Consider the following 141986-nt stretch of genomic DNA (forward strand, 5'->3'; position numbering starts at 1 on the left):
CTTCAGTGCCAGCGGTGGAACAGCTAATATACACCCAGGCTGGATTGTCAAACCCTCCTATTTGGACACCTGCTTCCTATTGAAAGTCAATGGGAATGTCCCTTCAGAGGCTTTGAAAATCCCAGCTCCACAGCATACAACTGTAGGTCATGTGAAAGGGCCAAGGATTTCACATCCCTTAAGCAAGCTGTGGAAATATCCTTTGGGATTGTCAGTTTTATTTTGCTAGTTCAGGGGTTGGACTGGACTAACAGCCCTTCCATGGGGGTGGGGGAGATAGTTTGTGGGGAGCTGGTGAGGCCTTGTGGGAAGCTGAAACAGAAACAAAGTGGGGTGAACATGCAGCAGAATAAAGCCAACACTGTACATTGGGATCAGAAGGTGGTTCTGCTGTGAAGGCTCACCAGGCCCACCAACACCAAACAACCAAATTCATCCCTGGAGTAAGCAAATGCAACCACAGTGAAGTCAATGGCTCTGCTTCAGAGCCAGGGGGATTAGAAACACATGATATGTTTGACAGGGACCCCTTCTGCTCTGTATAATCCTTCAGCTGGGGTGGTATTTGCAGTAATAATGGCCTGATTCTAACAATACCTTAAAATTCCACTTAACATAGTGAAAGTAAATGTCTAAAATCCCAGCCCAAGCTAAAACTTTGTTCCCTTTTATGTTTTACAAATTAAAAACATAAAGCCCCCTGCCACCTTCTTCTACACCCAGAGCCTGAAATACCCAGGAACATGGCCCCTTGTCACTTACAATAGTTTTAATACACTCAAGATCATCAGAGTAGCTCTTTCTAAGAGAAAACTCATCAAGGAAATCCTACCTAAAAAAAGTCAAGAAGACCCCAGAATTCCTTGGTGAGTTTGACCTGCCAATCTGGCCCCACAGCTGTCTAGATTAGGGTGCTCCACTTTCCCCATTGGACAACTCCCAGATGTTTTCCCACTCCCTCCCCCTGCCAGGTATCTGCCACAAATATATCAGAGTTTGGGAGTGTGGAATTCCAGATTGTTCACATTTGGTACGTTATGCAGCTTCTGGGGTATATGGAAATTATACCTGCCAGCAATTATCCCTCCTGGAGGGAGGGATAGCTCAGTGGTTTGAGCATTGGCCTGCTAAACCCAGGGTTGTGGTTCAATCCTTGGGGGGGGCCATTTAGGGAACTGGGGTAAAAAAATCTGTCTGGAGATTGGTCCTGCTTTGAGCAGGGGGTTGGACTAGATGATCTCCTGAGGTCTCTTCTAACCCTGATATTCTATGATTCTAAGTACAGAGGGCTTCAGTCTTCCCCAGAGAGCTGAGCATGCAAATTAGCCCATGACATGTGGACCGCTTCCTCCATTCTCCCACTTCACCTGTAGAGGGTGCCAAACAACCTGCCAGGCCTTGAGCTCACATCTTCCAGAGAGTGCCTGCCCGGCCATGCACAAGAAAGCAGCATTTCTTAGGGTTCCATGCTGCCCCCTGGGGGCAATGGGTAGTACAACTGGCACTCTGCAAAAAGAAGAACAGAAGTACTTGTGGCACCTTAGAGACTAACAAATTTATTAGAGCATAAGCTTTCGTGGACTACAGCCCAGTTCTTCGGATGCATCCGAAGAAGTGGGCTGTAGTCCACGAAAGCTTATGCTCTAATAAATTTGTTAGTCTCTAAGGTGCCACAAGTACTCCTGTTCTTCTTTTTGCGGATACAGACTAACACGGCTGCTACTCTGAACTCTGCAAAATGTTTCCCCTTCAGGGTACCTCAGCTCCTGCTCTGGTGGATTCGTGATTGGAGCTGGGTGAATAACCGATGCAGCAGTTCAGCCACCACACGGAAACATCCAGGAAAATACTTGGTTCAGATCTGAAAATGTTTGGAAAGCAACAAAATTCTGTTCCAGGCCAGCAACCGTGCGTTCCTTTGTGATCTTTAGCCAGGGACTAACGCACTCGTGGGAGGTGGGAGACCCAGGTTTGAGTCCCTGCTCGGGTGCAGGCATTTGAACTCAGATAATCCACCAGGGTGCAGGCTAGGCTGGAGCAAGGCGCTCTCAAGCTCTCCTGTTGAACCTGGTCCACTTTAAATAACCACATACAAATTCACTGGGCCAAAGAGAGAAGCAGCATTTCGACAGCCTGGTGATGAAGGCACTCACCTGCCAAGTAGGAGACAGGATTCAAATCTTTCCTCTAAATCAGGCGGAGAGAAAATGTGAATTCAAATCTCCTACCACCCACCTGTCTGTCTGAAGCACCAGGCTCCAGAGTTGTTCTCATTCACACACTGGCCCAAGGGTTATTTAGTATTTATACAAAGTGGAGCAGCTTCAACAAGAGAGATTGAGAGTCCTCGCCCCTAACACAGCCTGTAGCCATTGGTCAGGCTGCTCACCTGGCTAGGGGTAGCCTCTGATGTCAATTCCCTACTCCAGTATGGATTGAAATCAGGGACTTCTATGTTCTGGGCAAGCAGCCTAACCACTGGTCTGAGGCTATAAATGGGGCGGGGGGGAGAGAGTAGGGGGTAGGGACACTCGTACTGTTCTCCAACTGGCCTTGACAAATATTTTCCCAGCCAAACCCAAGCTGGTCACATTTGCAAATTGTTTCAGGTTGACCAAAGCTGCATTTTTCAGTGAATAAATTATTTGTCTGAAAAATTTTGCCTCGCTCTACTCATGGTCATGGTCCCCATGTTCCAGGTGGAGGAGACCATCAAGCGCCTGGAATACTGGCTCTATACTATCCGAAGAAGCATCCGAAGAAGTGGGCTGTAGTCCACGAAAGCTTATGCTCTAATAAATTTGTTAGTCTCTAAGGTTCCACAAGTACTTCTGTTCTTTTTGGCTCTATACTGGAGACTTTAGCCCCCTCCAGCCAGTACTATCACAGCGGGAGAAGGGGATACAGATGGAGAAGTGTCTTTTTGGCAACATCTGTAGCCTAGCACTGCTTTTAACATGCTCCCGCTGTGTGTGCCTCTCTCATCATCACCTCCTGGGGAGAGTTAAAGGGTTGATACCTGCCCGTGAGATTAGAGCAGCTCACACTTTAGATTCCAAAGCTTCAAAATATTCCTTCCCAATTGCAGGGAAAAGAGCCCTGCAAAGGCAGGCGGGGCGCCGCAGCCAGAAGAGCGAAGGATAAATTTCGAGTGGAAGGAAGGGGAGGCACCAAGTTCTCAGAGAACTGTTTGTGGAATGGCTTGTGCCGTAGCAGAGCTGTGTGTGAATCAGGCTTAGTGGTTCGAAAATGGCCTCTGATTTTGGGTGCCCAGCTTGAAACTTCATACTTGGCACAGGAATGGGTGGGGCAAAGGGCCGTCTCCGGACCGCCCCTATTCTGGAGCCAGCTTTCGTGATGAGTTAGAGCAGCCTCAGAGGTGCTTGACCTACCCTCACCAGCCTGTGGCTTTAAGGTTCCATTTCAGCAGCTGAGAGTAGCTGAAGTGCAGCTCCGGGGCCATGGCCCTGTGCCAGGGACCATGGTGGGAAGTGACATAGAGCCACTGTGTCGGCTTAAGTCATGTGGGGAGCCAAATCCACTGGCTTCGTGGCCAGGCTGTAACATCGGGCATGTCTACCCTGCAATGAGACACCTGCCACTGGCCCAGGCCATCGGGCTCGGGGGCTGTTTCATTGTGTGTAGACATTTGGGCCTGGGCTCTGGGACCCTGCAAGGGGCCAGTGGCTGTGTGAGTCCAGCTCCAGGTAATGATCTGATCCTTTGCATTCCCCTAGTGCTTTTATTCTGAAGAGGTCACATCGCTGCTAAGCCTTGGACAAAGAACTCCTCTCATCTTCCTTGTGAACTAGGGCTGTATGATCCCCTTTGGTTTACGAATGGGGCACAGAGAGGGGGTTATGACTTGACCACACTGTCAGACCTAGGAATAGAACCTAGGCCCCTGCTTGGTCATATACAAGCAGCTAAACTGGGGTTAGTTTGGCCATCACCTTAAGTTCAGTGTGCGTAGTATTGGCTTCTCTGAGCAACAAGTTTGGTGAGGGAGCTGGTAGCCTGGCACTTGACGGTGTGTTTGCGTGGCAGTGTCTGGGACCGGGGTGTAACAAAACAGGACACAAGGGGAGCGAATGATCGAATGAAGCAGGAAACACGTATGCAAGCGCTTCTTGCTCCAGGCAGCAGCGTCTCACTGGGGCTGTATCCCTCTGAGCTAGTCACCAACCCTCCATGTGACAAACAGCACTGTGTGTGCCAGCTTCCCAGCCTTCACGGCTGATTCTGTGCCCATGAACTCAACTCCCATGCTCAGGGGGGAAATGAACCCACATCCCCTAGTACTGCCACACACGCCCATTTCTAAGGGTGTCTGGGCCCCATTTTGGGAATTAAATTCAGCTGAGTACAGAATTTCTCATCATTTCAATGTCCTACTCTGTTGTGGTGTGCTGTAAACCAACTGGTGTGTTCCACCCCAGAAGTGGCTGTATTGCAGTGGAAAAGGGTGTCTACCATCTGAAAAGTGCTTCAGAATCATTTGGGATAAAAGGCACTAGGGAAATGGTACAAGGGCTGATGAGGGGTTGTTCCTGGAGGGGTCAGGGGGTTGGAGACTTGCTCTGAAGCCAACTCCAGCACTAAGATTTGGATTCAATGGTTCAGGAACCTTATGAAGAGCTGCTAGGTCTGAGGTTACTGTCATATGGGGCCTGGGTCCAGAACAAGGGAGGTGCAGAGATGTCTTACCACTGGAGCTGGTCAGAAATTTTCCCACAGAAACCTGCCTGGACCCTGGTGGGCTGCAGCGGATCCCGGTGCTTCTGAGGTCAGCAGCTCAGGGACAGACCAGCCATGCCTGGGTGTCCAGGCTCCCAGGAACTCCACAGTTTCAGCTCCATGGCAGGGAGCCTGGATACCCTAGGAGCCCTGACTCGAATTGTGGCTGGCTCCTGGGTCTGCAGCAGGGAGCCTGGAGACCCACGCCTGTGGAGCCGGTAGCCTGGCGGCTCTGGGGTGGGGTCCAAGGTTCTGCAATTCTGGGGCAGGGGGCCTTCCAGACTCCATCCAGACTGGCCTGCTGGCTGCTTGGCAGGGCTGCCCTAGAGCTGCAGACCCTGGGAGCCGCTCAGATGCCGAGTGAAACTGACGTGCTGGCAGCAGTGCCGGGGAGCTAATTTCCTTTTAGAAACACACTGTGGCAACGATTCTGACACAAACATTCAGGGGGATTTTCCAGTTCAGGAAGAACCACAGAACATTTTTGTTTCTATTCATATCAAACCATATTTTTTAAAAGTTTTGCTTAGGTCTACATACTATGATGGAGTAACCTCTGCCTGCAGCCCCCATGACCTCTGTAACCTCCGTAACAACTGCCTGCCTCCACCACAACCTCCGTAACCTCTGCCTGACACCCCCACGGCCTCCATAACCTCTGCCTGCCTCCACCACAGCCTCCGTAACCTCTGCCTGACACCCCCACAACCTCCGTAACCTCCATAACCTCTGCCTGCCTCCCCCACGGCCTCCATAATCTCTGCCTGGGAACCACGGCCAATGGCAGCTGTGGGGTGCCTGTGAACGGGGGCAGTGCGCAGAGCCCCCAGGCCGTGCCTGCGCCAAGGAGATGGAGGGAAATGCCATCTGCTTCCGGAAGCTGCTGAGGTCAGCGCCACCTGGACCCCTCACTCCCTCCTGCATCCCAACTCCCTGCCCCATCCCTGAGCCCCTCCCGCACTCCAAACCCCTTGGCCCCTCCTGCACCCCAAACCCCTCATCCCCAGCCCCACACCAGAGCCCACTGTGAACTTCACCCCATATTCTTATAGTGATATTATGATATGATTATGACATAGTTATGATGCATTTTATGCAAGGTAAGTCATGTGAGATGTCATTGGAAAGGTTACGATTTGCTGAATATGATTATCCTATTTGTATGCATATGTCACATTTGTATCTGAAGTTATGAACATTGACTATGTATCTATGTATTGTGACTGCAGCTGTCTATAGTACCTCCTGTAACAGCTGCATGACAGCTACAACTCCATGGGCTACTTCCCCATGGCCTCCTCCAAACACCTTCCTTATTCTCACCACGGGACCTTCCTCCTGGTGTCTGATAACGCTTGTGCTCCTCAGTCCTCCAGCAGCACACCCTCTCACTCTCAGCTCCTTGCACCTCTTGCTCCCAGCTTCTCACACTCTCACACCACAAACTGAAGTGAGCTCCTTTTAAAACCCAGGTGCCCTGATTAGCCTGCCTTAATTGATTCTAGCAGCTTCTTCTTAATTAGCTCCAGGTGTCCTAATTAGCCTGCCTGACTTAACTGGTTCTAGCAGGTTCCTGATTACTCTAGTGCAGCCCCTGCTCTGGTCACTCAGGGAACAGAAAACTACTCATCCAGTGACCAGGATATTTGCCCTTTACCAGACTCCTGTACCCCACTGGTCTCGGTCTGTCACAGTATCTATTTAAGGGTGGCTTGTTGGTCTAGGAGTAGGAGTCTTGCTTAGGGTGTGAGAGGTGGTCCCAGGTTCAAATCCCAGACTAGCCCTATGATTTTCCTTGCTTGTTGAAGGAAAAGGCCCGGGTAGGGACCATTGAATTGTGGACGTAAATGCGTGGTTACTCAGGTGGTGTCGGAGAGAGGGCTTTGGATTCTTCAACCATGGGATGTTGTTCCAGGAAGATGGATTGCTAGGAAGAGATGGGATCCACCTAACATAGGGTGACCAGACATCCCGATAAAATCGGGACTGTCCCAATAGTTAGGCGTTTGTCCCGCATCCTGACCGATGTTTGGTCAGGATGCAATTTGTCCTGATATTTCGTGACACTCCGCTTTTTTTTTCCTCTCCACCCCCCGCCCCCTCATGTGTCCCGATATTTTCTTCCTCTCATCTGGTCACCCTAACCTAACGAAGAGAGGGAACAGCATCTTCGCAGGCCGGCTTGCTAACCCAGTGAGGAGGGTTTTAAACTAAGTTCACGGGGGATGGAGACCTAAGCCCTGAGGTAAGCGGGACACCGGGAGGAATCACAAGAATGATGAGACCACATGTCTGTAGACTCCATCTTGGGATGTCAGTAATTTTCCACAGACTGGTCTGGGAACTGGGAACTAAGTTTTGAAACAAAAGGGTTCCCGCCTTATGCCAAAGTTATACAAGGCAGGGAGTGACATCGTCTGGGATTCTTCGCTCCCCACACAAGACTCCTGAAAACACCTGAGGAACAAAGACTGAACTGGGGGAAGTGCTCGACCCAGGCTAAAGGGATTTCTAGCCTGGGGATTCCAAGCCCCTAAAGAATCTGCAGCCTGCTTGTAACATCTCTTAGGGTGAGAATCTACTATTCATATCCAATCTATTTAGTGTATTAAACTTAGTTTGCAGTTTTGTTTATTTGCTAGGTCATCTGCTTTGACCAGTTTGCTATCCCTTATAATCACGTATAATCTCACTTTTGTAATTAATAAACTCATTTGCTTTATCTAAACCAGTGTGTGGGAAGCATTACTCAGGGGCGGAAGGCTGTTGCATATTCCTCTGCACTTTGAGGAAGGGGGTGGCCTTTATGAGCTTACGCTGTACAGTTCCCTGTGCAGCGCAAGACGGTTTAATTCGGGGTTTATACTCCAGAGGGGGTTTGTGCCTGAGGAGCTGGTTGTTGCCCTAGATGTCGCCTTCCTGTGCAGGGGCTGGTCAAAGCGCCTGCATGGAACTGCAGCTGGGTGTGTCCCTAGCTGTGTGAATGCTGGTGAAAGTGCAGGCTGGAGCCTGGAGGACTTTACAGCTTGTCACAGCAGTGCAGTGTAAAAAGGAGCCCCGGCTGGTGGGTCAGGGGGCTCAGTGGTACCCCAGTTCCAGGTGGCATCCTGGGGGGGAACCCACCACACCCGCAACCCCAGCCAAAGCCCTCAACACCCCTCCACCACAGCCCCCTGCCCCACACCGAACCCCTCCCACACGCTGAACTCCTGATTTCTGGCCCCACCCCAGAGCCCACACCCCCAGCCGGAGTCCTCACACCCTCCTGCACCCCAATGCTCTGCCCCAGCCTGGTGACAATGAGTGAGTGAGTGAGTGAGCGTGGGTGGGGGAGAGCGAGTGACAGAGGGGGAGAGGGGATGGAGTGAGCAGGGGTGGGGCCTAGGAGAAGGGGCGGAGCAGGTGCAGGGCCTTGGGGCAAGGGGCAGGGCAAGAGTGTTAGGTTTTCTACAATCAGAAAGTTGACAACCATACCACCACAACCTCTGTAACCGCCGCCTGCCTCCACCACGGCCTCCATAACCATCACCTGCCTCCACCACGGCCTCCATAACCACCACCTGCCATCCCTACGGCCCCCGTAACTGCCGCCTGCCTCCACCATGGCCTCTGTAACTGCTGCCAGCCTCCACCACGGCCTCCATAACCACTGCCTGCCTCCACCACGGCCTCCATAACCACCACCTGCCTCCACCACGGCCTCCATAACCATCACCTGCCTCCACCACGGCCTCCATAACCACCACCTGCCTCCACCACGGCCTCCATAACCATCACCTGCCTCCACCACGGCCTCCATAACCACCACCTGCCTCCACCACGGCCTCCATAACCACCACCTGCCATCCCTACGGCCTCCATAACCGCTGCCTGCCTCCACCGTAACCACTGCCTGCCACCCCTATGGCTTTCATAACCGCTGCCTGCCTCCACCATGGCCTCCGTAACCGCCGCCTGCCTCCACCATGGCCTCTGTAACTGCTGCCAGCCTCCACCATGGCCTCCATAACCACTGCCTGCCTCCACCGTAACCACTGCCTGCCACCCCTATGGCTTTCATAACCGCCGCCTGCCTCCACCATGGCCTCCGTAACCACTGCCTGCCTCCACCACGGCCTCCGTAACCACCCCCTACCACCGCTACAGCCTCTGTAACTGCCGCCAGCCTCCACCACGGCCTCCATAACTGCCGCCTGCTTCCATCACGGCCTTCATAACCGCCCCCTGCCTCCACCATGGCCTCCATAACCACCCCCTGCCTCCACCATGGCCTCCATGACCGCTGCCTGCCTCCACCATGGCCTCCGTAAGCACCTCCTACCACCCCTACAGCCTCTGTAACTGCCGCCAGCCTCCACCATGGCCTCCATAACCACCCCCTGCCTCCACCATGGCCTCCGTAACCACCACAGCCTTCACCCGGCATCCATAACCGCCCCCTGCCTCCACCATGGCCTCCGTAACCGCTGCCTGCCATCCCCTGAGCCTCCTGCTACTGCCTCATCCTATCACTGCGCCCTCCCATTGCAGCTGCCTGCTATTACCATGGCTTCCCTGGGTGACTTACTGCTCCCCTCCCTCCCAGTTGTTCCAGCCCAGAGAGCAGAGGGTGGAGCGGGGTCGGACACAGGACAGCTGGGGAGAGGTGCCATGCAAAGTAGACAGCACCTGGGCCATTGTGCAGAGGGAGGGTGTGGCTAGTTCCTCATGCCCATCCCCTGAGGCACTCCCAGGCTTGTTGCAAGGTGCCACCTCCAGGCCAGCTGCTCTCCTAGCCTGAGCACTCCAGAGATGCCAATCGAAGGAAGCAGGAACAAACCCAGCCAGACTGCTCATGTGGTTCCCCCCATCACCAGCTGCATGGCACCCAGGCTGGTGCATTAGGGCCACTTGCATCCAACTGCAGCTGAGGAGTGCCCCGGCTCTCGGGCTGGGCATGGGAGGGGCGAGAGGGGGGGCACACTCCTCAGCTTCCCTGCCCCAAACCCTCCCGCGGGCAGGCGCACTGACCCTGGCCCTGCCCCCCCAGCGATGCCAATGCCTGACGAGCCGCGCAGCACGCGGGAGTGGCTGTCAGGCTGGGTTAGGTGTCAGGGAGCCACTGGGCTGGAAGGAAGAGTCTGCCGGCCAAGCGCTTCGTGCTCACGTGCGGCGAGCAGCCCAAGTGACGCTGCAGCTGAAGCTGCCCTCAGAAGTGGGGTGACGCAGGGGGAGAGGCAGAGGCGTCTGGCAGCGGCCCAGACTCAATCAAGAGCTGTCTGTGCATCCGTCAGCCGCGCTGATAGCTCCTGCCCCGGTTTTTCTTCTCTCCCTCTTCCGGAGAGCCAGGTGGTGACTGCACCGGCGTGGGCGAGGGGTTAACGTCCCTGGCTGCAGACCAGAGAGTGCTGCAGGCACCATGCTGCCATGTGCTCCTACAAGGCTAAAGCGCTGCCCAGGCCGGGTCCTGAGGGGGTTGGGCGCCCTCAGCTCCCCTTGGCTTTGATAGACTGGGACCGTCCTGCTGACTTGGACAGTTTGAGTCCCTGTGTTTTCAAGTGCAGCCACCTCTGGGGTGGTTTCACAGCGAACTACATGAGGGAAGGGATGGAGAACCCCATGGTCCATGGGGTGGGGATGCAGGACAGATGGGTTCCTGCTGGAATTTGGCCAGGACTCTGAGATGCCACACTCAGCTCGTGCAGCCAGCCTCGTCTCATGCCACTGAGATGGAAAAGGCCCAGGCTCGGTAAGGGCAGCGCCTGGGTCCCTGGGAGGAGGGGTGCTAGTGCTGCTCCGTTTGGGAACAGCACCGATGGGACCGTCCCAACAAAGTGCTCCGGTTGCACGGACAGGTGAGAAGAACAAGGGAGGAGCTTCCCTGCTCCATGGGCAGAGGAAAACGCCAATGACCCCAGGAAATAAACCCCTGAGCAGAGATGGGCCCAGTTCTGGAGCCAGACTTTCCCCCAGCGCCCAGGCCTGTTACCGAGATCAGCATGTGCTTGAACACAGGCCCTTGTCTGGCGTCCCTGCTCCTTGGAAACGGGGCGAAGGAGCCTGCCCTCGGCGGAGCGCTTTGGGAGCTGTGGGGTTAGGAATCGGTATGATCAGTTCTAGCCCAGGGTCACCCCCTGCCGGGAAACGGAGGCCCAGAGCTGGGAAGGGCCTTGCCTGCAGCCACGCAGCGAGCCCAGCGCTCCAGCTCACAGTCCTGTGCATTGGCCGCGAGGGCCTGCTTGCCTGTCAGCACAGTCCCATCAATTTCAGCTGGAGTTGGGGGCGCTCGAAGGCTCAGAACTGGGAGCTGTTTCCAATGAGGTGTCTGTCTGTCTGTCTATCTCCAGGGTTACAGGACTGTCTCAGGCAGAACTGTCGGGCACCTCTCCTGTTGCTCTTGCCGAAGAGTCTAGGCCAGGTGGTTTGGGGAGGTGAAGCACTGCTGGCAAGTCTGTCCCCCAACAGCTTCACCCCAACACCCTGCTTGCACCTGGCTGCTTTCCCCCCCCCCCCCAGTGCTGTTCAGGGGAACGTTCTCAGTGTCCTGGTGTGACGAACTGGGGGAGTTTCTTGTTTTTCCTTGTTTCCTATGGGGGATTTTCTTGGTTTTCCTATGGTTTGCATGCAGAGGGGGTGGGACTCAGTTTCCCTAGGTGCTATGGGTTTAATGAGGTGAGGGGAGAGGGAGTTTGTGGTTACAGAGGACGGAGGGAACTTGGGACCCCGGCCAATGGCATGAAGAATGGACACCCCAGCGACCGGTGACTGGGTGACCCGGGGGCCCAGCTCAGGAGTCGCAGCCGGTTCTGGCCAGTGGGAGGACAATGGGCTGCGGGGAGAGGACCCCGGTGATCTAATCAGCCGGTTCCAGCCAGAGGGGGCCAGAGGACAGAAGAGAGGAGATGAGGCCCAGGAGATCCTGTTTACGACCCTATTTACCTGGAGAGAAGACAATGGACAGAGGCGGGACCTGGGGCCGGTGATGTCAGATGCCCAGCTGAGAAGCAGGGGGGCTCTGGGCTGGAGAGGGGGAGCAGGCAGAGCCCACCTGGATGCAGGGAGACTGGGATGTGCTCTGCTGAGGGAGGCCAGGCCTGAGGCCAGAGAGTTTCCTGTGCTGTGTTCAAAGCTCAATAAACCCTCCTGTGTTACGCTGGCTGAGAGTCGCTCCGGTCTAGAGAACAAGGTTGCATCGTCCCCTTCGGGGGGTGGAAGCCCCAGGGGTCCAGAGCAAGTGGACTCCCTGGGGGGGGGCCCACAGTGAGAAACAGGTGTGCTGAGGCTTAGAGAGGTGCGGCTCCAGGAGATGTAGGGGCTTAACCCCGAGAGAGAGTGGACCCCCAGGAAAAGAGCTGTCCCACCAAAAGGGACACCCCACACAGAGCCAAGAGTGGGCACGATCTGTGAGTCTGTGACACCTGGCAACCCCAGTGGCTCCAGGCTGCGGTGCTGGGACACTTGGCTACACTGGGTCATTTCAATGGGGCCATAGGGCCGGTGTCGCAAACCAGCCAGTAAGGGGTCTCCTGCGAGCCTTGAGAAGGAACAGCTCCTGTGCCGCTTCCCGCTCAGGGTGAGGCCTGGTGGCAAGGATTCCCGCCTGCCCGCTCCCAGCCCCGTCCCTGAGGCGGGACAGTCAAGCCGAGCCCATGGAGAGCAGCGCGTGGAAGAAGAGACCAGACTCGGGAGAGGTGACAGCTCTTATTTACCACGGATTTGCTCTGATGTTGGTAAGAAAATCAGGCCCTGCCCCCGCCTGACCTCCAGCCCCAGCCCCCAGCTCTGATGTTGGGACAGGCGGCGTGGAGGGGACTGACATGGCCGGATCCCCCACTCCACCTGCGAGGGCTTGTGCGGAAGGGAGGCTGGTGCACCCATGGTGTCTCCCCCACCCCGTTCTTTGGGGGAGGGGGCTGCAGCTCCAGCTGCCCCCCACCGCTCCCCAGGAGAGGCCCCCATATAAATATACACACATCCTGTACATATGTACACGCTGGCTGGGGAGCCCGTGCCCCCCAGTGAGGACTGTCACACTGGGGAAGGCCTGGGGGGACCCAGCAGCCAAGCCAGCGGGAGGGGATGAGCGGCTGACTGCCCAGGAACAGCTGCCCACCCTCCCCGCTGGAGCCAGCGCTCACCCCGTGCCCTCCTGGGGCCCAGCTGGGATCTGCCTGTTCCCAGGGTGAAGACCGAACCAGGGAGCAGCAGGTATCTGGGAGCATGCCGCAGCCCCCCAGTTCTCACCATCGCAGGAGGGACAACAGCCAGGGAAACAGGAGGCAAGGTGTCGAGTGGGGGGAGGGCACGGGCACCGAGTGGGGAAGAGAGAGCATGAGCGATGAATGGGGAGGGGAGGGCATGGGCACTGAGTGGGGGAGGGGAGGGCACGGGCACCAAGTGGGGGAGGGAAGGCCAAGGGCGCCGACTGGGGGCGAGAGACCATGGGCGCTGAGGGGGGGAGGGGAGTGCATGGGTGACAAGTGGGGCAAGGGAGAGCATGAGCACTGAATGGGGAGGAGGGAACGGGCATCAAGTGATGGGGGAGGGGAGGACATTGGCACTGAGTGGTGGAGGAGGGCACAGGCACTGAGGTGGGGGGAGAGAGGGCAAGGGTGCTGAGTGACGGGGGAGGGGAGGGCATGGGCACTGAATGGGGGGGGAACGGGCACTGAGTGATGGGGGAGGGGAGGGCACGGGCGCTGAGGTGGGGGGAGAGAGGGCTTGGGCGCTGAGTGACGGGGGAGGGGAGGGCATGGGCACTGAATGGGGGGGGAGGGAACGGGCACTGTGTGACGGGGGAGGGCACGGGCGCCGAGTGGGCTTAATACCGAATTTGCAGTGAGGACTGTAAGGGGTCGGGCTAGTGACAGGACATTCCCCCCCACTCCCGCCCCCTTCTGGCCTTCCCCCAGCGCCTTCCCCCACAATGAGAGTAAGCCACGGGAGCTGTGGTGATGGGCTGTGAACCACTGGGGCTCACGGGGGCTATGTGCCTCTTGGGGGGGTTCATGGGGGGCTCTATGGCACCAGGGAGTGGAACAGGCCTTGCAGGGGGGCTTTTGTAGCTGCTGCGGAGAGGGGTGCAATGGGGCTTGCCAGGGGCCACATGGCCATCGGCAGAGTGGAAGGGGGCTCACGGGGGTGCCGATTGCCATCAGGGGGTTGGAATGGGGATTGTGGGGGCCCGGTGGCTGTCAGTGATGCAAGGGGACTCATGGGGGGGCATGTGGCCATTGGGGCAGTTGGGGGGGCACATAGCTGTTGGGGAATCGTAGGGGGCTCGTGGGGATTGTGTGGCCATCAGGGGAGTCATGGGGGGGCATGTGGCCATCGGGGGGAACAGGGCTCGAGGGGGGGGGCGCATGGCCATCGGGGGAGGGGGGTTAGAATGAGACTCACAGGGGCTGCGTTGCTGTCGGGGGTGGGGGGTGGAACAGGACTTGCAGTGGCCATGTGGCTGTTGGGAGGGCGTGGAAAGTGTTTGCAGGGGGCTGCATGGCCATCAGGGGGAAGGACAGGGCTTGCTGGGGGCCGTGTAGCCATGGTGGGGTGGAATGAGGCTTGCTGGGGGCTGTGTGGCACAGGGATCATTGGGGGCCGTGGGGCTAACAGGGGGTGGGATAGGGCTCTCGGGCCATGTGGCCCTCGGGGATGGTATGGAGCTCATGAGACTGTGTGGCCATCGGGGGTGGGCCAGGGCTCGCTGGGGGTTGCATGGTAGTCAGGGTGGAACGGAGCTTGTGGGGACTGCGTAGTTATTGGGGGGTGGGCCAGGGCTCATGAGAGACTGCCTGGCCATCGGGGGGTGAGACGGGGCTTGTGGGGGGCCATGTGGTCATCAGGGGGTGGGCTAGGGCTCATGGTGGGCTGCGTGGTCATTGGGGGAATGGGGCTCACCAGGGGCCACATGGTAGTTGGGATGGAACGGAGCTTGTGGGGGGCTGCGTGGCCGTCGGGGCGTGAGACGGGGCTCACGAGGGGTTGCGGGGCTATTGGGGGATGAGACGGGGCTCACGATGGTTCGCGTGGTCGTCGGGGAATGAGATGGGGCTCACGGGGGCCATGCGGCTGTCGGGGGGTGAGACGGGGCTTGGGGGCCGCAGAGCTGTCGGGGGGGAGATGGGGCTCACGGGGGCCACGTGGCCGTCGGGGGGTGAGACGGGGTTCACGGGGGCCGCATGACCGTCGGGGGGGAGACAGGGCTCATGGGGGGGCCGCAGGGCTGTTGGGGGGGAGACAGGGCTCATGGAGGTTCATGTGGTCGTCGGGGGGAAGACAGGGCTCATGGGGGGCCGCGTGGCTGTCGGGGGGTGAGACGGGACTCATGGGGGGCGCAGGGCTGTTGGAGGGGAGACAGGGCTCATGGGGGGCTGCGGGGCCGCTGGGGGTGAGACGGGACTCACGGGGTCACGTGACCGTGGGGGATGAGACGGGGCTCACGGGGGCCATGTGACCATGGGGGGGGGGGAGATGGGACTCATGGGGGCTGCGTAGCTGTTGGGGGGAGGAAAGAAGGGAAGGGAAAGGGGCAGATGTCAGAGTCTCACTGTTGGCAGCCGGATGCCCTCCCCAGCGCTCCGTGTGGCAGGGAGGCCGTGGCCAGACCCCCGGGCCAGGCTCTAGGGATGCGCCCCGCCCCGGGGAACCTTCCCAGTCTGCTTGGTGAGGGCGAGCAGGCGGCAGCTCAGTCCGAGTAGATGATGAAGCCCGAGAACGTGCTGTATTTGTTGTTGTTTCCCCCGTGCGCCTTGCCGCCGTCCAGTTTGATGAAGACCTCGTCGCCGGCATCCAGGTGCAGGATGACGCTGTTGCTGGCGTAGTCGTAGTTCTGGTCAGCGTCCTGCGCGATGGCGCTGGCCCGCACCTGGGGGAGGAGAGAGAGTGTGGTCACCCCTCACCCCACGGCCAGCCCCATCCCAGCTCACCGTGGGTGGAGGGAGCTGTGTCGTACCAATCACCAGGGCTGTTCGTGGCCCAGACCCCATGCCTTGCTGCCTCCCTTCCCACGAGCCAGAGGCCGGGCCCCTTCCTGCCCAGCGCAGTGTCCCCCAGCCCTGCAATGGCTGGGCCGGCCCCCTCACACTCCTCTTGCAAGGCTGTGGCGGGGGCCACATCATAGGGACGCTAACAGGAGCACGGTGGCTGGAAACATACGGCCGGAGCAGGGCTCAGGAAGGAATGGAGCCGGAGAACTGGCGACCATTGGAACCGCTTCCTGGGAGTCGGCGCGGATTCTCCATCACTGACAATGTTAAACTCAAGCCTGGATGTTTTTCTAAGAGATCTGCTCTAGGGGTTACTTTGGGGCGGCTCTACAGCCTGGGTCCTACAGGTCAGCCTGGCTGATCTGGCCTTGGAATCTATGACACTGGCAAGGGGAGGGAAAGAAAGAAAGAAGCAGCTGGAGCAGAGCGAGCAAAGGCGAAGCGGGGAAAGGCAGGACGGGGAAAGGGAAGAGGTGAGGAAGAAAGGAAAGGACTCCTTAGAAGAGCAGGCGAAGGAGCAGTGATGGGCAAGGCTAGGCAGCAAGGGCAGGGGCAGGTTGTAAATTGGGAGGGAGGTGCTGATTGGCAGACGTTTCTGGAGGTGCCATGGCTCTGAGTGCAGCGTGACTCTGGCGCAGACAGGAGCGGCATCATGGGGTCTCTGCTGAGAGTTCAAGGACACCCCTAGCACCCGGCAGAGAGCCTGTTCTGAGGCCATGGAGCACCGCGGCCAGCGCTGGAGGGGTACAAGGGCATCACCTCCCCTGCCCAGAGCCCAGCTCCCCGAGGGGGAGGGAGGTTAAGGGGAATCTTTCTAGCTGAGGGTTTTATACGGCTGCCCATCCCCGTAGTATCTAGGCACCTTGCTCATAAAATCAATAGCATAGCGAAGCCCCGAGTGGCATCTCAGGCAGCCCCTCTCTGTGGTAACCTCTGCTTGTGGGAGGGGCTGGGGGCTCGTGGGTTGGACGTGATTAATTTCCCTTTTCACTTGTTGATTGTGTTTCTGTTTCGGGGGGGCTGGCTGGGGTGTTCTGGGGCGTCGATGCTGCGCGTGTCAGTCAGGCGGTGTGAAGGCTTTCGGCGAGACAGGCCCGGCCGGACAGCTCACAGCTAGGCTGCTCGGGTGATTGTTCCAGGAACTCCTAGGGGGCTCAGCCCAGAGCGGGGCCCGGCACATAGACCAGCCTAAGCCAGTCCCTGCTCCACCCAGCCTGCAGGCCAGGCCCAGGATGGACCATCAGCCCCCTGTGATGGATGGAGATTGAGCCATGTTGGCTACCAACCGTTTTGAAAGTCTGGCCCCTCAGGAGCTGCCCAAGGTCCCAGGGTGAGTCTGTAGCAGAGCAGAAAACTGAACCTAGATCTTCGGAGTCCCCGTCTGGGGCAGCACAGTTCTGATCTCAGAGACGTTCCATGTAGAAATAACATCTCTTCCCCGACCAAAAGCCCAGCAGGACGCCTGGGAATGTGACCCTTTAATACGAGGTTAATGCCATGTGAGAAACACAGGCAGCTCCCTTGGCTCATTGATAACGAAAACCCTTTGTGCTACAGCTTGGCCCGAATCGCCTCGGGCCCTAGTTCTCATAGCTCTGTACAGCTTAACACTTTGTGTGTGGGGGGGGAGGGGACGCCATTTCTAGGAGTGGACCAAAATAAAAGTGAGGATAATTTTCGGGAATTAAAAAACCCAGCAGCACTGGAGACCAGCAGGGGCCCGACTAACATGGCTGCCTGAAGTCTGAGCTCTGAGGGGATAGCAAAGTAATCTGCCTCCAGCAACCCCATGGGTGGCAGGTGAACCTCCCTTTGGGGACGCTAGCCCAATGGCCTTCCCTTTCTGCCTGAGGCCCCACCCCCCGTATGCTGGAGACCCAAGGCCCCAAGGCCCCCTCCCGTGACCAGAGGTGCCTGGAGACCCCCCCTCCATGGCCGGAGGAGCTCCAGCCTGCCCACTCCAGCCATGCTGGCTGGCCCTCCCAAGTGCCGGCCCAGTCCCTGTGCCACTCTGGGCCACTGGCCTGACACACACACCCCGCCCCAGGCCGGCCTGGTCCGAGTGCCACCCCATGCCGCCAGCAGGCCCAAACTCCAGGCTGCTGGCTGGAGCTGAGCACCCCCCGCCAGCTTAAGGGTAGACAGGGAAGGAGGGCAGGGCCTCAGGCCAGAGATTGGATGGGGCCACGGCCTGGGTCGGGGGAGCCTTAGCCTGGCCAGGCCTTCGATACCTGCCATCCATGATCGACCCCCTGAAACCTAGTAAGCTCCCCAAATACCTGCGCGCACAATTGAAGAGTCTCAAAAAAATTGGAAAATTGAAAACGATCCTTCACTTAGACGAGTGTTTCCAGCTCGCAGTGAGGAGATGGAAGAGACCAAGTGAACATATGGCAGAAATGCCAGGGCTGCAGAAAACAAAATGGCTACCAAAGGCGAGCAGACAGTGGAGAGCGATGTCGGAGTTTACGCTCATGAGAGAGGATCTGACAACCACGCTTTGAGCAGTAACGAAGGAAGTTACGGACTTGGAAGAGCGCATCACTGAGCCTGTAGAGACTGGCCTAAGAGAAGCAAGTGAGAGCGAGGCAGAGCGGCAGAGCCACATGGAATAGAGAGAGGGGGGTGCAGCTTCAACTGGCTGATCTAGAAAACAGAGTGAGAAGAAACAGATACTCTGAAGTTATTCAAAGAAATGTCTGTATACTAACGCGAGAAGTATGGGGAATAAGCAGGAAGAACTTGAAATGCTAGTAAATAAATACAACAATGACATAGTTGGCATCACAGAGACTTGGTGGGATAATACGCACGACTGAAATATTGGTATAGAGGGGTACAGCTTGCTCAGGAAGGACAGGCAGGGAAAAAAGGGAGGAGATGTTGCCTTATGTATTAAAAATGTACACACTTGGACTGAGATTGAGACGGAAATAGGAGACAGACTTGTTAAAAGTCTCTGGGTAAGGATAAAAGGGGTAAAAAACAAGGGTGATGTCATGGTAGGGGTCTACAACAGACCACCTAATCAGGAAGAAGAGGTGGTGTCACGGAGTGTGGGGGAGTCAGTGCCCTGCACCCCTCTTCCTGAGATTCACCGTGACTCTCAGCCAGCCAGTAAAGCAGACGGTTTATTTAGATGACAGGAACACAGTCCAAGACAGGTCTTGCAGGCACAGACATCATGACCCCCTCAGATAGGTCCATCTTGGGGTCCCAGGGCATTACACCACAGCCTCCTTGGGAGGTCAGAGTCCCGTCTGCCTCCCAGCCATTCCACCAGCCAGCTCTGAAACCCTCTCCTCAGCCTTTGTTCAGTTTCCCGGGCAAAGGTGTCACCTGGCCTCTAACTCCTTCTTAGTTTCTCCTGTTACATGCTCAGGTATTCTCCCTCACGGCCACTCTCCCATCCCCTGATGCAGACCATCCTAGCCACACTCCCCTGTCTTCCCAGCCAGCACTCCCCACTCAGCATTCAAAGACCACATTAAGAACAGTCCCAGTTCGTCACAGGTAGATGAAGCTTTTTTAAAATAACTAATAAAATCATCACAAGCACAGGATTTGGTGGTGATGGGGGACTTCAACCACCCAGACATCTGTTGGGAAAATAACACAGTAGGGCACAGATTATCCAACAACTTCGTGGAATGTATTGGAGACAATTTTTTATTTCAGAAGGTGGAGAAAGCTTCTAGGGGAGAGGCTGTTCTAGATTTGATATTGACAAATAGGGAAGATCTGGTTGAGAATTTGAAAGTGGAAGGCAGCTTAGGTGACAGTGATCATACAGTGCTAGAGTTCATGATTCTAAGGAATTGAAGGAGGAAAAACAGCACAATAAAGATAATGGATTTCAAGAAGGTAGACATTAGTAAACTCAGGGAGTTGGTAGGTAAGATCCCACGGGAAGCAAGTCTAAGGGGAAAAACAGTTCAAGAGAGTTGGCAGTTTTTCAGAGACATTACTAAGGGCAAAAGAGGAAACTATCCCACTGCGTAGGAAAGATAGGAAGTATGGCAAGAGACCACCCTGGCTTAACCAGGAGATCTTCAATAATCCAAAAATCAAAAAAGAATCCTACAAAAAGTGGAAACTAGGTCAAATTACAAAGGATGAATATAAACAAATAACACAAGTATGAAGGAACAAAATTAGAAAGGCCAAGGCACAAAACAAGATTAAACTAGCTAGAGACATAAAGGGCAACAAGAAAACATTCTACAAATACATTAGAAGTCAGAGGAAGACCAAGGACAGCATAGGCCTGTTTTTCAAAGATGGGGGGGCAGGGGGAACAAGACAGAAAATGTGGAAATGGCAGAAGTACTAAATGCCTTTTTTGTTTCAGTTTTCACCAAAAAGGCTAGAAGCGATCGGACATCTAACATAGTGAATGTCAGTGAAAATGAGGTAGGATCAGAGGCTAAAATAGGGAAAGAACAAGTTAAAAATTACTTAGATAAGTTAGATGTCTTCAAGTCACCAGGGCCTGATGAAATACATTCTAGACGAATACTCACGGAGCTGACTGAGGAGATATCTGAGCTATTAGTGTTTATTTTTGAAACGTCATGGAAGACTGGAGAGATTCCAGAAGATTGGAAAATGGCAAATCTAGTGCCAATCTATAAAAAGAGAAATAAGGACAACCTGGGGAATTACAGACCAGTCAGCTTAACTTCTGTACCTGGAAAGATAATGGAGCAAATAATAAAGCAATCAATTTGCAAACACCTAGAAGATAATAAGGTGATAAATAACAGTCAGCATGGATTTGTCAAGAACAAATTGTGTCAAACCAACCTAATATCTTTCTTTGACAAGGTAACAAACCTTGTGGATAGGGGGGAAGCAGTAGACGTGATATATCTTGACTTTAGTAACACTTTTGATACTGTTTCACATGACCATCTCATAAACAAACTAAGGAAATAAAACCGAGATGGAGCTACTCTAAGGTGGGTGCATGACTGGTTGGAAAACTGTACCCAGAGAGTAGTTATCAGTGGATCACAGTTAAGCTGGAAGGACATATTGAATGGGGTCCTGCAGGGATCAGTTCTGAGTTCAGTTCTGTTTAATATCTTCAGCAATGATTTAGATAATGGCATAGAGAATACACGTATAAAGTTTGCGGACAATACCAAGCTGGGAGGGGTTGCAAGTGCTTTGGACAACAGGATTAAAATTCAAAATGAGCTGGACAAACTGAAGAAATGGTCTGAAGTAAATAGGATGAAATTCAATAAGGACAAATGCAAAGTACTCCACTTAGGAAGGAACAATCAGTTGCACACATACAAAATGGGCAATGACGGCCTAGGAAGGAGTTCTGCAGAAAGGGATCTGGGGGTCATAGTGGCTCACAAGCTAAATATGAGTCAACCGTGTAACGCTGTTCCAAAAAAAGCAAACATGATTCTGGGATGTATTAGCAGGAGTGTTGTAAGCAAGACACAAGAAGTAATTCTTCCACTCTACTCTGCACTGATTAGGCTTCAACTGGAGTACTGTGTCCAGTTCTAGGCACCACATTTCAGGAAGGATGTGGACAAATTGGAGAAAGTCCAGAGAAGAGCAACAAGAATGATTAAAGGTCTAGAAAACATGACCTATGAGAGAAGATTGAAAAAGTTGGGTTTGTTTAGTCTGGAGAAGAGAAGACTGAGAGGGGACATAACAGTTTTCAAGTACATAAAAGGTTGTTATATGGACGGGGGAGAAAAATTGTTCTTCTTAACCTCTGGGGATAGGACAAGAAGCAATGGGCTTAAATTGCAGCAGGGGCGGTTTAGGTTGGACATTAGGAAAAACTTCCTAACTGGCAGGGTGGTTAAGCACTGGAATAAATTGCCTAGGGGGTCACATAGACGATATGTAGGGGGGGCACGTGGGGTCAAGTGCCCCCAGATTTCTGCTTGGCCTGCCGGGGTGGGGGAGAAAGAGGGGCTCTGTCCTTCTCCCATTGTGCCTGCCCCCTGGTGGGGAGTAGAAGGGGAGGGACCACTCAGGGTCACTGCTCTGCAGCAAGGCGGCTTCCTGAGAGAGCCTGGCTCAGGCGGTGGCCCGCCCTGTCCCCTCTGCTCCGTGCCTGGTATTGGGAGGCATGAGTCGACTATGCCTAAGAGGTTGTGGAATCTCCGTCACTGGAGATTTTTAAGAGCAGGTTAGACAAACACCTGTCAGGGATGGTCTAGATGATACTTTGTCCTGCCATGAGTGCAGGGGACTGGACTAGATGACCTCTTGAAGTTCCTTCCAGTCCTCTGATTCTACGATTCTATATCTGGAAGTAGCAGGCTTGCCAAGGATAAACAAAATTGATAAAGAAACTTTAGATAAAGAAATAGCAGAAGAAGAAATCTTAAAGGCAATCGCAAGTATAAAAAGTGGTAAAATTCCAGGATCTGACGGCATTCCAGCTGAGTATTACAAAGTATTTAAGGAGGTCTTTGGGAGTTCCTTGAGATGTACCTTCAATACCATTCTTTTAGGGGAGGAACTTCCACAACCTATGACAGAAACTACTGTTGTTGTTCTCCCTAATGTTGGAAACGACCCTGGATTCATAGATTACAAAGCCAGAGGGAGCATTTGTTGATCATCTAGTCTGACCTCCTGTATAGCAGTTTACCTTATTTATCTCTGATAGGCCCATATCACTTCTGAATCTTAGCATGAAGATGTTAGCAAAAATACTAGCTAGCCGATTGCAGCCCATGTTTTCAGTTTATATAAACTCAGATCAGACCAGATTCATTAAGGACAGACAAATGTCAAACAATATTCAGAGAGTACTTGGAATCATCCATAATTCCAGCTCAAAAAACCATCCATTTCTTTTGATATCGCTTGATGCAGGGAAAGCTTTTGAAACCTTTCTGTTTCAAGTCCTGTCCTATACGGCCATTGGCCCCAGTGCTATAAATGGATAACTGCTCCTTACACCAGGCCAAGAGCAGCTGTGCGAGGTGGAATCACACAGTGGGACACGGCAGGTTGTCTGTTGTCTCCTTTGCTTTTTGCACTGGCCGTGCAGCGTTTTGCACTGAGGATAAGGAACAATGAATCCACCACAGCAATAAAACTTGCAGAGACACATCAGAAAATAGCTTAATATGCAGATGATGTAATACTATTTTTATTTAAATCAAATATTTCCCTAAAATTAGTAGAGAAATAAATCCAGGACTTTGGGAAAGCATCTGGTTTTAATGCAAACAGGGGTGGCTCCAGGCACCAGCGCAGCAAGCGCGTGCCTGGGGCGGCAAGCTTTGGGGGGCAGCCTGCCGGTCGCCGTGAGGGTGGCAGGCAGGCGACTTTCAGCAGCACGCCTGCGGGAGGTCCGTCGGTCCCGCGGCTTCGGCGGCAATTCGGCGGCGGGGACGCTGAAGGCGCGGCACCGGCGGACCTCCCGCAGAAACGCCGCCGAAGGCAGCCTGACTGCCGTGCTTGGGGCAGCAAAAAACATAGAGCCGCCCCTGAATGCAAATTATGCCAGATCTGAACAGCTAGCTATCAATTTGTCAGACTTTGCGAAGTCATTCCTCCCTAAAACATTTGGGTACAAATAGGCCACAAATTCTAAAAGATACCTGGGAATTCAAATCTCCAGAAGAGGTCTATGATCTAAATAAAAAGAAGAACAGGAGTACTTGTGGCACCTTAGAGACTAACAAATTTATTAGAGCATAAGCTTTCGTGGACTACAGCCCACTTCTTCGGATGCATCTGAAGAAGTGGGCTGTAGTCCACGAAAGCTTATGCTCTAATAAATTTGTTAGTCTCTAAGGTGCCACAAGTACTCCTGTTCTTCTTTTTGCGGATACAGACTAACACGGCTGCTACTCTGAAACCTATGATCTAAATATCAAACGACTGCATCGGCAAATGAAAAGAGCTTGGGAGGGCTGGGGGCAGCCTGCAATTTCTTGGTTAGGATGCATAGCCATGATCAAAATGGACATTTTGTTCCATCTTTCTTGATTTAAAATCTTTTGTAGCCATCCCAGATAAAACCCTAGCAGGAATACAGAGAATGTTGTTAGAATTTATATGGAATAAGAAAAGACCATGAGTGACTATAGATACTTTGCACCAACCTATCAAGTAAGGTGGACTAGCAGTTCCAAATATTCTGTGGTACTATCAAGCCAGCCAGCTCAAAGCAGTAGTGAATTGGGAGTGCTCTAACCCAATCAAACACTTGGTCTTTATTGAACAAGGGGATTGTGGCAGTGTAAACATTGCTAGGCTACCATGGATTAATTAAAAATCATGCCCTCCAGAAATGGATACACCTCCTTTAGCAAAGGCTACTCTATGGGTTTAGGATAGAACTAGAGACAAAATACGTTCTTTTCCTTTGCTAATAACAACCATTGCAAACAATTCAGATCTTACCCAAATCCCAAACCAGAGAGCTTTAAAGTCTAGGAAAGCTACGGAATACAAATGGTTAGCCAGCTATTCAGTAAAGAAACTCTTCTACCTTATTTAGAAGATCAACACTAACTTTAATTGGCTCACTCTCCCATGGCACCAGTACTTTAAAGTTTGGCATTATGTTTCTCAACTTTCTAGAAAAGCTGTTTTATACAGAAAGCTAACTTTAATCGAAGCAATCGCAACCAGTCAATTAGAAAACAAATCAAATTTATATCAATCCTTGCAGACAATTTTCCTAACAAAAAATGTCCAAATACGACACATGGGGAAAAGGAACTGGACAGACAAATTATCCCAAAAGAATGGGGCTTGATTTGGAAAAGAGGACCAGCAAACTCAGTCTGTAGCACAAACAAAGAAATTTTCTTTAAGATAATGATTCAGTGGCACTTCACTCCTGGCAGGTGATAGATAGATAGATAGATAGATAGATAGATAGATAGATAGATAGATAGATAGATCTCTACCCCAATATAATGGTGTCCTCGGGAGCCAAAAAATCTTACCGCGTTATAAGTGAAACTGTGTTATATCGAACTTGCTTTGATCCACTGGAGTGCGCAGCCCCGCCCCCCCGGAGCACTGCTTTACCGGGTTATATCCGAATTCGTGTTATATCGGGTCGCGTTATATCAGGGTAGAGGTGTAGAAAGATAGATAAATAGATAGATAGTGTTGAAAGAGGAGATTTTATACATTTATTGTGGCCAGTGATTAAAGAGCACCGGGATGCAATCTGTAACCAGATATCACAAATTGTTGGATATTCATTACCAAATGACCCTTTGGTAACGCTTCTGGCACTTCCCAGTGGAAATGGTTACGCAAGAGGAAATGAAGAATTAATCTCTCATCTGCTAGTAGCTGCTCGGCTACTGAGAGCCTCAACCACAATGATTCAAACAATACAGGAGGTGGGTGTTATGGAAAAATTAATGCACCAATTATGTTCCCAGCAAAACAGACAGAGAACAGATAGCGCCTTAGAGATTTGATTGCATTCACACTTGCCAAGAACCCAGCCCACCTGTCCACATTTTTAAAATATTAACATTTGATAGACATGCCTGGTTTGCTAAAAGATGTGTAATCAGGGATATCAATCGATTTAATAAAACCACCAGAAACAACATGTAATGGGCAACATAAAGATGCTCACTCTCTAACCCGGTAACACCCTGTTAACCAGAGCGATGCTGGGCATCGTTTCGCTGAACAAAAGCTCACTGTTATAATTACTATGTTTTGTCTCTGATAGTTCATGGCTGGATTTTTAAGCCTGTTTAAACTTCCTATATAGACATAGTTTAAAAAAACAACCCAGCACTGTTCCCACAGTCTAGTGCCTCAAGGAGAGCTCGTCCAATTACCCTCGGAACGATTCTCTGTTGGGCGTGAGAGATTGTTTGCAGACAGGAGACTGTATTTATTTATTTATGTATGCAGAAACTTGGCAGAAGCTGGACAGATGGTTTTGTGCTTCAGGCCCTCCAGGGGGACTCTGCCACATATTCCCCCAATGACCTTGGCCAAGTCACTTAGGGCCAGATTTTTAAGGGTCTTCAGGCACCTACATGCAGCCAGGCATCTAGTGGGTTACAAAAGCATGTGTGCAGGGTAGGCACCTAACTCCCATAGACGTCAATGGGACACAGGCACCTAACCAGCTTAGGTACTTTGGTCAGTCTCAATAGGTGCTGGCTTCACGTTTAGATGCTGAGAAATCTTTGTGAACCTGGTCCTGAGGCCTGGATCCAATGCTCTTAAGCGTGTGCTTAAAGAGTCCCACTGAATTCATGTGCTGAAGGGATTTTCTAGATCATTTCTCTGATCCTTGGGTCACCATCTGTAAAATGAGGATAATGAGTCTTCTTTTCGTCTACCCTTAGATTCGAAACTGTTTGGAGCAGGGACCAGTGCAGCCTCCAGCCCGAGGGGCCCTGGACCTAGGCACTACTGTAATATAAATAATCGAGTGTGTGTGTGTGTGTAAGGAACTATCTCAGAAACCAGGGCCAGATTTTCTGATGAAACCTGCCCCTTTGCTCTTTTGAAGATTTGGCCCCAGATGCCTGACTCCGCTCTCATTTCATGGGTGTGAATGGTGAGTAACCTGCTGAGATCAGTTCAGCTACAGCAGTGCAGAATCAGTATAAGTGAGAACCAGACACTTAATATCGCCCCGTATTCTCTCTGAATCCAGTGAGGGGCAGATTTGTCATGAATAGTTGTCAAGAAAAAGGCACAAAACAAACATCATTTTCAAAATATGGCACGGAGGGAAGGGCGGGAGAATTCTTCTGCCCTTTTGTGCATCTCCCTGGGCATGGGTGGAGGACACGGGCTGGTGGGGTTTGTCCATTTCACTAGCCGGATCTTCTGTGCTAGGGTCAGGGCCGGCTCCAGCATTTCTGCCGCCCCAAGCAAAAAAAAAAGCCGCGATCGCAATCGCGATCGGCGGCGGCAATTGGGGGGAAAAAAAAAAAGCCGCGATCGGTGGCGGCAGTTCAGCGGCAGGTCCTTCGCTTCTAGAGGGAGTGAGGGACCTGCCGCCCCCGAATTGCCGCAGGTGCCGCCCCTCTCCCTTGGCCGCCCCAAGCACCTGCTTGTTAAGCTGGTGCCTGGAGCCGGCCCTGGCTAGAGTGGGGCTGGTGTGTTGGGGTCCTCAGTGCTGCAGGGGGCTGTATGTGTTGCAGACACAACTCTATAACAAATCATGGCTGTGTAGGTAGAGGCCAGCTAGCACCAGACCTAGACACTGCAAATCGCACTCAGTTCATGGCACCCGGGGAGCAGTGCCAGGGGAGGGGAAGGAGGCTAAGGGGCTTTCTGCCACCTTTGTGCCCCCAAGACTCTGAGCTGCTCCAGGAGCTTTAACCAGGGCCGGCTCTAGGTTTTTTGCCGCCCCAAGCAAAAAAAAATTTTGGCTGCCCCCGTCCCAGCCCTGGGCTCCTCCCCGTACCCCCCTGCTGCCCCAGCCCTGGGCTCCCCCCCCCCCGCCGCCCCAGCTCTGGGCTCCCTCATTCCCCCCCACCATTGCCCCACACAAACACCTCCTGCTGCCCCAGCCCTGCGCTCTCTCCCACCCCCACCTGCACCCTCCTTCCGCTGCAGCCCTGGGTCACTGGTAACTCGCTCCCAGGGCAGGTCATTCAGCAGGAATTTTAGATGTGCACAAAACACAGACAGGATTGGTTCCCATATGGTTACAGAACTGCAGTGAAGTGGAACAATTTTCAGCTTGTGTGATTGGAGGATATCTGGATGCAGATTATAAGACTGTCCTCCATAAATGAGGAAAAGTTGAGGTGCCTTTATTATTCTTTTGTTCCACTCTTTGTTTCTATGGGGAATTTGCCAATGCAATATCACTGTCTTCCTTTTAAACAAACAAACAAACAAACAAACAAACAAACAAACAAACAAACAAAAGGCAATGGCTGTTGAAAATAGCAATTCCAGTCCTAATAACCACTGGGAAGCATTTCTTGCTCAATTTTATCCTACTTTCTCTACAGCAAGTTACAGTGGATCAGTATATTTGATTTGAGAGAAATGAAGTTACAGCTGCCCAAACTGAGCTTGAGCACTCCTGAATTTTGAGGTGTTCAAATCTGGAAGGCAGGTGCTGGGGGGGGGCTGTGGCTCCGCGGGGGAGCACGGCAGCATGTATGCAGCAGTGTGTCTGGCGCTGCGCGGAGCCAGACACGCTGGTCTGAGTGGCATGGTAAGGAGGCTGGGGGGTTGGATGGGGCGGAGGTTCGGGGGGGGGAGTCAGGGGCAGGGAGAAGGGGGGGTTAGATGGGTCAGGGGTTCGGGGGGGGCAGTCAGGGGACAGGCAGCAGTTGGATAGGCATGGGAGTCCCCGGGGTTTGTCAGGGGACAGGTAGGGGGTGGAGTCCTAGGGGGGAAGTTGGGGGGTCTCAGGAGGGGGCAGTTGGGGACAAGGAGAAGGGAGGCTTAGATAGAGGGTGGGGTCCCAGGAGGGGGCAATCAGGAGACAAGAAGCAGCGGCACTTAGATAGGGGGTGGGGTCCTGGGGGGCAGTTAGGGGCAGGGGTCCCGGGAGGGGGTGATCAGGGGACAGGGAGTAGGGGGGGTTGGATGGGTTGGGGTTTCTGTGGGGGGCAGTCGGAGGGAGTGGATGGTGGCAGGGTGGGGCTACCCTTCCTCCCTGTGGAGTGTCCTATTTTTTGAATGTTAAAATATGGTCTCCCTACCCCTCCCAGTGCAGCTCTCCATTCACAGCAGGCTGCAGCATGAGGTCTCAGCTACCTCCGTCCCTCCCCCTCTTTTCTGTTGGTAGTGGCCAAGGGAATGCTGGGAAATGTAGTTCTTTCCCTGCTCCAGGGCTGGCTCTATAGGCAGGGAGCTAACCAAGGAACTACAGCTCCCAGGGCCCCCTGCTGGTTCTCAGCTCCCAGGCTGGATCCCTGCCGCCCCTGCAAATGGGCTGCCCCAAGCACGTGCTTGCTTTGCTGGTGCCTAGAGCCGCCCGGCTTTAACTCTCAGCAACCCACTCTGCCTGCCTATGGTCTGTGGCACAGCCCAGAATCCCTGTACCAGCATGTGCTGTGGTCCCACCCCCTAGCCAGGCCCAGCCCCAGGGCTTGCAAAGGGGCAGCCTAGAGTGACTTACATGGATCTGACACGGACTCCAGGCCAGGGGAACTCCCCATCGGCCAGCCCCCATGTGGCACATCACTAGCCCTGTGCCACAGCAGACATTGGCAAGGGGCAGCAACACCTGGCCAGAGCTGTGACATTGCCCAGCCACTCCACTCCTCAGCAGTGCGTGCAGAGGCGCTGCTAATGGACATGCCCCGTTCTTTTTTCTTTGCTCTTTTATTTTCAGTCACTTAGCAAACGCTGCTGTCACCTTGCCCCGGGATTCACAGGATTTTATGAAGCAGGCAAGTGCAGAACTTGGCAGCGTGAGTGCAACTGATCTCATGGGAGGGGGAGAGCAAAGCTGTGCACGGCTCCCCAGTTCACCAGGGACTCCAGCCCCCCGGACACAGAGCAGCCACCAATAAACAGGCACCTGCTCATCCAGACAGCACCCACAGCAATGGATTAATAACCAGTGTCACAGCTGGGCTTGGCACTTGCCCTGCACACAGCAACCCAAGGCGGGCAGAGAGGGGAGAGCGGACAGTGCTCACCAGAGGGACACAGCAGGGCTGACTTCCACGAAACATCACCAGTGGATGCCCACTCTCGCCTGCTCTTATTAGTTAGACAGGGAAAACAGGCTCCCGCCCCGCTGTAACCCCATTGGCTGTCATGGATCCCACCCTGGGGTAACCTCCCTTGGCCTCAAGAGACCTGCGGTCAGTTTGGCCCCCTACTAATAATCTCCCTGTTCCACGGAGCCAGGAACCAAGGGGCCGGGGAACCAGAGCCAGCACCCAGCTTGCAGGCGGAGCTGCAGGGGCAGGCTGTGAGCATAGTAGCCTGGTGAGCAGAGCCGCAGGCCAGGCTGGGGGAGCTGGGAGATGAACCACTGAAGTCGACAAGAGGCTCCCCCTTTCTCTGGCACACATGGAGGGATGGAGGTTGTGACCTGGCTCACTGGGATGGTCCCAAGGGCGCCAGGGCCTGGGGAGTGGGGCTGGGCCATTTGGAGCACACCGCCAAAATCCTCTCCCCGGAAAGTCACTGTCCGGAATCGGCTGGGAATTTTTATGCCGATGAGCACTGAAGCTGTGTGCCCCTGTGGAGTGTGTGTGCACCGTGTGTGGCGTGTGTGTGCGCCCCGTGTGGTGTGTATGTGTGCCACATCTGTAGTGTGTGTGCCCCTGTGGAGTGTGTGCGTGCCGCGTGTGGCATGTGTGTGTGCCCCTGTGGAGTGTGTGTGCTGCGGTGTGTGTGTGCTACGTGTGGAGTGTGTGTGCGCCCTGTGTGGCGTGTGTGCCGCATGTGGAGTGTGTGTGCACCGCATGTAGAGTGTGTGCGCCGCGTTTGGTGTGTGTGTGCTGCGTGTGTGGCGTGTGTGCACCCCTGTGGAGTGTGGAGTGTGTGTGCGCCCCGTGTGGTGTGTGTGCACCCCATGTGGTGTGTGTGTGTGTGCGCCCCGTGGAGTGTGTGCACGCTGCATGTGGAGTGTGTGTGCGCTGCGTGTGGCGTGTGTGTGCATCCCTGTGGAGTGTGTGTGCTACGTGTGGAGTGTGTGTGTGCTGCGTGTGGAGTGTGTGTGCACCGTGTGTGTGTGTGCTGCGTGTGGCATGTGTGTGCACTGCGTGTGAAGTGTGTGTGCGCTGTGTGTGGCATGTGTGCGCCCCTCTGGAGTGTGTGCACGCCGCGTGTGGAGTGTGTGTGCGCCCATGTGGAGTGTGTGTGCGCTGCATGTGGCGTGTGTGTGCCCCTGTGGAGTGTGTGTGCTGCGTGTGGAGTGTGTGTGTGCTGCGTGTGGAGTGTGTGTGCACCGTGTGTGTGTGTGCGGTGTGTGGCATGTGTGTGCACCGCGTGTGGAGTGTGTGTGTGCCGCGTGTGAAGTGTGTGTGCGCTGTGTGTGGCATGTGTGCGCCCCTCTGGAGTGTGTGCACGCCGCGTGTGGAGTGTGTGTGCGCCCATGTGGAGTGTGTGTGCGCTGCATGTGGCGTGTGTGTGCCCCTGTGGAATGTGTGTGCTGCGTGTGGAGTGTGTGTGTGCTGCGTGTGGAGTGTGTGTGTGTGCCGTGTGTGGAGTGTGTGCGTGCCGCGTGTGGAGTGTGTGTGCCCCGTGTGGTGTGTGTGTGCGCCACATGTGGAGTGTGTGTGCACCGCGTGTGGAGTGTGTGCGCCCCGTGTGGCGTGTATGCGCCACGTGTGGAGTGTGTGTGCCCCTGTGGAGTGTGTGTGCCACGTGTGCGCGCCACATGTGGAGTGTGCGCACAAGGAAGGGGGAAATCACAGAGCCGGAGGTTTTACAGCCAAAAGGGACGGTAACAGTCCCCATGTCTGATCTCCTGAAGAACACAGGCCGGAATGCCGGGGTTCCTGCAGCCAGCCCAGAGTGTCTGGTTGATCTAGAGTCTGTCTCGGTTTAAGGGTTCCAGGGAGAGAGGATCCCCCATACCCCTGGTAGGTTGTTCCAAGATCTACTCACCTCCCTGTTAGCAATGTGCACCTCCTGCAGGAATCAAGGGTCTCCCGTGGCCAAGAATGCACTGATGGCGCAGTGGACAGAGTGGCTGTCACAGAATTTGGTGCCAGTGTGCTATGAGGACAGAGGGCCCAGGTGGAGGTCACAGGCCTGCACTAGCTGGGGGAGGGGAATGCATTAGATCACCCACTAGAGTCTTCCCACTCCTGCTGTCCAGGGACTGCTGGAGCTAAACCAGTGGCCTGGTCTAACTGTCAGTCCTTCTGTATCAAACGATGGCAGGACCCGTTGGCCCTGATTGCTGCCAAGTGCTATACAGGATTCTGCCTTGGGATAAGGCTCGGGGGGCGGGGCTGGGGGGGGTTGATCCCCTCTGGTAGTGACTGTTTAAATTCAAGAGGACATGGGGGACAAATATTTAATAATGGGCTTTTCAGTCTAGCACAGAAGGGATAACACCATCCAAAGGCTGGAAGTTGAAGCTAGACAAATTCGGGCTGGAAATAAGATGTAAATTCTTACCACACCGGTTAATTAACCATTGGAACCCAATTCACCCAGGGTTGGGGTGGAGTCTCCATCACTTGCAATTTTAAAATCCAGACTGGCTGTTTCTCTAACGGCTCAGCGCTGGGAATTGTTTGGGGGCAGGTCTCTGGTCTGTGCTGTGCAGGAGGTCAGAACAGATGGTCTAATGGTCCCTTCTGGCCTTGGGATCTATGAACCAGCAGTGACGTGTTGTACGAGGGCTGTCAAGCGATTAAAAAAATTAATCGTGATTAATCGCACTGTTAAACAATAATAGAATACCATTTATTTAAATATTTGTGGATATTTTCTGCATTTTCCAATATATTGATTTTAATTACAACACAGAATTACAAAGTGCACAGTGCTCACTTTATATTTATTTTTGATTACAAGTATTTGCACTGTTAAAAAACAAAAGAAATAGTATTTTTCAGTTCACCTAATACCAGTACTGTGGTGCAATCTCTTTATCATGAAAGTTGAATGTACAAATGTAGAATTATGTATAAAAAAACTGCATTAAAAAATAAAACAATGTAAATTTTTAGAGTCTGCAAGTCCACTCAGTCCTACTTCTTGTTCAGCCAATCGCTCAGACAAACAAGTTTGTTTACATGTGCAGGAGATAATGCTGCCCGCTTCTTCCTTACAATGTCACCTGACCGTAAGAACAGGCGTTCGCACGGCACTGTTGTAGCCGGCGTCACAAGATATTTACGTGCCAGATGCGCTAAAGATTCATATGTCCCTTCATGCTTCAACCACCATTCCAGGGGACATGCGTCCATGCTCATGACTGGTTCTGCTCAATAACGATCCAAAACAGTGCAGACCAACCAGGGCTGGCCTTACATAGGGGCGAACAGGGCGAAAGCCCAGGGCACCGTTATTAACGGGGTGCCTCCGGACCAGGGGTGCCCCTCGCCCTGCTGCTCTGCTGGCATCTTCAGCCCCGTGGCTCTGCCCCCTGCCTTAGAGCCGCCCCTGGTGAAGTGCTCCTGGGAGCTTCCCATTTGCTGTAAGGGGGTGTGGAGATGATATCAGGGTGTCCCCTGCCCCCCCCCTCGCCCATGTACCCTATCGCCGCAGAGCGGAGGGGGTGGGGGGGTGAGGACAGGGCTCACCAAGAGAGGGACTGAGCTGCTGGCAGCTGCTGCTGTGTCTGAAGGAGTTTTCCTTCAGGCTGGCAAGTGCCACTCTCTTAAAGGGGCAGCGCGCGGTCTCTCACACTCACACACGCTGTCTCTTTCACACTCACCCCCCAGCACATACTTACCTTGTTCTTGTTGGTACTTGTTGGTACTCCCTGCAATGCATATATGTGCTCTGTAATTCTATTCTGTCACAGTGCTGTTATATTAGTGTTATGACTGGTCTGTGCATTTCATTATTTTATTTCTCTCTCATGCTTACATTGAATTCTTTGAGTGATGAGTGCTAAAATGCCTAACCTCTCCTGGCTGGAGCAATGATCATTATTACTGTTATTACCATATTGTGCTTTGGCATTCCTTATTTAAAGTGATACAATCAAATACTAGTATTCTTCTAGAATGTAACTTTAGCTTGTACTAACCTTAGCAGTGTCCGTTTAAAAAACATTAGCGAAACCCATAACAATAGACACTGGGCAGATGAAGGTTGCTTATTTTCAAATTGTATTTTTAGTTATAGCTGTAAAATAACTTAAAATTTGCATGACAATAACTGCAGTTCCAACTCTGATACCAATAGCACTGATGGAGTCAATTGTTAGTGAGTCACATATATGACTGTGATCAGTAAACATAAATACCAAAATAATTAGAAAAATAAATTACCTTTCTTGATAAAGGAGAAAAACCCTTAATCACTTATGCTTTTAGTGAAAAACTATTGACTTAAATAGAGTAGATCAGTGGTCCCCAACGCGGTGCCCGCGGGCGCCATGTCACCCACTGAGGCATTTATGTGCACCCGCCTAGTGCCCAGCAGAAGCCGGGGCCCCGCGCCTGCCGGGGACAGAGAACTCTGGGGCTGCAGGCTGCGGGCGCCGGTGTTCTCTGTCCCCGGCAGGTGCGGGACCCACCTAGTGTCCAGCAGGGGAGAGAAGCCGGGGCCCCGCGCCTGCCGGGGACAGAGAACTCTGGGGCTGCAGGCTGCGGGCGCCGGGGCCCTGTGCCTGCCGGGGACAGAGAACTCTGGGGCTGCAGGCTGCGGGCGCCGGGGTCCCGCGCCAGCCGGGGACAGAGAACTCTGGGGCTGCAGGCTGCGGGCGCCGGGGCCCTGTGCCTGCCGGGGACAGAGAACTCTGGGGCTGCAGGTTGCGGGCGCCGGGGCCCCGCGCCTGCCGGGGACAGAGAACTCTGGGGCTGCAGGCTGCGGGCGCCGGGGTCCCGCGCCAGCCGGGGACAGAGAACTCTGGGGCTGCAGGCTGCGGGCGCCGGGGCCCTGTGCCTGCTGGGGACAGAGTACTCCGGGGCTGTGGGCGCCGGTGTTCTCTGTCCTCGCGGCTTCTCTCTGGGTTCTCTCTTCTCTCTGGAGTCATATATTATGTAATATTAAATATGATGTTTTTTGTAGTATTTAATGTACAAATACAAAAGAAGCCTTGAAAAATGGTTGGCGCCCGCCACACGTTTCTGAAAACATGAATGTGCTACTGGCCACAAAAAGGTTGGGGACCACTGGAGTAGCTAAATAGAGTAGATAATGGCAGTAACACAGATTTTAAGCAGATTTTATTTATTGTTATGTATCTCTAATAAAAATAGTGTACAATGTATCAAATCTGTGTTTCTGAGATCTGTGTTAGAGCTCCGGAACTGATACCTCAAGGTTTGGGACTGGGACTATTTTGCTGTGTTATCTCCTGATTGTTCTAAATTTACATATAAACTTTAAACGTGGCTTTAATTGGCGTTTGTATATATTTTTTCTTTCTTTATATAACAATTAGATACAGAGCTCCTGTCAGCTAATCCCTAAGTTATTATCTGCAAAAACCTTAGAGTTTTCAGGTGCCTAAGTAGTCCCTGGAATCATGGTTAAAGTTTCCTTCCCCCCACCCCCAATCTGAACTGGCGCCCTGGGTGAGCCAGGAGGCCATGGGCTCTGGCACGATGCAGCCCACGTGTGACAGTGCGAAGCCTTGAGCCACATGCCGAGCATCAGGCACCACAAGCCCCAGCAGCAGCGCAGAAGGGTGGCCATACACTGTGTGCCAGGCCCCCCTGACTTCTGCGCTGCTGCTGGTGGCGGCGTGGGCTTCAGAGCTGGGTGCCCGGCCAGCCACCCACCAGTATCAGGCCGCCCTGCCAGTGCTTAATTTGTGCCAGGGCTGAGCTCTAGCCTCTGGCATCTCTTGCAATACAAATTAAACACTGGGGGAGGCAGCAGGGCCCAGAGGTGATTAGGGGAGGAGGGGAGGGAGCCCCAGGGAGCCCGTGGGGGGCAGAAGTGATGGGGGGCACCAAAATACAAGGTCCCATTTTCCCTAAGGTCGGCCCTGAGACCGACACATGTTCATTTTCATTATCTGAGTCAGGTGCCACCAGCAGAAGGTTGGTTTGGGTTCTGTAGTTTCTGCACTGGAGTGCTGCTCTTTTAAGACTTCTGAAAGCATGCTCCACACCTCGTCCCTCTCAGATTTTGGAAGGCACTTCAGATTCTTAAACCTTGGGTCGAGTGCCATAGCTATCTTTAGAAATCTCACATTAGTACTTTCTTTGCGTTGTGTGAAATCTGCAGTGAAAGTGTTCTTAAAAGGAACAACATGTGCTGGGTCATCATCCGAGCCTGCTATAACATAAAATATATGTCACAAAACGGGTAAAAAAGAGCTGGAGACCTACAATTCTCCCCCAAGGAGTTCAGTCACTAATTTAATTAACACATTATTTTTTTTTAATGAGCATCATCAGCATGGAAGCACGTCCTCTGGAATAGTGGCCGAAGCATGAACGGGCATACGAATGTTTGGTATATCTGGCACATAAATACCTTGCAATGCTGGCTACAAAAGTGTCATGCAAATGCCTGTTCTCACTTTCTGGTGACATTGTAAATAAGAAGTGGGCACCATTATCTCCTGTAAATGTAAACAGACTTGTTTGTCTGAGCGATTGGCTGAACAAGAAGTAGGACTGAGTGGACTTGTAGGCTCTGAAGTTTTACATTGTTTTGTTTTTGAGTGCAGTTATGTAACAAAACAAATCTACATTTGTAAGTTGCACTTTCAAGACAAAGAGATTGCACTACAATACTTGTATGAGATGAATTGAAAAATACTATTTCTTTTATCTTTTATAGTGCAAATATTTGTAATAAAAATAATATACACTTTGATTTCAGTTACAACACAGAATACAATATATGTTTAACAGTGCGATTAAAACGGCTATTAAATTTTTTTAGTTAATCATATGAATTAACTGCGATTAATCAACAGCCTTAGTTTGCACCCCTACAAGGGCCCCTTCCACCTTCATGCGTAGTCCTGCCCGTGGTGACATTGGGGGGCAAAAAAAGGGAGCAGGGAACCTCTTCTCACCACCCCTGGGAGGCACAGACCTCAGCAGGGAAGGATTGAGGGCAGGGCTGGATTAGCACAGGGGCTTTAGGGGCTGCAAACTATATTTTGAGCCTCCCCCAAACTATATTTCATTTCCTGCATTGTTCTTCAGTTGGCAGCTGTGGGCCAGGTCTGGCTGCAAGGGCCTTCCGTTTGGCCCCCGCTGCTGGGTGTCAGCCGTCCCCTCCTGCCTCCTGGGGAGCAGAGGTCCCCCTCCCCTCAGGAGCCTTGCCTATTCTCACTGGGTGGGCAGGGGTGGAGGGAGCTCAGTGCTCCTCGCCCTCCTCCCCCCACCTCCTGTGAGCAGGGCTGGCTACATACCCCACCCTCCCTGTAACACCCAGCTGGGGGGGGGACCCCACAGCAGCTCCCCCACCTCCACCTGGGAGACAGGGGTGAAGACCCCCAGTAGGAGCAGATGTGAGGCTGCGTGGGCTACAGATGTTGGGGGCTGAGCAAATGGGGCTACAGGCAGAACTGATGGGGTCTGGGAGGGCTGAATTGATGGGGGCTGGGCAGACACACTTCACTTTATTTTCCCTAATCCATGTATTTAATTTAGAAACTTTTCATCTACATTTAAACAGGCGGAGCTAGACTGTGTCACTACATGCCAATTTACAGTGGTGCACTTCTAATCAGGCACTTAATCAGATGGTTTGTGACATAAACCGATCTGTAATTGACACTTTCATTAGTTAACTCGATGGAGTGCTGCCCGGTACCTTTCTTGGGGGAAAAAGACGGTTGGTACGAGTGTCAAAATTCCAGGCCATAAGGAAGGGAAATGAGATGTCCATTCATTTCTTGGGAGTTTAACTTCTCATTTGAATCTCACTGTTTTAAGAGAGTTAATATCAATAACACGCTGTTTTAACAGCATTACAGTGTAGTTGTATAATGATTGGTTTGCAAGATTTCACTGGAATATTGTCCCCACACACTTAACCTTTTATTCTGAGATTACTAGACACAATCCAGCACATCACTCTGGAAAAGTGGTGACCCCTGGCCAGGGGCAGGCTCACTAGAGAACAAACACCTGAAGAGCCCTTTGGCCCTAGAGAGCATTCTTTAGCCCCCCGAGATTTGACACTGCCTTACCCGGGCCACTAGAAAACGTAACTGAATATCGCAGCTAAACTTAATAGTGACAGCGACTTCCCAAGCAAATCCAAGAAACAAAACAACATCCTCAGAGGTGTCACCATCTGTAACCCTCTGACCACACCTACATCTCCAATTATGCTGAACAGCTCTGCAGATGGACTTCAGAAAAACAGGAGTCACTTACTACACCTCACATCGTCCAGAAGCGACCCCCTCAAACAAGAAAGCATCACATGCTCTCACACACTGCAAAAAAGAAATCAGAAAAGTCACCTGGAAATCATGCAAGAAATGCAAGAACAACTATCAGAAAAACCTGATGACAGCCATCCAACACAAAAACAAAAAGTGGAACCAACTACAACTACTCCACAACCCCCAGAACACCATCTCCTGGAGAAACCATGGCACCAGTACCCCCCTCATGGACACTACATGACACACGAACATCATCAGTTTATCCAGACTACCCCCAAGTGGAGCTGCATTATATGTACTCTAAGGGACTGAGCTTCTGTGCCACCACAGAACCTGATGCCTGACAAACATGTGGAGGACTAGAACAGTGACCTCACTCACAATTACCACATCCCCACCGACCATCATAAGAAAAAAGAATCATCTGATTGGACACTGCAGCGTGGACATATCCACACTGTCGATCATTACATGGATTGCTTCAGGAAAACAATTGACTGTGGAACCTTAACAAACATCACATCCACCACAATCTCTCCACCACTGAGAGGACAGCTATACTGTCCCTGAAATCTAACCACCAGATAGTGATCAAACCAGCAGGCAAAGGGGGCGCCATCGTAGGCCTCAACTGTGATGACTACGTTAATGAGGCCAATCGACAACTCTCTGACACCAGCAGCAATAAGGAACTCAAAGAAGACCTCACACCACAGTTTATCCAGGAATTGAAGGGTGTCATCAAATCCTTCACCAAACAATCCCTAGAGAAACTCTACAAACTCATCCTCCATGAACCCACCCCACAGACCTTCTACATGCTCCCCAAGATACACAAACAAGGGTGCCCCGGCAGACCCTTCCTATCTGGACACGGCACTGTGACTGGAGGAATATCAGGACTCATCAAAACCATCCTCAAACCACTCACCAAGCAAAAGCCCAGCTTCCTCCAGGACACAACTGACTTCCTCCACAAACTCTGCAATATTAACAACCTCCCTCAGAACACCCTCCTCACCACCTTGGATCACTCCTCCCTATACATCCACATCCCTGACAAAAATGGCGGCATCACTGCCTGCCTCAAATATCTAGAAGACAATAGACAACACTCAGGTGTCCACCTGTAGTGGTCCCTCACTCTCAAGTGGGGAGAGAGGCCACTCTGCCTCACTACAGGCAGACAGTAATCAATAGTCTATGCGGAAGCTCTGGGCAGGGCAAAGCACAACGTCTTTAGATCTCAGCCTTCTGGATGGAACAGACAGTAGTCCCACCATCTCTGGTGCAGGCCTCTTGGCCTAGAATGAGTCTGCAGCCACCCCAGGTGTGGGACAGCAGCAGGGGGTAGTGGGACCTGGGCCCACCCCACTCCACTGGCTCCCAGCCCAGGGCCCTATAAGTGGCGAGCAATCCTACCATTGGGTCAGCGGGGAAACCACTGAAACCCGCTGCCTCGCTTCCCAGTAGCACAAGTGGATCAAGGTCTACCTCCCCTGGGCTACTTCCTATCCCACTTAGTCACTGGCACTCCCACTTAGTCACTCCCACTTAGTCACTTCCTATCCCACTTCCTCCCACTTAGTCACTTCCTATCCCACTTAGTCACTGGCACTCCCACTTAGTCACTCCCACTTAGTCACTCCGTTGAGCTGGGGCTCTGTCTCGTCACCTTGCAGTCAGGCAGCAGCCATGTCAGCCCCTCCTGGAGGTCTTCCACCTTCTCTGACAGCAAGGTGCAGCTCCACTCGGGGACTGGTCTGCGATCTTGCAGAGGACTCAGCTCTCTGGAAGAGACATCTGCTCCCTCTGGTGGTCCAGCCCCAACTGAGTTCCAAGGCTCTCCTTTTATACTTCCTCTTCCACCCTGGTACTTCTGGCAAGCGGGAGCGGGGTGGATTTGGCTCTGCCTACCAGGGAGAATGTAGTGGTCCCTCACTTTCCACTTTGGAGGGAGGCCACTCCACTTCACCACACCACCCCAAACACATTGCCAAGCTCATCCATTTCATCCTCACCCATAACAATTTTACGTTCAACAACAAACATTTTGTCCAAACCATGAGAACAGCCATGGGTACTAGGATGGCTCCCCAATATACCAACCTCTTCATGGGCCACCTTGAAGAAGAATTTCTGGAGAAATGCAGCACAAAACCAGTGATCTACCAGTGATACATAGATGATATTTTTATCCTCTGGAGAAATGACCTAAACTCCCTCATAGATTTCCACCATAACTTCAACACACCACACACCCATTAAACTCTCTCTGGAACACTTCCACACTAGCATCAACTTCCTGGACACCACGATCAGCTTGAATGATAGAACCCTGCAGAAAACTAACTATGTAGAAGAAAGCCAGGGATCACCACACGTACCTTCATAAGGAACATAAGAACATAAGAATGGCCAGACTGGGTCAGACCAATGGTCCATCCAGTCCAGCATCCTGTCTGCCAACAGTGGCCAATGCCAGGTGCCCCAGAGGGAGTGAACCTAACAGGTAATGATCAAGTGATCTCTCTCCTGCCATCCATCTCCACCCTCTGACAAACAGAGGCTAGGGACACCATTCCTTACCCATTCAGGCTAATAGCCTTTAATGGACTTAACCTCCATGAATTTATCTACTTCTCTTTTAAACCCTGTTATAGTCCTAGCCTTCACAACCTCCTCAGGTAAGGAGTTCCACAAGCTGACTGTGCGCTGTGTGAAGAAGAACTTCCCTTTATTTGTTTTAAACCTGCTGCCTATTAATTTCATTTGGTGGCCCCTAGTTCTAGTATTATGGGAACAAGTAAATAACTTTTCCTTATTCACTTTCTCCACATCACTCATGATTTTATATACCTCTATCATATCCCCTCTTAGTCTCCTCTTTTCCAAGCTGAAAAGTCCTAGCCCCTTTAATCTCTCCTCATATGGGACCCGTTCCAAACCCCTAATCATTTTAGTTGCCCTTCTCTGAACCTTTTCCAGTGCCAGTATATCTTTTTTGAGATGAGGAGACCACATCTGTACGCAGTACTCAATATGTGGGCGTACCATAGATTTATATAAGGGCAATAAGATATTCTCCGTCTTATTCTCTATCCCTTTTTTAATGATTCCTAACATCCTGTTTGCTTTTTTGACTGCCGCTGCACACTTCAGAGAACTATCCACGATGACTCCAAGATCTCTTTCCTGATTAGTTGTAGCTAAATTAGCTCCCATCATATTGTATGTATAGTTGGGGTTATTTTTTCCAATGTGCATTACTTTACATTTATCTACATTAAATTTCATTTGCCATTTTGAATGTAGTGAAAATTTCCAGAGGGAGGTATAAATATGCAGGCAAGAATCAGTCTAGAGATAACGAGGTTAGTTCAATCAGGGAGGATGAGGCCCTCTTCTAGCAGTTGAGGTGTGAACACCAAGGGAGGAGAAACTGCTTTTGTAGTTGGCTGGCCGTTCACAGTCTTTGTTAAATCCTGAGCTGATGGTGTCAAATTTGCAAATGAACTGAAGCTCAGCAGTTTCTCTTTGAAGTCTGGTCCTGAAGTTTTTTTGCTGCAGGATGGCTACCTTTAAATCTGCTATTGTGTGTCCAGGGAGGTTGAAGTGTTCTCCTACAGGTTTTTGTATATTGCCATTCCGAATATCTGACTTGTGTCCATTTATTCTTTTACGTAGGGACAAGCCCAAGAAAGAAACCAACAGAACTCCACTGGCCATCACCTACAGTCCTCAGCTAAAACCTCTCCAAAGCATCATCAGTGATCTACAACCCATCCTGAACAACGATCCCTCGGTTTCACAGGCCTTGGGAGGCAGGCCAGTCCTCGCCCACAGACAACCCGCCAACTTTAAACATATTCTCACCAGCAACCACACACTGCACCATAGTAACTCTAACTCAGGAACCAATCCATGCAACAAACCTCGATGCCAACTCTGCCCACATATCTACACCAGCGACACCATCACAGGACCTAACCAGATCAGCCACAACATCACTGGTTCATTCACCTGCACGTCCACCAATGTTATATATGCCATCATGTGCCAGCAATGCCCCTCTGCTATGTACATTGGCCAAACTGGACAGTCACTACATAAAAGGATAAATGGACACAAGTCAGATATTTGGCTACTCCTCTGATATTTGCCATTTTGTTGCCCAATCGCTTAGTTTTGTGAGATCTTTTTGAAGTTCTTCACATTCTGCTTTAGACTTAACTATCTTGAGCAGTTTAGTATCGACTGCAAACTTTGCCACCTCACTGTTTACCCCTTTCTCCAGATCATTTATGAATAAGTTGAATAGGATTGGTCCTAGGACTGACCCTTAGGGAACACCACTAGTTACCCCTCTCCATTCTGAAAATTTACCATTTATTCCTACCCTTTGTTTCCTATCTTTTAACCAGTTACCAATCCATGAGAGAACCTTCCCTCTTATCCCGTGGCAGCTTACTTTGCATAAGAGCCTTTGGTGAGGGACCTTGTCAAAGGCTTTCTGGAAATCTAAGCACACTATGTCCACTGGATCCCCCTTGTCCACATGTTTGTTGACCCCTTCAAAGAACTCTAATAGATTAGTAAGACACGATTTCCCTTTACAGAAACCATGTTGACTTTTGCCCAACAATTTATGTTCTTCTATGTGTCTGACAATTTTATTCTTTATGATTGTTTCAACTAATTTGCTCGGTACTGATGTTAAACTTACCGGTCTGTAATTGCCAGGATCAGCTCTAGAGCCCTTTTTAGATATTGGCGTTACATTAGCTATCTTCCAGTCATTGGGTACAGAAGCTGATTTAAAGGACAGGTTACAAACCATAGTTGATAGTTCCGCAACTTCACATTTGAGTTCTTTCAGAACTCTTGGGTGAATGCCATCTGGTCCCGGTGACACGTTACTGTTAAGTTTATCAATTAATTCCAAATCCTCCTCTAACAACACTTCAATCTGTGACAATTCCTCAGATTTGTCGCCTACAAAGGACGTCTCAGGTTTGGGAATCTCCCTAACATCCTCAGCCATGAAGACTGAAGCAAAGAATTCATTTAGTTTCTCTGCAATGACTTGATCATCTTTAAATGCTGCTTTTGTATCTCGATCGTCCAGGGGCCCCCCTGGTTGTTTATCAGGCTTCCTGCTTCTGATGTACTTAAAAAACATTTTGTTATTACCCTTGGAGTTTTTGGCTAGCTGTTCTTCAAACTCCTCTGTGGCTTTTCTTATTACATTTTTACACTTAATTTGGCATTGGTTTTGCTCCTTTCTATTTACCTCATAGATCCAGTAACCACCCCAAACACACCAAGAAATCTGTTATCTACAGCCAGGTACAGAATATGCTCTGAGGAGAAAGTCCAGGATATACACCTTAACACACTCAAAACTGCCTTCATCAAACAAGAGAGACAATGTGGGGAAGGGAATATCTTTCATTGGACCAACTTCTGTTGGGGAGAGAGACATGCTTTCGAGCCACACAGAGCTCTTCTTCGGGTCTGGGAAAGATCCTCAGAGTGTCACAGTTAAATGCAATGTGTTGTTTAGCATAAGTAGCCTATCAGTCCTCATCCTCAAAGGAAACCTGCACAACACTTTCAAAAGACGAGCCTGGGAGCATAAATTCATAACTTTGCTAGACACTGAACATCATGGACTGAACAGAGGCACCGGTTTATGGCTTATTACCACAATCTGAAACCCACTAACCCCTCTTTTTGTCATATGACTGCAGAGGACCACTTCACCTAGAATGGTCCCTTACAATATGTGCTAATTACGTATGCAAAACAATCTGTTCCACATTGCATTTAGCTGTGACACTCCAAGTACTTTCCCCAGACCTGAAGAAGAGCTCTGTGTGGCCAACAGAAGTTGGTCCAATAAAAGATGTTCCTTCCCCACCTTATCTTTCTAATATCCTGGGATTGACATGGCTACACAACATTGCATACCACAGCTCCAGGCAATTAGGTTACTTTTGAGGGCATTCTGCACCAAAAAATTAAAAATTCTGCGCACAATATTTTAAAATTCTGCAAGTTTTATTTGTCAATAAATAAATGCAGAGGTTCCAGCATGGCAGTGCACAAAGGTGGGAGATCCCCCTGTAGCCTCCCCACCCACCATCCTGGGGACACGAACTAGTGGTGAGGCTGCACCCGACCCTGACACAGCACACGGCCTGGGCTTGCCCCAGAAACACCCTGGGGCCCTGCTCTGCGCCCAGCAAACCAGGTGCTCAACCAGGCAGGATCCAAGTGTGGAGGGGCTCAGAGTGGGGGTATTCAGGTGTCAGGTGAGAGGATTATGTGTGGGACAATCTGGTGCAGGCAGCTTAGTGGGGGGGGGCTAAGTGGGGGGTCTGGATGCACAGAGGCTCATTATGGGGGTTCAGGTGCAGGGGCAATGGGACTCTGCAGGGGCTTCCAGGTGAAGGTGGTTGGGGCTCAGTGGAGGGGTCTGGGTGTGGGAATCTCAGTGGGGGGGCTGGGTGCTGGGGGAGTGGGGCTTGGTGGGGTGAGGGGCTGGGTGCAGCTAGTTGGGGGTCAGTGGCATGGGGGTCTGGATGTGGGGCTCGGAGTGGTGCAGGGGTGTGGGGATCATCAGGGTGGGGGTTTGAGTGCAGGGAGCTCAGTGTGGGGTGGTCTGGGTGCAGGGGTGGGGGGCCAGAGACAGAGGATATGGGTACAGGGGGCTCCAAATGCAGGGGTTGAGGTTCAGTGGGGTGGGGTTCGGGTATTTTAGGGTTGGGGGGTTCTGGGTGTACGGGGTGAGGCTTGGTGGGGGTGCCTGGGTATGGGAGTTCTGGATGCACTGGGGTTGGGTGGATGGGGGAGCAGCTCCCCATATAGTGACCCCGCCCCCTGCAGCTGAGGAGCGATGGGGGCAGGAAGCAGGGGAGGATACTGAGCTTCCTGCAGCTGGGGGAGATTTTTGGGGTGGGTCTAACACAGCCCCAGCCATTCCTTGCAGGGGAAGAGGAAGTCCCGTCCTCTCCTGCCTCCAGCCCAGCTGGGATTAGCAGCCGATCCTGGCTCAGGGTAGGAGCCACTGGCTGGCGTGTCCCCAGCCCTGCAGTTATTTATCTCTCCTCCAGCTACTCCAGGTGCCTGAAATGACGTACCTGCACAGCTAGGGAGTGATGCGTGACTGATCTTGCAGCTTCCCTGTTAGAAAGTCATTTTTCTGCGTGGAAGCAAAGAAATCTATGGGGGACATGAATTCTGTGCACGTGTGGTGGTGCAGAATTCCCCCAGGAATACCTATTAGGTCATTAAAGCCACCCCATCACTACGTGTATTACTACCAGTTATGTGCCAAAATTAAACCGGTTTTCATTCACCGTTACAGTTGGTCCATCACATTTAAAAACTGGAACTGAAATAACCACAGTAGTTTAACAAGAGAATGGCTGGCGTCGGGCCAGGGTGATGGCAAAACAGTAAAGGCCTGGAGCTGAATAGACAAAGAGTGAGCCCAAAACTCTGCCAGCCCCCCTCTCCCATCAGCCTGAACCCGGCCTTGCTGGAGGGCACAGCAGGGACAATGCTAGTCCTCGGGCATCCCTAGTGCTAGACAACTGGCAGTGCACACACAGGTCATTGTACCTGGCAAGTGCAAGCGCATAGAGAGGCTGGGGTATATTAATGTATCTATCAATGCTGCACGTCCGTATACAGCCAGTCTACCCATGGGCTGCTGTGAGGGAGGCAGAGCTGCTGACCCAGCTGCACCCCCCGGCCGGCGCTGCATTCAGACCAGCGCCTCTGAGAATCCTGCCTCCACCTCGCAGGAACCCTTCGGGGACGCAGGAGGACGTGTTGGCCAGGCCACCTCCTGTCACGGCCACCGTCCCACAGCGCGGCAAAGGGCAGGGAGTGAAAACCTGTCTGTTTACATGGTTCCCTGGGGAAGGGAGACGTTGTGGAGCATCCTTGCTTCCAAAGCTCCTTCCCTGGCCTTGCAAGGCTGCTGGCAGCACCCGTCCAGCGGGTGCAGCACCAGATTTTCCACAGAGATCAGGGTAGGGGTCCCAAGCATGTCTGAGATTTGGCCACCTGCACCCAGCGGGAGCGAGAGTCAGCCCTTTGGAAAATCTGACCCTGATTCAGGTGCCAAAATGGGAACTGATCTGAACTGGGGCCCAGTCCTGGCTGTTGGGCACTGAAAATCTGGCCCCCAGCCCCTGGAAAGATTTGGGCCCATGTGATTACAGAGTCTTTGGAAGCTTAGTTCTAAAGTGGCACCTGCGCATCACCGTAGCTGTCACAACAGAGCAGCTGGGTTTGCTTTAGTGAAGAGAGCAGGGCAGTGCTGATGATACGTTACATACAAAACATGATGCTAAGAACGCTATTCAGATTGCAAAGTCCAGCCCTCAAAAGCTAGGTCATGTCAACACTAAGGTTCCCATCCCATCCCCCTAGTCCCTGTGCTAGTCTTTAATTACCGGATACCTGCTGTTTCTCTGCAGGACCCCGCCTCAGGCAGAGCACAGGATGGACGGCTGTAACTTCCTGAGTTGTTATTTGCTTATTCAGTGGTGCTGGAACAGCTTTTAGAGTGGGGGTGCTGAGCTGCCCCCCCTTGCCCCTGTCCAAGCCCCTCACCACCCCCTAGAGCTGGGGCCGGGAGCAGAGCTGAGGCTGGTGCCACAGCTGGAGGTGAGTGCAGAGCCCTAGGTGTGGGGCTGGTGACCGGGACCCCAGGCTGTCAGCGCAGCCCCTGAATGCGGAGCTGGCGGCCAGGAACCCGGGGCAGCAGCTGGGACCAGGGCCAGCAGCAGAGCAGGACCCCGGCAGAGGGCTGGCAGTGGGGACGAGACCCTGGGCGCGGGGCTGGCAGCAGGGCCAAGACCCTGGGCAAGGGGCCTGCGGCTGGGACCCTGCACAAAACCTGGGAGTGCTGAAGCACCCCCACCCCCACGCCTCGTTCCCGCGTCTACATGCTTATTTGTTAAAAAGGAAACTGAAAAAACGAGAAATTCCATCATGGGGCATCATATTGAGCCCATGTCTGGCTCATTAGCCGGTCGGGACCTTGAGCCCCCCTCAAGCTAGAGTTATCAGTGAAAGCAGTAGGCTGTTATCATCTATAGGGACCAGTCCCCGGAGGGGGATGCCCACTTTCCTAGTGGGTTTTACAGCTATTTGCTGACAGCAGAGGACTGTTGGGATCCAGAAATCCTGGGTTCCGTTCCAGGTTCTGGAGGGGAATATGCTTGATTGGTCCCAGCCCCTTCTGCCCCCAGCAAGTCCCCTGCAGCCCACCCCTTCTGTATCTATCCCCACCCAGCCTCTCCCTGTCTCCTGTGCTTCCCTTGCCTTCCACTTAGGCAGCGTCGCTCCTCGTGGCCTGGGAGCCATCGGGGCGAGACAGGCTCCCAGCTCTCAGTTCTAGAGCCCAGCACCACAACCCGAACCCTAAGCTGGCAGCCAGGAGGAGCTGCTCCAGGAAAAGACCTGGGCTGTAGCATGCTTAGTACATAGGGCGACCAGACAGCAAATGTGAAAAATCAGGACAGGGGGTGGGGGGTAATAGGAGCCTATATAAGAAAAAGACCCAAAAATCGGGACTGTCCCTATAAAATCGGGACATCTGGTCACCCTCTCAGTACAACGGCATCTTCAGATAATCTACCTGCCCAACTCTGACAGATCTCTACTGAGCATGTGTGAATGGTGATTTTCAGAGGGTTTATAATTTGACCAAATTTGGGCAGATTTTCACAGGGGTGGCACCTCCCTTACTCCATAGCCATCCCCTGCCAAATTTCAAGGGCCAGCGCCAAAGCCTGGAGGCACACGAGTATCTCCGTTAAATAGCGGTGAGAATTTTTAATGGGGGCAAAACACTGCACTACCCTCTCCCTTTGATCTCAGGAACAGCCGCACCATTTGAGCTGTGACTTTCCAAAACAAAAATCAACCCGAGGCAAACACCCAGCACAGAAACAACAAGGAGTCCGGTGGCACCTTAAAGACTAACAGATTTATTTGGGCATAAGCTTTCGTGGGTAAAAACCTCACTTCTCTATGCATCCGAACAAGTGAGGTTTTTACCCACGAAAGCTTATGCCCAAATAAATCTGTTAGTCTTTAAGATGCCACCAGGCTCCTTGTTGTTTTTGTAGATACAGACTAACACGGCTACCCCCTGATACTTGACACCCAGCATAGAACATTTCAGCCCCAAGGGACAAAACTTGGCAACATTATCAGCCACTGAAAACAGGGTTTTAGAATGGAAAATGTTAGGCAACCTGAACTCCAGCTCCACTGACAATAATACTTTTATTGTTCCAATAACCTATGTTGACTCATTCATCGCTATTGAAAGTCTGTATAACAGAACGAAAGAGCTTTTTTCTCTGCAATTGGAGAGTGAAAGATACGTCAGGTGAACTGAGAAGAGAGCTTGAAAGAGAACTGTTCACAGCCACTAGGAATTGCAAGGGGACTCTGTATTTGCATAAAGCAAACATGATTTGGGCAAAGGAGGTTTTGGCGAGCTGTAGGTACCGAGAGCGATAAAGGAAAAGGAAACGAAGGGGAAATCTCACAAGCTGGGGATTGTAACAAAATGTTTTGTGTCGTGTCCTGATTTGGCGTCAGGTAATTCATAACTGAAGCTTTCTCTAAAACGCCAAGGTTCCGAGTCGCCTGAGTGGGGTAAATCCAGCGGGATTCCCCTGCACTCGGAGCTGGGCATGTGCGTGTGGCAGGCCGGAAGCCTGCTGAACTCCCCTACCCCGACGGGAAAGATGACAATTACAGCTCCCTGAGGCTTGGGATATTTCAGGGCTCTGCTAATAGTTTTAGCGGGGTCTGCAAATGAGTTGTATTTTACCAAGATTAAAGTTCACACTCTAAGCGCTGCACAGTGGGAGGAAACTGGCTTTTAATTAGCAAAGTCTAGGCCTGGGCTGCCTGCCCTGAACTCCTCACCTGAGCCCCAGGAGGTTACAAGCGCTGCTCCCCCTGCCCAGAAGCGCAGGCGGTAAAACAATCGCCCCCGTTTTGCACATTCGTGGTGGCAGGAGGCTTCTTGGCCACAGGGCTTGCTCCTGTTTTGCAGAAGGGTAGATCGATGCCAGGCAAGACTGGGGGGCTAAAAAACCAAACTAGCCCGGGCTGAAGTGACGGCTCGCTCTGCCCTCCTTTAGCCTCTGGTCTCTGGGCGGGTTGTCAGCAGAGTGAGCAGAGCCAAGGCCATCTGCGCCAGCGCCAGGAGCTAGAGCTGGGGGCCCGGGTTTGATCCCTGCTGCCAATGCCCCACCCCAGGGTGTCGTGTCACAAGCAGCAGCCTGGCCAGGCCCTTGGCCCCTGAGCTCAGGGGAGGCCGGGTCACAGATACAGGTGATGAGCCTGAGCCTGCTATAGCCCCACCCACCAGAGCGGGGAGTCTGGCTTCACGGTGCAGAGACCTGCTGCTCTCGCCTCCGCTGACAGCCCAGCCAGGGGAATCACATGGCGCTTTTCGGCTGTGGATAAATACCCCCTTCCTCAACCTTACTGTGCAGCCCCGCGGCAGCCCTTGGGCTGAGTGCCTAACGGGAACAGGGGCACCGCAGAGCGGGCTTTGGGTGAGACGCCCAAGGAAACCCTGCTAGGAGGTGCCCCGGTGCCTCTCCGGGCTGGGAGGGGAGGTATTGTACAGTTCGAGGGGGGCAGTGTGACTGAGTGGACCAGCAGCCAGGACTCCTGGGTTCTATTCCTGGTTCTGCTAGTGACCTTGGGCAGGTACCTGCCCCTCTGTTTCTTCTCCTGCTCTGTGGGTTTTGTCTGGTTTAGGATGGATTTCCAGCAGTGCTTGAATGAGCTGGGAGCACAAGTCCCAGTGACTGCCTGGCTCACTGTAATACCGGTAACAACAGGGACCCCTCAGCGCACACGTGGCCCTTGGTTCCTTGGGGCTTCTGGCCTTTAACGAGCCGTGTAACTGTGTGCAAGAGTTAGGGGGTAACACCATTCCCAGGGCCAAATTTCAGTTGGGGTAATTATAACCTGCCCATCCCCCTACCATCTCCTCTGGGCATCGGCTCTTTTGTTGCGTTGCCGTGGGAGGTTAAACAGCTTCTGGGTGCCACCCAAGAGCTGGGTGAAATGCTCTGTCTTGGAGTCTCATGTGTTGTGCAGAGCCCTTAGGGTGAAGGCTATTTGCTAATGTAATGCTGCACAAACAGGTGTTCGTTGTTCCATCGTCGGCCGCAGACGTCGGATGGATTTCAAAAGTGCTGAGCCAGGTAGTATTTATCTCACACCTGCTAACACCAGGACAGGAGAGAAGAATCAAACTCAACAGGCCAAGAGCTCAGAGTCCAGCACGCACCCCTGCGAAAATCTGCCCCAGTTCTGGGGGCTGGGCTCAAGGTCTGGTGCTGGGTATGTGACCGAGCACAGGTGAGGTCAGGTCACTGTAAAACACCCTTGGCACTTAGTGCCTTGGGCTTCATTTGCCTTAACAAGGAAGCTCAGAGCTGGGTTACAAGATGCAGCCCAGGCCAGCTCTTCGGCCAGCTGGGGTAAATTGGCGTCACTCCATCCAAGCCAGCGAACACTGAAACTGGCTTGTGGCTGCTTCGCATTACCGGAGCGCACCCGTGAACCTGTGTCTGAGAAGAGAACGAGTCTCCACTGGGTAAATGGCATCACTCCAGTGAAGTCAACGGGGCAATGCTGATTTGTGCCATATGAGGCTCCGCCCCCCTGGGCTCCTCTAGATAAAGGGAGATTTCAAGGGAGGGACACAGGCAGTAACGGGAGAAACGCAGTGAGGACTCAGGTCCCACACCTGAGCCGGATCCACGGCTGGGGTAAATCGGTGTCATTTCACCAGAGTTTGTGCTGTGCCTTGGGAGGCATTTCAGCACCTCCCCCTGCACTTTATAAAGAACAAGGAAAACAGAGAACGGCAGCAGTGACGCAGCATGTCCAGGAAATTCAGAGTTAAGGCTGAATTGTGCTGACTTTGTGCGGAGGGTCTCTGCCCGGCCGGGGCCTTCCACACCAGATGTGCGGCTGCCATGTGACTGGCAGACCCAGTCTGGCATGGAAATTCCTCGTCTGTTTTGTTTCTTTGGTAAAAAGGGTTTGGATGGAGCCATGTGGTTCCTAACAGTGCTCCGAGCACTGCAGAACCATGCTCCATGAGCTGAGATTTTCTTGCAGAGATACGGCCCCAGCCTTATGGTTGCAAAGGAGCGAGTGAGCGGAGTGTAAGTGGGGCAGTGACACTGACAGAGTCTGCAGTCAGCCTGAAACACTAGCTCGGGGAGGTGTGAACCACCCCGTTTATCCCCATGGGACGTTAGCTCTGAAACCTACAGATGATTTAACCACTACGATGTTAACTCTCTCAGTGCTGCTGAGCATTGGGACAGGAAGACCCAGCTAATGTGCTGACTCACAATCCCTAGCAGCTTCCCACACATCCCCTGGGGCCAGAAGCCCCACCTGCCGCCTACCCCTCTGCCAAAGCCCCCAGCTTCCCCCGAGAATGGCCAGGAAGCAGTTGTTTGCATGGTAGTTGTAGCTGAGTCAGCCCCAGGATTTCAGAGAGACAAGGTGGGCGAGGTAATGTCTGTTACTGGACCAGCTGCTGTTGGTGAGAGAGACAAGCTTTCGAGCTACAGAGCGCTCCTTCCTTCTTCTTCTTCTTCTGTGGCGCTCCACAGCTTGTCTATTTCTCCAGGGGAGTTGGTCCAACAAAAGACAACCCCTCCCCCGCCCGGGCTGTCTCACCAGGCAGTTACATGTTGTCAATCCAAGTGGGGGCTGGTGTAAAATCCACTGAACCGAATGCCTGAGCAAACAGCACGGGGGCCGCTGCCTTGCCTGGTTACTCAGCGCCTGAGTGATCACAGGGGACCCAGCTGTTTGTCAGGGGCATGAAGCTGCCACAGGAGTCCGAGGCCCCCACAGGCACTGAGCTTCCCACAGGCAGCCATCTGGGGCCAAGCCCCCCGAAGGCTGCGGCGCTGTGTGTGGCGCTCGTTACAGGGTTGGGCCCAGTTCCTGTTTTGGGGGATCACACTGGAGCCAACAGGCCAGGTGCAGCGCCCGAGCCTGGGGGACAAGCTGCACCGTCCTTGCTGTTGTTCTGACCCTCCGACCTCTGCAGAGAACCTGGAAGGGCAGCCTCCGGCAGCAGGGCCGGCGCCAGCGTTTTTGCCGCCCCAAGCGGCGGAAAAAAAAATAAAATAAAAAGCCGCGCTCGGCGGCACTTCAGCGGCAGCTCTACCGCCGCCGCTTCCTTCTTCAGCGGCGATTCAACGGTAGGTCCCCCCCACCCCCCCGCCAAGAGGGACTGAGGGACCTGCCGCCGAATTGCCACCGAAGAGCCGGATGTGCCGCCCCTCTCCGTTGGCCGCCCCTGCGCTGGTGCCTGGAGCCGGCCCTGCTGGCAGGCAGGGAGCCAGCAGGCCAGGTCAGCACCCTGTGCCTCGGAGCATCCGCATTCTGCTCCGAAACAAACCTTCTGCTCCCCAACATAAACCTTCTGCTCACCATATTTAAAATTCGGCAAAATTCTGCAAATGTTATTTGTCAAATAAATGCAGAGGCTCCAGCCTGGCAGTGGGGAGCACGGGCCACTGGCTGCACAGAGGTGGGAGATCACCCAGCAGCTCCCGCCGCCCCACCCCCGGGGACATGGACTCAGCGGTGAGGCTGCACCTGACCCTGGCACAGCGCAAGGACTGGGCCTGCCCCCGAAACACGCCAGGGCCCTGCCCCTCCATGCCAGGTGCACCAGGTGTGGGAGGCAGGCTCAGCAAGGCAGGATCCAAGTGTGGAGGGGCTCCGTGTGGGGGATTCCAGATGTGAGTTGACAGGGTTCTGGGTGGGACAATCTGAGTGAGGGCGGCTCAATGGGGGATCTGAGTGCGGGGGTAGAGGGGATCTGGATGCAGAGGGGCTTGTTGGGGGTGGGTTCTGGGTGCAATGGGTAGTGGGACTCTGCAGGGGGGGTCCAGGTGAAGGCGGTTGGGGCTCAGCGGGGGGGGGGGGGTGTCTGGATGTGTTAGGGGGGTAGAGCTCAGCAGGGGGTCCTGAGTGGGGGGGGCTCATTGGCGGGTTCCAGATGCTGGGGGAGGTGGGCTCCATGGGGTGGGGATCCAGGTGCAGCTGATTGGGGCTCAGTGGGGTGGGGGTACGCCTGGCTCATCGGGATGGTCCAGGTGCAGGGGAGTGGGGCTCATCGGGGGGTTCTGAGTGCAGGGTGGTTGGTGAGGCTCGGTGAGAGGCTCTGGGCATGAGGGGATCTGGATGCATGGGGGTCAGGTGGACGGGGGAGCAGCTCCCTGTACAGGGATCTCTCCCCCTGCAGCTGAGGAGTGGTGGGTGCAGGAAGCGGGGGCAGGGGGCGGGCTGTAGAGCTTCCTTCAGCCAGGGGAGAAATCTGGGGTGAGTCTGACATGGCCCCAGATGCCGTGCAGGGGAAGAGGAAGTCCCGTCCTCCCCAGCCCAGCCAGGATTAACAGCTGAGCCCGGCACAGGGTAGGAGCCACCAGCCAGGTCTTCTCTAGTCCCACCCCCTTCCCCACAGTGATTTACCTCTCTGCCAGCTGCCCTGGGCACCTGAAACATACTGCTGTGGAGGGTCGCACGACCATTCTTGTGGCTTACCTTTGCTTCCCCATCAGAAAGTCATTTTTCTGCGGGGAAGCAAAGAAATCTGCGGGGGACATAAATTCTGCACATGCGCAGTGAGGCAGGATTCCCCCAGGAGTACCGATATGCAGCTGAGCAACGAGGGCCCTGAACGACATCCCCCCACAACCCTAAAGGGAATCAGCAGAAATAGGCTTCGAAACAGTTTGCATCCACTCGGCACGTGCTGCGGAGGAGTGGGCAGCGACTGCGTGTGCAGACAGCCAGGGAGGGAGGGTCAGGCCTAGGGCTTGGGCTCAAAGTGCAGGGCTGGTTCTGTCCCCAGTGCTGCCTGGATTCCCTGTGAGCACCTGAGCCAGAAGAGCAATGATCCAGAGCCAGGGTGCCCAGCCCAGCGCCAGGGTGCCCAGCCCAGCTGTGACAGTCGTGCGCTTGCGAGCGGGACGGATCATCTCCCATCACGCAGGGGGACTGTCGGCAGGGCTCAGCCTTTCCCTCGTGCCACTGAAGGGAACGAAGCTTTGCCCATCACTGCCACTGGGAGCAGAATTAGACCCATGCTGAGGCTCTGGAAAACCCAGCCCCGCAGGTGTAAATTACCTTCTCGGGACTCAGCGCGCGTGTCGGTAACAGCGGCCCAGCACCGACAGCTTCAATCGGCTGCCACCCGCGCTCCACGCACAGCTCGGACACCGAGTGCAGGGTCCCTGGGAACGCCGGGCAATTCCCCAGCTCCCGCTCCTGCCGGTGTGGTGCCGCTGCTCCCAAAACAGGAGATGCTGGAAGCCCAGCACATTTCAGGGGTGGCCACAAAAGCACCCGGGACAGTGGCTGAATCCTGGTGCCTGTCCTGATAGCACTGGGACGTACGGTCATTTTCCTCCTGTCACCTGCAGTCACATGGGTCACCTGGGACCCTTGGATGGGAGGGAGAACAAATGTCTCCCTACACCAGGGGTCCTCAGCCTGGGAGCTCTGACCCCCTCCCCAGGGTCTTGACCCTTCTGACCCTCCTCTACCGCTGATGGCTGGGGAACGCCCAACACTGAGTCACATGCCAAGAGCGCCTGAGCCGAGTGCGGGGAAGCTTGGGCTGGATTCTTTGGGGCCTCGTCCGGTGGTTCCGAAGTGTGATCCCGATCCCAGAGAGGGACTCTCCCGGCCCATCCGGGATCAGTTGCAGCTGTGGAAACGCTAAGGCGATGGCAGCAAAGATCAGGGCACATAGAGAGGGCTCAGCCTCCCTGCCCACCACTAGCCTCTCGTTCTTTGCCTCTAAAGGCCCGCCAGGCTGACCCCTGCACCTCCCAGCTCGGAGCCTCTCGGTGCCCTTGAAATAGCCTTGGCTCACCTTTGGCTTGGTTAAATTTAGCTCCGGATCGGGCGCCTCGCAGCTCCCGGATTACAGGGCTTTTGTGGTTGAGGGTGACTGTGTCTCCACGTTGCACTTGGTGACTCTCCCAAGCAGCTGGAATAATTGCTGAGGGTTTTCTTGGCCCAGCTCACAGCAACGAGGGGCCGATTGCACATCCAGGTTGTTCGCTTCCTTCCCAGGGGGTTCCTATTCGCTCAGCCTTAAGCAGTGGCGGAAGCAGCAGTTCCCACACTGGGGTCCATGGTACAGAGCCCGCTGGTCACTGTCCTGCGCTCAGCACCCACAGCTGTACCAGATCTTCACGAGCAGGTACCAGGGATGCCGAGTTCTTCTAAAATTCTAGCCCCTGGCGCAGAGAACAGAGGTGTCCAGAGACAATCTCTCCGCTAAGGTGTGTCCCATGCTACGAATAAGCTGGAGACCCCTGGAGTAACCTAATGCAAGATGAGACGTCCCCTGGAAAAAGACGGGGAGATGCAGTTCCTCTGAGCTGGGGCATCTTAGGCCTTTGTCTACGCTACAAACCGTGGGCGATGCAAGTTACGTCGGCGTATAGCCACCAAAGTGTGTATCTGCTTGTGCACGTGCACACGTGGCTGCCTGGGTTGGCTCTGTGCATACCCAGCAGGAGCGCTGGTGTTGATGTATAGTGCAGTGCATCGTGGGTAGGTATCTCAATGCCTTTTGAGAAATTTTCACGTGTTGTGGGATAGAAATGACTCACCCAGGATCTCTGGGCGCTAGGGGTCAAGCTCCCAGCATGCAACGTTCTCCATCCCTTAATGATACTCATAGCCCATAATTTTGGTGCCTTTTTAAAAAATCCCACAAACCCGCACAGCCCTTTTTGGACTCTGCCGTCTCTGAGGGAAGCCTGGAGCTGCAAAGCGCTGCATGGTCCCCGTGAATGTTGCAAGTACAAGACACACAATTCTCCTGGATTTGCAGGCCGGCAGGAAGTGCTGCAGCAAAGGGGAACAGGAGGATTTCATGGAGGATTGTTTGCGGAGGGACATAGTGCAAAACAATTCGAGGTTGTTGCTGGTGTTCCCAGAGCAGCTGCAGAGGGTGGAGCGTTGGTTCTGGGCCTGAGAAATGAGCACTGACTGGTGGGACTGCAGCGTAATGCAGGTGTGGGACGCTGAGCAGTGGCTGCAGAGCTTTCTGATGGGAAAGGCCACATTCCTGGTCTCCTAATCACCTTCCTCTGCTCCAAGTGCTTCAGAATTGATTCCTCGAGGATCTGCGCCATGATTTTTCCAGGGACTGAGGTGAGGCTGACTGGCCTGTAGTTCCCCGGATCCTCCTTCTTCCCTTTTTTAAAGATGGGCACTACATTAGCCTTTTTCCAGTCATCCGGGACCTCCCCCGATCGCCATGAGTTTTCAAAGATAGTGGCCAACGGCTCTGCAATCACATCCACCAACTCCTTTAGCTCCCTCGGATGCAGCACATGGACTTGTGCATGTCCAGCTTTTCTGAAAAGTCCTTAACCTGTTCTTTCACCACTGAGGGCTGCTCACCTCCTCCCCATGCTGTGCTGCCCAGTGCAGCAGTCTGGGAGCTGACCTTGTCTGTGAAGACGGAGGCAAAAAAAGCATTGAGTACTTCAGTTTTTTCCACATCATGTATCACTAGGTTGCCTCCCCCATTCAGTAAGGGGCCCACACTTTCCCTGACCACCTTCTTGTTGCTAACATACCTGTAGAAACCCTTCTTGTTACTCTTCACATCCTTTGCTAGCTGCAACTCCAGTTGTGCCTTGGCCTTCCTGATTACACCCCTGCATCCTCGAGCAATATTTTTATACTCCTCCCTAGTCATCTGTCCATTTCTTGTAAGCTTCCTTTTTGTGTTTAAGCTCACCGAAGATTTCACTGTTAAGCCAAGCTGGTCGCCTGCCATATTTACTATTCTTTCTGCACATCGTGATAGTTTGTTCCTGCAACCGCAATAAGGATTCTTTAAAATACAGCCAGCTCTCCTGGACTCCTTTCCCCCTCATGTTATTCTCCCAGGGGATCCTGCCCATCAGTTCCCTGAGGGAGTCAAAGTCTGCTTTTCTGAAGTCCAGGGTCCGTATTCTGCTGCTCTCCTTTCTTCCTTGTGTCAGGATCCTGAACTCGACCATCTCATGGTCACTGCTGCCCAGGTTGCCACCCACTTCTACTTCCCCTCCCAATTCTTCCCTGTTCATGAGCAGCAGGTCAAGAGGAGCATGGCATTGACAGTGGAGAAGCAAGAGGCGATCACATTCTGGAAGCTTGCAGTGCTGGATTGCTACCAGTCAGTGGGATTTTGGAGCTAGAAAATCCACTGTGGGGCCGTTGTCACGCAAGGGTGCAGGGCTGTTAACTGTCTCTTGCTACACAGCACGGTGACGCTGCGCACTGTGTAGGACATAGTGGATGGATTTGCAGCAATGGGGCTCCTGAACTGTGTGGGGGGAGCGATAGATGACATGCACAGTCTATTTTGGCACTAGCCCACCTTGCCACTGAGTACATCAACAGAAAGGGTGACTTTTCTATGGTTATGCAAGCACTGGGGGGTCACCCAGGACGCTCCACTGACATCAGTGTTGGCTGGTCAGGGAAGGTGCATGATGCTTGCATCTTTAAGGACAGCGGAGTGGTTAGGAAGCTGCAAGCAGGGACTTTCTTTGCTGACTGGTGGATTACCACTGGCGATACTGAAATGCCAAGAGTGATCCTAGGGAACCCAGCCCACCCATTGCTCCCCTGGGTCATCAAGCCATACACCCACCACCTTGACAGCAGCAAGGAAAGACTCAACTGCCAGCTCAGCAGTGCAGAATGACAGTTGAATGTGCCTTTGGTAGACTGAAGGGACGCTGGCGGTGTTTACTCACTAGATTGGATTTCAGTAAGGAAGATATTCCAATGTTATAGCTGCCTCTTGAGTCCTGCATAATATCTGTGAGCCAAAGGGCGAAACGCTGCTGCCAGACTGGAGGGCGGAGGGGGAGCGGCTGTCTGCTGCCTTTGACCAGCCAGATACCAGGGCCAGTACAGGAGCCCAGCATGCAGCTGTGTGGTTGAGGGAGGCTTTGAAAGAGCACTTTTAATGGTCAGCCCCAGCAGTGTTCTGCGCTGGAGCACTATCTGGCCTGCAGCTGCTAGGAAAAATGTAGTGTGCGCTGTGCGTTTATAACTACGATGTGTGTTTTCCTTAAGCTCTGAATTCTGTGGTGCTTGTTGTACATTTATAAATATGGCTCGGTGTTTTCCTGAAGCTATGAATTCTGCGGTGCTCAGTGTTCATTTGCAAGTACGATTTGCTTTGACTGCTGCTATCCATTCAGCAATATTTGTTGTGAACTAATAAAGATAATTTGATTCCCCCCAAAATAGAACTTTATTGCATGGGAGAAACCAGTGCAGAAAATCAATGTGGAAAACCCCCCACCGGCAATGTCATGAAAAATTTTAACATAATTCATGGGGTGATCATTTAAAATTAGAAAGAAAGCAAACAGTTATGCCCATTTCAGTGCCCCAATGTAGTCCATTGTGGTTACATATACACCAGCCATGGTTCTCAAAGGTCAGTCTCTGTGAAGCTGTGATTTTCCTTGCTGTCCCTTGGCATGGGGTGGTAGGGGTACCATGTCCCCCGTGATGCCCCATGATATGTTTGGGGGTGTAGGCAGCAGTGACCAGTGAGTTCTACTAGGACTGCAAAGGGTGGAGACTCCTGGATTTTTGGACCCGTAGGCCAACCAGGATCTATAGCATTTGGGTTTGCTGCCCGAGAAGCCCTATTATGTCCTTGTGCATCTCCCTCTCCTAGGGTGACCAGACGTCCCGATATTTAGGTGTTTGTCCCGATATTTCGCTCCGCCGGCAGCACTCGGCCTTTTTTTTTTTTTTTTGCTGGGACTCCTGGGCCTTCTCCTATCCTCTCTTTCTCCATGCTGTCGGTCATGTCCGATGTAGCACTGGCTGCAGGATCTCCTCCTCTTCTGTGGGATTTACAGTCCCAGCGGAAAGGGGAAGATAAGCTTCCAAACTCCCGTCCCTTATTCCCATCAACGCTTTGAGGAAGAAATGCTTATTGGCACTGCCGCAGTGGAGCGCCTCGGCCCGGCACCACTCGCCAGCCCCAGGCACGTGAGCACGGCCTGCAGAGGTGAAGGATTTTCTGTTGCAAGAAGCTGTGAAAGGTTGTCCCCTATCCACCGAGGCCGGGCTCCATTTTCCAGGCAGTGGTGATTTGAATTGATACCTCACTCCCGAGGGCGACGAAGGCACAGAGCACAGCTGCTGCTGGCCTCCCAAAGCCCCCCGGATAAAAGGGGCGTCCCTAGGCACATCCACAAAGCGCTCCACACGCCCTGCCCGCCTAACCCTCCAGGGGAATGTAAAGCAGATGCCAACTCTACCCAGATGCCAACTCTTTTGTTGTACTTCTAGCTGCTCTTCTTCTCCAAGTAAAACAAGGAGAAGTCAATGCCAGTGTCTTGCTCACTTGGGGATGGGTCAGGTGGCATCTTTATATTTAAACACTGTAAGGAAAATGCATGCACACCCTTACTCGAGTTCCCATCTCCATCAGCCGGATCCACACTCAACTAGCAGCACTGGTTGGCCTGTGGTGGAGTCTCAAACGGGCCCTAGCTTGTGGCATGGAGTCCTCTGCCGCATCTCCCTGACTCCTTTTCTTCCTCCTCTGCCTCACCATTCACACCAGGGGTCTCCGTCTCGGGCTGCTTGGAGGTGGGGAGGTCTGCGCCGAGGATGGCCGGCCACATGTTGTAAAAGTGGCAGGTCTGCATCTTGGTGCTGGATTGACTGTTGGCCTCCCTGGCCTTCTGGTACACCTGCCGCAGCTCCTTGGCTTTCCCGTGGCATTGCTGCTGGTCCCTGTCGTAGCCCTTCTCCTGCATCCCCCCTGCGATCTGCTCGGAGATGTCCCTGTTTCTACAGCTGGTCGGTAGCTGGGCCTGCCCAGCCCCGGAGATCCAATACCTCCTGTGTACTCCAGGCCGGAGCACAGCTAGTGCATGGAGCTGGCTTGGTTGGCTGGGCAGTTGCACACAGCAAAGGTGAGCTGCTAGGTGTCCTCGCCAAGCTGGCAATCAGGAAAAGGCCCAGCTTCGTCGTGTAGACCAGGTGTCAGGCCCTGCCCCTCCTTCGCTGCCTCCCCCGGCTCCGGCGAGGTCTCCAGGGCAGTACCGGCGAATAACAGAGTCTGGTTTCTGTAGCATCATCAGCCATCCATTCTCCAGCCAGTCCCTAGTATCTGAGGGCCACAAGGCAGCACAGGCTGGGAGCTGGAGCCAGAGCGAACTGCAGGGCCAGTCTGTGGAGAGTCACAGCCCAGCCCTGTCCCCTTTCTGCTTGACAGGGACTTCAGAATGGGCTCTGCAGCAGCGGCTGCCTCCCATGAGAGATGTAACGGCCCCATAACGTACCTGCTGCAGCCCCTGGCCCTGGGGCCTGCCTGAGGCTGGGTCTGTGACAGCGGTGGTACCTGCTGGGGTCTGGCAGCCCCTGAGCAGGGCTAGCTAACGCTCCCTTCCCAGCATCACCAGGCAGCTCCCAAGCGGCTGGGCCCTGGGGATCCTCACTGTCCCGGCCCCAGGCGAGCTGTCCAGAGTGTCTCCGGCAGTGCCCTGGGAACCCCCCAAGCCCAGATGGCCAGTGTCTCAGAGCACATGGAGCTGTCCTGACTCCCCCAGAAAGGCACCGATTGCTCGCAGCGGGGCGGGGCTGCAGGGGGGCCCTCTGTTGCTTAGCTAGCGTGCCCCGCAGGTGCTGATTTTCTGAAAATCTGGCCCTTAGTTAGGGGCCTGGATAGGAGCTGGGGTCTGGAGAGGCTGCCCCTTAATCTCCCAGCGCCTCAATTCCCCAGCTCCTGCCTTCCCCCTCCCCCCCCACGCTGTCTGAGCCAGGCGGTGAGCTCACCAGGCCCGGCCCGGCCCGGCCCGGCACACCACGGCTGCCTGCGCCTCCTTTCCCTTGTGCTCTCTCTAGTGCTCGCGAGTGTGCATTGCACGCCCTCCCTCTGGCTCTGTTCCATTAGCCGTCGCACTGGGCACTGCAAATCCTCTCGCTCAGGCGCCGACGTCCCTGGGCGCGAGCCGGCCACTGCCGACCCAGCACCACGGCGCACACAGCTGCGTAACCGGGATGCTTTTGTTCTCCTTGCACTGTCCCTTTAAATCGCGACAGCCGCAGCTGCCAGCGGTGAGGGGCAGCGTGTCCCAGAGCAGCCGGACACTGCGTGCTCAGGTCTGGACCTACCGGGTGGCTAGAGCGAAGGCGCCCGGACGGACAGACGGACGGACGGCGGCTGTTTGCTCTGTGTGTGTGTGGGGGGGGGGGGGGACTCAGCAGACGAACTGCTGCCATGTTTGCCGGCACAGCGGTCACCTGTTCTATCCCGAGCAGGGGCGGTGTGAACAAAACCCCCATCTTGTTCTAGCACGGCCCTCTGTGCCCTTACCCACCCCTCTTCTAACTCCAGGCCAGAACGGCCCTAGCTACACCAAACCCCTCCCCCACACACTTCGACTGGGAGCTCTGTATTTGTACAGCCCCTAGCGCGACAGGGCCCTGCTCCTCGACACGCCCTGGGCGCTGCTGCAGCACAGTCAAACCCTAATAACCCCTCTGCGATGGGGCGAGATGAATATAGGCAAACAACACAGGAATGCAGGGGCAAGATTAGAAAGGCAAAGGCACAAAATGAGCTCAAACTGGCTACGGGAATAAAGGGAAACAAGAAGACTTTTTATCAATACATTAGAAGCAAGAGGAAGACCAAGGACAGGGTAGGCCCACTGCTTAGTGAAGAGGGAGAAACAGTAACAGGAAACTTGGAAATGGCGGAGATGCTTAATGATTTCTTTGTTTCGGTCTTCACCGAGAAGTCTGAAGGAATGCCTAACATATTGAATGCTAATGGGAAGGGGGTAGGTTTAGCAGATAAAATAAAAAAAGAACAAGTTAAAAATCACTTAGAAAAGTTAGATGCCTGCAAGTCACCAGGGCCTGATGAAATGCATCCTAGAATACTCAAGGAGCTAATAGAGGAGGTATCTGAGCCTCTAGCTATTATCTTTGGAAAATCATGGGAGACGGGAGAGATTCCAGAAGACTGGAAAAGGGCAAATATAGTGCCCATCTATAAAAAGGGAAATAAAAACAACCCAGGAAACTACAGACCAGTTAGTTTAACTTCTGTGCCAGGGAAGATAATGGAGCAAGTAATCAAGGAAATCATCTGCAAACACTTGGAAGGTGGTAAGGTGATAGGGAACAGCCAGCATGGATTTGTGAAGAACAAATCGTGTCAAACCAATCTGATAGCTTTCTTTGATAGGATAACGAGTCCTGTGGATAAGGGTGAAGCTGTGGATGTGGTATACCTAGACTTCAGTAAGGCATTTGATAGGGTCTTGCATGACATTCTTATCGATAAACTAGGCAAATACAATTTAGATGGGGCTACTATAAGGTGGGTGCATAACTGGCTGGATAACCGTACTCAGAGAGTTGTTATTAATGGTTCCCAATCCTGCTGGAAAGGCATAACGAGTGGGGTACCACAGGGGTCTGTTTTGGGACCGGCGCTGTTCAATATCTTCATCAACGACTTAGATATTGGCATAGAAAGTACGCTTATTAAGTTTGCGGATGATACCAAACTGGGAGGGATTGCAACTGCTTTGGAGGACAGGGTCATAATTCAAAATGATCTGGACAAATTGGAGAAATGGTCTGAGTTAAACAGGATGAAGTTTAACAAAGACAAATGCAAAGTGCTCCACTTAGGAAGGAACAATCAGTTTCACACATACAGAATGGGAAGAGACTGTCTAGGAAGGAGTACGGCAGAAAGGGATCTAGGGGTTATAGTGGACCACAAGCTAAATATGAGTCAACAGTGTGATGCTGTTGCAAAAAAAGCAAACATGATTCTGGGATGTATTAACAGGTGTGTTGTGAGCAAGACACGAGAAGTCATTCTTCCGCTCTACTCTGCTGTGGTTAGGCCTCAGCTGGAGTATGGTGTCCAGTTCTGGGCACCGCATTTTAAAAAAGATGTGGAGAAATTGGAGCGGGTCCAGAGAAGAGCAACAAGAATGATTAAAGGTCTTGAGAACATGACCTATGAAGGAAGGCTGAAAGAATTGGCTTTGTTTAGTTTGGAAAAGAGAAGACTGAGAGGGGACATGATAGCAGTTTTCAGGTATCTAAAAGGGTGTCATAAGGAGGAGGGAGAAAACTTGTTCACCTTAGCCTCTAAGGATAGAACCAGAAGCAATGGGTTTAAACTGCAGCAAGGGAGGTCTAGGTTGGACATTAGGAAAAAGTTCCTAACTGTCAGCGTGGTTAAACACTGGAATAAATTGCCTAGGGAGGTTGTGGAATCTCCATCTCTGGAGATATTTAAGAGTAGGTTAGATAAATGCCTATCAGGGATGGTCTAGACAGTATTTGGTCCTGCCATGCGGGCAGGGGACTGAACTCGATGACCTCTCGAGGTCCCTTCCAGTCCTAGAATCTATGAATCTATGAATCTATGACTCACTCCCCACTCTGAGCCTTGGCGACTGTCCCTACGTAGGCCACGCTGAGCGGATGAGGGGCTACAGACAGGATGGTTAACCAGGTAACAGGGTGATTCAGCTCATGGACAGTTGAAAGAGAGGCAGGAAAGGGAAGGGCCAGAGAAGCGCAGGACCTCAGGCCTGGTCTGCACTACAGAGTTAGGTCGAGGCAAGGCAGCTTGTCACCCTAACTACGTAAGGCCAGGGCTCCACTACACACTTATGTCGGTATAAACTGTGTTGCTTGGAGGGTGAAAAATCTACCCCCCCCAAGCAACGTGGTTACGCCGACCTCACCCCCCGTGGAGACAGCGCTCTGTCAGCAGGAGAACTGGGGTTCGAGTGTCTCCCGCCGACAGCCACCGCCGCTCGCGCAGGTGGAGTTACGAAGCCGACAGAGCCCTCTCCCGTCGGCTTGGAGTGTCTTCACCAGCTGTGCCAATGCACGTTCGCAGCGTGGACCTGCCCTCAGTGTCTGCCGGAACATTTCACTTGCCCCGAGCTCACTGCCCTGCTACACCGACTTCAGAACCCCACCTCCCCGGCTTTCCGGAGCCATCCCACAATCCCCCCACTGCCAGCACAATCGAGACACGTGCTCCCTGGGGAGGACGCACACCACCGACATGCCGAAGCGATGTAATGACTGCGGGGGCTGTGTGCTAGGGTAAGTGAGGACAATGTAATTTTGTAGTGCAGAGTCCAGACATGGCCTCGGGGGGCAAGAGTTTTCCCACGCTTGCTCTGCGCTCAGGTAAAAGCCCTTCGTTGGGGGGGAGCCAGGCCTGGCGTAATGCACCGCCGAGAAAGGGCTGGACTTGCCAATGGTGTGCCTGAGAACTCACGGCACAGAGCAATCCCGTACACCCGTACACCCGCCTTTCCCCATTTCCACTCCCAAGCACCGGCTCCCCTCGGGGTGGCTGACAGCGAGGGGGGAGGGCAGCGCCTGCTACGTGGAGAGAGTCCGTTTGTAGCTCAGGACTCTCTTAATGAGGCTTTCTTCTCGGCTGCAATCAGTGGCAGTGCACAGGGAATCAGCAGGCTGATATTTATATTTCCGGAGGGTAGGATGCTTGTCACAGGCTGGGTGCTTAAAGTTCCTCCATGTTATAGAGATCACAGAAAGGGGGGGACCGGGGGGAATATGAAGCATGAAGATATCTCCCTCCAGCAGCAGCCACTGCACCGACCCTGCCACGTTCACCAGGCACCGTAGTCTTGTGGGCACAGCATGGATGGGGCTGAAACGCTGTGCTCCCGAGTTCTGTTCCCAACTCTACTGCCAATTTGCCGTGTGACCTTTGGGCAAGTCACTGACCTTCTCACCTGGTGGCCCCAAGCTCAGACCCCGGCCATGCCAGGCCCTGCCCAGACAGGGCCTGCCCAAGGAGCTCACAGGCTGGGCTGACAGGACAGACTCGAGGACCATTATACCCACAGGGAACTGAGCCCAGGTAAGTTAAGGCCAGGTACCAGAGTGCCCAGAAGTCACAGTCGGGGCCGGTCTCCAGAGAGCTCAGCTGAACAAAGGGCCAGATGGCCAGAGGTGCTCAGGACGTTGGGGGCAGATGAAAACACTGGTTCCCCCGACTGGCCCAGTCACACAAGTGACAGAGCTGGGACCTGAGCCCAGATCCCCAAGCAGTCCCACTGCCCTGCCCATCACCCCGCCCCCCTTTGTACAGTGCTCTGAGATCCTGGGCTACGAGGGGGCTAGACAAGGGCAAAGCCTCTTCTCTCCGGGCGGGTGGGTGGGTGTGAACTGCCTCCGCTCCTGCTGTGGCTCTCACACGGCTCCCTCTGGGGGGCTGAGCCGTGGGGCTGATGAGGTACAGAGCGCTGAAAGAGCCATTCATTCCGCTGCTTTGAGCATCCTCAGCGCTGTGACTGGCAGTCCTTTCTTCCCCCTCCTTCCCCAGCCGCCTGCTCGCTAAACACTAACAGGGCGAGATCAGCTGCGTGCCTGCGCCGTGGCCATTCATCTTCACTCGTTAAGGAGATGCCTTGTCACAGCACTCGCCGGCTCTGACATTATCCCCTAACTAGTGAAGATAAATGGCAGATCCAACGCCGGGCTCGAGAACGCCGCTGTCTCCTGCACTGCGTGTCGCTGAGGGGGCAGCCGTAAAAGGCTTGGAGCAGAGATGAGCTCAGGCCAGGGGAGGCTGCTTGGGCCTGGGGGCTCGGACAGAGTCTCAGTAATAAGTAGTGACACTCAGCCCCCCCCGCCCCCCTGAGATCTCCCGGGGAGTCAGTCCCATTAGCCCCATTCTGTAACCGAAGCAGAGAATGAGGAAGTGACACAGCAAGTCTTGCTTAAGGTCACGCAGCAAGGGAGTAGCAGCAGAGCCAGATGCAGAACCCAGGAGTCCTGGCATCCCAGTCCAGTTTCCCCACCCGCTCTGTCAGACTGCATCTCCTCAGACAGGCTGATGCTAATCCAAGTCCCTTGGGCCTGCACAGGAGGGCTGGAAATCTCCAGAGAGCGGCTCTGTGGCAAGGCGAGGGAGGCAGTGTTCTCCAGTGGCTAGAACAGCTGGCGCTGCGGTCGACATGCTGGGTGATCCACTGCACCTCTGTTTCCCCTCCTGCCCTCGTCTGCTTTATTGAGCTTGTAAAGGGGCTGTCCCTCACTGGACATATGTACAGTGCCTTGCACAAAAGGCCCTTGATCTCTGCGGGGGCCACTAGGTGCCACCGTATCCACACAATGCGGCTGCCCACGAGTCTAACACGAACAGTGGGAGTTACGCGCGATACGTACTAGTGAACACAAGAGGGCGCTTCGGCTAAGACACAGACAGCAAGAGGGTGGAGCGGCTAGTTTGATTAAGTTAAGGCTCTAGTCTGAGCCCATTATTTGTACACAACCTCCTCCGTCCAGGCCGGGCCCCAGCGCCCCGGAATAACCTTCCTCCCTTCAGCTCGGTGCTTCGGGCCTGGGAAGGAACGAGGAAGAGCAAACTCTGCTGTGAAAACGGGAACCCGGAGGCACTAACCAGCCTTGCCCATGTCAGCTCCGCTCTGATTTGTGTTTAGAGCAAAGCTTCAGTTTGCCTCTCACCTGCTTAGAGGAGTGTAACGAACTGGCACCAGCCCTCTGCTGGCTGGACTCAGAACTAATCTGCTGTGTGTCATAAACCCCACATTGCTAGCAGCTAATGGAGATTCTCCGACTGGTAGCGCACCTGGGCTCTAAGGTCAGGAAGTTCTGTCCCTGATGTAACTTCCAAGCAGTCATGGCATGCTGCAGTGACAACTGTAAAGTTCCTAGGTGGCCACAGATTTGTTACTAGAGATGCCAAATTACCTCCAGGTGGATGAAACAAACACAAAATGATATTGACAGACAGGAACCAGAGGGCCTGAACGCTTGTTTTGCCAGCCTCTGTCCCTCCTGATGTACACGCACTGGATACTAATAATCCAAGGGCCTCGCTCAGTTACAGGCAGAAGCCAAGTGATTTACCGTTGCAGGGCTGTCCCTACAGTGGGGGAGTTTGCCAGCTGAAATTCCTGGTAGAACGGCAGTGAGTTAATTCAGGTCTTACAGCCAGGCAGCAAATCTAGTGCCGATAATAGACCGGGGTCCAGGGTTAAAGTAGATTGAAACAAGTGGGGGGAGGGGCTCTTCCACAGCCGAGGAGGCGGGAGGGTGCTAGGCGGGGGCACTGCTCCCCCTAGTGAGGGCCCTCCACCCCCTAACAGAACACAGCCAGGAACTGGAATGGACTGAGCCAGGAACTCCCATGCCCTATTCCAGCTCTTGCCCTGTTCTGCTGCCTCAACTGAGCCCCTTCCCCCTCTGTGCCTCAGTTTCCCCATCCCCATTTCACAGGGGTGCTGGGAGGCTTAATTAGCCCTTTGGAATATGCAAAGCGGAATCACGTGGGTAAGCACGTAGCTGGCACCTTTCATCCAACAGGCCATCCCAGGCCAGGGAAAACTGCACCATGGCTCACGGCCCAACAGCGGACGTTTCTCTCCTCCTCTTGCCTCTTATTATTCTGCGTATTATCGCCGCCGACTGAGCTGGTGCCGCACAAACATGGGGCAAGAGCAGCCCTGCCCCACAGAGCTCGCAGGGGTGAGAGGGGAAGCAGCCGCTCAACCCCAGCTCGCCCAGCAGCAGGGCTGGGAATGGAACCCAGGCGTCCTACCGCCTAATCTCATGCCCTAGTCACTAGGTCTCTCGCTGAGCCACATCCAGAGGTTTCACCCCACATTAGTCAGTTTGCTGTCCAGCCAGCTAGCAAGCCGTGTGCCGAGCCCGCCTGGCGTCCGCTGGGCATCATCCAGTGTGATGACAAGGAAAAAAACCAGCCTTGTGCTGATCAAGTGAGTGGTTTGTCTGGGGGAACTCATGGACTTTCCAGGAGCAAGGATGTAAATTCATCCAGAGCGGTTCAGCGAAAGGAGCCAGAATGTAGCATCAGTTACATACCCCCCACCCTTGAAGGGTGTTTAATAAAGGTGATTAGGTTAAAACACGGAGACAAAGCCCCAGACCTAGGTACTGTTCGCCTAGTGCCCTGCTGCCTTCAGTCAGAACTAATCTGCTGTGTGTCATAAACCCCATATTGCTAGCAGCTAACGGACATTTATTTCTGACACTAACTGACTGAAGGGGCAGCATGAGCTAATGGTTGGAGCACAGGACTGGGTCTCCTAAGTTCTGATCGTGACTCTGCCCCTAACTTCCTGTGTGCCCATCGGCACGTCCCTTCCTCTCCCCGTACCTCAGCTACCCCGTCTGCGAAATGGGTAACGTGGACCTATTGCAGTGTCACTAACCTTTGTCAATCAGAAGGACTCGGAAAAGAACACTGTGGCCCAATGGCTGGAGCACTGGGCGGGGACTCTCAACATCTGGGCTCTGTTCCCAGCTATGCCACAGATCTGCTGGGGACCTTGGCCACGTCACTTCTGCTCCTAGGCCTTGCCTAGTCAGACTGAGAGTCCTCTGGGGCCGCGACGTCTCTCAGTCTGTGTCTGGGCAGCACTCGGCATGTCGGGGGCCCTGGCAGAACTGTAATATAAATACCAAAATTCCCATTTTACACAGACAGGAAACTGAGTCCCCGAGAGAGACGGGGACGGGGAACAGCAAATCAGCCACAAAATGTATTGGGCTATGCCTGAGTCCCACCCTTTCCACCCTACCCCACCCTGGCAGCATGTATTAATCCTGCTGGGAAAAGGTTAAGTGGGTTCCACTGATTGCTGAGGCAGGTGGCTCATTTTCCCATGCCGACGCAAGGGAGGTGGGAGTGGTTCTCTGGGGACAGAGGATCTAGGGTGTGGGCTGAGCAGCCCAGAGGAAGGAAACCTAGGAATATCCCAGCCTGGAAAGATGATTTGAGCTGATCTTTACATTGTGCTATTACTAATGTCTATGTTAAGGTCAAACCCCAGGCATGGGCTGAATTTGGACTCTCAACAGTGGGTGGAATATGTTCAAGAACCAATTGGAACCAGCTCCCAGTTATATGCTTGTATTGCCTGGTAGCCTGCAAACCTGCTTGCTTGCAACGCCCAGAGATACAGCCCTTCTGCCGGGGATTGTTGATGGGTCACTCTAGAGTGGCCCCGAAAATCAGCCAGGGGAAGGTGCATTTGTTTCTCCCCAGCTTTGATCTCCCCTATCTGGCAATTACACAGGATGTCAGAGCTCCTGAGCTGCTACAGTGATGAATCACTATAATGATCTTGCACCTGTGAAACATCTTTCTGCCAGTTTGACTCCAGGAGGCTTTGCACTGACTGTACAAGCTACAGAGGGGAAGGCTGGTGTTTCCACCACCACTGCAGTGCAGCCACCGTGTTGCACACAGCTGCGCTGCTCAGCAGTCAGACAGACAGGGAAGAGAAATCCTACGCGCAACTGAGACTGCAGAACACCTTGGACAGAAGCAGGTCTCCGGAGCCCTAAAACCTATGGAGATTCATCGATTTCATGAAGTTTTAATGGCCCCTTCTGGCCTTGATCATCTCCAGAGCAGAGGCCATTACGCTTCCCCAGTTACCCTGCAGTGAGCCCAGGTCCTTGTGTTGGCTAAAGCATCTTCCAGCAAGGTTCCCGTCTGGCCCTGAAGACCCCCAGCGATGGAGTTAGTTCCGATCACCCCACCTGTTAAACAATATGCCTCATTGAATTGGTCTGGCTTCCGCTTCCAGCCTTGGTCTGCTAGACTAACGAACCTCTAGCGCCTGGTATCTTCTCCCCATGAAGGGCCTTATATACGTCGTAGACTCAAAGGGCAGAAGGGAACACCATGATCACCTATTCTGCCCTCCTGCGTGTCGCAGGCCACAGAGCCCCACCTGCCCACTCCCGTAACAGACCTCGTCAAGTCACCTCTCATAGGTACAGGGCAAATGCAACAGCTTCCTAAAGTGTAAACAGCTGGAGAAACTCTTTCTCTCTGATTCACTCTCGCACGGGCACGCTTTTCTGTCAGAGGAGCTAGGAGACGCAGAGCCTTGGTCACACACAGGGGCTATACAATCATCACTCATTGGTGCCACTGGCAGTGACTGGACAGAAATCTTTTCTAGTCACATAAGGGACGTGCCTGTGGTTTCGGACGTGATCCGGGGCGCATGGGAGTCCTACAGGCTGGACTGTGACTGCTCACAGCTTCATCTGAAGGTTCCCATTCCCCTTGACATACAGGCTACATGTCCCGAGTCAGGGTGTGATCCACGGAGACTACAGTTCCCAGCATGCAGTGCTTCAGCTTGATCCACATGGCCAGGCTGTGTTGCAGGTTAGGGTCCGTACATTCCATTAATTGGATCAAAGTGGCAAGACCATTGCATGCTGGGACTTTTAGTCTCAGTGAACCGCACCCCTCTATTAAGGAGAAGGATAAATAGGCTTGAAAGGACTTGATTTGTATCGCTAAGTGTGGGTAACTGGATTTCACCGCACGCACACAAACCCAGGAAAAGCTATTTCCATCGATAATAACAGAAATTGAGTCCAGAGAGGCAAAGGGAGAGAAATGCTGCCTGAGAACTTCCAGCAGTTTGACTTACAGATATTTATTTTTGTCTATTTTGGTACTTTGTGTTTCAAGGTTAGTCTCTAAGGTGCCACAAGTCCTCCTGTTCTTTTTGCGGATACAGACTAACACGGCTGCTACTCTGAAACCTGTGTTTCAAGGGTTATAAAGCTTTAACTTTGGGCTTCTCAGAGGCTGCTGTCATTAGATAATTAGCATCTGACCCTCCCTGTGTCCTACAGCTGTGAAAATTTGACCTGATCAAAATAAAAAATGCTTAAAAATAAACGTTGATGTTACCCCTCAAAATGATAAACCAGACCCATCGAATTCTGCCCAGCCTGGAGATAAGGCTGGGCTGCAATCTGCTCCCCACTGAACCCTCTGGATTCAGAAGCCCTTGAGTTTTCATTGGCCCTTTGCCTCCTGGTCATAGAAGTTATTTGACTCCAAACTTCAGGTCAAAGTTTCTTTACAACCCCCTAGCGCCCCCTCCCCGCTCTCCTCCCCCCTACACACACTTGCATTTAATCATAGAATCATAGACTATCAGGGTTGGAAGGGACCTCAGGAGGTCATCTAGTCCAACCCCCTGCTCAAAGCAGGACCAATTCCGAACTAAATCATCCCAGCCAGGGCTTTGTCAAGCCTGACCTTAAAAACCTCTAAGGAAGGAGACTCCACCACATCCCTAGGTAACCCATTCCAGTGCTTCACCACCCTCCTAGTGAAAAAGATTTCCCTAATATCCAACCTAAACTTCCCCCACTGCAACTTGAGACCATTACTCCTTGTTCTGTCATCTGGTACCACTGAGAACAGTCTAGATCCATCCTCTTTGGAACCCCCTCTCAGGTAGTTGAAAGCAGCTATCAAATCCCCCCTCACTCTTCTCTTCTGCAGACTAAACAATCCCAGTTCCCTCAGCCTCTCCTCATAAGTCATGTGCTCCAGCCCCCGAATCACCTGCTCTCCTGGACAAGTGGCATTTGCTGTTGGATCTAAAGGCCATTTCATCAGACATTTATCTCACCCCTGGCACCCAGCTGTGTGCACACAGCACCACTAACTGGATTGCTGCCCATCGGGGCGGGCAGGGCAGAGGTCAGGCAGCTGGGTGCTGAGCCCACAGCCGGTCCTGCTGGCCAGCACTGGCTCAGAGCCCCATGGGATCTGTAGTGTCTGTGCAGTCTGGGCTGGGCTTGGCCTGTATGAAAGGGTTTCTCTGAATGACCTGCCGTCGCCAGGAACCTGCCTGGCTCTCCCAGACACAGCCCTGGAGCCTTGGCCCCCACCCACGACTAGCACTGAGACCCTGCAAGAAAGACACCTCCGTCCCGCACTGCGCAGCTTCAGGGCCAGCCTGTGCTAATGAGCGGCTGGAGCTCAGGTCACTATTGCTATAGCCTGGCACCCCCTGGAGGCCCCAGCTGAGATCAGGCCCCGGGTGCCGGAAGCAGCAAGTGACCAGACAGCAAATCAGGGTGACCAGATTTGTCCCGATATTTAACCCTTTGTCCCACGTCCCGATCAATGTACGATCGGGGCGCCATTTGTCTCGATATTCAGGTAAGGAGGCGAGCGGGAGGGAGGCGCTGACCCCGTGGGTGCCCCAGGGCTGGAGCACCCACGGGGAAAAATTGCAGCCAAGCTCCGCCCTCCTCCCCCCACCCCCCAGCGCGCTGCATCCCCGCTCCTCCCCTCCTGAGCGGGGACCTGGGGCAGAGTGTGGGCGGAGCCTGGGAGGAGCGGGGGTGGACTGTGGGTGGGGCTGATGGCACCCCAATGTGACCCGATATTTTAGTGTGGTGTCTGGTCACCCTACACCAAATGTGAAAAATCGGGACAGGGGGTGGGGGGTAATAGGAGCCTATATATGAAAAAGACCCAAAATTGGGACTGTCCCTATAAAATCAGGGCCTCTGGTCACCCTAGAAGCAGCACAGACAGGGGAGAGCCAGGCCCCGCTCCAAAGCACTGGAGGGAGGGGAAGTGCCTTGCCCAAGTCCCAGAGAAGGGCAAAGCCAGGCATAAAATCTCCTGCGACCCGTCCAGGTGGGTCTGATGCTGCCCAGTGCGTGACTGCCCCCAGCTCCCCCGACTCCAGTGGGATCCAGAGGCTCCCAGCACCTCACCGAGTGCAGTCCTGTATTTCTTGTGCCCCTTCCCTCCCTGCCCAGGCTGGCTACGCTCCCCCTCCCCACAGCTTCTGTGAGTATTACGCATCCCTGCCCCGCCAGCACTTCACAGGGTCCCCTCCCTGCCACACAATAGAACAAGGAGGCAGCTTTCTTCCAGAGAGGCTGCCACTGAAGTTGTTCATGAATATTTCATTCCAGGATAGCGCCTGATGCGCTTTTATTTATAGGCCGAGCCATCTCTAATATTTCCCTTAGCGCCTCATTCCCAGTCCTGCAAAACACAGCATTTCCCCGCCCCCAACCCCGCTTAGCAAGCCAGCCTTTCCTTTCTCCTGCAGGAAAGAACAACCAAGTTCAGCCTGGTGCAAGAGGACCAGCTCCATGGAAGTCCAAGGTGCGACCCCTGCCTGCAGCAGATGTGACAGTGACGGAGGGTGAGTATGTGCCCAGGGGATGGTGCTGCCTGCCCTGGGTTTGTTCCTGAAGCTAAGGGGAGCCAATTATCTGATACCAAGGAAGCAAAGGGAACAATACAAACAGCTGGCCCTTATCAAGCCCTCTTCATCCCTTGAGCTCCAAGCAGGACAGCGGCATTATCCCCTCTCTGCATATGGGGAAACTGAGGCAAAAGGAAACTTCCAGATGGCCTCTGCTGCACTTCCAGAATCTGATCCCCCCCACCATTTCTGTAAATAGAAACCCTGCTCTTCTCCCATCCTCCCCACCCAACAGCAGCAGGTCCTCACAGTCTTACCTGTGTCTCTGAGCCTCTTCTCTTTACAAGGGACGCCCCTCATTTGAGACCCAGACTTCCCTGCAGAGCGCAGCGCTACCCCACCCCCTTTACTGCAGTAACTAGGGGTGCAGGAACTGCCAGAGGGGGTCAGACCAGGGGGGCATTTAGTCTGTGGGATCCTGTCTGGTCCTGGCCAGTGCTGGAGGGTTCAGAGGAAGGCCCAGGAAAGCCCTAGTGAACAGTCACCTGTCCACCTCTTGGGAGCTGTGTCCTTCTACCCCAGCCCCTAAACAGTGCCAGGCATGTCACTGTCTTGTCAGACGGAGAGCGTCCGTCCCATTGCCTGTCTCTGAACCCCTCCATTTCCGCTCGCCCTTTCCAGATGGGGTGCCCCAAAACCAGGCTTAGGATGCCAGGTGTGGGCACCCCACTGAGCTCTACACTTACATTAGAGTAGTTCCCAGTATCATTCCTCTGGCCCAGTCTTTATACATTGTTGTGACGAAGTGGGACTGTTCGTAATGTTTCCTCTGAATACTGTGTGGGTGCCTCGGTTTCCACTATGCATTTCTTAAGTCTCCAGTGTGCATAAATGGCCGACACTCTGTCTCCTGGCAACAAATGGTCGGGGCTCTTCCCCCCTTGCAAGGGGATGCTAAAGGTGAACAAAGAGATCAGGTGACCTCCTGGCCCGGGAAAGGGACAAAGGCCAGAAACGAGGGGCTGGAGGGGGTTTCAGTTTGGAGCTGGCTGGGGACGGGAACTGAGTGCAGACGGGGTTGTCTGGCTCACTGGGCCCCAGAATGAGGGGTCCCGTTCTCTGTACCTACAAGCTCTGTTTTAGACTGTGTTCCTGTCATCTAATAAACCTCTGTTTTACTGTCTGGCTAAGAGTCATGTCTGACTGCGAAATGGGGGTGTGTGCAGGACCCTCTGGCTTCCCCAGGACCCCGCCTGGGTGGACTCGCTGTGGGAAGCGCACAGAGGGGCATATGCTGAATGCTCCAAGGTCAGACCCAGGAAGGTGAAGCCGTGTGAGCTTCCTGCCCTGAAGACAGTCTGCTCCAAGGGAGAGGAGGCTCCCCAGAGTCCTGACTGGCTTTGTGGGGAGCAGTTCCAGAGCATCGCCCGGGGACTCCGTGACAATTGTGTTAGCTGTGCTTTGTGGCTGGGCAGCGAGAGAGCTGCCCACACTGGTACCCAGGGCCCTGAGCTGAGTGGTCCGAGCAGACTGTGTAAACGGTTCAAGTGATCCTGCCCAAAGTGCATTCACTTCCATCTGTCAACATCAACTTTCATCTGCCATCCGGCTAACTGGGTTCGGCCCCCTGAACTTCCTCCGTCTGCTCTGTCTTCATTCCCCCAAAGAATTCTGTGTCATCTGCAAATGCTGCCACCCAAATGCCACTGGACTGGCTCCTGCCCCGCTGTTTGCGATAACCCTTCAGTCTCCCTGGGAGGGATGCCAGGGAGCCTTGGCCTATGGGGGCGTCAGTATGGCTTGGACACAAGACACGAGGGACGGCATCTGCTCCAATGGCGCCACCCCAGTGAGGCCAGTGGCTAGCACGGCTGAGGGCTGCGCGCTGGCCCTGCCAAAGGAGCTCAGCACCCACACCTGGAGGCAGATTTTCAGAGGAGCTCAGCACGCTGCCTGACCAGGGGGGAAGGCTGGAACCAGCTGCGGGTGCCACGCACGTGAGAACCTGGCTGGAAAATGTGCCTCAAAGGCCCAATCTGCCCTGGCCCCCGCTTCGCTCAGCCCCACTGAAGTCAATGGAGGAAAATCCCAATGGCCGCAAGCTCTAGTCTGCACAAACCCCTGCTCTGGGTTTATTGATCTGTAGGACAAAGAAGAGCCTGAAAGAGACACCACCAAAATCAAAACTCCCCTATTGGAAACAAAATCTCCTGCCTGGTCTGACTGGTAACTCCTTGGGGCCTGACTCTACAAACCCTTAGGCATGGGGAGAGTTTGACACCCTGGGGCAGTCTCAGTTAGATTGCTGTCACAAGTAACATCACTCACACATGTCAGTAGTCGCGGGACTGGGCCTTAGAGGGCAAAATCTGAAAGCAAGTTACAAGCTGATGGACTTCTCTGTGCTCATGATCATTGTTCATTTCAATCGTATGATGCCTGACATGGGGAAACTTGGCCTTGCCAATTCCCACCATTTTCATCACAAGTCTTGTGATATTTGGTGTTTGTTTCAAAGTTTCCAGCATTTCCTGGTTGAGGGCAAAACTCATAAATGTGACCCGAGCGCTCCCTAATGGCTCAGACACCAGCTGGCAATAAACCCTATAGCTTGGGGTAGTTTTTTTTAATCTCATGATTTGAAATCAGTTTCATGGTTTTGGGGGTTCGGGCTCGTGATGTCTGAACACTTGGGGTGGGCAATACTGGACACCAGATTAAGTAGCTTCAATTATTTTTTCTAGTAAGTTTCACTTGTTGGTTCTGATGCACTAGTCCTGTTAGACTGTGGTTACATTTGTCTCCAGGATGCTGCAGAAGAATCAAATCCAAAAATATGTTGTATGTTTTGAAATGAAAAGGAATTCCCCCAAACACTGCTAGTCACTCTAAACTCTGTACACCCCAATCCTCCCCAGTCAAGAAAACCGACATTTCAAGTCTCATTCCCTGCTGCATTTCTCCAGTTTTATGCCAGTGTAACTCCACTGATTTCGTAACCCTGGGGTAAGGCAGTGGTGGGTCTGGTACTTTGCAGTGAAATGAAATTCACCAAGCCCTGTTTAGAAAGGACTCCACCACACCTAAGACCCATAATTATCTGTGAAAGACAAGAACCACCAATTAGACCCTGAAGAGTATTCTGAGCTGAGCACACGAGTAGCCGATTCAGTCTGGGATGATTACAGATGCTCTTAACATCCAGAATCCATCACTGGGCTCTAAGGCGCGGCTTCGTTCACCAGCACTGCGAGACGAGACTCCTTACTGTCCAGTGAGCAGGGTGTTACTTCCCAGGTAATAAAAAGCACAGCACAGACTACACGGGGTTGTGCTGACCACAGGTTATAGTGTTGAGTGTCCACACTGCGAGATTCACCCACAAATCTCAACGTGCACCCTGATCTGTGCACAGGACCATACACACCCAGCCAGCTGCACACTGACGGTGCCTTCAGATTCCTGCCGTGAAACTGTCACCTGCTTTCCCAAGGATCCTCCTACCACGGTGTGTGTGTCATGGCTGCCTGTGTAAAATGGTGATTGCATGCGTCAGTGCCATTTGCACATGGGTTTGTTTTGCATGGAGAAAGTGGTGCATGTGCAGATGGCCACGTGCAATATAGGAGGCACCTGTGAGGTCTTTGAGTTAAAAGACTGGCCCCAGTGTAAGGGATTGCTTCTTTTAGGGGCCAGCCTCAGTGGGCTGAGCGGCTGTCACTCACAGCTAAAAGGGCTGCTGCTTTAGTCCCAGGTTTGATCCCTGCCTAAGGGTATATCTACTCTGCAATAAAACACCCATGCCTGGCCCAGGTCAGCTGTCTCAGGCTCAGAGCTATAAAACCCCAGCTTAGACATTCTGACTTGGGCTGGGCCCGGGATCCGAGACCCCACGAGGGAGGAGGGTCCCAGAGCCCAGGCTCCAGCCCGAGCCTAAACATCTACACTGCAATTGTCTAGCCCTGCGAGTTGGAGTCAGCTGTGTGTGTGTGTTTTATTGCAGTGTAGACGTACCATACATGGCTTGGCTGCGATTCATTACATAATGATTGCTGCAAAACTATTGGCTTTAGAGCATCCAACCTGCTCCCAACCCTCTGAGCCCCTAATGCCTCGAATCCCCACTGTGCTCCTCGTGGTTAAACAACAGTCTCCAGAATGGAGCTCAGTAAATACACAGCAACGTGTGCTGTATCCGTGTAGTGCCATTCACATGCCCAGCCTCTCCCAGCACTTGGCAATAAAGATGAGTCTGAAAGTAAAACTCTGGAGTCCCTGGACACGGGGTGTCTGGAATCCAGAGCTATCTCGGCACAACAGTCTGGGATCTCTAGCATCCCTAGAGCGCTGGGGTCCCGAATCTCTGGACAGTGGGTTGGATTGCATTTCCTGCTGTGCTGGTAGCTTTACTGTGCAGACGCTCGGGATAGGGCAGTCCCAGGGCAGTGCATTGAAATCCACTACACCACCATCAAAATCATAATGATAACTAATAAGTGGGAGCTGAATCTCTCTGCCCAGGTATTTCCGCAGCATGAGAGTGCCTGGGAATACGCACCAACTAGCGATCACAAGAGGATGGTGTTTTCCTATTAAGAGGCAAATTCCCACGTGAGGGGTGGGGAGGAAGCCCCTGCGGTGGGAATGCAGTTTAAATGAGAGACAGATCAGCAACCCCTGAGCTGGGGTTCGTCAGAGGAAATTAAACTTCACTAGCAAACAGCAGGTTTGGTTTGGTTTTTTGCATGTTACCCGCAGCCTCCTAGGGGCGGGAGCTTTGGGGAACAAGGAGTTGTGGAGACATGCTCAGAGAGCCAGAGGACTGGAGGGGCTTGCCCTGCGATGGGCCACCCCCTCGCTCCCAGACACCATTCCGGGGTCCCAGGGCCTTGCCTTTCCAGCTCTTACTCCCAACCACAGCCCTTGCCTGTGCGGGGTGCCACAGACTTCCATCGGGCTGTGAGCGAGGCTGCGGGAAGAGGCCTGCGAGGTCCGATCCTGCCGGGTGCTGGTATCTCCTGGACCCCCAGTGGAGTGTGCTGAGCACTCGGCATGATCAGGTCTCTGGTGACTCTTTGGGGGCAGCTGCGGCTCTCCCCAAGGGGCTGAGTGCTAGACCCGGGATGCCCACGCTCCATTTCCTCCCAATTAGCAGAGGGAGGAGGCTCCTTGTGGCTCAAGGTCTCAGCCCCTCGGCCTTCTCCTTGCTAAAGGTCTGTAACAAGGCAGGAGGGGTGGGTGGCGAGGTGTCCCCAGGCCCTGCCTGACCTTCTCCTCAGCCCCACATGTCTAGTTCGATTAGAAACGTTCCAGCCCAGTCCCGGTGGCCCCGAGATCCCCACTCAATGTTTTCAGTCGGACGGGGAGGAGCTGCTTGGCTGGGATCTAACTACATTCGTATCTGCCCCCTCATCCCCCCCATCCCCGTGGCCACCAAAGATCCCAGCGCCCTTTGCCCAGGAGTCGGATCAACCCGGCGTCCAGGCCGAATGCACTGGGGATCATTATGCTGGTCTCCCTAGCTGCCCCTGGGACAGTGTGCAGAGTGGGGGGCTGAGAGCCATTGAACCAAACTGTAAACCCTGCCTATGATGGAAACCACTTCAAGCCCCCAGCACCCCTAGTTCCAGCACCTCTGCCCGCAGCATAACACGGTCCTGAGGGTCTGCTCCTTCGCCGCCTGCCTGGGGGGCTTGTTAAAGGGTTTTCACCAATTGTCACCCTTATCCAACATGGCCGCCATCTCCCATGACAGTCACAAGGGCTGAAGCCACGAGCTGCCCAAAGGGAAGAGCCAGGAAGGGGGCAGGGGAATGTGGAGGTGCCTGGAAGGGGGGTTGCAGGGGCAGCATGGAGGGCAGTGTTAGGGAGCAGGAAACTCTGAGGAGTGGAGGAATGTGGGGGGCAGGAGGCAGGCTGAGGGGGGCAGGGGAACGTAGGGGGCAGGAGGCAGGCTGAGGGGGGCAGGGGAACGAAGGGGCAGGAGGCAGGCTGAGGGGGGGCAGGGGAATGAGGGGGCAGGATGCAGGCTGAGGGGTCAGGGGAATGGAGGGCAGGGGGGCAGGCTGAGGGGTCAGGGGAACGCAGGGAGTCAGGAAGCAGGCTGAGGGGGCAGGGGAATGTAGGGGGCAGGAGGCAGGCTGAGGGGGGGCAGGGGAATGAGGGGGCAGGACGCAGGCTGAGGGGTCAGGGGAACGCGGGGAGTCAGGAAGCAGGCTGAGGGGGGCAGGGGAACGAAGGGGCAGGAGGCAGGCTGAGGGGGGCAGGGGAATGAGGGGGCAGGAGGCAGGCTGAGGGGGCAGGGGAATGGAGGGCAGGGGGGCAGGCTGAGGGGTCAGGGGAACATGGGGGGCAGGAGGCAGGCTGAGGGGGGCAGGGGAACGTGGGGGCAGGAGGCAGGCTGAGGGGGGCAGGGGAATGAGGGGGCAGGACGCAGGCTGAGGGGTCAGGGGAACGCGGGGAGTCAGGAAGCAGGCTGAGGGGGGCAGGGGAATGTGGGGGCAGAAGGCAGGCTGAGGGGGGCAGGGGAATGAGGGGGCAGGACGCAGGCTGAGGGGGGCAGGGGAACGTAGGGGGCAGGAGGCAGGCTGAGGGGGGCAGGGGAACGAAGGGGCAGGAGGCAGGCTGAGGGGGGGCAGGGGAATGAGGGGGCAGGACGCAGGCTGAGGGGTCAGGGGAACGTGGGGAGTCAGGAAGCAGGCTGAGGGGTCAGGGGAACGTGGGGGCAGAAGGCAGGCTGAGGGGGGCAGGGGAATGAGGGGGCAGGACGCAGGCTGAGGGGTCAGGGGAACGCGGGGAGTCAGGACGCAGGCTGAGGGGGCAGGGGAATGAGGGGGCAGGACGCAGGCTGAGGGGTCACGGGAACGCGGGGAGTCAGGAAGCAGGCTGAGGGGGGCAGGGGAACGTGGGGGCAGGACGCAGGCTGAGGGGTCAGGGGAATGGAGGGCAGGGGGGCAGGCTGAGGGGTCAGGGGAACGCAGGGAGTCAGGAAGCAGGCTGAGGGGGGCAGGGGAATGAGGGGGCAGGACGCAGGCTGAGGGGGGCAGGGGAACGTAGGGGGCAGAAGGCAGGCTGAGGGGGGCAGGGGAATGAGGGGGCAGGACGCAGGCTGAGGGGTCACGGGAACGCGGGGAGTCAGGAAGCAGGCTGAGGGGGGCAGGGGAACGTGGGGGCAGAAGGCAGGCTGAGGGGGCAGGGGAATGGAGGGCAGAGGGGCAGGTGGATTTTGGGGGCTGAGCCCAGCCCAGCCCATGGGGTGGATGCGAGGAGTTCTAGGGCTCTGGGTGCTCAGGTGCTGGGCCAAGCACCCAGACGTGGGGCTGGGCCAGTCCCTGTGGTGAGAAGCAGGCTGTTCAGCAGGTGTCTCAGGGCCACAGACAGAGCCTGGCTCAGACACGTGCCAGGAATATCTCCAGCTGCCTTCCCCACTCTGCAAAGTGCAAGGTGGGCAGAATCCGGCCTGCTAGAGCCACAGGAAATCAATGGCTCCGCGGCCCCCGGCCCCCTCCTTCCCCAGGATCAGGCGATTTACAACGGATTCCAATCATGTCATCAGTAATTAGCAGCACTTTGCTTCAAAGGAACTTTCTTTCTTTCTAATGTGGGCTGGTGTCCAACAGATGCTATCGCAGGGAACCCAGGGGAATGAGCTGGGTAATTAGGAGTGTCACAGCGAGGTTCCCATTGCAACAGAGAGCTCTCCCCTGCAGAGAGAAGTCCTCGCCCATCCACCCTGGGTAAGAATTCCTGCTCTCCCACGGCCCCTGCGGCTGAGCACGTCACAGACAGTCCCAAGTCTGGCCACACAACACAGGAGGCGGCAGATCAGTGTTATAAACCCGATTTCACGGGCAGGTGCTGAGAGGTTAAAGAACTTGCCCAAGATCAGCAAACAAGTGGGAATAGGATCCGAGAGTCCTTATTCCCCACTGCAACCACTGGTGGTGATCACTGGAACCCAGTGACACCCAGGCCACCCCCTGCCCTGCCCTCTGCTCGGACACCTGGGTATTACAGTTCCAAAGGGATGCAGCCTGGGCCCACCTAGGTATGTCCTGATTCTCTCTCCCCTTCTCACTCATTCTCTCGCCCACCATTATAAATGGGGCTGGAGTGGGAGGGGGGATCTCATGCCGGATACATGGGGCTGGGGGGGGGTCCAACACTGACCCCCAACTCCTGTTCCCATTTGGGAGATTTTGCCTTTTTTTTAAATAGGAAAACTAATTACTGTGAATTTTCCTTTTAAAGTGTCTTAGTCACATTTTCCATCCAAGTGCTTGTCCCAGTGATGGTTTAACCAGCGCTGTTCGCCCCCGAGCACTTGCCGCCCGTGTGAGTTGTATTTGAGAAGTACGGTAACAGCAAGATTTGGTTAGTAATTAGTAAGCAGGGCTGGAGACTGGCATGTCCCAACCCCCATTATTAACAGTGAAAAGACGATTGCGCTGTGTTGCAGAAGGCACACAACGGATTCTATTTACTCTTGCTTGGCTCTTTGTTCATCTGTAAGTGCCTGGCCTTGCAAGTACAACCACCAAGCGAGGCCCCATGGCAGGAACACAGATGGACTCACACATTTCACTTTAAGCACGTGCTGAACCCATTGACTCCCCTGGGCCTTACGCACGTACCTCACTGCTGTCCTGAACGGCGCTGCTGTCCTGCCTCCGGGCCAGAACGCTCAGGGTCGTCCCACCCCCAGCAGCCAGCCCCACGCGTCTGCAGGGCCGGGAAGTTCTAGCAGCTAGAAGGGGCTTCCCTCAAGTAAACCAGTGTCGGCAGGATCCAACTCGCCGACATTTCGAGGCCTCTGCAGCTGGTTACGGGAGTGCAAGAAATAACAATAGTTCAGGACACTGAGCCAAAGCTCCCTGCAGTCAGTCAATAGCCTCCTGCGTGGTCAGCGGGCTGTGGACCAGGCTCTAACAGCGGGAGAGAGAGGTCTGGGGTGTGACGAAGTGGGACTGTTCTTAATGTTTCCTCTGAATACTGTGTGGGTGCCTCAGTTTCCCCTATGAATTTCTTAAGTCTCTGGTGTGCATAAATGGCTGACAATCTGTCTCCTAGCAACAAATGGCCAGGGACCTTCTCCCCTTGCAAGGAGATGCTAAAGGTGAACAAAGAGATCAGGTGACCTCCTGGCCCGGGAAAGAGACAAAGCCCAGAGGAGGAGGGGCTGGAGGGATTTTTTCAGGTGGGGCTGGCTGGGGACGGGGAGTGAAGTGCAGATGGGGTTGTCTGGCTCGCTAGACCCCAGAATGGACCCGGCTGAGGGGTCCCGTTCGCTGTACCTACAAGCTCTGTTTTAGACCGTGCTCCTGTCCTCTAATAAACCTTTGCTTTACTGCCTGGCTAAGAGTCACGTCTGACTGCGAAGTGGGGGTGCAGGACCCCCTGGCTGCCCCAGGACCCCACCTGGGCGGACTCGCTGTGGGAAGCGCACGGAGGGGCATATGCTGAATGCTCCCAGGAGAGACCCAGGAGGTGAAGCTGTGTGAGCTTCTTGCCCTGAAGACAGTCTGCTCCGAGGGAGAGGAGGCTCCCCAAAGTCCTGACTGGCTTTGTGGGGAGCAGTTCCAGAGCATCGCCCGGGGACTCCGTGACATGGGGCCAGGTTCAGGGATGACTGACTGGCCTTCATCCCGTGCCCCCAGAGTTGGGGCCCAGAGGGAGCAGAAATTAGTCCTTAGGGAGAAAACGTCTAACTACCGACCAGGGCTGGGATCTTCCAGCAAAGCTGAAGGAAGTTCGGTGCCTGAAGCCCCTGGAATGTCGCTGCCTGTCTCTAGTCGGCCTCTCTGAAACCCCCACCCTGTAGCTTTCCGGATGATCCTGCAGTCACGACTGCATCCTGACACATCTGCTAACAGGCCGATGCAGCCGACATGGGCACACCAGGGATGTGTAAGAACAATCATACTTTGAATAGGAAAAAAGCCATTTCTATTACTCCCAACGTATTATTATTATTCCCATAATGCAGCAACACCACAAGTAGACGTTCCCGTTTAACTGTTTCCATTTTCCCACCCTACGTCTGAACCTTGGCTGCCCAATTGCAGTTCTGAAGTTGTGCTTTTAACAGGGGGAATTTTCAGGTAAGAACGTGGGTGAAAACACAGGTAACATTGGCCAGATCCTGCCCCCAGTGCAGTCAGCAGCCAACCTCGCCCGAGCGGATGGGGGTTGGACTAGACCCTACCTGTCAGGGAGCCCTCGAGCCTGCTAAGCACATTGAGTGCACTGGCTCCAAACCACCCAAGCAGATGATTAACTTTAATTACATGACTCCAGGCATTGGCTTCAATGGGACGACTCAGACGCTTCCAGTTAGTGCCTTGGCGGGCTGGAGCCAGAATGCTCAGCACCTTGCACATCTGAGCCCAGACACGGGAACCCAAGTTTAGGCCAAGCATCCTTGGGTTCTGCTAACAGAACAAAAGCATCTGACTACAGGGGCTTTCTTGCCCTGTGTGTGTCTTGTCCGTTCCGACTGCGCGTTCCTTGGAGTGGGGGGTGCAGGGCACACAGGATCAGGCCCACGTTTAGTAAATGGTCATGGGAACTACCGGGAAAAGACGAGAGGAGAAAGCCTGCTCCCTGGATGGAAGTTGGTAGATATGTAGCGCCCCAGAGCACGTTGCGAAGGGGAGGGTGCGACTCTCAGATTTCCCTCTCCTACAAATGAATCACTGAGACTCATCCTTAATGATGGTGGCACGACTGCTCCACTACAATAGCGGGTGACAGCGAAGAAAATTAAGCTCAGGTGACATTTAAGGTGTGACAGGAAAGTCACTATTAAAGCTGATGATCTGTGCATTAAATCACAGACAGTTTTTCTTTGGGAAGGAGGGAGGGATTCTAGCCACGGCGCAGAGGAAGGTAGATTTCAGTGCATAAAACAGCCTTTGACATTTCTATGAGGTCTGCAGGGCATTCTAAGTGGGATCTCAAGGAGCCTTACAAGTTGGGGACACCACCAGTGTGCAGCCACCTCTGGGGTGGAGCGTGGCAGCTTGGCGGAACACAGAGAGTGGGTGAGGGCAGAGGAGATTTTGCCAGGTGCTGGAGTAAACCCCTGTGAAGAATATTTCAGTGTCAGGGTGGCAGGAGAGAATGAATAAGCCTTAACATTGCGAAGGGAATTTAGCTCTGGTAAAAGGTGCTGGATTGGCCGCCCTGGAGACTGATGCCACCTGTGTATGTGCAGAGCTGGTGCCACATGGGCTGGCACACACTGACCCTGCTGATGGGATGCTGCCCGGGAGATAAGGAGGGACCATTCTGATCATCTAGGCTGGTGCCTGCGTAACACAAGCCGGAGACCCTCACCCAGGGCTTCCTGCACCCAGCCCACAACCCCTGTCTGGATTTAAGTTCCACTTTCCATGGCCCTGCCAGTCCTTTGGCCTGCTGAGACAGCAAATCCCGGAGTAAATACAACACTCTATAATGCAGAAGCAAGAAGAAGAAATAACCTTTCGTGTCACACTTCTCCTCCTTGGCTCGCCAGGCTCTTGCCACAGGAGGGTTCTATTGCCCCCATTGTACAGATGGGGAAGTAGAGGCTGCGATTGCCCAGGGTCTCTGCCGGTTTACAGAAGGCAGTGGGCTCTAGTGGCTAGTGCACTGGACTCAGTCAGGTGAGGCTGGTTCTAATCTCAGCTCTGGCCGTGTGCCCTTGGGCAAATCGTGGGGCCAGTTTCTCATCCTGCTACCATCCGGGGAAGGAATACATCTGATAGCAGAGGATCCCAGCGTTCCCCTCTGGCCTGAGCAGCGCTGGCTCTACAAATCAGCTGTGGTTTGGGTGAAGTAACATCCCTCTGCCCGGAGCTCCCGGAGACCCCCCAAACTCATCGCACCGCACAGGTTAGCCTTGTGACAGGCAGCTGCACATGCGCAATGGCCAATGCAATAAGCAGTGGGGTACAACTGTTCGTTGCAAAAAGGGCCCCAGATCCCTCAGCCCACGTGCCCCTGGCAATCCCTGGGGCGGGAGGCGAGCGGGCCCCAGCACGGGGTGTATCCAGACCCGGGTCAGCCAGCCCGGGAGAGGCTTGCGGGAGGGACGCGGCACACAAGTCATCGGGACTATCTCCCGCGGAAACCGGCCCGTCGCCCCGGCGCTAGGCGGGCAGAGGGAGCGCGGGGCCCGCGCCGGGGCAGGACAATCGGACCCCGCGCGGCCCAGAGGCAGGCGCAAGGCGGGTCCCGCACGCCCCAGATCAGCGCCGGCTCTGGCGCAGTTAGCAGGCGAGGGGCAGGAACCCCCGGCTGGTGTCCGCAGCCGCCGCCCCGGGGGCTGGGAGCGGGCCGAGGGCTCCCCTCCATCCCAAACAACTCCCCAGCGTCCCGCAGGCACCCGCGCCCCCGAGGCAGAGACCAGCCGAAGGGACTCGCCGCTCTCTGAAACCCCCAAACATGTCCCAGCCTGAAGGTATCCCCACGGGGGGCGGGACCTTGCCAACCCCAGCCTGTCTCCTCCCTAGCCAGGAGACGTGAGGGACCCCCCACCCCCACCCCGAGACCCCGCTCCAGCCCCGGGACCCCCCTTCTCCCCCGCCCCGGGACCCCACCCCGAGACCCCGCTCCAGCCCCGGAACCCCCCTTCTCCCCCGCCCCGAGACCCCACCTCGAGACCCCGCTCCAGCCCCGGGACCCCCCTTCTCCCCCGCCCCGGGACCCCACCCCGAGACCCCGCTCCAGCCCCGGGACCCCCTTCTCCCCCGCCCCGGGACCCCACCTCGAGACCCCGCTCCAGCCCCGGAACCCCCCTTCTCCTCCGCCCCGGGACCCCACCCCGAGACCCCGCTCCAGCCCCGGGACCCCCCTTCTCCCCCGCCCCGGGACCCCACCTCGAGACCCCGCTCCAGCCCCGGGACCCCCCTTCTCCCCCGCCCCGGGACCCCACCTCGAGACCCCGCTCCAGCCCCGGGACCCCCCTTCTCCCCCGCCCCGGGACCCCACCTCGAGACCCCGCTCCAGCCCCGGGACCCCCCTTCTCCCCCGCCCCGGGACCCCACCCCGAGACCCCGCTCCAGCCCCGGGACCCCCCTTCTCCCCCGCCCCGGGACCCCACCCCGAGACCCCGCTCCAGCCCCGGGACCCCCCTTCTCCCCCGCCCCGGGACCCCACCCCGAGACCCCGCTCCAGCCCCGGGACCTCCCTTCTCCCCCGCCCCGGGACCCCACCTCGAGACCCCGCTCCAGCCCCGGGACCCCCCTTCTCCCCCGCCCCGGGACCCCACCCCGAGACCCCGCTCCAGCCCCGGGACCCCCCTTCTTTCCCCCCCTTCACCCCCAAACCCGCCTCGCCTCGCCCCCCCCCCCGGAAGCTGAGACTCCAGCTCTTCGAACAGAAACTTTTTGATAAGGGGGGGGAGAGAATCGGTCTAGAAATAAATTCTCCTTCGCAACTTCCCGCTCTCGGGGCTGGGCTCGGCCCCTGCCCCTGCCCCTGCCCAGCGCTGGGAGCCTGGAGACCCGCGAGCCATCGGGCCCGCCAGGCAGGAGCCAGTCCCACGGCTCGGGGGGCCGGGCTGCCCCTGCCCCGTGCGGGGTCGCTCCGGTCGCCCCGAGGGAGGGGGCCGGGCTGCCCCCGGGGGCCGCGGCGCCCCGCACCCACCTGCCCGTTCTTGCACAGATCCGCCCACATGCTGGTGCCGTCCCCGCCGCGCATCAGCACGTGGTAGGTGAAGAAGTAGGTGCCCGGGACGCTGCACGTGAACTTGCCCGTGGCCGCCTCGTAGCTGTTGCCCAGGTTGGTCACCACGTCGTCGAACTTGAGGATCTCGTAGCCCTCGTGCGGGTTCTTGAGCCCGGCGTAGAAGGCCACGCGGGGCGCGGTGCTGTACGTGGCGGTGCTGAAGGCGCCGCTGCCCCCCGCCGGGCCGGGCGGGCCGGGGGGCCCCGGCTTGCCGGGCTCGCCCTTCTCCCCGGGCGGGCCCATGGCCCCCGGCGGGCCCGGCTCCCCCGGCGGCCCCGGCTTGCCCGGCCGGCCCGGTTTGCCCTGCGGCCCCTGCACCAGCGTGGAGGGCGGCGGGGGCCCGCCGGGGGTGTCGGGCTCCGGGCGGGCGCTGGCGGTGGCGGCCGCCCGGCCCAGGTAGGGGTCGCAGACCATGCGGCAGGTGCCCAGCATCTCGTAGCGCCCGTCCGCGCCCGCCGAGCTCACCAGCGCCGGGATGAGGATGACCAGCGCCAGCAGCATCACCACGCCGAGCGCCGCCGCCAGCAAAGTTTTCCTCCCCACGCTGAGCCGCGGGAGGGGCCGGGGCCGCGGCCGCCCGGGAGAGGGAATGGTGCCGGGTGGCGGGGCCGCCTCGCGGGCCAGCGGGCCGGGGGGTCCCCGGGGCGGGTGCCCGCGGCGCGGTGCCCCCAGCCCGGGCCGGGAAAGGAGCAAAGGCGGAGACGCCGGCTGCTGGTCTCCGCTCGCCGGCTGTCTGCGCGCTGGAGCTGCGGGAGGCTGGTCCCTGCCCATTGATCCCCCCCCCGGAGCGCAGCGGGGAGAGGCGCTCGGCTCGTGCAAACAGCGGCGGGGCGGGCTGGGGGCGCGGGGCAGCGAGCGGCTAATCGATGGGCGGCGGATTGATCGCGCCGTGATTAGCGCGCTTGGATTTTCGGCACTAGCGGTTCCTGCCGATACCTGTCGGCTGGGGGGGGGGGGGAGCCAGAGCGGGATTGACTGGCCCTGCCCCCCTCCCCCCTCAGCTGGAAAGTTGGCAGCGGAGAAGTCACCTTCGCTGCTTTGTGAGCTGCTCGGGGTCTGTCCAGGGAGCTCCGTGTGTCCCTGGGACTAGGGACAGGGGTCTCGATCTCCTGGGGGCCGCTGTCTGGCGGGGGGGTCCGGATCTCCTGGGGGCCGCTGTGTCTGGCGTGGGGGGAGGGGGGTCCGGATCTCCTGGGGGCCGCTGTGTCTGGCGTGGGGGGTCTGGATCTCCTGGGGGCCGCTGTCTGGCGTGGGGGGGGGGTCCGGATCTCCTGGGGGCCGCTGTGTCTGCCGTGGGGGGTCTGGATCTCCTGGGGGCCGCTGTCTGGCGGGGGGGGGGTGTCTGGATCTCCTGGGGGCCGCTGTCTGGCGTGGGGGGGGGGGCCGGATCTCCTGGGAGCCGCTGTCTGGCGGGGGGGGGGGGGACGGATCTCCTGGGAGCCGCTGTCTGGCGGGGGGGGGACGGATCTCCTGGGGGCCGCTGTCTGGGGGGGGGGGGGGAGACACGGCTGCTGCTGTTTACAAATCACCCGGCAGGCGCGGGGCCGTCCCCGTGGGTGTTTCTGTCTTTTCGCTCTCGTGGGAGCCCAGCGAAGGACCGAGCCGCAGGTTCAGCTCCCGGCGCTCCGGTCCCAGGGCTCAGCTGAGCTCGACCGGACAGGGCCGCCGACCCCCGGGGAGTCACCAGGCAGCCCCGCTCCCGACCCAAAGTCAGCGCCGCTAGCCCGGGGCTGCGCGTCCCGCGGCCGAGTCACTCTTAGCGGGGTTCCCGGCCCATGGCCCTTCCCTGCCCGCCCAGCCCACAGCTCCCAGGGGTGGAGACGGGCTGGGGTGTCTCACTTCTGGGGGCGGGGAGTGAGAGACTTCGGGTGGGGACCCACCGCTCATTATTACTAGTGCAAGACAGGCTCCTGCAGGCCCGGCTCACCAGTGCCTCAGTTTCTCTCTCCCCAGACCTGGCTGCCAGCTCCAGCCCCTCCCCCCGGGCCGGGTTTATTGTGGTTGTGGCTCCGGCTGGAGCCTGTCGGGCACGGGGGGGCGAGGGGGCGGGGGCGAGGGGGCCGGGGCAGCCCGCCGGGGTCGCTGCTCCGCCTGGCCCGGCCCGCCGCTGTTTCCCTTGGCCCTGGCTCGCGGTCGCTGCTGCTGCATTAAAGTGTTTCGGCTGCAAAGCGAGTTGCGTCTCCTGCCATCGGGACATTTGTGGGTTTCTGTCTCCCCCGGCGCCCAGCCCGAGCCCTGCCCCAGGGGCTAGTTCATCTCCAGCGCCCCGGCTCGGGCCGGCCAGGGCCAGGTCAAGGGGGCCAGGGAGGTGTCGCTCTGGGGCATGGCAAGGAGAAGAAGCTGCCGGGTTTCCCTGGGCCTTGGCCTCTTTCCCCAGCCCAGCTCCATGGCTGTGCGGCTCCCTGGGCTCCGGGCTAGGCCCTATGGGGCCTGGAGCTGGAATGGGGTTCAGGTGAGGGGGCTGCTGCTTTCCTGGGCCTTTCTCCCACCCACCTCTTCGGGTGAGATCCCCTGGCTTTGGGCCTGGGGCAGCACCCACCCTTCAGGCATCGCTGCACCCAGGGAGGGGCCTGGTGGGAATCCCAAACTTCCCCACCGTGACTCCCTGCAGCCCAGAGCCACCTGTGCCAGGGCGCCCCTATTAGCAGGGAGCTCTGAACTCAAATCCCCCCCCCCCCGTCATGGGTGCTCCCTTCACCACCCAAGTGCCATCGCTGTCAGCCCCAGATGGATTCTCCACGCTTCGCTGGAGTGGAAAATAACAGCTTCCAACTTTGCCGAGAAGAAGGCGCAAGCACTTTAATTAACAGCCATCTTGGCCCATGAGCTGCTGCTGCTTCCAGTGAGTTTAACAGGAAGGGAAAGGCGGGGCGGGGGGGGGTCCTCTCCCTCTCCGGTAATTACAAGAAAAAGGCACATTCACTCTGCTCTCAGCATGAATCACCCAAGGGAGCTGAGCAGACCGCCACCGGCTGCAGCAGGGGTCTCTGTGCTTCCTCGGGGGGTGGGGGGATGCTCTGACTCCTGGGCCCTCTGGGCCACTGTAGCATCAGCATATTCCAAAGTGGCCTCGGAGTCTGGCTGTCTCCATTTCGGATCCCAGCTTGCAGCTGGCTCTCGGCAGAGCTAAGCGCGCCGGCTGCTGCTGGAGTTCGTGGGAGCGGTGGCTCAGAGTCGGTGAGACAGCTCACCAGAGGCCCCCCGATTCAACCACCACCTCTGAAGACCTGGCAGCACCTGGTGGTGTCTGCCCCCAGGCAGGGCCTGAAATGCCCCAGATTCTGCAAAAACTCCCGGACCAACCCCCCCCCAGGCACGCCTCCGCTTCACCGATTTGAAGGCCAGAAGGGACTGCCTAGTCTGACCTCCTGCTTAGCACAGGCCAGAGAATTTCACCAAGTAAATCCTGCATCCAGCCCCTCACTAGAGCCCTGAGTTCGTGAGCCCCGCTTCGGGAGGTCACGAGCCAGGAGGAACGGCCGAGTGCTTGGCACGTGGCTCGCACAGCCATCCAGACGTGTGGGTGATCCCCCAAGCCGCTTGGGCCGCCCGGCTCACCTGAGGATCTGGAGAGAACTGGGTTTCCCTGAAAGTGCCCGTTTTTCAGCTCCCTGGCCCAGCTGGGGAGCCCTTTCCTGTGATACCCGGACCCTCTTATCAGAACTCTGCAGAACCGCCTTGGCTCAGGGAGTGCAGCCGTCACAGTGGGGAAGGTTTGAACAGGGGGCAGGCTCGGGACCTTCACACCAGTATCACTCCATTAACTCAGCAGAATCCATCCGGCCCACCCCAGTGTGAGGGGGAACCAGGCCCTGGGATCCTGCCCCAGTCCCAGCAGCACGACTCAATATCCCTACTGCATGTTGGGATGAAATGGGACTGTTCTTAATGTCTCCTAGCAACAAATGGCCAGGGCCCTTCTCCTCTTGCAAGGGGATGCTAAAGGTGAACAAAGAGATCAGGTGACCCCCTGGCCAGGGAAAGGGACAAGGCCAGAAAGGAGGGGCTCCAGGGGGTTTCAGTTTGGAGCTGGCTGGGGACGGGAACTGAGTGCAGATGGGGTTGTCTGGCTCACTGCCCCCCAAAATGGACCCGGCTGGCAGGTCCTGTTCTTTGTACCTACAAGCTCTGTTTTAGACCGTGTTCCTGTCATCTAATAAACCTCTGTTTTACTGGCTGGCTGAGAGTCATGTCTGACTGCGAAGTGGGGGTGCAGGACCCTCTGGCTTCCCCAGGACCCCGCCTGGGTGGACTCGCTGTGGGAAGCGCACGGAGGGGCAGATGCTGAATGCTCCAAGGTCAGACCCAGGAAGGTGAAGCCGTGTGAGCTTCTTGCCCTGAAGACAGTCTGCTCCAAGGGAGAGGAGGCTCCCCAAAGTCCAGAGCATCGCCCGGGGACTCCGTGACATATGTGCCCTGGGGATGGGACCCACGGAGATGAGACTCAAGGAGCAAAGCGCCCTTGGGCGTCCGCCCTTCCCCACTCCAATAAACAGAGCAATGACCAAGGACCTGCCCGATTCCCCAGCTGCTGGCCTGAGCCACAGTCCTGAGTGCCAGCAATTCCCTCTGAAGCTCAGCACCTCTCGGGATCCCAACGCAAGGGCCAAATCCATCCCTGGTGTAACCCCATTGATTGCAGTGTGGCCACGCCAGGCTCTTCGTTAGTGACTGTAACGAGCTCCGGTTGGTTCCCAGCCCAGACTTTCCCGGGTCCTGAGGGAAGGGGGAATGCTCTGGATTGCCAGTGATCAGTCCCCAGCATTGCTGCTAGCAGCAGTAACTGAGGGACACCTGCTAGGCTGGGGCTGGCTCCCGCGGGGACCGCACGGTATTCACAGAGCAGGAGGGGGGCTGACTTGCTTCCTTTTGCGCCAGTGGGACTGGATGTATGGCCCTGCAGTGTCCCCACTCACCAGACGAGACCCACGTGCCAGGCCAGAGCCAGCTTTAAGGGAGGCTGCTCAGACCCATGCAGACTTGCAGCCTGGTTCCCACGCCCCACCCTTGCTCCAGAGCCACTGGACCAAAGGGGAAGTGAATCCTACCCAGCCTCTTTCTGCCAGTGGAGGAGCAAAGTCCTGGCCTGATTCCCTGGCAGTGTGAGACCGCCCGGGTTGCAAAGTGGGCTCAGTGCTTGGCATGTGGAGTCACAGCAAAGGGCTCCGACATCTGCTTCTCCCATTAGCCTCTTCCCTTGTCACTGTCGCTTGTTCATAGCTGCCATCTAGCCCTGCTTCCGACCCCTGGTTTTAAGCACGATATTGACCAGCGCTTTGCATGGGAAGAGGAGCTGTCTTATTTATCTCTTGGCGGGGATGATGGGTGGTTACAGCACCGGGCTGGGACGCAGGAGATCTGGATTCATTTCCCAGCTCCGCCATAGACTCCCTGTGGGGCCTTTGGCCAGTGGGTGCCTCAGCTTCCTTTCTGTGCAACGGGGATCACGCCGGCCCGAGGGAGGGCGCCCGGTAAATGGCTGCGAGTTGCTCGCATGCTGTGCTGATGGGGCCGGAATAGCAGTGGCCCCGTTGTGCTCGGACAAAGACACCGGCCCTGCCCCAAAGAGCTGACAGGGTGAGAGGCCGCAGGGGAAGCGGCGGACGGGGCAGCTGGAAGATTCGGACAAAGAGGCTCTTTCCAGCACTGCAGGGGGCCCCGGGTGCAGAGAGGACGGGTTTTTCTTGGCCAATAAGAGCTGAGTCCATGATTATGTTAGTCATCAGAATTTTCCTTTCTATTTGCCTTTTCTCTGCTTCCTCCCACCTAATTGCCCGGGCAGCTCCACTCTGGTAAGGCCTTTGGAGCCATGGGCTGATTTGGGCTGGCAATGGGAACAGTTCTGAATACATCCCTTTCTGCTGGATAATTTCGTTCGACACCCTCTAATAATCAGCACCAGCGGAGGAAAAGAAAATCCCCAATCCCCATCTTCTAATCCAATAATGTTCTATTAAGGCCAATTTGGAGAACAATGTTATGGCTTTTTAATACCCTGTAAGTGAAAGACACTAAATTAGAAAATGTAATAATCAAAAGACCCCCCTCACACTCCCCTCCAAGCGCCCAGCGCCGCATGTATAAATAATAAGGCTTCGCCTCCATTCAAAGCATCAGCCAATATCGTGCTTAAAGCCACTGGGTCAGGTGCAGAGATAGATAGCAGCTCTGAACGAGTGACAGGCAACCCAATTATACATTGAAATATAAGGGACAAACTTATGAAAGGAATATCCAGTCCTTAACGCGGCAAGATGAATATAGATATAAAAATATGACTGCACGCGCCTTCCTGGCAGGCAGCATGTTGGGGGCTCCCAGGCCGGCGTGTTCATCAGAGCTGCAGCATCACCCAACTGCTAATCATGAAACCAGCAGAGAGCAAACATTTCCTGAGTGGGTGCTTGAATCGCTGGGCACTGGGGGGCACCATATGGGAAATCAACCCCCCACTGAGATAGGTGCCTACAGGCTTGGGTGCAAAGGCAGATGAGGCTCCTTGGCTCCCCCCAACACAGAGCTCCTGCCCCTGCACCATGCCCCCCCACTTCCACCCCTGGGGGGCCATGGCATGGGGCCCTTTATACTCCTCGGGAACAGGAGTGGCATTAGGGGGTGTCCCTTGGTACATCTCCCAGCAGCCAGGCTGTGTCTGCGGGGATAGGTGGAGTGGGCCTGCCTTACTCTTCTTTTCCTGTCACACACACAGTCCCCTGCTGGGGTTGGCAGGAGCCCCCCGAGTAACACCCCACAGAGATGCCCAGGCCGTCCCTCCTCAAAGCAACTGCCTCAGGCTCTCTGCAGACACAGGCAGACTCGGCCGCAGCAGTTACACTCAGGGCATGGTTCCAAACAGGAGGGCTGGACATTTTCTTTTTAAATGAAAACGTCGACTCTGCGGTGATCTCATGATCTGAGGGGAAGGGCCCTGGGCATGAGCCTGTAGTGCCTGCCCTGCACAGTCGAGCCCTGGTGAGGTGCCTGGCTTTAGGAACTCACTTTTGAGATTTGGCCTTAATGTCACATGGCCCCACGGTGCAGCAACGCCAGAGCATTACAAAGAAATGGGAAAACAGGTGACAAAATCCCAGGAGGTTTTTAAATGCAAGAGTCCATTTCCGAGCAGCGGTGGTGGTAACATCACATGCGGGATTGTGCCATTGGGGAGGGAGTCAATGGATTAGCCTGACTTCTGTAATGGTATCAGACAGTCCCCCTGCTGCAGAAGGTAACACTGCTGCCGTGTATTTCTGTGCTGCCGCTGGTCCCAAAGAAACCCAGTGGTGCAGAATTGTACCAGCCACCACTGCAATGCAGCTACCTCTGGAGTGGGACCCAGCAGCTGTTTAACAGTGCACAACAGCTTTCCACAAGTGGGTGGGAGGGGACTCGGGGAAGAATACTGCACCCAGGTGAAACTTCAGGGGACGGCAGGAAGGCAGAGCGCAGTTACCATGGGTGAGCTGGGCAGAGGCAGTCGGGTTAACACAGACTCTTGTGAAAAGTGCAGTGGACGCTTTCCTGCCCACAAGTAGTTAGAGTTTGGCTCCACATCTCAGCTGATAGACAGTGCTCTATGCTCACGCTGCCCTGGGCTCAGCACTGACTTCCAGGGGAGCCTGGGGGACGGGGGGGTTCCCCGTGACAGCAGGGCCGTGGAGCCGGGAGCAGATTCCAGAAGCGATATGCGCCCGGAGGAGTAACTGCAGGGTAGAGACGGATTAAGATTTATTGGGTCCTGGGCACAAAGAACATTTGGGCCCCCACAGCCCCCCTTGCCATGGGGCCCCACCCCCTGCTCCTCCCCAAGCCCCCCTCCCCGGCCAGGCAAGAAGCCAGAGCCAGGCTATCGTAACAGTTACGCAGGGAGCCTGGGCTGCTGTGGGGAGCCCTGGACCCTCCACCTGCCCTGGGGGGGCGGGAACACGGCCTGGGGGCTGCTTTCGGGGGCCCATGCCCCTCGCCCAGGGCAGGCGGCGGGTTCAGGGCTCTCCACAGTGGCCTGGGCTCCATGGGGAGCTCTTACCACAGCCTAGGGTGACCATCTGTCCTGTTTTGGCCGGGACCGTCCCCTTTTTAAGCCCTGCTCTAGATGTCCCAACTTTTTTTGGCAAAATTGGGCATTTGTCCCCTTTGCTCTTGCCAGCCAATCATCAGCTGGGAAGAGTAAACAGGACAAATGCCCAGTTTTGCCAAAAAGGGGCTCCGGGGGCGAGCAGCAGGGCTCAGGCCAGCCCCGTGCAGGGGAGGAGGGGGGCTCGGGCAAGTGGCTTGGGGCAGCTTCTCACGGGGGCGGGGGGAGGGGGGGAGGGGGACTTGGGTCAGCTCCATGTGAGGTGGGGAGAGAAAATATGATCACCCTACCAGCCCGTCTCCAGCTTCTGGCATGGCTAGGGGGCAGGGCCTCAGGGAGAAGAGGAGGAGCAGGGGCAGGGCCAGTTCTGGTGCCGGTGGCCCACCCCACTTCTATGCAGGTTCCAGGGCTCCTGCGGGGGGCCCAAATTGGCCGGGGCCCCTGGGCATGGGCCCCATGGGCCTGTCTGTTTATCCGTCATGCGCAGCTGTGAGACGCTTTTAACCCATTTATCAGGACAGTCTGAGGTGCAGCCCTGCTGCAGGTCCTTAGTATGCTGTAAATAACCTCGTTAACCCTTTTCACTCCCTCAAGAGGCCCTGCCCATGAGGGCTGCAGTTTGTATTTTGTTACGGGGTGACACCAGTACCAGATCACCCACTTCAAATGCTCTGCCCCCACTCCACCCCTTCCCCCAACCCCCCACCCCACCTCTTCCTGCCCCTGCTTGGCCTCTTCCTGCCCTGTTCCACCCCCAGCACACCCCACCCTCACTCCGCCCCCTCCCCCTCAGCACCTCCTGCACGCCGCTGAACAGCTGATTGTGGTGGGTGGGAGGTGCTGGTGGGGAGGGGAAGGAGCTGGCTGCTGGTGGGTGCTGAGCACCCACTATTTGTTTTCCGTGGGTGCTCCAGCCCCGGAATGAGATCCAGGGGACATCTGACCTTTCTCCCACACAGGGGATCAAATGGGGAAATAACATTACATCCCAGTCACTTGCCCTCACATTTGCCTTAGTTTGCAGCATAGATTCTGGAGTCCCACTCGCTCTCGCAGCTGACCTGTCTGTGTCTGGGTGATATGGGGCTGATTTCATTGGCCGTACCCCACACGTCTTCCATCACTCACCCCAGAGCTGGGACGGGAAGTTTGAGACCTGCGATCTGATAAGGTTTCCTTTGGAAAACCAGCCGGTTAAATATAGAAAAGAGTGAGTTAGCAACTCCTCCAGCTTCCACATTAGACAGAGCAACTGCTTCCGGGTTCCTGCTGGCAAAATCCACCACGACTTTTACACAGAGCTTGGCCCTCTGGGTTGGTGAGGTTTGGGCTCTAGGACATCCTTGGCCTCCCTGGAAAAAGCTGCTTTGGTTCCATGTGCCGCGTGCCGATCACAGCACTCGTGGCTTTGGGCAGTGATTTCAACCAGCCCAGCAGCTGGTAAGTCCTCCCACCCTGAAATCACCTCTTAACCCCCAACAATTCACCGCAACGTAAAGGCGCTGTGGCTTTAACTGCCCCAAGGCCAGGAGTTTTACCTCCTCCCCTGGGGTTATCCCCCCCTCCCTCGGCCTAGAGACAGCAGTGCTCCGGCGTGGCAGGCGGATCATCTACCGGAGCCTGTTCAATGGACTCTGTCCCGCTCCAGCTCCCGCTGTCTGACTCAGGGCAGCTGCATTAGCTGGAGAGACTGGGGAGTGTCTTTGGATGCCCTGTGTCAGGGCATTGCTTCTTCATGAGTGCAAGGGACCAAGGTAAGTCACATTTCCGTGGGCCTTTGGGCTGGGGTCCGATCATCAGGTTACCAGGAGGTGGCCAGGCCTGGAGTGACGGGTGCTAGTCTCCGCTCCTCCCAAGAACAAACCTCCCTTTTACTTCAGGCGTTTGCCCTTCCCTTTGGGGCCTGTGACGCTATGAAGGGTCTTGCTGGTAACTATGAGTCAGCAGCCTGCGATTTCTTCCCCTCAGCTGAGCAATTCTATTCCCTTGTTAGAATGTGGAGTCCCCGGGCGATGCTCTGGAACTGCTCCCCACAAAGCCAGTCAGGACTCTGGGGAGCCGCCTCTCCCTCGGAGCAGACTGTCTCCAGGGCAAGAAGCTCACACGGCTTCACCTCCTGGGTCTCTCCCAAGCGGGGTCCTGGGGAAGCCAGAGGGTCCTGCACCCCCACTTCGCAGTCAGACGTGACTCTCAGCCAGCCAGTAAAACAGAGGTTTATTAGATGACAGGAACATGGTCTAAAACAGAGCTTGTAGGTACAGAGAACAGGACCCCTCAGCTGGGTCCATTCTGGGGCCCAGCGAGCCAGACAACCCCGTTTGTCCTCAGTTCCCGTCTCCAGCCAGCTCACAACTGAACCCCCTCCAGCCCCTCCTTTCTGGCCTTTGTCTCTTTCCAGGGCCAGGAGGTCACCTGATCTCTTTGTTCACCTTTAGCATCCCCTTGCAAGGGGAGAAGATCCCTGGCCATTTGTTGCTAGGAGACAGAGTGTCGGCCATTTATGCACACTGGAGACTTAAGAAATAGATAGGGGAAACTGAGACACCCACACAGTATTCAGAGGAAACATTAAGAACAGTCCCACTTCGTCACAGTGGTGTCTTGACTTTTTATCCATCTCCTCCAAAAAGCCTCCAGTTTGCAAACCGAATCCCTGTCCTTACTTTTGGCAAGTTTGGGGGGTTTCTAGATGTCCAGCGATACTCTGCTGGTGCGATTTGAAATATCATACTTCCTAGCCTCATTTCTATCCATCTCATTAGGCACCTGCAGGCGTTCCCTGCCAGTTTGCAGAGTGAGCCAGTCGTTCTCTGGCTGGCAGGGACTTTTCGTACACTCCCTCGCCTTTCAAAGGCGGTTAAATAGTCTTCAGTGCAAGCCACGGTTGCCAACTTTCTGACCAAACAAAACCGAACACCTTGGCCCCGCCCCTTCTCCGAGGCCCCGCCCTGCTCCCTCCGTCGCTCACTCTCCCCCACACTGACTCACTCACTCATTTTCACCAGGCTGGGGAGGGCTGGGGAAGGTCCCTTTTCGACCGGGTGTTTGGTTGAAAACCGCAACTAGAGTCCAGTTTGGCCCAGCTGGGTGATCCCTGGTGGAGCTGACCCGTGGGCTGATCCGGTTTTATATGTCCAGAATACTCAGCCTCTACCGCCCGTCCCTCTCCTTTTCTGGTCTTCTGCCTCCTGCTGTCATTTCTTCTGCTTCAAGCGCCTTCTCTTGGGCTTCGCACTTTGCCTTCTAGCTCCAGCTCTCTGGTTGGCCACTTCTAGCTCTCTTTGCTCTTCCTCCGGTCTTCGCTTTTCCGCCTCCAGCTTTGGCCGCATGCTTCCCGCTCTCTAGTTCCAGCCATGGGCTCTGCACGCTTAGTCCGTTCTAGTTTATTGCTGCCTCACTGAGAATTGTGTCAGGCTGGTTCTCTCAGCCTGCATCTCCGGCCCTGTGGATGGATCATTCGCATTTCCTTGCTGCTTATCATGTTCCAGGAGCAGAGATTTCATCCCTGCCACATTTCTCCCTGCAGCATTCAAGCCCCGATCTGTACACAGTCTTTCCAATACTGTCTGTTAAGTTTAGCATATGTCTCTGGTTTACTCATCCTGGCCTCCTTTGGTTCTATTTCCCATACTGGAAATAAACAAACAGAAAGTAACAACCGTAGCCTTTTTATGATGTTTCCAACCTTCTTACTTGTGAATCTCTCAGTATTTATATTAGCTGGGACATAAGTGCCTGGAGCGTGACCCTGAGCTAACCAGCGAAGTGGGTGTAGATAGTACCCACTACACCATTGTGATGCTTCCCGGGGGTACCCAGGGCTGTGAGACGTCTCGCTACCCCCTGCCCTTAGCGGGAAGAGCCTTGGCTGTGCCTGCCGGGGTCAGCACCGTAACACCAACAGCCGCTAGCAACACCAGCACTGCCTGCCGGGCCTCCACAGGCCCTGCTCTCGCTACAGGTTAGCGACCGGCACACTCCAACCCGAGTCCTCCGAGCATCCCCAGGCGGAGCCCAGCCCCAATCCACTGGACGCCCACAGACGTCCCAGCCCCTCTGCTCCCAAAGGGACAGCACACCCCAGCTCACCAGTCACACCCTAGATCTCAGCTCCCCTTAACACAGCACAGAGATTTGTCTACAGCGACAGCAAGTGTCAGTTTATTTAACAGAGCAGAGACTCGGGTGCCAGCAGGCAGAAATATTGGCAACAAAGGGCTACATATAAAATAAAATCAGAACATGCAAACTGGAGCCTAAGATTAACTAATAGTCGTTCTCATGGCACAAGAGCAAAAGCTCACCCCAGATCCTTCCAGCGTATCACAGCCAGGCTTGGCTGTGATCTTCCATCCATGAGACAAGCATGCTGCCCTCTCGCTGCCTCCATGGAAGGATGCCCAGTGTGTGTCTGTCCCTGCCGTTATAGTCCAGAAATCCACCCTCTGCACTTGCAAACAGGGTCCCTCCCCCACTGCCTGGGTTTTCCTGTCCATCACTTGATTAGCATCTTGCTCAGACTGTAAATAGGTGCCCATTGTGAACCATACAATACTCCATTTACATGTAGACAGACAGACAAATAAACATCTCTAGCCGGAAAGAAACCTGTTTCTCCCCTTTTCCAGTAACCGGCTCCAAGTCACATGTGTTCCGGGCCTGTCCATAACTCCCCGTGTTAGCCATACACACCTTGGTTGTGAGGACGAGTGTGACACAGGCTTTCATTGGAGACCTTACCTAGCACTCTTTGGTGAACTAGTATGTAGATACCAGGCCTTGGGGATCCCTGTAACCCTTGTGCACCCCGTTGGCATCAAGACATCCCTGAGTCACACCTCCCCTCTTATGTTGATACAGTCGGGTCAGCCACTGGCTGATGGGCAAGTGTCATTTCAGGGTCCTCTTGCCTGGACACATCCTCTGCCACATTTCTTTACCCTTCACGGGAACAAATTTCCACTTCATATTCTTGAAGGGTGATTCTCCAGTGTAGCAGTTTGGAGTTGGTACCTTTCGCTCTGTGTAGCAGACTAATGGAGAGCGGCGGGTTAGGACCCTGAATGTCCTATTAAACAGGGAAGGTCTTCACTGCATGACCCCCCTGCACAACCACACCACAAGCACTTTCCAGGACTGATTGCTTTTGTTCAGCGGGGTTTAGTTTTTTATGCAGAAAAGCTTTTTATTCCCATCCCCTTGCACTGCCCTAGACCTGCGTCAGCTGCGTCAGTGCACAGCTCAAACATCTTGTCAAAAGCTGGCCTGGCCTGCGTGGCCAGCTGCCCTCCACACCGCCTGGGCCGGCGGTGACTTTCTGCACAAGTCTGTGCTAGCCGGCCCAATGTCACAGAACCCCCGCAAACCTGTTGCAATAATTAGCCACTCCTAGAAAAGGCCGGACTTGCTTTTTGGTTCCGGGTAAAGGCCAGTTAACAACGAATTCCACTTTCAAGGGGTCCCGGCAAAGTTGCCTTCTCCTCTCCAGTGACCTAGGTAAGAGATTTTAGCTGCCCCGTCTTGGACGCCGGACTCAGGAATTTTGCTCTGCCTGAAGTGTCTAGCAGCGTGTCCTCAGTTCTGGGCATCGGGTGCACATCAGGAACTGACACCATCAAGCTCTCTGCAAGCAACACAAAATCTTATGGCCCCATCGTTTTGGTGAAGCCCAGGGACCGTCTGGCTCAGTAACTAGCCCAGCATGCTGGCTAGCGCCTTGCGAACTTGCTCCTGCATTTTCCCAGTTCTTCAGTCTGTTCTGCTGGGGGCAGGGGCGGGGGCTGCCTGTGACCCCCCAGAGTTAACCTCGTGGACCATTTTCTGAGTCAGACCTGGCCAGCTGGAAAACACCCGCTGCTGCCTTTTCAGCCCAGCTTCAACCTCTGCCTGGTCAGTTGCCTTAACTCTTCGCATACCTCGCTGCCCTCTAGCCAGCAGCAACAGGGGCTGGCTTGGAGCCCTGCTCTGCACAACGGGTCCGGCCGTGCTGTGCTCATGTGCAGGGCAGGGGGAGAGGCAGAGACAGTGAGAAGGAGACGGAAACCAGCCCTGGCTGCCTGACGCTGCCTGAGCCAACGCCTGCCCCCTGCTCAGGTCAGGGCGACAGACAGTGCCTGGGTTGTGGGGCGTGGGCCTGTTTGTGTGGGGAGTGCCAGGGCCTGGGGTGCAGGAGCAGCAGAGGGGAATGGGTGGGGACAGCAAGGCCTGTGCAGGGAGAACCATGGGGAGGGACAGTCAGGGGTGGGCAATGGGGGACAGTGAAGGAGGAGGAGGAGATGGCAGGAGCGAGAACCAGGATGTGTGGGGGTGAAGGAGAAGACAAGGCCGGGGGAGACAGAGGGAGGCTCAGGCAGAGGAATGTCTCTCCAGCCCAGCTCCTCGGGCCCCCGGCCCAGCTCCTTGGGCCCCCAGCCCAGTCCCAGCCCCCACCCAGCTGCTCGGGCCCCCGGCCCAGTCCCAGCCCAGCTGCTCGGGCCCCCGGCCCAGCTCTTCGGGCCCCCGGCCCAGTCCCAGCCCAGCTCCTTGGGCCCCCAGCCCAGTCCCAGCCCCCACCCAGCTGCTCGGGCCCACGGCCCAGCTCCTCGGGCCCCCGGCCCAGTCCCAGCCCAGCTCCTTGGGCCCCCAGCCCAGCTCCTCGGGCCCCTGGCCCAGTCCCAGCCCAGCTCCTTGGGCCCTCGGCCTAGCTCTTTGGGCCCCCAGCCCAGCTCCTCGGGCCACCGGCCCAGTCCCGGCCCAGCTCCTCAGACCCCCAGCCCAGCTCCTTGGGTCCCCAGCCCAGCTCCTTGGGCCGCTGGCCCAGTCCCAACCCAGCTCCTTGGGCCCCTGGCCCAGTCCCAACCCAGCTCCTCGGGCCCCCAGCCCAGCCCCCACCCAGCTGCTCGGGCCCCCGGCCTGGGCCCTGGCCTTGCCATTGCCCTGCTCTCTGGGAGCCGAGCGCGCAAGGCGCACAGGGCCAGGTGCGGTCTGCCAGAGAGCCCAGGAAGGGAGCTGCCTATGGCCTCCCGTCCCGCTCTGGGGCCGGCTTCCCTGCAGAAGGCGCCTGCCCCAAATCCCTGCCTTTATTTGCTGTCTGGGCTCAGTGTATTTAACCCTTTCCCTGCTGAACCCTGCTCCAGCTCAGCAACCTTTTCCCAGGCGCCGCAGCCCGTGGCGGCGCGAGCTCGGTATCTGAGCGCCCTGCACACAGCGCTGCCTGGCTGGGTCGGGGCAGAACGCCCCTCGCCCGGGAGCCAGCCGCCAACAGGCTTCAGAGCAGAACCTGGGCCACCAGGGAAACGTCCAGCACGTAGGGGTCAGCTGTGTGTTCTCGGAAGCACCGATCACAGAGTCCTTCCATTGTCGGGGGTGGGGGAGCAGCTGTAGATTCCCAGTATGGGGTGGGGGGGAATACCCAGCGTCGCTGGGGTGCGGGGGTGTAGGGCCGATACCCAGCGTCGCTGGGGTGGGGGGGTGTAGGGCCGATACCCAGTGTCCCTGGGGTGGGGGGGTGTAGGGCCGATACACAGTGCCCTGGGGGCGGGGGGGTGTAGGGCCGATACCCAGTGTCCCTGGGGGGCGGGGGGTGTAGGGTCGATACCCAGTGCCCTGGGGGCGGGGAGTGTAGGGCCGATACCCAGTGTCCCTGGGGTGGGGAGGTGTAGGGCCGATACCCAGTGTCCCTGGGGTGGGGGGGTGTAGGGCCGATACCCAGTGTCCCTGGGGTGGGGGGGTGTAGGGCCGATACACAGTGCCCTGGGGGCGGGGGGAGATAGGGCCGATACCCAGTGCCCTGGGGGGGCGGGGGGAGATAGGGCCGATACCCAGCGTCCCTGGATGGGGGCGTGTAGGGCCGATACCCAGTGTCCCTGGGGTGCGGGGTGGGGGTGTAGGGCCGATATCCAGCATCCCGGGAGGGGCAGGGGGGGAGGGAACAGATTCCCAGTGTTGCTGGGAGGTGTAAGGGGAGAGCCAGGACTGGAATAGAGCCCTGCCTTCCCCGTGTCGCCCCGCCTTTTTCCTGCTGTGTTTCCCCCTCTCCTTGGAGCTCTCGCAGCTCTTCCTACATTAACCCAGCTGCACAGCCTGCTGGGGTGGAGTGAAGTGAATATCCCCAGCAAGGGAGACCCCCGGTCCCCCAGCGAGTCAGAGGCAGAGCTGGGAAAAGGAGCCCTGGAGCCTGCTGGAGTCAGGAGCCCCCCACCCACTGGATCCTGCAGCAGGCGAGCAGCCGTCTGTTCATGTGCCTTGGTCCCACTTCCACGGGGATGTGACCCACTCTCAGGGCAGCCCGGGAAGCCCCCTTGCTCCAGGTACCTTGTGCACCAGGCAGTGTGGAAACGGTGCGGAGCAGCCTGTTGTGCTTTGCAGAGCATAGGTGGAAGCAGCCCCTCTGCTGCGATTGGTGCCGGACCCCATCGTGCCGGGCGCTGCACTGACACAGGCCCTGCCCCAGAGCTCCCGGTCCGGCTGGATGAGCAGTGGGAGAGGGGCAGTGACTTACCCAGTGGGTCAGTGGCAGAGCCAGAGCCAGCAGTAGAAGCTCTCCTGAGCCCTGGGCCAGAGCCCGTTTGCTGCCTCTCCTCCCAGGGTGCGGGGCAGCTGTTTTGTCTCACTCTCTGGCCACAGAAGCATCAAATGCCCAGGTGGCACCTGCCAGCTCTTGCTCCCTTGGGGCCCAGCCAGGAGGTGCCGTGGGCAGAGGCTCCTTGCCCCCAGTGCCCCATATCACTCAGCTTTCCTGTGTCTCTGCAGAGGCGCTGGGGCCCTGGGAAGCTTGTCCCAGCAATGGCCATGTGCTGAGTTCAGGGACGGGCGCCAGTGCGGGGGAGTCGGACCAGCTCAGCGAGCTGGGCGGGCAGTGCTGCACCCGGGCTGGGAGGTGGGGCTGGAAGTGCTGGAAAGGGACGAGCCTGGTGGGTGGCATGAGCTCTTCCTGCCCGTGTGCCGGGCGTCTTCATGCTGCCCCCCGTAGCCAAACACAGAAGCAAGATATTTACAGGGGCCACCTAGTTTCCGCAGCAGCAGAGGCTCTTTGCGGTGGAGCCGGCCCCATGCTTCGGTGCAATGGCTGTTCTGTGGGGCTCAGGAGACCTAGGTGCTGTTTCCAGCTGACACTGACTTGCTGGGTGACCTTGGGCAAGTTCCCGTGCCTCAGTTTCCCCTCACACCTTTTGTCTGTTCAGATTTTGAGATCCTTGTGGCAAGGCCTGTCTATGACCCAGAGGCCTCTTGGTGCCAACTGGCAGAGGATACAGGAATGCATAAGGGCAACAGGCATCCCTTGGGTCTAGTTCACCAAAGAGTGCTATGTAAGGTCTCCAATGAAAGCCTGTGTCACACTCATCCTCATAACCATGGTGAGATGTGTGTATGGCTAACACGGGCAGTTATGGACAGGCCCGGAACACCATGTTCTTAAGGTCTGTGACTTGGAGCCGGTCACTGGAAAAGGGGAGAAACAGGTTTCTTTCCGGCTAGAGATGTTTATCTGTCTGTCTACATGTAAATGGAGTATTATATGGTTCACAATGGGCACCTATTTACAGTCTGAGCAAAATGCTAATCAAGTGATGGACAGGAACACCCAGGCAGTTGGGGAGTGACCCTGTTTGCCAGGAGCGCCGCCAACTTTTTTGCCGCCCTAGGCAGCGGAAGGTCCTGCCCCCGAAATACCGCCGACGACCACTGGGGCGGCCGAACATCCAGCCGCCACAGTCGGCGCCCCCCAAATGTTAGTGCCCTAGGCAACCGCCTAGGTCGGCTAATGGATTGCGCCGGCCCTGCTGTTTGCACGTGCAGAGGGTGGATTTCTGGACTATAACGGCAGGGACAGACACACACTGGGCATCCTTCCATGGAGGCAGCGAGAGGGCAGCATGCTTGTCTCATGGATGGAAGATCACAGCCAAGCCTGGCTGTGATACGCTGGAAGGATCTGGGGTGAGCTTTTGCTCTTGTGCCATGAGAACGACTATTAGTTAATCTTAGGCTCCAGTTCGCGTGTTCTGATTTTAGTTTATATGTAGCCCTTTGTTGCCAATATTTCTGCCTGCTGGCACCCGAGTCTCTGCTCTGTTAAATAAACTGACACTTGCTGTCGCTGTAGACAAATCTCTGTGCTGTGTTAAGGGGAGCTGAGATCTAGGGTGTGACTGGTGAGCTGGGGTGTGCTGTCCCTTTGGGAGCAGAGGGGCTGGGACGTCTGTGGGCGTCCAGTGGATTGGGGCTGGGCTCCACCTGGGGATGCTCGGAGGACTCGGGTTGGAGTGTGCCGGTCGCTAACCTGTAGCGAGAGCAGGGCCTGTGGAGGCCCGGCAGGCAGTGCTGGTGTTGCTAGCGGCTGTTGGTGTTACAGTGCTGACCCCGGCAGGCACAGCCAAGGCTCTTCCCGCTGAGGGCAGGGGGTAGTGAGATGTCTCACAGCCCTGGGTACCCCCGGGAAGCATCACAATGGTGTAGTGGGTACTATCTACACCCACTTCGCTGGTTAGCTCAGGGTCACGCTCCAGGCACTTATGTCTTAGGGCAGGGGGTAGCGAGACATCTCACAGCCCTGGGTTCCCCCTGCAGCACCACACTGTCTCACCCTGTGTCCATGCAGAACCCAGAACAATGAGGGCCTGAGCTTAGCTGGAGCTGGGAGTGCTACTGGGGTAGAAATACTAACGAGAAGCTAGGTCCTGCCTGGGGTAAGGAGCTTCCCCTAAGAGGAACAGAAAGTCACACAAGGCAGCAGGTGGTAAGAGGGGAGAATTGTAGCAGAGGGGGCCCATTAAGCACTGTCTGTGTTTAAATAACTTATAATATGCAGGTGTCCCCCAACTGTGCCCGGTCATGCACACTGGGATTGCCCGACACTCGGTGCAGTTTAATACCAGGGAGAGGAAGCTTGGGAGGAGCGACGGCAAGTGGGAGAAGGGATGGTCTTAGGAGGGCAGTGAGCTGGAGCGTCAGGACGCTGGTCTGTTCTGGATGGCAGGAGCCGCAGAGACGGGAGAGAGGAGGCTGGGGCCAGGCAAGCGGAGTGGGTGACAGGCAATGCCTGCTAAAGCCCGGGGTCGGGGTTGAGCAGGAGTGATGGGAATGGGGATGTGACGGTTTATTCCCCCCCCCCCCCCCGGGATGCCACCTGATGTACTGGGGTACCACTGAACCCACCTGTTCCACCAGCCTGGGCTCCCTTATACTGTCCTGCTGAGCCAGGCCCTCCAGCCTCCTCCAGCACACACAGGTAGGGACCCACCCAGCCGCAGAAAGACACAGACACTGAAATCAGCCCTGCCTGGGAAGGGTTCAGTGCCCAGCACCCAAGTGCACACTCCCAAATCGTATCGTCTTGTGCTGCACAGAGAATTGTAAGCATGAGCTCATGAAATCCACCCCCTCCCTCAATGTGCAGGAAGATATGCACAGCTCCCCCGCCCCCAAGTTATGAATTCCACACACTGGTTTTAGAGAAAACAAAAACAAGTTTATTAACTACAAAAGATAGATTTTAAGTGACTATAAGTGATAGCGAACAGATCAAAGCAGATTTCTGAGCAAATAACACAAACACACAAACTAAGCTTAACACACTAGATAGGTAAGACATAAATTAGCAAATTTCACCCTGATAAACAGGCTGGCAGACTCTGAAGGCACAAGTTGTCTTGGCTTTCCCAGGTTTTTATACACTGGCTAAAGATCCTTCTAGCCTGGGACCATCACATCCCACAGTTCAGTCCTTGCCCTTCAGGTGGTTCCAGGTGTGTTGTTGTAGGGAGAGTGAGGTCCCCTCATGATGTCATTGTCCCCCTTTTATATCTTTTCCCCACTTGCTGGAAAGCTCTTTTGCTGTGAACTGGGTCAAACAGTTCCCATTGTGTAGTGCTATCTCTGAGAGGTTTCTGTTGCACACAGTTCCTGGGGTAATCCTGGTGCTTGTGTGAATTTCCTCAATAAGCCATTATCTGCTTCCACAACATTGTCTGGCCTTTTTACTGTTGTACCACAAAAGGCTGCTTGTGGGTGTTTTCAACCTCACAACATATTTCAGTAACACACACATAACCAAACTTCATAACTTCACATACGACAATAGCACATACAATCCAATGAGATATTGCTGTCTCGCAGATCAAGACTTTTAGAATAATACCTCACAAGACAGACTTTGTACAGACCATATCCTCATTCCATGACAATGGTGAGTATTGGGGTGTCATGGGGGGCAATTGGTGAGAAGGGAGTGATACAGCCAGATTTGTACATGTCAGGAGGTGGGACCCAGCATCCTGCATGCACTGAGTCCTGGAAAACGTCTGTCTGGGAGAGTCCTAGACATGCATGAACGACAAAACTGCCCCCGCTGCATCCGGCCTGGGGAGCCAGAAACCTGCCTCGGACAGGCTTGATCAGGGTTTCTGTCCCGGGGCCCAGCTGAGCACTGCACCCGATGCAGAGTGAGATGTCTGAGTGGACGAGGCAGGTCTGAGGCCCGGAGAGGCCCAGAGTCTGTGTCGGAGCTGGGAACAGAGCCCAAGAGAGGCGAGTCCAATAGCAGGGCATTGTCCACAGGCTCAGCTGTCCTCAAGCCCTCCTCACAGAACATCCCACGAGGGATCTCAGGTAAAACAGGGGGAGTCCCCGGGCGATGCTCTGGAACTGCTCCCCACAAAGCCAGTCAGGACTTTGGGGAGCCTCCTCTCCCTTGGAGCAGACTGTCTTCAGGGCAAGAAGCTCACACGGCTTCATCTCCTGGGTCTCTCCTTGGAACATTCAGCATATGCCCCTCCGTGCGCTTCCCACAGCGAGTCCGCCCAGGCGGGGTCCTGGGGAAGCCAGAGGCTCCTGCACCCCCACTTCGCAGTCAGACATGACTCTCAGCCAGACAGTAAAACAGAGGTTTATTAGATGACAGGAACACGGTCTAAAACAGAGCTTGTAGGTACAGAGAACAGGACCCCTCAGCCGGTTCCATTCTGGGGCCCAGCGAGCCAGACAACCCCGTCTGCTCTCACTTCCCGTCCCCAGCCAGCTCCAAATTAAACCTCCTCCAGCCCCTCCTTTCTGGCCTTTGTCTCTTTCCCGGGCCAGGAGGTCACCTGATCTCTTTGTCTCCAACACCTTCCGTTGGCACCTTTGCAGAGGAGGGGCCCAGGCCATCACCTAGGAGACAGAGTGTTGGGCATTTATGTACACTGGCCCTTTGCTCTGCAACAACCATATGCCCTCATCCCACCCCCTAGATACTTAAGAAATGCATAGGGGAAACTGAGGCACCCACACAGTATTCAGAGAAAACATTAAGCACATTCCCACTTTGTCACAATGCCTCGTGGGGCTGCTCACGCCCTTGCCTGGCCTTCTGAAGCAGCGTCCCAGAAATGTCTGAGATGTTCCGAGTGCTGGAGGCCAGTGGTTGGTGTGTGCTCATGAAAAGCTCAATGTGCATCCTCCTGGATGCCTTTCCAGCGTGCTCCTCGGAGCTCATCACCGTTCAGCATCTGCCAGCAGCCTGACGCGCTCTCTCTGGCTGAGTAATGGAGTCTGACGCGTGCATCGTGGAGTGAACAGTAAGGATCAAGGTTGCTGCCTGGGCCCTGGCATCACCTGGTGTGGCATCTCCAGTGGGACCAACCCTCTGCGCAACGGGTCTGTATTGCAAAGCCTGGGCCTTTGTGAACGGATGTGGAGCAAGGTAACCCTCATCCACAGCCGTGTGCTCCCTCGGAGCTCAGCGAGCCTCAGCGCAGGAGCTAAGGAAATCAACTTAGTCTGGAGTTTCTCAGCGGCAGCGCTTGCTCGGCGTGCATTAAAATCAAACCAAATCTATGGTGCAGCGGCTGGGCTTTTCCACGGGGCTAGGGGAGCCCAGATCCCAGGGGAATCCTCTGGGAGTTGAGCCCCTAGCTCCATAAGGCTCAGTTGGAAATATCAGCCAAACCCTTTTGCTCATCATTGTGGTGTACTGAAAACAGTGTTCAAATTGTAAGCTGTCGCTTTAGGAGTAAGAGGCTACCTGGTCCTGCTTGCAGGCCAAGGGGCTCTGTAGGGAAGCGTGTAATCTGAGTCAATCTGAAAAACCCCAGCCTACAATAAAGTGAAGTGAGTTGTGCCTCTCTGTTTTATGGAGCAGCCTGCTTTGTCTCTCTCTGGCATTGGGTTCCCGTGTGTTATCATTCTGAATTCTAAGCAATAAAGTCATGTTACGCTACAATCTTCCAGCAGGAGGATTTCATGTTTTTATCCACTTTCTCTGCATGCCATGAACCTAAAAATCATGGAACATTCCCAGAAGGAGTCTTTAAAATGTAGAACCACTTAGAAAGTCCTCGTTTCATTCTGAAATTAGAATAAAACCCATTGTGGCTAGGAGTGTCGCCCTGCTCTGTGGCTGGAGGAACAACACAGCGCCAAGGCGAGGTGGCTCTTTACTGGGCTGAAAGCAGTAAACGCTAAACCACAAGGCCCTCTTCTTCCGGAATAAGCATGCCCACCTGGGGAATTCGAGCGTGGAACCCGAGTGGTATAATTATACCCGTAGAGCTATGCTGGTAAATTTCCCTGTGTACGGAAGCCTGTTAGGGTCTGGAATGAGGTTTACAACTCTTTAAAGCTCTGCTTTTCCTTCTGCCTTGATTAATTCCTTCCAACAGCTTCTTCCTCACCCAGCTAATTACATCTTACACTTCCATGGATGTCCTGAGTCCATTGCCCAGAACCAGGCTGCTTCTGGCTGCCACCCACTTTGTATCTTACAAGCCTGACAGTTCATCAGTAATTCTTTCTTGCCATATTCTCAGTCAGTGCCACCAATTCATCTCCCTACTACCTTCTGGCTGAAAGGCTCTGAATTCACTTTCCCAGCCTGGCCCCATCACTGAAATGCAGCCACCTCTGTAGTGGAATAAGGCAGCTGTTTAACAGCACACAGAAGAGCTGCACAACGGCAATGCTGGGGTAGGAAATGAAGAACCCAGTGTCCAGTTGAAATTGCAGAAGCAGAATGGAATTATCCCAGTGGGGATTTGGCCAGGACCTACTGCTAACGTCTTCATTCTTGCAGAAAGTGCCATGGGATCTTTCATGAGCATCTTAGGGGGACATAGGGTCTAGTCTGGCCGTGGGGAAGTTCAGACTTGAAATTAGACGAAGGTTTCTGACCGTCAGAGGGGTGAAACATTGGAACGGCCTTCCGAGGGAAACGGTGGGGGCGACGGGCCTGTCTGGTTTTAAGATAAAGTTAGATAAGTTTATGGAGGGAATGGTTTAATGGTAAAACATAGTAGTCAAGGAAAGCCAAGCAATGGTGGGTAAATAGTATAATGGCTAACGGGGTCGGGCTGGAGACTCTTGCCTACATGCTCGGGGTCTTACTGATCGCCACATTTGGGGTCGGGAAGGAATTTTCCTCCAGGGCAGATTGGCTGAGTCTCTGGAGGTTTTTCGCCTTCCTCCGCAGCATGGGGCAGGGATCTCTAGCAGGAGGGTCTCTGCCGATTGCAGTCACTAAAAACAGGATTGGGGACTTCAACAGCAGAGTCCAGGGAAGGGTAGGGACGGTTTTATGGCCTGCAGCATGCAGGGGGTCAGACCAGATGATCATAATGGTCCCTTCTGACCTTAAAGTCTATGAGTCTATGAGTCTATGAGCTTCCCTTCCACAGTCACGGTTCCTTGGCAGGAGGGCACCTGCAGGCTCTGGGCCTGGTGCAGTGTGAGCAGAGGAGGGGTGAATTCCAGCTCCCGTGCAGAGAGGCAGACGGCACAGAGACCCCTGCCAGGAGGGGCACAGAGTGGGAGAGCAGCAGGACGCTGTTACGTGGGATGTGGCACACGGCCACACTGCGAGTTCACAGATTCCACTGCCTCTGAAATGCAGCCAGCTCAGACACACCCCGTTTCACGGCATAGATTTAAGGCCCGAGAGAAAGCCCACGGAGGCAGTTAGTGGATAGGCCCAAGGCAGCTCTCTCCAGGCCAGGGAAGGGAGGCCTGTGGGCTGGCAAAGCTGCCTTGTTATCTCTGATACGCCCGCTAGGCTCAGCAGAGCCCATGGAAGGAGGCTCTTTGGTAGCTTTCTCCATTTTATTGCTGCCCTTCAGCGCCCAGGGGCCTGCCCCTGCCCCTCTGCCCCTGCTGTTGCCATTTGCATCCGAGGCAAGAGGGCGCAGGCTGGGAGTGCCAGTGCGTGCGCGAGGTCTGTGTCCTGGCACGGGGTGAGTGCTGCTGTCAGGTGCATGGGCCCCAGGGGGAAATCCAGCAGAAGGGAGTGTTTGCACTAGACCCCTGAGAGTATGCGGCTCCCCTTCCCTACTGCCCCCTCCTGGGGCTGCTTTGAGGCGGGGGAGGTGTAACACAGGCCAGGGGGGCTTGTGCCCTTCCATGGGGCTGCACAGCATGTGCCCTCTCTGAGAAACCCACGGGCCAGATCCTCCCTGGGGCACCAGCCCGCGGGCTTCGAGTCATGCTGGCTGAGTGCCTGGCACATTCACAGTGACACGCCCAGAGGATCCAGCCCATCATTGCATTGTTTGGGCCCGATCCTGCAAGGGGCTGCGGCGCTCAGTCTTTGATCATAGAATCATAAAATCATAGACTATCAGGGTTGGAAGGGACCTCAGGAGGTATCTAGTCCAACCCCCTGCTCAAAGCAGGACCAATTCCCAACTAAATCATTCCAGCCAGGGCTTTCTCAAGCCTGACCTTAAAAACCTCCAAGGAAGGAGATTCCACCACCTCCCTAGGTAACCCATTCCAGTGCTTCACCACCCTCCTAGTGAAAAAGTTTTTCCTAATATCCAACCTAGACCTCCCCCACTGCAACTTGAGACCATTGCTCCTTGTTCTGTCGTCTGCCACCACTGAGAACAGCCGAGCTCCATCCTCTTTGGAACCCCCTTTCAGGTAGTTGAAAGCAGCTATCAAATCCCCCCTCATTCTTCTCTTCTGCAGACTAAACAATCCCAGTTCCCTCAGCCTCTCCTCATAAGTCATGTGCTCCAGCCCCCTAATCGTTTTTGTTGCCCTCCGCTGGACTCTTTCCAATTTTTCCACATCCTTCTTGTAGTGTGGGGCCCAAAACTGGACACAGTACTCCAGATGAGGCCTCACCAATGTCGAATAGAGGGGAACGATCACGTCCCTCGATCTGCTGGCAATGCCCCTACTTATACAGCCCAGAATGCCGTTAGCCTTCTTGGCAACAAGGGCACACTGTTGACTCATATCCAGCTTCTCATCCACTGTAACCCCTAGGTCCTTTTCTGCAGAACTGCTTCCTAGCCATTCGGTCCCTAGTCTGTAGCAGTGCATGGGATTCTTCCGTCCTAAGTGCAGGACTCTGCACTTGTCCTTGTTGAATCTCATCAGGTTTCTTTTGGCCCAATCCCCTAATTTGTCTAGGTCCCTCTGTATTCTGTCCCTACCCTCCAGCGTATCTACCACTCCTCCCAGTTTAGTGTCATCTGCAAACTTGCTGAGAGTGCAGTCCATGCCATCCTCCAGATCATTAATGAAGATATTGAACAAAACCGGCCCCAGGACCGACCCCTGGGGCACTCCGCTTGATACTGGCTGCCAACTAGACATGGGGCCGTTGATTACTACCCGTTGAGCCAGACGATCTAGCCAGCTTTCTATCCACCTTATAGTCCATTCATCCATCCCATACTTCTTTAACTTGCTGGCAAGAATACTGTGGGAGACTGTATCAAAAACTTTGCTAAAGTCAAGGAATAAGACATCCACTGCTTTCCCCTCATCCACAGAGCCAGTTATCTCCTCATAGAAGGCAATTAGGTTAGTCAGGCATGACTTGCCCTTGGTGAATCCATGCTGACTGTTCCTGATCACTTTCCTCTCCTCTAAGTGCTTCAGAATTGATTCCTTGAGGACCTGCTCCATGATTTTTCCAGGGACTGAGGTGAGGCTGACTGGCCTGTAGTTCCCCGGATCCTCCTTCTTCCCTTTTTTAAAGATGGGCACTACATTAGCCTTTTTCCAGTCATCCGGGACCTCCCCCGATCGCCATGAGTTTTCTAAGATAATGGCCAATGGCTGTGCAATCACATCCGCCAACTCCTTTAGCACCTTCGGATGCAGCGCATCCGGCCCCATGGACTTGTGCACGTCCAGTTTTTCTAAATAGTCCTGAACCACTTCTTTCTCCACAGAGGGCTGGTCACCTTCTCCCCATATTGGGGGGGAGGGATGGATAGCTCAGTGGTTTGAGCATTGGCCTGCTAAACCCAGGGATGTGAGTTCAATCCTTGAGGGGGGCCACTTGGGGATCTGGGGCAAAAGCAGTACTTGGTCCTGCTAGTGAAGGCGGGGGGGCTGGAGTCAATGACCTTTCAAGGTCCCTTCCAGTTCTAGGAGATGGGATATCTCCATACATTTAAATATTGTGCTGCCCAGTGCAGCAGTCTGGGAGCTGACCTTGTTCATGAAGACAGAGGCAAAAAAAGCATTGAGTACATTAGTTTTTTCCACATCCTCTGTTACTAGGTTGCCTCCCTCATTCAGTAAGGGGCCCACACTTTCCTTGACTTTCTTCTTGTTGCTAACATACCTGAAGAAACCCTTCTTGTTACTTTTAACATCTCTTGCTAGCTGCAACTCCAAGTGTGATTTGGCCTTCCTGATTTCACTCCTGCATGCCTGAGCAATATTTTTATAGTCCTCCCTGGTCATTTGTCCAATCTTCCACTTCTTGTAAGCTTCTTTTTTGCGTTTAAGGTCAGCAAGGATTTCACTGTTAAGCCAAGCTGGTCACCTGCCATATTTACTGTTCTTTCTACACATCAGTATGGTTTTTCATGCAACCTCAATAAGGATTCTTTAAAATACAGCCAGCTCTCCTGGACTCCTTTCTCCCTCATGACAGGTTTCAGAGTAGCAGCCGTGTTCGTCTGTATCCGCAAAAAGAACAGGAGTACTTGTGGCACCTTAGAGACTAACAAATTTATTACGAAAGCTTATGCTCTAATAAATTTGTTAGTCTCTAAGGTGCCACAAGTACTCCTGTTCTTTCTCCCTCATGTTATTCTCCCAGGGGATCCTGCCCATCAGTTCCCTGAGGGAGTCAAAGTCTGCTTTTCTGAAGTCCAGGGTCCGTATTCTGCTGCTCTCCTTACTTCCTTGTGACAGGATCCTGAACTCGACCATCTCATGGTCACTGCTGCCCAGGTTCCCATCCACTTTTGCTTCCCCTACTAATTCTTCCCAGTTTGTGAGCAGCAGGTCTAGAAAAGCTCTGCCCCTAGTTGGTTCCTCCAGCACTTGCACCAGGAAATTGTCCCCTACACTTTCCAAAAATTTCCTGGATTGTCTGTGCACCGCTGTATTGCTCTCCCAGCAGATATCAGGGTGATTAAAGTCTCCCATGAGAACCAGGGCCTGTGATCTAGTAACTTCTGCTAGTTGCCGGAAGAAAGCCTCGTCCAGCTCATCCCCCTGGTCTGGTGGTCTATAGCCCCTGGGCGGATCCGCCCAAGCCAAGTGGGTTCCCTTGAGCCCCGCCAGCCCCTGGGAAGGCCCCAAGGCCCCCGCAGAGGGGGTGTGGTCACACTGCAGGGCACAGCCCAGCGTCCTGACCTTGCTGCTGATCTCTTCTCTGACCCCAGCACTTCCCCACTCGCTCAGTTTGCTGCTGCTCTGCTGAGATCGGACGGCTGGGGGACAGGGCACGGAGGTGCCAGATCCCCCTGGCAGGGCTCTTAGGGTGAGGACTGATCTGTACGGCGGCTCGGCGTTAACCTGCCTCCAGCACCATGCAGCTCCCACCCGGGCTGCACAGCAGGGCCGAGCCCAGCCAGCCCTTCCCCCTCTGCAGGGCCCAGCCCGCCCAGCCCTTCCCCCTCTGCAGGGCCCAGCGCAGCCAGCCCTTCCCCCTCTGCAGGGCCCAGCCCAGCCAGCCCTTCCCCCTCTGCAGGGCTGAGGCCGACCAGCCCTTGCCCAGCCCAGGCCCACCCCTCTCCTCCATTTGCAGGACTGGGGGGACTGACATAGGGCGGGGAGAGGAGGGAAGCAGGAGGGTTGAAGCTGCTCAGCTGGATTTATATGGGGGGGGGCGCCTATTACTGCCCCTTCCCATTACCCCGGCTGGGCGCTGGCTCCCCGGCCCCACCCTGCCGCCTGAGGGTTTCTCATTCGCGAGCCTGGCCTGGTGACAGTGCTTTCCCCCCCGGCAAGGGGACGTGTGCTAGCCCCAGGAAGGCTGTTAGACCTGTGCCAAGCTGCAGCGTCTGTCTGGGGGCAGGGAGCCGCTGAGAGCGAAACAGCTGCGACCATGGCCAGTCAGCCAGACATCATCAGGGGCCCGATCCTCTCCCCCCACACTGAGCACACACATGCCCCAGCCAGCATAACGCCCTGGGAGGGATCCCTCAGAGGGGCTGCCTGGGCCCATTCAATCCTGCCCCCACGCCTGCGACTGCCGGCGAGTGCCCCCTTTCTGTTGGTTTCATGCCAGGACGGAGCTGGGCTGAGGCCCCCCAAGTGCGTGGCACGCCAGCTCCTCCCCAGCACAAGCTGCCCACGGCTACTGCTTGCCCTTGCAACTGCACCAGCAGCTCCGAGGGGAGCGGCTCCGTCTCCCCAGCCAGTCACCACGGTAACCGGGCGTCCGCCGTCCCCGGCCTGGGAGAGCACCGGTGATCACTAGGAACGGGGGCTCGATTCCCCTCACTGATGCTGAGTCACCCCGGGGAATAACTCCTGCTCCGTGCTGGGGCGAGGGAGGCCAAACAAAGCCCTGCCCCTACCAGCCCCTGATCCAAGCTGTACTGCGAGCTGCCAGCAACGGGCTCTGGCCGGCTGCCGATGCTGAGGCTGTTCCCAGTCGGACGCCTGCCACCTCCCCTGTTCAATCACCTGGCGAGAAGTCAGTCCAAGTCCGGTTACGTGCTGCCTTGGGGCCTGGGCCCCCTGACTCGGGACCAGGGATGTGTCACGTGTGCTGCACTAACCACCATAGGGAGGGAGCTTGTGCGTGCTTGTGAGCTAGGCCGGGCTGGAAGGGGAGCCAGGGGCGCCAGGAAGGCTCAGGAGGGGGTGCTGTTGTCTCTGGGTCAGTGCCCCACTAGCTCCTGTGGCAGGAGGAGAAGTACAAGGAGAGGGGAGATCCTCCCTGTCTCTCCAGGTCCTCTTGTCTGTCTTAAGATCCCCTGGCCACGCACTGCTGACGTGGCGGCTCTGTGCCATGCAGGGCCGGCTCTGGCCGGCTCTGGCTTTTTGGCCGCCCCAAGCAAAAAACAAAAACAAAAAGCAGGGCGGCCAGAACGGCAAAGCAAAAAAAAACCACCTGCGGCGCGGCCAGAGCGCAGGTACAGGGGGACCGGCTGGGGGTGTGGGGGGGAGGAGAGGGGGAGGGCGAGGGCGAGGGAGCGGGCGGGAGAGAGAGAGAAGGGGGCGGCCAGGGCTACAGCAGGGGCGCTGCCACGCGGCCCCTCCCGCTGCGCCGCCTCCTGCCGCCTGCCGCGAGGGCTCCGCTCCGGTCGGCGGGGAGGGAAGGAAGAGGACTGCCCTGCAGGGGGCTCTGGTTCTCCGCGCCGCCGCCTCCTACAGGGTGGCTGGAGCGGAACAAAACAAAACAAAAAAAGAAAAGAAAAAAAGCGGCCGTGCCGCCCTAGGATTGGGCGGAATGACACCTGGAACAATCTGCCGCCCCAAGCACCAGCTTGCTCAGCTGGTGCCTGGAGCCGGCCCTGGTGCCGTGCTGCTGGGCGCTGTTACAGCCCCATCCTGGAGCGGCGCCGGCGCGAGTCCTCGGCTGTATGCAGCCCTCCTGGCTGAACGGCCCCAACCACCATCCTAGGCCATTCTTCCACAAGGCATGAAATGAGCAAAGAAACCCAGAGCAGAGAGGGCGAAGAGCCAAGGTGAAGACCCTCTCTCTCGGATGTATGGGACAGTGTTGGCTAGAGGTTAGAGCTGGCACTGGCACCTGTGCATTCCTCTTCTGGCTCCGTCACACTCTCCCTGAGGTTGGTTGGGGAGCACTGCTTCCTCTCTCCGTGCCTCAGTTTCCCTTCAGTAAAATGTGGGTGATGACACTGACCATCCCCCAGGGTCTGTGAGCCTAGGGCGGAAGGCACTAGAGACAGGCAAGGTGCTAATTGCATTAACTCTTCCCAGGGGGCCTCCTCACTGTGGCTGGCTCGGGCAGTGAGTTCAGCCCTGTGGGGAGCCCGTCAGGACCTAGGCACTAGCAGGGTTAACGACAGTTGGCCCAGTCCTCAGCTGCTGTCAATGGGCGTCACGCCCATGACGTCAGTGAACCTGCCCTGGCTTACCCCAGCTGGGCTCCGGGCTCTGTGGGATCGGTGCCAGCAGCACCGCGGGGGCGAGGGGGGATGTAATTTAGTTCCTTCCTTTGCCTCGTGTACAGCAGGGGTCATTTCAAACACAACCAGCCGTGGTGTGAACACCGTGCATCGCCCTCCCCGCACGCCCAGGCTCTGCCCAGCACTCCTGCACATTGACAGAGGGGGAGCCGAGGACACGCAGGAGGAGGCCAGGGGGCAGGAGTCTGTCCAGTGAGGGAGGAGGGCGAAGAGCTGGGCCTGTGTCTGCAGCAGGACAGCGCCCTCCACCCTCCACGGGGTGCCAGGGGTGTGCTGCACAACACGCAGCGAGGGCAGGCTGGACAGGGTAGGCTAGTCCCTGAAGCAGGGCAGGAATGGGCAGCCACACAGCCAGCTTCTCTTCCCCCCGGCCTGCCGCCCATGGGCCCTAACCCAGACCGGGAAGAACCACGCGTGACGCTGAGCTGGGGACGGCGTCTCTCAGGGAACGCAGCCTGCAAGGCACATAACTGTCAGCGGAATCAGTCCAGCCCCCCAGCTAACTCGAAAGGGGGCTGTGAACCTGGCCAGGAGTTTGGGCTGGAGGGCAGGGGCTAGTGGACAGAGGGCTGCCGCTGAGTACTAGCAGGGGGGTGGGGGAGACTAAACACGGAGGAAGGGAGGACAGGCAAGAACAGAGAGGCCAAGGCAAAAAGCAAGAAAGCCAGGCAGTAGCTTGCGTGTGGTGAGCGTAGTGTGACTTGGGGAGCAGCTGGAGAACCAGCTAGGGGTGCCACCTTTCTAATTGCTGGTACCCAGACCCCCGAGGCCCTGCCCCTGCCCTGCCTCTTCCCCCAGGCCCTGCCCTTTCTCCGCCTCTTCCCCCAAGACCTCTACCCTGTCGCTGGCTCCTCTCCTGCCTCCCCAATCGCTAGCTGGATCGTCTCCACCTCCCCCCCCCCACCCCAGCTGTGTTCCCTGTACTGCAGGGCTGGGACGGGAGCTGCTGCAGTGTGACGAGGAGCCCGTCTGCAGGTAGGAGGCGGCCCTGGCTTAGCAGGGTGTGGTGCACGTTAATGACCCGGCGCCTCCTCCCGCCCCATGGTAGCCAGACTTCTGGTGTCTGTCAGTACATCTGACCACACACTGACAGGTCCCCTTTTCGCCTGGACTTTCTAGTAAAAAACTGGGCACCTGGCAATCCTATGGCACCCGCACACAGGCCAAAAACCGGCCTGTCCCGTAAAACCCAGACAGTTGGCAACCCTAGAACCAGCATTTGGGTCTGTAGGCTAAAGAGGCTTGAGGCTGTCGGCTAAGAAGCTGCTCCCTTTATTGTTGGGTTCTCCTGCGTTTGGAGAAGCAGGACTTCGTACAGTCTTTGCAAGTAAATACAACTGCATCAGAGCAATACCTGACGATCACTGATTTCTGCTCCCAGCCGGAATGTCCAGAGCCCCAAACCTTGGTTAGCTCCTCAGAAAGGGCAACATATGCTTGGGACCATAGGTGCCAACTCCGTGGGTGCTCCGGGACTGGAGTACTCCCAGGGAAAAACTAGTGGGTGCACTGCACCCACTGGCAGCCAAGCTCCCCTCCCCCTCCCCCTCCCCTGAGTGCACCATGTCCCCACTCCTCCACCTACCAACCAGTGTTTCCCGCCTGCCTGTTTGGCAGCGTTAACACGCTCGGGGGTGGGGGCAATGGGGTGGGAATGTGGCATGCTCAGGGGAGGAGGTGGGCCGGGGCGGGGATTTTGGGAAGGAGTTGGAATATTGGCAGGGAGGGGGCGGAGTTGGGGCAGGGACTTTGGGGAAGGGATTGGAATGGGGGTGGGGCAGGGGCATGGCCTCATGGAAAGGGTGGAGTGGGGGTGGGGCCAGGAGCAGAGGGGGGGTCTGGGACCAAGTGAAGAGTGCTCTTCATGGCCCCTCTGCTGAGAATGGCACTGGGGAAGGGGGCGGCTCTGCTGGGAATGGGTAAAGCTGGGCTGTGGAATGAGGATATGTCTGCGAGAGGGCAGCTCGGTGTCGGGGGGAGGTGTGCGAGGGGGGGCTCTAGTGCACAGCTATGCACATGTGCACGCGCACATGCAACATACAGCGCTTCCTGTGTGACAGGCTGTGTGTGACGCATTTCCCACCTGTGCTATTGAAGGACCCTGTGGCCAGGTGCCCAGCAGCTCTGGCAAGCATTGAGTCATAGACATAGACCCCTAGGGTTAGACAGGACCGCAAGGGTCATGCGGTCTAACCCCCTGCCAAGACGTGGGATTTGTTGGGTCTAAACCATCCAAGGCAGATGGCTCCAGCCTCCTTCTGAAAACCTCCAGGGAAGGAGCTTCCAGGACCTCCCGAGGTATCTGCTCCATTGACCTCCTGTTCTTCCAGTGAGTACACCTGCTCTGCTGCAGTTCGACCCCACTGCCTCTTGTCCTGCCCTCTGTGGCAAGAGAACAACTTTTCTCCATCTTTTTTGTGGCAGCCTTTCAAGTATCTGAAGACCACTATCATGTCCCCCCGTTAGTCTCCTCTTTGCCAAACTAAACATACCCAGTTCCACCAGCCTTTGCTCGTACGGCTGCATTCCACCCCTTTGATCATCTGTGTTGGTCGCCTCCGGATCCTTTCCAGTTTCTCTACACCAGGGGTGGGCAAACTTTTTGGCCCGAGGGCCACATCGGGGTTGTGCAACTGTATGGAGGGCCTGGTAGGGAAGGCTGTGCCTCCCCAAACAGCCTGGCCCCCGCCCCCTATCTGCTCCCTCCCACTTCCTGCCCCCCTCAGAACTCCCAACCCATCCAACCCCCTGCTCCTTGTCCCCTGACCGCCCCCTCCCGGGACCCCCGCCCCCATCCAACCCCCCTGCTGTCCCCTGACTGCCCCGACCCCTATCCACACCCCCGCCCCCGACTCTCACCCCCTATTCAACCGCCCTCTGCTCCTCATCCCCTGACCACCCCCTCCTGGGACTCCTGCCTTAACTGCCCCCCAGGATCCCACCCCCTTATGCAACCCCCCTGCTCCCTGTCCCCTGACTGCCCTCCCAACCCCTATCCACATCCCTGCCTCCTGACAGCCCCCCCAGGACTCCCACTGCCAACCCTCCCTGTTCCCCATCTCCTGACCGCACCCCCAGAACCTCTGCCCCATCCAACCACCCCATCCTCCCTGACAGCCCCCCAGAACTCCCCGCTCCCTTACCCAACATCCCCACTCCCTGCCCCCTTACCAGCAGCAGGAGCTCGCAGCCGCGACACCCGGCCAGAGCCAGCTGCACTCCCCACGCTGCTCAGCGGGAGCAGCGGGCTACAGCGTGGCCCACGTGGTGGCGTGGCTGCAGGAGGAGGAGGGGGGCAGCGGGGGAGGGGCCGGGGACTGGGATCCCCAGCCAGGAGCTCAGGGGCTGGGCAGGACGGTCCCGCAGGCCGGATGTGGCCCGCGAGCCATAGTTTGCCCGCGTCTGCTCTATACCCTTTCTATACATTGGTGACCAAAATTGGACAGAGCTCTCCAGCAGAGGCCTACCCAGTGCCGAGTAGGGTGGTACTATCACCTCCTGTGACCTGCCTGCTCTGCCTCCGTTGCTACCCCATGCACCTCATTGCCCAGGCACAAACCCACCGGACTGTTTATCGTTCACCAAGGGGCACGTTTATTTCCCTCTTCCATAATAACACTTGTGCAATGGCAGCTTCCCTGCAACCCTCCCTCCTTCTGAGCCCCTGTGGAGCTGCCCCTTGGTTCCTGATTCCTCCCCTATTACCTTGTTAAACCCAGGGACTGTCACCCAGGGGCTCACAATCCCCTACCAGAGAGTGTATAATTGTCCCCAGCTGGGCCTGCCTCCTTCCCCAGGCTGGAGCAATGGCGGTGATCAGGGTGCTGCCGATAGCGCCCGGTCACAGCAACCCAACATTGGATTTGCTTTTTTTGCAGCAGCCTGGCACTGCTGACTCATGCCGAGGCTGTGATCTACCACAACTCCCACAATCCTTTCAGCGGAGCTGCTGCCAAGCCAGTTACCCCCAGTCTGTATTGGTGCGTTTGGTTTTTCTTCCCGAAGTGCAGCACCGTCCATTTGTCTTTGCTGAATTTCATTGTTGTTGTCTGTAGCCCAGTTCTCCAATTTATCAAGATCCCTCTGAATTTTAGCTCTTTCCTCCAAAGTATTAGCATCTGCCCCCAGCTTTGATCAGTGTTCTCTCTATTCCGACACCCACGTCATTAAACAACACTGGACCCAGAACAGATCCCTGCAGAGCCCCACTTGAGTCCTCCCTCAATCTGACATCTTTCCAGGAATCGTTACTCTTTGTCTGCAGTTGTTTAATCAATTCTGTATCCACTTCATGCTAGTTCTGCCAAGCCCGCATTTCTCCAGCTTACTTGTCACAATGTCATGTGGACTTTGTCAAAAGCCTTGCTAAAGTCCAGGTATATTATGTCCACTGCATTCCCCCTAAGTCCAGATATATTATGTCCACTGCATTCCCCCTATCCACCAAACCAGTTACCCTGTCAGAGAAGGAAATCAAGCTGGTTTGACATGATTTGTTCTTGGCAAATCCACGCTGGCAGCTAGTGATCATCCCTCCATCCTCCAGGTATTCGCAATTGGAATGTTTTATACATTGCTTTAGTAGCTTCCCAGGTATTGAAGTCAGGCTGAATGGTCAATAGTTCCCCGGCTCCTCCTTTTCCCCCTTGTTAAAGACGGGCACTAGGTTAGCCTTTTTCCAGGCTTCCAGCACCTCTCCTGTCATCTATGAGTTCACAGGCACTGACTTTCTGATTTCCCTGGGGGTGGTCGACCCCCCCGCTCTGCTCCAGGCCCCGCCTCCATTCCACCCTTTCCCCCAAACCCACAGCTCGCTCTGTCCCTTCCCGCCCCCACCCCGCCTCTTCCTGCCCCATTCCACCTCTCCCACGAGCACACCCCACCCTCACTCCACCTCTTCCTGCCCCCGCTCTTCCCTCTCCCCCCCTCAGTGCCTCCTGCCCTCCGCTGAATAGCTGATCAGAGGCAGGTGAGAGGCGCTGGGGGGAGGGGTAGGAGCTGATTGGCGGGGCCCACCGGTGGGGTGCTGAGCACCCACTTTTTTTCCCTGTGGGTTCTCCAGCACCCACAGAGTCGGCGCTTATCCATGAGTTTGCAGTTATTGCCAGTGGCTCCCAAATTTCTTCAGCACCCTCGGGTGCATAGCATCAGGCCCTGCTGACCTGAATTCATTCAAATAGGTGAGAAGTTCTCGGATGTGTTCTTCACTTCTCCCGACTGGCATCCCTTCCCCTTTAGTGTCTATGGTAACTTCACTGCTCATCCAGTCACATGTTATTTTTTGTGAGAAGACTGAAGCAACCTAGCCATTGAGCAGCTCTGCCTCCCTATCACCTTCCGTTCCCAGCTCAGCTTCTCCACTGAGCAGCGGACAGACCCCCACCGTCCTCGAGCTTTCTTGTTTGTCTGACAGAGTTGTAGAACCTCTTGTTGTCTCTAACATTCCTTGCCAGCTGTGACTCATTCCTGGCCTGGGCTTTCCTGATTTTGTCCCTACACACTTGTGCTATTCCTTGGGGACATGCTCCTCCTTCCATTTCCGGTATGTAGCCCTTTGGGGCGGGGTTTAGAAAGCTAAAAAGCTCCTTGTGCAGCCCCATTGGCCTGCATCGCTTCAGTGGAGCTGCACCCATTGACACATGCTGAGTATCTGGCTCTGTAACTTGTCTCCATTCCCAGCCCAGTCTGTTGTCTATATTATTAGCCTTGCCAGACTGTCCTGAAATCCACCCCCCCAGACACACAGGCTGCTCCCTCAGAACTTCCCAGGACACTTGACATATTTTACTCTCTCCCCCTGCCTGGGTGGGCCACATTTTGCAAGGAGTCTGGGTTCTATTGCCAGCTCCGCCACTGACCTGATGTGTGACACTGGGCATGTCACGTCACTGCTCTGTGCCTCAGTTTCCCCATCTGTGCATTTAAAGGGGGGATTGTGATGCTTAATAGCCGAGTGCTTTGAGACCCTTCCCTGGCAGGAGCTAAGGAAAAGCAAAGTATTTTTACTGACAGAGGAGCCTTAACAGCATCCTTTGGCTCCAGTGGGTTTTCCCAGGTGAGCACAACTCAGTCGAATTCCCAAGCCCGCTGGGTGTGGGGGGGGCTGTGCTGGGAATGGGAAGCGTGCGAATGAGCCCGTGCACTGCAGCCTGCTCGCACAGACGCAGGCTCGGCGGGCTGCAGAGGCTCCCCGCTCCCCCCACGCGTGGCTAGTTTAATTTTTAGTTTCTAATCTAATCCCTGTCCACACAACCTCTGCCGCCTCCTCAAGGTCACGTCCTCTCCCGCTCCAAACCCTTTTTGTTTTGAAACAAACAAACCAAATGTCCACGGGGGAAGTGCTCTCAGCACTGCGAGGGAGAACTCCCTTCCCCACCCAGTTCCCTGGGATCACGGGGTGAGTCATGTTCCCCATGCTTGGCTGGGCAACGAAGTGACATGACATCCCCTGCAGGACACGGCTGCCGAGAGGGGCTCGCTCACATGCCGGCGTCGACAGCCTTTCCAGAGTGCACGTTTTAACCCCAACGCAGCGTCAGCAAACAGCATGGGCCAGATCCTCAGCGAGTGCAAATCCTGACTCCAATGGAGTGGGGCCCATTTACACCAGCTGGGCATCTGGCCCACTGACTCCAGTGGAGCAACACCAGCCGGGGAGGAAGTCTGGCACCGTCACCCGCTGCGGTGGCACCAGCTGCGTAAGCTGAGGGGGCGATGGGCACTGCCCTGGGGAAGGGCCTGTCTGCGCATGGCTGCTCCGGCCCGGTTTGAGTGTGCCGAGCTCCAGTGAGAGGTCGCAGCAGATCCCGGGGTCTGGAGCTGAGAAGAACCCCCCGCCCCCAGACGTTTCCAGAGCCCTAGCGCGCAGGCCCATAGCAATCGGGGAGGAGCCACAGTGTGGGGAGCTAGCACTGAGCGCACTAGGCATGCGCCATCCCCGCAGAGCCCCGAGCGGGCTCCCTCCAGCCCACGCTACAGAGCCACACCGGACTCTCCCTCTAATGGGCTGCTGCCGGCTGTCCCAGGCCGGCCAGGTGGGGCCGGGCCCTGGATTCGAGAGCTTAGAGCATGAGAGACAGGCTCTGAGTGACTCCTGCTGGCACCCAGCTGGTTTGGGGGAGGATTCGAATGTGGAGGGACCAGAGCCAGACTGGTGGCTAGGGGAGGGGAAAGAGTAAATTGGGACAAGTGTTGAGAGAAAGCGAGATTGGGACTGGCTGGGCAAGGAGACTGGGACAAGAAGCTTGCGGAGTGCAGACTGACATGGGGAGTCAAGGAGAATGGGACTGAGCCAAGGAGCAGGGACAGGGAAGAGTCAGGGAGAGGCTGGAGGGGATGATGTAGAAAGGGTCAAGCTTGGGGGAACGGGGCAGAAATCTCTGGGCCCCCTAGAGCACACGCCCCTCCAGAACCTGGAATTGAACCCAGGACTCCTGAGTCTCACCATCCTGCTGTCAGCAAATACCCGTGAAACCCACTGGCAAAGTGTGCCCAAGCCCTCTAGGACTGGTGCACATAGGGGATGACAACCTACTACTGTTACCAGTTACTCCATTAGCTCAAGCAGCAGCGGCCTCCACAATGGACCTAAAGGTTTCAGCCCTGCTGAGGACATGATGGAATTGCTCTTTTTTCAGTTTGCTTTTGTAAAAACACACAAATTACCCCCCCACCCCCACGTTACAAGGACTGCAGGCAGTGTAGCTGGAGCCGTGTCGGTCCCAGGGTGTTGTGCTAAGCAGTCTGTCCCACCTGCCTGTTGCTGCGATTCCTTGCCCAGCCCTACGAAGAGCTCGGTGGGGCTGGAAAGCTTGGCTCTCTCCCAATAGAAGATGTTCCTTCCCCCACCCCCGTTGTCTCTTGGGTATTGAGGCTGCAGGCTCTAGCCCTCGGAAATGGCAGCACGAAGGGTGCCGGTGCACCATGATCCAGGCTTTAGCAACACAATCACAGGCTGGTTTTAGTGATGTTCCTGTGACAGTCTGAGTGTGCCGTTATTGACATGGGTGACCGCAGCACCCGGCGGCCTCAAGTGAGAGCCGGACAGGGCCCCATTGTGCCAGGCCCTGTCCCACAGTCTGAAAAGACAGAGAGGGAACAAAGGGACAGAGCCTTGCCCAAGTTACCCAGCAGCTCAGTGGCAGGACTGGATCCCGGGGTCCTAGCTCCCATGCCAGTGCCCAACCCTTTGCTGCCTGCTGTGAGATGGGTTCAAAGGAGACTCCCCGCCCCATCCCCCACTAACTGGGCAGCAGGTCAGACTCCTCAACGAACCCCCCCCCCCCCCCGGTGATTGCTCGTTTGAAGCCCAGTGTCTGAATGTTGTGCCTGGGTGTCCCAGGCCCGGAGAGGGCTGAGCCCTGGGCTGCGAGGGGGGGCCTTTGGGAAAGTGCCCCCTCTCCCGGCACTGCCTCGGCCCAGGGAGGCTGCCCACTCCGTCTATCCACTCTCCCTCGGGGTCCCGGCCAGGCATAGGCGTGCCCATGGGGTGTGTCAGGTGTGCCCAGGCACACCCTAATGCGGGGTGGGCAAATGGCCCCACTCTCCCGGTGCGGCAAGCCGCGGGGTCTGCGCTCCCGGGCTGGAGCATCTGGCCGAGTGCAGCAAGCCGCCGGCCCCTCCCCCGCCTTCCCTCCTCCCCTGGAGCCATGCTGCCGAGCGCACAGCGCTCTGGGGGCCGGGGCTGCGCGCTCCCGCGGGGCAGTGTTTGGCTCCACTGGGAGGCAGACATGCTCCCCGCTCATTGGAGCCATGCCGCCGTGCACGCAGCATTCTGAAGGGCGGGGGGCTGCCCGCTCCTGTGGGGCAGCGTGTCTGGCTCTGCACGGAGCCAAACATGCTGCTAGGAGCCTCATGGTAAGGGGTCTGGGGCCAGGGAGGGTTGGATAAGGGGCGGGGGCAGTCAGGGGACAGGGATCAGGGTGGGTTAGATGGGGCATGGGGGTCCCGGGGTCTGTCAGGTGGTGGGGGGTGGATAGGGGTCAAGGCAGTCGGGACAGGGAGCAAGGAGGGTCCTGGGGGGGCAGTTAGGGTGGGAGTTCTCTGGAGGGGGTGGTCAGGGGACAAGGAGCTGTGGGGGGTTGGATGAGTTGGGAATTCTGGGGGGAGGCCTGTCAGGAGGTAAGGGTGTGGAGAGGGGTTGGGGCAGGCAGAGATCAGGGGGGGTTGTATGGGTCAGGAGTTCTGGGTGTCCTGTCAGGGGACGGGGAGCGGTTGGATAGACGTGGGAGTCCTGGGGGTCTGTCTGGGGGCAGGGGTATGGATAATGGTCGGGGCAGTCAGGGGACAGGTAGGGGGTAGGGTCCTAGGGGGGCAGTCAGGGGACAAGGAGCAGGGAGGCTTAGATAGGAGGTGAGGGCCTGGGGGCAGTTGGGGCAGGGGTCTCAGGAGGGGGTAGTCAGGGGACGAGGAGCGGGGGGGTTGGGGGTTCTGAGGGTGGCAGTCAGGGGGCGGGAAGTAGGAGGGAGTGGATGGGGCGGGGCTAGGGCAGGGTGGGGCTCCCTGGGTGCACACCCTCATGAAATGTGCTGCGCACGCCTATGCGGCCAGGGGGGCTGAAGGTGCCACGCTCCAAGGCCGCCCCATCCTGGGCAGGACAGCCACGGGTTAAGCATTCCCCTGCGTCCTTATTATTGCTACTATCTCCTCTGCCAACAGACAGTGCCCTGCAGATGCTGAGCTGTCAGATCACCCCCTCCCCAGCGAATCACATGCTCGCTCCCTATCAGCCTCAGACACGCTCCTCGCCCCCCTTCCACTCTGGATCTTGTCACTCCGGGTTTATAGTCTCCAACTGGGGGAGCCCAGGAGTGGTGACAGCACAGGAGCAAAACAGCTGAAGGCGGGAGAAACAATGCCATGCCGGCCCGGCTCCACAGCCCGTCCATCACTCCCGATCACATCAGCCCAGACCCCGCAAGCAGGGGTCAGCATGGCACCAACGATGCCTTGTGCTGACCCCTGCTCTCCCTGCCCACGCCAGCTGGGCAGAACCCGCGCTCCCTCCCCAAACTGCTTTGGCTTCCAATGGGGGGACCAGGGAAAGCGACTGCCCCCAATGGGACACAGACCTGCTAGGAGAAGACCACCCTAAAATCGTCCATCCCCTCCCTGCCCCAGAGCCTTTGTCCCCCTGCGCAGATGGAATTCTTTAGCTGTCATCGAGCAGCGTCTCAGCTTGGCCCTTCCTTTGACACCGGCTTCACAGAGCCGGGGAGGGGGGGAGACCTGCTCACAGCACCAGAGCTGAGCCGGCCTAGGACACCCGGCCAGGAGCAGCTGCGGGTGGGGCTCCAAGGGTTGGCACAGCAGGAGACATGGGAGTCACTTATAGTGGGGAGAGGGTGGGCAGTGCCCAGAGCCCTGGGTCCCAACCTCGGCGGTGGGGTTTGAGTGCTGGTGCTTCAAACATGGGCTAGTGGCTTGGCTGGCCTCCTCCGCTGGCCGGCTGCTCCATGCTCCCCCACAGCCACTCACGGTCGCTGGGCTGCGGCACAGGGCGTCTCTTGCTGCGGTCCATGCCCTTAGCCACCCGCAGGGCTCCCCAGGAGAGGGGGCAGCAGCCAGTCGGCCACCACGGGCTAGGGCCAGCCTGCCAGCAGCAACCTCTGCCAGAGGCTGGATCCCAGCTCTGTGAGGGGTTTGAGGAGCCTGCTGGGGCAGGGAAGGGGGCGGGACACTGCTGGCTGGCAAGGGCAATGAGCTAAGACCCAGAGCCTGGTGCCAGCCACCCAGGGGTCTTCCATTTGGGGACAGCCTTGGCTCCTCCTCCGGCCGCTCTGCACCCCCCCCCGTGGCAGGACCAAGTAAGCCTAGACCATCCTGGATGGGTTTGTACAACTTGTTTTTAAATTCTTCCAGTGACGGGGACTCCACAAGAACTTAACTTTTGAATTCTAATCCTGTCCTACAAAGTGTTTGTAACCCCACCCACCTTGGGGTCATCTGCAGATTTTATAAGTATACTCTCCACTCCCGCATCCAAGTCATTAATGAAAATATTGAATAGTACTGGACCCGGAACTGACCCCGGTGGGACCCCAGTAGATACACCATCCTAATTTTCAGCAAACCATTGATAACTACTTGCAGTGGGGCAGCCGCCCCACTCCCTGAGAGTATGGGCTGTAGCAGGCCAGTGGGCCTGTGCAGACAGGGAGCCAATCGGAGAAGGGCTTATTGGGAGCCAATCAGGGCCCAGATTGGAGGCAGCCAATCAGAGCCCGGCTCAGCCCTATAAGAAGGCTGCTCAGGGAGCAGAGAGTCAGTCTGTCCCAGGTCTTTGACAAGGGGAAGGTCTGTCTCCAGAGCAGGGAGACCAGCACCATGGACAGCGCAGTGCTGGCCAGGCTCAGGGAGCAGAGAGGAGCTCTAGCCGGAGGCCTGCCAGGCTGTAGGCCCTGAAGGAAGGGCCTAGTGGGTGCAAGGGGCCATAGGGGAAGCGGCCCAGGGAAGTGGACAGATAAAGGGGAGAGAAGGAGGACAGCGAGGGTGCTGCCAGAAGGTCCCTGGGCCGAGACCCAGAGTAGAGGGCGGGCCTGGGGACCCCCTTGTAGTTCACCCAGCCATTGGCTGTAGGGAGTGGCCATTATAAACCATGCCAGTTCCCTGACAGGAGGGATTAGACTTTGGGGTGTGTTGTTGACTACGGTGGCTGCACATAGAGACTGCTGATTGACCCCCCTTCCTTCCCCCGGAAGGGGGAGTGGAAGGACTAAGGGGCACTGCCGGAGGGCAGTGGTCCTGAAGAGGACGCCGTGAGTTGGTGAGCGACGAGGGCTCAGAAGCCAACCGAGGGCAAGACAACAGGTGGGATACCACTGAGAGGGGACGCTCCACTGGACGGAGCTAATTCCTGGAGTAACCAGTAGGAGGCACCGCGGTGGCGAGTCCCAACCCTGTTACACTACTCTTTTGAGTGTGGTCTTTCAACCAGTTGTGCACCCACCATATAGTAATTTCATCTAGACCGCAGGTCCCTAGTTTCATTATGAGAATGTCATGTGGAACTGTGTCCAAAGCCTTACTAAAGTCAAGGTATTTCATGGCTACTGCTGCCCCCATCCCCTAGGTTGGCCATCCTGTCAAAGAAGGAAATTAAGGTGGTTTGGCCTGACTTGTTCATGACAAATTCAGTCTGACTATTCCTTATAACCCTATTGTCCTCCAGGTGCTTACAAACGGTTTAATCATTTGTTCCAGTATCTTTCCCACCTTGTCTCTCCTGAACTCCTTTTTCCCTTCGATTTTCTTCCCATGGGACCGTACCGATCACTTTCTCTGGGTTTGATAAAGACTGTTGTTCAAAGTCTATTGTCCTTATTCTGCTGCTCTCACTCCCTGACCTTTAGAATTCTGGACTCTCTCATTGAATGATCCCTGTCCCCCAAATCGCCTTTCACCTTTAGGTTCGCTACCAGTTCCTCCCGGTTGGTCATAACCAAATCTAGCATAGCTGTTCCCCTGGTTACTTCCTCACTTTCTGGAACAAAAAGTTGTCCCTGATACATTCCCAGAACTTACTGGAGATTTTGTGTTTTGCCCTATGACTTTCCCACCAGATGTCGGGGTCCCCCATTCCCAGCAGGTCCTGTGTTTTGGATATTTCTGTTATTTGTTTTAGAAATGCCTCATCCACCTCCCCTTCCTGATTTGGTGGTCTGTAGTAGACCCCCACCAAGACATCACCAGTAGCGTAGCTACCGGGGTGCAGGGGAAACAGCCGCTTCCCCCACCTTTCCAAAAGCGGCCGGAGGAGCGGGTGGGGGGCAAAGCCATGGGGGGTCGGTTGGCATGGCCGGAGGAGCGGGGGGGGGGGGGCGCAGCCATGGGGGGTCGGTTGGCATGGCCGGAGGAGCGGGAGGGGCGAAGCCAGAGGAGCAGGAGGTGCAGCATGCGGCCCGCAGCACGGCCGGAGGAGCGAGGGGGGGCGCAGGCTGGCGGGGGTGGCACGGCAGGGCCGGAGGAGCCATGGGGGGGAGGGGTGGTGCAGCCGGAGGAGAAGCCAAGGGGAGGGGGCGGAGCAGCCTGAGGAGGAGCCAAGGGGGGGGGGCGCGGAGCGGCCTGAGGAGGAGCCAAGGGGGGGCGCCTTTTTTATGTTTGCTCCCCCTCCTCTTAGAAGCTGGCTACACCACTGGACATCATCCCTATTTTTAACCCTTTTATCTTTATCCAGAGACTCTCAACTGGTCTGCCTCCCACCTCCTTCCGGACCTGAGAACAGGTGTCCATATCCTTTCTGTATAATGCAACCCTGCCTGTCCTTCCTGAACAAACTGGGCCCTTTATACCAATATTCCAGCCATGAGACTTATCCCACCAAGTCTGTGATGCCGATTAAATCACAACTTAGCTCATGTACTAACACTTCCCGTTTATCCCGCATTCTCTTGGCAGGCGGGAATCCCCACCTGAGGGCCCCACTGCCCCCTGGGCTGGGCCTGGATGTGGTCTCCTCCCTGAGAGCCCAGACTGCAGGGCTAGATCTCTGGAGAGGTCCTGCTGGGACCATCTATCTGTCTAATGCATTTCTGATGGGCCTGTCTGGGCACCGCCCGCTAACACCACTGTCCCCAGAGCCCCAAAAGTGACGAGAACCCCCCTCCTCCCTGCTGGCCCCACCCATCGCAGGGGAGAGGAGAGCAGAGCTGGTCCCCAGGGCTGCCTCGCTCCGGCCCACCCCACCGGCAGTGTTCATGGGCCGACTCTGGTGGGGGTCCGGCGTCAGCTGGGGAGGTCTGTGCTCTGCCGGTCCTGCCCAGACCACATGCTGAACCCCAGCCGCAGGCAGCCTGGGAACTGCCTTGCCATGGCCCAGCCCGCAGGAGGTCAAAGTCTGGCTCAGCCTGAGTGCAGTGTGTGGCCTGTGCCCAGCCACAGCGCTGGCACCTGTGTCTGCAGGGCCCCCAGTGTCACAGTGCCTGGGTACGCCGGGTTCAATGGGGTGCGCTGAGGGGAGTTTACAAGGGCTGTCTAGACAAACGTGGATAGCACATCACGGCTCATCCCCACGAGCCACCCAGGTCCATGGAGAGCCAGGGCACAGCTGCCCTGGGAACCCTATGCCCCAGGTCCGTGGAGAGCCAGGGCACAGCTGCCCTGGGCATGGCAGCTCCTCTCACTGACAGCCACCTCATCAACCTTGTCACCTCTCAATTCCCCCCGCTTCCTTTGGCGTGCGGGCACCTCTACTCCCCATCACTCGGGTCTGGTGCCAAGCACCACACGGGCTAAGCCGGCTGACATGACAAATTTCCATCTCCAGCATAATAATAGGGGGAGGGTTCTCACTGCCGCCACAGCTGCTGCTCTGCACCCCAGGGGTCTTGGAGGGTCACCCAGGCTGAGTTAGCGGTGGGGGCGAGGCTGGTGCTGCTGCTCCTCAGGCCTGGTCTGTGACTGTGCCAGCTGCCCCCGGCAGGGAGGGGCTGGAGACACACATCCCCTCAGACTCAGGGCCGGGCTGGGATCTCAGATCTGCATCCAGCGTGTTAGATATTTGGCTGTGTGTGCGTGTTTTCTCTGTGTGCCGCCCCAGCCCTGCATAGACAGCTGGCACGGCGGACCTCGAGCGAACCACACAATGACAACAAGATCCGTTAAGGGACGAAGACACCCGGTTAGGTTTATTGTTGACAAAGCACAGTTCTAGTATCCTGCTGGCTCTACCGGACCACTAATACATGTATTATTCCCCTAAGAATGGACCAGCTCAGTGAATGGTGGAACTTTCCGTTCCCCCCAGGCTAGACAGAGACACTCCCTTTGGGGCTTCATTTTATACATCAATACAAACAAGTTGCGTATTGCCCCTCTGACATGGTTAGCTACCACCCATTCCCTTGGACATGTTGGTTTGATCAAAACATCTCTAGGCATCACTCTGTCATCCTGACCTTATCTTTAGGAGGGGTCAGTGTGTTCTCATTACCTGTGGAGGGGAGGGGGATTGTACCAAGCATGGTATCAGGGTGTTCTGGTACCACCCTTCTGCAATGTGTTTGTGTGCATGTCCTGTACCTAGTACTCTTAGAAATGTGTGTTTTTGCAATACCAGCCCTGTTCTTGCCAGGTTCTGTGAGCGTGCAAGCAGGCAGAGCCTGACTTCTGCTCACTTTGCTTTCTATCAGCAAAGCTTGACCACTACTTTAGTTCAGGCCTCACACCAGGCCTCTGATACAAGGGCTTATGTCTCAGGCTCTCTTCCCATGCTGACTCCCACGGCTACAGGGGGCCCACCCAGCCCCAGGCAGCCTCAGACTGTGGTGGGGCTGAAATACAGAGCGGGGGGAATGGTGCAGTTCGCCTTTCGTGAGTGACACAGAGGGCCCTGCCCTCCCGAGGACTCCCCTCTTCTTGTCCCTCGCCTGCCACGCCAAGCCAGGCCTCTCCGGGCCAGCAGTTATTATTGAGAGGTACTTCCACCTTTTCATGTTCTCTGTATGTATAAATATTTTCTTACTGTATGTTTCATTCTATGCACACGAAAGCTTATGCTCAAATAAATGTTAGTCTCTAAGGTGCCACAAGTACTCCTGTTCTTATTCCCAGACTCTGCCTGTCAGGGCTCAGCCTCCCCTTGAACTAGTCCTGGCCCCAGGCCAACTCCTCTTCTCTCTAGCCAGTGACTACAGAGCACCTGCTGCTCTCAACTTCCTGCCATTGTACAAGCCTGGCCTGAAACTGCCCAACTGGGCTTCATCTTCAATTACCACCTGGCTCTCCTCCTTGGTCCTTCTGAACTTGCTCCGCCCCGTGTGGGTGTTCGCTCTATCACACAGAGTCCCTGCCCCAAAGAGCTCACCGGTCACACACACAAGATAGACAGAGGATGGGAGGGGAAACCGAGGCAGAGAGGGACAGTGACTTGCTCAGAGTCACCATCAGGTCAGTGGCAGAGCAGGGAGTAGCCCCCAAGTCTTCTGAGACCTGGCCCAGTGCCCTTCCCATTAGAGCACACAGCCTCTCACGGCAGCATCCCAGCTGTGCTGGTGGCAATGATTGGCCCCCGGGGGATAAAGCGCCCTTTATGCCATGCTGCACAGGGGGTGAGGAAACGGGGACTCTTGCAACAACCGGGTCCCAGGCCCCTCTCTCTCTCTCTCTCTCTCTCACACACACACGCATGTGCGTGCATAAGGCTTCAGAAAGCTCCTCCTGGCAAGGTGAGCCCAGTCCCCACAGCTCAGCCCCCTGATGGGGCTGTGCCCAGGCGCATGCAGGTAGAGGGGCAGATCCCCGGAGGGACAGAACCTGACTCCCAGTGTCACTTGGGCTCTGCCGGCTTTGCTCCAGCTCGTGACATGGGAGGATCTAGCCACGTGGTTCCGGGTGCATGGGTCGGTCCAGAGCACAGCAGAGAAATTAGCTAAGAATGCGGCCCACACCCCTGCAGCGTCTGCTCCGTGGCCAGGCCTATCAATCACAGTCAGTGCGGCTGAGAGACGGGAAGGGGAGTGACAGCAGCCCGAGGGGGCTGGAGTGCTAGAATTAAATAAAGACATTAGCAGCATCTGAGCTCTGCAGAGAGGAGACAGAGAGACAGTATCACCCTATCAGTGCGTTCAAATGCCAGTGCCGGCTCCCTGGCTCCGGGGCCAGCTGCAGCAGCAGTGGGGTGGAGAGGTCTGTTCGGCCGGGCTGGGAGCGCAGGAGAAGAGCAGCTGCAGCGATGCACTGCAGGGACCCTGCCGGTACATTCACATACACGTTCTTCTGACCCCCAGAGGCCTCAGTGTTACCTCTGGCTTGAGGGAGGAGGGACTCTAAGCCACTGTTCTGCTGCTCTGAGCTAGGCCTGGACCAGCCTCCATGGCGTGAATTAGAGCAGCCCAAGGGCTTCTCTTAGTTACACCCACTTGATTAGTCCCCAGGGACCACTCTGCATCCCAGCGATGCCCCCTATGCCTGGGGTGAGAGGAGAGCATGGGGTAGAGGCTGCTTCACTGCTCAGAGAGCAGAGAAATCCCCAGCTGCTTTGTCCCACCGGCCTAGCACCAAGGGAACGGAGCGGAGGAGCTGGCTCCAGCCTGCAGCGTGTACATCCCAGCAGTACGAGGCCGGCCCTGAGCTCCGCTGTGCCCTCGAGCTGATCAAAGCTAGGCTGGGGAGGCAGCTCCCTCCCAGCCCCTTCTCACTGTGGCCTGGAGCGGAGGGAAGGTGGGCGGCTGGGTTCTGTGCTCTGGCTTCACCGGGCTGAGCACCAGGCCCGTTTCCAGATGCCAGCTGCCTGCTTGTGGGCAGCGTGTGACACAGGAGATCCACACACACACAGTGCTCCACAGACACGCACACACTGATACAAACACACAGATATGCACACACACATTGATACGCAGACACACACACACACTGATAAACAGACTGTTACACACAAATACACATACACATTAAACACAGAAAAACACTCCAAAACAGTGACACACACCAACGTACACACAAAATATATACACACAGACACATACCAATGTACACACATGAATGCACACACTGATGCGCACACACACATTGATACACAGACACACTGATACATAAACAGGCTGTTACACACACACAAAATATGCATGTTAAACAGAAACATAGGCACAGATACACACACAGAGACAGCACAAGGACACACAAACTGATAGACACACACACACAGATACACACACCAATGTATACACACATATATGAACACACTGATAGACACATACACACATTGATACAGACCTACACACTGATACACACACACACACACACACACACACACACACACACACACTAATATGTACACACACATTGATACACAGACACACTGAGATTCACATTGACGGCTACACACACAAATACAGACGCACGTTAAACACAGCCACACAGATACAGATACACACATACACACACATTCACTGGTACCCACACAGCCACAGGCACACACCAATGTATACACACAGAGATAGACATGCACATACACACAGACTGTTACACACACACACCTTAAACACAGACACAAACACAGATACAGATACACACACGGATACACACACAGCCACAGACCAATGTACACACAGATGCGCACACACTGGGCTCTCTCAGGAAGACTTTACTTTGAGTCTTTGTCATTTCCCCTTAATCTGAAGTAAATGCTGCTCAGATGGAAACATGGCCCCCAGCCCCTCGGAGCTAGGCCCTATAATGTGCAGCTGCTCCCTAGGGTTGGCTAAATTGGATCCTATCAAGTACGAAACCCCCGCCTGCCGCTCCCCATGCTTGGACCAAACCTGTTCTGAGGTTCACAAATGTTACTTTCGCTTCCCCTCGTCTCCCTGCCTCTCTGCACTGCCCAGGAAAGGAGGAGCCCCAAGGCCCGTGGTGATGAGCACACGGGATTCTGCAAGACGCAGACGGACCCTGCGGCAGGGTTGCCAGGCATCTGGTTTTCAACCGGAACGCCTGGTCGAACAGGGACCCTGGCAGCTCCGCTCAGCACCGCTCACCAGGTCCTTAAAAGTCTGGTTGGCGATTCAGCGGGGCTAGGCAGGCTCCCTCCTGGCCCTGGCTCCGCGCAGCTCCCAGAGGCACCGGCCTGTCCCTGCAGCCTATAGGCATGGGGCGATCAGGGAAGCTCCGCATGCTGCCCCCACCCCCAGCATTGGCTCCACAGCTCCCATTGACCAGAAAATGCAGCCAATGGGAGCTGCGGGGGCGGCCCATGCGGCAATGGGCAGCATGCACCGTGCAGAGCTGCCTGGCCACACCTCCGCCTAGGGGCCGGGCATGCCGGCCGCTTCTGGGAGCGGTGCAGAGCCCGGGCAGGCAGGGAGCCTGCCTTAGCCCCGCTGCGCTGCCCTCTGCGAGCCACCTGAGGTAAGTGTCACCTGGACAGAGCCCACACCCCGAACCCCCTGCCCCAGGTCAGACCCCCTCACCCTAACTCCCTCCCAGACCCTGCCCCCCGCCCCAACCCCCAACTCCCTACCCCAGCCCTGAACCCCCTCCCTCACCCTAACTCCCTCCCAGACCCTGCCCCCCACCCCAACCCCCAACTCCCTACCCCAGCCCTGAACCCCCTCCCTCACCCAAACTCCCTCCCAGATCCTGCCCCCCAACTCCCTACCCCAAACCTGAGCCCCCACCCTCATCCAAACTCCCTCCCAGACCCTGCCCCCACCCCAAACCCCAACTTCCTTCCCCAACCCTGAGCCCCCTCCCTCACCCTAACTCCCTCCCAGACCCTGCCCCCCGCCCCAACCCCCAACTCCTTACCCCAGCCCTGAGCCCCCTCCCTCACCCTAACTCCCTCCCAGACCCTGCCCCTCAACCCCAACTCCCTACCCCAACCCTGAGCCCCCTCCCGCACCCTAACTCCCTCCCAGACCCTACCCCTCAACCCCAACTCCCTACCCCAGCCCTGAGCCCCCTCCCTCACCCAAACTCCCTCCCAGACCCTGCCCCCTGCCCCGTCCCCCAACTCCCTACCCCAGCCCTGAGCCCCCACCCTCACCCTAACTCCCTCCCAGACCCTGCCCCCCGCCCCGTCCCCCAACTCCCTACCCCAACCCTGAGCCCCCTCCCACACCCTAACTCCCTCCCAGACCCTGCCCCCCGCCCCAACCCCCAACTCCCTACCCCAGCCCTGAACCCCCTCCCGCACCCTAACTCCCTCCCAGACCCTGCCCCCCGCCCCAACCCCCAACTCCCTACCCCAACCCTGAACCCCCTCCCTCACCCAAACTCCCTCCCAGACCCTGCCCCCACCCCAACTCCCTACCCCAGCCCTGAGCCCCCTCCCTCACCCAAACTCCCTCCCAGACCCTGCCCCCCGCTCCAACCCCCAACTCCCTACCCCAGCCCTGAACCCCCTCCCTCACCCAAACTCCCTCCCAGACCCTGCCCCCCAACCCCAACTCCCTACCCCAGCCCTGAGCCCCCTCCCTCACCCAAACTCCCTCCCAGACCCTGCCCCCCGCTCCAACCCCCAACTCCCTACCCCAGCCCTGAACCCCCTCCCTCACCCAAACTCCCTCCCAGACCCTGCCCCCCAACCCCAACTCCCTACCCCAACCCTGAGCCCCCTCCCTCACCCTAACTCCCTCCCAGACCCTGCCCCCCGCCCCAACCCCCAACTCCCTACCCCAGCCCTGAACCCCCTCCAGCACCCTAACTCCCTCCCAGACCCTGCCCCCCGCCCCAACCCCCTGCCCCAGGTCGGACCCCCCCCGCCCTAACTCCCTCCCAGACCCTGCCCCCCGCCCCAACCCCCAACTCCCTACCCCAGCCCTGAACCCCCTCCAGCACCCTAACTCCCTCCCAGATCCTGCTCCTCACCCTGCCCCCCAACTCCCTACTCCAACCCTGAGCCCCCTCCCGCACCCTAACTCCCTCCCAGACCCTGCCCCCCAACCCCAACTCCCTACCCCAACCCTGAGCCCCCTCCCTCACCCAAACTCCCTCCCAGACCCTGCCCCCCGCTCCAATCCACAACTCCCTACCCCAGCCCTGAACCCCCTCCCTCACCCTAACTCCCTCCCAGACCCTGCCCCCCGCCCCAACCCCCTGCCCCAGGTCGGACCCCCCCACCCTAACTCCCTCCCAGACCCTGCCCCCTGCCCCGTCCCCCAGCTCCCTACCCCAACCCTGAGCCCCCTCCCGCACCCAAACTCCCTCTTGGAGCCTGCACCCCAAACCCCCTCCCACACTCCAACCCCCTGCCCCAGCCCTGAGTCCCCTTCTGGAGCCTGCACTCTGCACTCCCTCCCACACCCCCGCTCCCTACCTCAGCCCTGAGCCCCCTCACATGGGGGTCTCCCTAAATCCTGACTTGGTCCTGGCAGGGGACTGATTCACTGCCAGATGCAGCTGAATTCTCCCAAGCAGAGCTGAGCTCACAGCGTTTCAGACCTTCGGGGGTTAAGCGCTCTTGCTATGTTGGAACTGTCCGAGTGGGAACTGACTTCTAACACCCATAGCCAAGCCCCAGCTAGCTCAGCCCCGGCCCTAACCCTCAGCCCCGCCCCCTAGCACTGAATTCCAGTCTGAGCCTGATCCCCCTAGAGTCTTCTCATGGGACATCCAGCTGGGCTGTACAGACCCGCAAGGATCCCGCTCGATCGGACCCTGCATCTGTTTGGCCAGTTCCCATTAGGGTGAGAACTGGACCCACAAGTCACCCCAGTTGTGAGCTCACCTGTAAAAAGTGCCTGGTTCATAAGAAACCACAATAACCGGCAGCAGCAAACGTTCATGGGAAAAGGTGCAAAAGCAAGAAAGGGAAGCCTGAATTAGTCCAAGCTTGTGATACATCAGCATGAAAAGCGTGGGGCCAGAATCAACGAACCAACATCTCTGGGTCAGAAATTTGGCCTGATTGGTGGACAACATAACAGGGCGGCCTCTATTCTGCCCATCACCCCCTTTTTGGGTCCTTACAGGAAGAGACTTTGGGGAGAAAAATTAGCTACTGAAGTGAGATTCACCTGACGGCTGCCACCCTCACCATCTCCTGGGATCCTGGACCTTCTTCCTCCTAATCCGAGAGCTGGCCTGAGCAGACAGGGCAGAAGAAAGATGCCCAGATGACATCACCACCTCCTCCTGCTAAATCCAGACCACCTGGAGTGTGAGACTTTGTCCCCCTCACTCCCTCATGTCTCCTTTTCCTTTCCCACTTGATTTCTTTCCAAGACAGTCGATTTTGTAATACTGCAGCGAGCTTGTGACCAGAAAGAGGCAGCAATGCTCTAACCAGCCCGCTGCCCCATCGTGCAGCGGCTGCTCTGACCCTGGGCTGGGCCTGTGCGTCTCCGGCCATGAGGCTGCAAGGGAGTCACCCCAGAGCCAGACGCTGCGTTTTCTCCCTTTGCCCTTCTTTCCTCTCCCCTTTGCTGTGGTTTGTCTGCTAGGAAACGGGCTCACCAACAGCAGCTCCGGCCCATCTGAACAGACGTTTCTCTGTCCCCAAGGACAGGTCCCTCCATCTCCGATAGTGCCCGAGAGCCCGTCAGACGGGGGCTTTTCCCTCTCAGACGCTCAGCCCAAGGGAGAGGGAGCGAAAGCCTCACTTCCGCCTTTACGCGCCAGACGCTTTAACTGCGTTTCCTTTTCTGTGTCTTTAATAAAAGGTCCCATGATGGTGGACGGGGAGCTGGCCATGGTGCCGAGGTTTTTGGACACCTGCCTAGTGTTGGGCAGTGACAGGTTACATTATCCCCTTTGACTCTTTGGGCCCATATGGTCCCTCTAAATTAATACAGCCCCACCCGTAGGCTGAGCCTCCACACCGGAAACCTGCCAACATCCTGCCCTGGCACCAAAACCCGCTCGCTCCGCCATCCCAAATCCGGCTCCATGGGGCCGGCAGTGAGCGGGTCCCCAGGCTGATGGCGCAAAGTTCAATTTCCCAGCCCCTGCTCTCTCTTTACCATCCAGCATCTCTTCAATCCAGCTGATCCCGGCTTCATATCGGAAAGCTTGGCTGGCTGCTACCCCGGCTGCCTGTACCTCATCCTCCAAATATCTCATTAGATGCGACAGCCGCTGCATCGCGCTTGGCAAATATATTTGATTCCTTCAATAAAAAAGGGAAAGAGAGCTGGGGCCTCTTTAAGCAGAGCTCTCCCCAGGAGGAGCGGAGCGGCGTCCCTGGAGTCTTTAGGCTCAGTTACACCACAGGAGCGTTCCCTGGGCACAGAGGCAAGGGAGCGAAGATGTGGCATTTACCTCCCCAATCTGCCTCCATTGCCTGAACCAAACTGACAGCTGGGTGTGATGGGAGCCGGATTCTCTCCCCGGCTCTGATTCCCAGCCTAGCTCGTCATGATCCCAGCAAGATGGGCCAGGGAGACTCCCCACCGGGGCGTCGTCGCTCTCCCCAGGGGTGCCGGTGGGGAGGGGGAGGGCTAGGGGGGAGGAAAAGAGGAGGACGAGCATGCCAGAGGGGACAGCGCCCTGCTGTCTCTGACCCCTGTGCAGGGAATTCGCACCGAGGGGACCAGAGCACTGCTCACACTCCCCCACCCGGCCCCAGCACTGGGACCACTCACTTCCTCCTCTTTAGACACAGCCCTGTCCATGGCACCATTCTGCCACGCTGGAGGCAGGTGGCCAGCTGCAAGGAGAGCAAGGATATGAGCTGCGCACTGCACCTCGCACAGGGCGGGGGCGGCCGGCAGTGAGGGGATCAGGACACATGGCCTGCGCACTGCACCTCGCACAGGGCGGGGGCGGCCGGCAGTGAGGGGATCAGGACACACGGCCTGCGCACTGCATCTCGCACAGGGCGGGGGCGGCCGGCAGTGAGGGGAGCAGGGACACACGGCCTGCGCACTGCACCTCGCACAGGGCGGGGGCGGCCGGCAGTGAGGGGAGCAGGGACACACGGCCTGCACACTACACCTCGCACAGGGCGGGGGCGGCCGGCAGTGAGGGGAGCAGGGACACACGGCCTGCGCACTGCACCTCGCACAGGGCGGGGGCGGCCGGCAGTGAGGGGAGCAGGGACACATGGCCTGCGCACTGCACCTCGCACAGGGCGGGGGCGGCCGGCAGTGAGGGGAGCAGGGACACACGGCCTGCGCACTGCACCTCGCACAGGGCGGGGGCGGCCGGCAGTGAGGGGATCAGGACACAGGGCCTGCGCACTGCACCTCGCACAGGGCGGGGGCGGCCGGCAGTGAGGGGAGCAGGGACACACGGTCTGCGCACTGCACCTCGCACAGGGCGGGGGCGGCCGGCAGTGAGGGGAGCAGGGACACACGGCCTGCGCACTGCACCTCGCACAGGGCGGGGGCGGCCGGCAGTGAGGGGATCAGGACACAGGGCCTGCGCACTGCACCTCGCACAGGGCGGGGGTGGCCGGCAGTGAAGGGATCAGGACACACGGCCTGCACACTACACCTCGCACAGGGCGGGGGCGGCCGGCAGTGAGGGGATCAGGACACACGGCCTGCGCACTGCACCTCGCACAGGGCGGGGGTGGCCGGTAGTGAGGGGAGCAGGGACACACAGCCTGCGCACTGCACCTCGCACGGGGCGGGGGCGGCCGGCAGTGAGGGGATCAGGGACACACGGCCTGCGCACTACACCTCGCACAGGGCGGGGGCGGCCGGCAGTGAGGGGATCAGGACACACGGCCTGCGCACTGCACCTCGCACAGGGCGGGGGCGGCCGGCAGTGAGGGGAGCAGGGACACACGGCCTGCGCACTGCACCTCGCACAGGGCGGGGGCGGCCGGCAGTGAGGGGAGCAGGGACACACGGCCTGCGCACTGCACCTCGCACAGGGCGGGGGCAGCCGGCAGTGAGGGGAGCAGGGACACACGGCCTGCGCACTGCACCTCGCACGGGGCGGGGGCGGCCGGCAGTGAGGGGAGCAGGGACACACGGCCTGCGCACTGCACCTCGCACAGGGCGGGGGCAGCCGGCAGTGAGGGGAGCAGGGACACACGGCCTGCGCACTGCACCTCGCACGGGGCGGGGGCGGCCGGCAGTGAGGGGAGCAGGGACACACGGCCTGCGCACTGCACCTCGCACGGGGCGGGGGCGGCCGGCAGTGAGGGGATCAGGGACTCACGGCCTGCGCACTGCACCTCGCACAGGGCGGGGGTCACTGGGGTGACATGGGGGGCTGCGGAGAACATGGCTGGAGGGAGGTGAAGACCCAGTGCTCCTCTTGGTCTAGGGGTTAGAGAAATCTCCCGGGGCTGTGGGCAGTATTCTGGCTGTGGGCCATAGCCCAGGAAAACCCTTCGCTCTTCACCCTCCGGAGCATGGGGCAAAGGAAGCCAACTCTGGCCTCCAGAGAGTCCAGCCCAGGTTTGCAGCTGGCCCACTGGGGCAGCCCGCGTAGGGATGGCTCTCTGCTGGGGCGGGGCCTGGCTCCCTGCCCGCGTGGGGCTGGTGCTAATCCAGAGTGAGGCTATTGGACAAACTGGCACCATTCTGGATTCAGACTGAGAGGAGAATGTGGGGTTGGCCCCAGGGCACCAGGCTGGGCAGCAGTGGACTCTCGGGGTAACACCGAGTGAGGCAGAGAGAGGGAGAGCGAGTGAGACCAATTGACATTCACAGCCTAACTCCCTGGGGGGAAGTGGGCCCCTGGGACCTAATC

The 141986-nt window shown here is 56.1% G+C and overlaps 1 protein-coding gene across 1 annotated transcript; it reads right to left on the reverse strand.

Annotated features, from left to right (window-relative positions):
• Nucleotides 1–12420: 12420 nt before the first annotated feature.
• C1QL1 (complement C1q like 1) lies at nucleotides 12421–97218 on the reverse strand. Its single transcript, XM_065577639.1, has 2 exons — nucleotides 86439–97218; nucleotides 12421–15580 (listed from the first exon to the last, which is right to left on the reverse strand). The coding sequence occupies exons 1-2, from the start codon at nucleotides 87288–87290 to the stop codon at nucleotides 15401–15403; spliced, it is 1032 nt and encodes a 343-aa protein (XP_065433711.1). The 5' UTR covers nucleotides 87291–97218; the 3' UTR covers nucleotides 12421–15400.
• Between the last annotated feature and the right edge of the window lie 44768 nt (nucleotides 97219–141986).

The sequence above is a fragment of the Chrysemys picta genome, chromosome 24, assembly GCF_011386835.1.
Source record: "Chrysemys picta bellii isolate R12L10 chromosome 24, ASM1138683v2, whole genome shotgun sequence".
Lineage (NCBI taxonomy): Eukaryota > Metazoa > Chordata > Testudines > Emydidae > Chrysemys > Chrysemys picta.

What these genes read in the sequence shown, in the direction of transcription:
- C1QL1 (XM_065577639.1), bottom strand. Translation starts at nt 87,290, where the DNA reads ATGGGCAGGGACCAGCCTCCCGCAGCTCCAGCGCGCAGACAGCCGGCG. An exon ending in ATCTGTGCAAGAACGGGCAG is followed by an intron (nt 15,581 to 86,438) that starts GTGGGTGCGGGG and finishes CTCCTCCCCCAG; the next exon opens with GTGCGGGCCAGCGCCATCGC.